The 139,357-nt window shown below is 39.2% G+C and overlaps 3 protein-coding genes across 7 annotated transcripts; 1 reads left to right on the forward strand and 2 right to left on the reverse strand.

Moving 5' to 3' along the window:
• Window positions 1-2,210: 2,210 nt before the first annotated feature.
• On the reverse strand, window positions 2,211-68,061 carry Rpap2 (RNA polymerase II associated protein 2). 4 transcript variants are annotated; one of them, XM_042683208.1, is made up of 13 exons: window positions 67,972-68,061; window positions 67,199-67,241; window positions 62,650-62,764; window positions 59,377-59,475; window positions 59,109-59,174; window positions 55,890-55,978; window positions 44,124-44,159; window positions 40,451-41,372; window positions 39,388-39,470; window positions 35,428-35,508; window positions 30,405-30,473; window positions 3,441-3,590; window positions 2,211-3,043 (listed from the first exon to the last, which is right to left on the reverse strand). In XM_042683208.1, the coding sequence occupies exons 1-12, from the start codon at window positions 68,042-68,044 to the stop codon at window positions 3,449-3,451; spliced, it is 1,818 nt and encodes a 605-aa protein (XP_042539142.1). In that variant the 5' UTR covers window positions 68,045-68,061; the 3' UTR covers window positions 2,211-3,043; window positions 3,441-3,448. The 4 variants fall into 4 exon arrangements, 3 of the variants coding, with proteins under 3 accessions (XP_042539142.1, XP_042539149.1, XP_042539157.1); XR_006147902.1 differs by lacking the exon at window positions 2,211-3,043 and adding an exon at window positions 8,441-8,600 and having other exon boundaries at window positions 3,506-3,590; XM_042683215.1 differs by lacking the exon at window positions 35,428-35,508.
• Window positions 68,062-68,320: 259 nt separating this feature from the next.
• On the forward strand, window positions 68,321-100,664 carry Glmn (glomulin, FKBP associated protein). 2 transcript variants are annotated; one of them, XM_042677987.1, is made up of 19 exons: window positions 68,321-68,386; window positions 69,106-69,182; window positions 69,909-70,034; window positions 75,155-75,271; window positions 76,416-76,524; window positions 77,478-77,721; window positions 79,004-79,106; window positions 80,025-80,212; window positions 82,341-82,394; window positions 83,463-83,493; window positions 83,576-83,665; window positions 84,954-84,995; window positions 85,091-85,164; window positions 88,008-88,092; window positions 89,027-89,133; window positions 90,581-90,644; window positions 99,229-99,352; window positions 100,202-100,284; window positions 100,512-100,664. In XM_042677987.1, the coding sequence occupies exons 2-19, from the start codon at window positions 69,144-69,146 to the stop codon at window positions 100,623-100,625; spliced, it is 1,794 nt and encodes a 597-aa protein (XP_042533921.1). In that variant the 5' UTR covers window positions 68,321-68,386; window positions 69,106-69,143; the 3' UTR covers window positions 100,626-100,664. The 2 variants fall into 2 exon arrangements, with proteins under 2 accessions (XP_042533921.1, XP_042533931.1); XM_042677997.1 differs by having other exon boundaries at window positions 100,205-100,284.
• Window positions 100,665-102,891: 2,227 nt separating this feature from the next.
• CUNH1orf146 (chromosome unknown C1orf146 homolog) lies at window positions 102,892-113,962 on the reverse strand. Its single transcript, XM_042682733.1, has 5 exons — window positions 113,897-113,962; window positions 106,326-106,419; window positions 104,362-104,530; window positions 103,954-104,032; window positions 102,892-103,317 (listed from the first exon to the last, which is right to left on the reverse strand). The coding sequence occupies exons 1-5, from the start codon at window positions 113,960-113,962 to the stop codon at window positions 103,183-103,185; spliced, it is 543 nt and encodes a 180-aa protein (XP_042538667.1). The 3' UTR covers window positions 102,892-103,182.
• Window positions 113,963-139,357: the final 25,395 nt, after the last annotated feature.

Consider the following 139,357-nt stretch of genomic DNA (forward strand, 5'->3'; position numbering starts at 1 on the left):
GCTGGGAGCTGGTGGCTCATGCCTGTAATCCTAGCTACTCAGGAGGCTGAGATCTAAGGATCCCGGTTCAAAGCCAGCCAGGGCAGGAGAGACCGTGAGACTCCTATCTCCAATAAACCACCAGAAAACTGGAAGTGGCGCTGTAGCTCAAGTGGTAGAGCGCTCGCCTTGAGCTGAAGAGCTGAGGGACAGCGCCCAGGCCCAGAGTTCAAGCCCCACGACTGACCAAAAAAAAAAAAAAGGGCAAAATTTATAAGAAAGTAATTACTCTGAGTATTCACACACATGAACTGTTTCCTGGAGTTCTTAAATAGAAAGTGAAACGATCACACTACTGATGTTTGTAGTAAAAGCTTCCCCAGAACCCATCTTCTTCCCTGAAAGAGCAACAGCATCTTCCCTGTTCTTTGAAACTTGAACTTTACAAGAAAACCTGGAGGTTGTACTTTATGGAAGGTGATGTTGCTTCAGTAACAATGCCACCTGGGGATCTAGCTCTGCCGGCAGAAGGCCCTGTCAAACCTTGCCAAGGTTGAAGGCACAGGGCAGAGTTTACATGATAATTCTGAGAGCTTGGGTAAGCTGGAGCTCAGGGTGTTACCAAGGTTCTAGAAAAAGTACAGGAATAGAGAAGGTAGGAAGGAGAAAGGATCATAGAAATTAACTTTGTACGTTTTTTTGGGGAGGAAGGGGGAGAAATCAACACAATGGTTAGTCCTTATTGGAAAGAAGAAACTTAACAGCACTTTTTTTTTGCCAGTCCTGGGGCTTGAACTTAGGGCCTGGACACAGCACTACTTCTGTTTTTCTGTGTATGTGGTACTGAGGAATAGAACCCAGGGCTTCATGCATGCTATGCAAGCACTCCATACTAAGCCACATATCAAGCCCTTTTAACAGCACATTCTAAGAACACATTCTAGCACATTCTAGTACGGGGTTCATTCGGCAATCTAGTGTGACACCAACTTGGACATGACTGAGTTTTCCCCTTCTTGTAGTCAGACCCAGATGACAGTACAGTTGTCTTCACAGATACAGCTTATTGCTGATGGATGGAGCCAAATTAGGGCCTTCCTTGGTGCCTGAAGCTGCTCTGGGGGCCAGCGTATTGTAAGGGTTGAGTCCCTTCTGTGTGGTAATTATGATTCCCTTTTCAATCCAGTAGTGCGGTCCTCATCAGTAGGAATGCCCCCTCTAGATGCCATGGAGAGCACCACAGCTGCCCCCTTGGGACAGCGGCTCCTTGAGCCTGCGCGGCCAGTGCTCAGCTCTGTGAGGTCCTTCCTAAGTTTTTCAATTGTAGTTTGAGTCATTTTCTTTTCCATCTGTTTGGAAACACATTTCAAGAGTTCTGCTCCTTAAGAGAGGCTCCGATCCTAGCTGACACTTCTTAATCATGTTTGATGCTATTCTGAGCACTTTCCAATTTCAGGCTTCTGTGATTTTAGGAGAATAGGTCCAGGAGTTAGTTACACGATGTTCCACTGGGTCTTTCCAGTGGTGCTGTCTGGATTGTCCCTTCCCTTCTTGTCCTCCTGATTGTGTGGATAACTCTAACCCTCTGCCCTATATTTCTAGGCCCTGTAAGTCCCCTTCCCTCTGCCAGCAGACTCTACACCTTTTTGGTGGCGTGACCATACAGTTTATTACCAAAATGGTTCTCTAGCTGTGACCCACCCTACAGGCAGGCTCAAGATTTTAAGAACAGTGATGTCTTTATTGTTGCATCTTCAGTGTCTGACCAGTGGACTTTTTCCTTCTCTCTACATTACTGGGATTGAATTCAAGAGCCTGGTGCTTTCCAGATAGGCTATTTGGGCCACACCTCCAGCCCTTTTTTGTGCTAGTTATTTCCAACACAGATTGCTTCCCTGTCGCTGGGATGTCAAACACATACTACATCAGTCCTTGTAGTTGAGATAACAAATGTGCACCACTGTGCCCAATCATAAACTTCCATGTCTGGAGTTGCTCTTACTCCTTCCAATTAATCACCCAAAAAGCCGAAAGCGGAGCTGTGGTGTAAATGGTAGAGCACTAGACCTGAGCAAAACAAGCTTAGGTATAGTACCTGGGCCCTGAGATTAAGCCCCAGGAGTGGGACACACGCAAAATAGGAATAGCACTTTTATGTACATTTACCTAAAATTCTTTGCACTTACATACTTTTTCATTTCCTTTAAGGTGAAAGAAAATACCAAACAGAATTGGGGAGTAATAGGATAAACTATATTTAACTTTTCAAGAAAGAAATGGACCGACTGTTTTCCAAAGGAGCCAAATCATTTTTGCATTTCTACTGGCAATGTATGAGGGTTCTGGTTTTTCATGGCCTCACTCTGGCATGAAGTGGTACTTCATTTTAGCTTTTTCTTGATGGCTAGTGATGGTCTTTCCATATGCTAAGCAAAAAGGTCTACTCAGATCTTTTTTCCAGCTGTTTTCAAAATATGTTCCTTCAGATCTCAGCCTCTTGAGTAGCTAATACATCAGCCATTGGTAGGTTATAGAGTTTTTGTGTTTTTTTAAAAAATACACATCTTAAGGTCTTAGGTTACATTTACCAAACAACTGCTACAAGCTGGAATTATCCAAAAAAAGTTAGAGAATATTCATTCAAGCTAGGTATTAAGGTACACCCCTTGAATGCCAGCTACTTGGGGGTTCAGAGTTCTCAAGATAGCTTTGAACCTTATCTTTAAATAACAACACCAACAAAAGTTCAAGTGATAGAGAACTTGCATATAGCATGAATAAGAGTACTATAAGAAAAATGAACATTCATCCAAATTGCAATTTAAAATTCCAGTATTTCTAAAATAAAAATACTAGGTCTGTAGCTAGAGGCTGTAAAATTCAATTATTCTCTTGCAGAAATGGTTCTCCTCTGAAGTTAGGGACTGCAACATCCTGAGAAGGTGAAGATCTTTCTTGGAACAAAACCAGGATCCGTTGTTTACCATCAGACCATGATTATTGGGTGGCTGAAATTCTAGACATGGTTGAGTAGGTATTGACCTTCTGTCTTCCTGAATTATATCTGAAACAAACAGGATATTTAGAACATTTTTTAAGGGACTGGGAGTGTGTCTTAGTGGTAAAGTACTTGCCTAGGATACATGAAGCCCTGGGTTCAATTCCTCAGTACCACATACACAGAAAACAAAACAACAACCAGAAGTGGCACATGGCTCTTGGTTCTTAAAATTTCAAACAAGCAAAGAGGTGTGGTGGTTCATTCCTGTAATCCCAGCACTTAGGGAAGTGGAGTAGGAAGAGTATGGGTTCAAGACTAGCCTGGCTATAGAGCCTGAGACCTGCCTCAAAAAAAAAAAACATTTCCAATATGGGGCTGCTAGAGTATTTTGCCTATTATGCAGGAGGCCCCCCTCCCTTTCCCCTCACAAAGTCCAATATAAAAAGTAAAACCAACTCACCATTCTGGTTAACAGCTCATTCTAAATATGATGGTTAAACTCTCAAGGTCTTCATTCTTTAAATGTAATTCTTCAAGCAAGGTGGTAATAAACTGTGTAAAAACCATATTCTTTGGAGAATGCTTCTGAATTCCAAGAACTGGGGTCAGTCTGAAATGACCAAAAATACTAAGTGGATGCATATGCAAAGAACTGGAGGCTTCCATCTTCAGCTATGGAAGGTTTTGTCTCTTTAACCTAAGTCCCAGAGAAGAAGCTTGACTAGCAAAGGTGGAGAAGTCTGAAGGAAAGGCTGAAAGATCAAACAAATGTTAAGTATGGAAATCTAAAAGACTGGATCTATTCAGATAACGATGAACATCATGCCAGCAAAAACGGCTAAATTTCTCTTAGGAAAAAAGGCGGGGAATAAAAGGAAGAATTCCCTCCCTCCACTTCGGGAATGGCAGTGTGGAGAGGGGCTCAGGTTAGTTGGAAACATTTATGCCTAATGTCTGGATTAAATCACCTGACTAAAGACAGTAAAAGGCAAGATTACTTTTTGAATAAAATGAAAACATTTTTAAAAACACTAAATTACATCTCATAAGGCATTTACAACAATTTTAGAATAAGCTTTTCTCTACCCAGTCTGAAATACTTTAAGGATTGATTCTTTAATTTTCACTGAACTATGAATAGTCAAGATTTTTATTACCTCTCCACCACCCCCTTAGAACCCAGAGCCTGTCACACACTGTAGGCCTGGCCACTACCCTGCCACTTAAGCTACTTAAGTTGTTCAGATTTTTAAAAGAGTAAGCAAGGCCAGGTGTGGTGGCTCATAGCTGTTATTCCAGCTATTCTGGAGGTGGATATTGAGAGGACTGTGGTTTGAGGGCAGCCTGGGCAAGAACTTAAAGACTCCAGCTCAACCAATGGTTAGGCATGGTGGTTCATACCTATCATTCCAGCTATGTCGAAAGCTTAAAAAGGAGAACCATAGTCCAAGCTAGAATATGAGGGTCTATCTCAAAATAACTAACAGCAATGAAGGATGGAGTTTTGGCTCAGGTTAGAACACCTGGGTAGAGAGCAGAATATCTGAGTTTAAACACTGGTATCACCCCAAAAAAGGGCAATGTATAGGTTCAAGGTTGTTAAGTAAATGCCTGACACTCACTTTCTATGCTATAAAGAACTAAAGAAGCCGGGCACTGGTGGCTCACGCCTGTAATCCTAGCTACTCAGGAGGCTGAGATCTGAGGATCACGGTTCAAAGCCAGCCCGGGCAGGAAAGACTGAGACTCCTATCTCCAATAAACCACCAGAAAACCGGAAGTGGCGCTGTAGCTCAAGTGGTAGAGCGCTCGCCTTGAGCTGAAGAGCTGAGGGACAGCGCCCAGGCCCAGAGTTCAAGCCCCACGACCAACCAAAAAAAAAAAAAAAAAAAGAACTAAAGAAATAGTGTTAGCTGCATTCTCAGATGAGTGACCATGAAAGAATCAATACTGGAAATCAGCAAGAGAATGGAATCTTGGAAGATTCAGATTCTTTGGGCAAATAGAATAGTAGGAAAACCCAAATACTTTATTTGCCACTCCAATTCCACAGATAGGGGAGGAGTCCCACAAAACTTTATCAGTGCAGACACTATCTACCATTCCTTATTGAAAAGCTTATATAATCTTCCAGGCTTGGCAAGCCCACTTAAATAATCTGAAATTGTCCAAGTAACTGGGAGACCAGGGTGCTTGCTTTCTGAGATAAAGGATGTATCCAGCTTGCATATAGATGTGTGCTATGCTAGGGCTCAAGACAGGCATTCAGGTGCCTGTTACTGATGAGACAGGAAAGGAGAACGTCACACTTGCACTGCTACTTTGCCTACAGGGACATGCTAAGGGGGTCTCAGGCAACTCTAGGCACTTCCCTCTGCCCTGTCCCTGGAGTGCATGAAGCCAAAGAAGGCCTGGAGAGAACCACCACTCCATCTGTGGGAAGCAGAGGGAAGCGGTATGGTTGCTGCTGCAGTCTCTCCTACATGGCTCCCACCGCTGCCTTGCACTGCCGCCGCCTCTCCTACACTGCTCCCACCACTGCCCTGCACTGCCCACACCCTGTCAGGACAGCATGATCACCACAGCAGATGTGCTGCAGTTCCTGTTAACATGTCTCCTCATGTCCTCCTTAGGTCAGAGGACAAGGTCTCTTGTAATGCCACAAGCCCTGGCTCTGGCACTGAGGAAGTCCCCACTCCTATGTTGTAGGAGCTGCCACACAGAAAGCATCCCATACCCACTGCTGTTAACACCACATCTGCCTAAATTGCCAGGGTCTCCACTCCTGTGTTCTTCAGACACATTATACACTGTCAGGATCACTGCCCAGGAATTCATAAGGATGGTACACTATGGCACCTAACTACCATGAAAGCCAACAGTGTGTAGCATACTGGTACCCAAACCCCAAGGCATAGCTTTAAGAGAAAAATGCTGACTGAGAAGGCTATTGATAAAACTGGCTGAGAAATCTGTCCACCAGAGTGCAAATCCCAATGTAGGAACACAGAGAAAAAAAGCAATAGGATGCCTCCAAATAATAAACTCTTTAGTAACATATTCCAAACAATTTAAAATGGATGAAAGTCTTAGAATTTAAAAGAAGCTAGCACAGGTGGCTCACACCTCTCTCTACTCCTATTGTTCAGAAGGCTGATATCCAGAGGACTGTAGTTTAGAGCAAATGTGGGTAGAGAAGTCCTTGAGACTCCAATTAACCAGCAAAACTCCAGGGTGGAGGTCTGGTAGAGCACTAGCTGCAAGCTGATCATATATGGAATCCTGAGTCCAAACCCTGGTACTAGCCTGAATAAACGAATGATTATGAAATAGTGCAATGAAATCCAGAACAGAGATGATAGAAAGATAATACAGGCTATAAAAGAAAAAGATTTGCAAAAGAACCAAACTCAAAAAAAATACAGTTGAAGGACTCAACAACAGATTAGATCAAATGGAACAATGAATCAAAGCAAAACAATATGCTGCCTAGAAGAAACCCATTTTACCAGTAAAGAAACAGAGTGGAAGTGGAAGGATGGAAAACTAGATATTCTATTCAAATCAAAACAAGTAGAAATAACTATACTTTTATCTGACAAAACAGACCCTCAAGACAAAAAAAATGTGAGACTAAGAAGGTCACTATGTGGATAAAGTGGAGGACATTATGTGAAATAAGCCAGCCAGCCAGCTAGAAGTGATGCATATCCTCACACGGAGGCTTAAAAAAAATTCACACTGAGCTCTGTTAAATGAGATATTTCTAACTTAAAGAATTAAAAACTTTTTGTGGGGGGAGGGTGGGGAGTGCTAGTCCTGGGGCTTGAACTGGTTGCTGTCCCTGAGCTCTTCTGCTCAAGGCTAGTGCTCTACACTTTGAGCTACTGCTCCACTTCTGGTTTTCTGGTGGTTAATTACAGTCTGATAGACTTCTCTGCTGGGATGAGCTTCTAACCATGATCCTCAGACCTCAGATTTCTGAGTAGCTAGGATTACAGGGGTTAACCACTGATGCCAGGCCCAGTTATTAGTTGAGATCAAATTTTTTTTCCCCTGGGCTGGCCTTGAACCTTGGTCTTCCTAATCTTACTTCCTGAACAGCTGGGATTAATTCCTCAGGCTCCTTGTTTTCTCTTTATCCTTTTACATACTGTTAGTTATGAGACATTTTATCTGTGTACTTTTAATTGTAATGTGCTTTTTTTTTTTTTCCCTCTGTGACAAAGTTTTGCTGTGTAACCCAGGCTGGCTTCTAACCTCTGGCTGGACTTAGGATCTTTCTGCCTCAGCCTATGGAGGCTGGGCTTAGCTCTTAATATGTTTTTACTTATTCTATCTTTTTCGTAAAGAATAATCACAATTATACATTGAAAGGGACTGAAAGTCTTTATTTCAATCCTGAAACTGAGTATCAAAGAAAACTACAGGCTCAAATAACTTCTACTTAACTAAAAAACAGTAATACTCCAGAGTTGATATTTAACATGTTTCTGCAGAAAATACCGCTAAAAGTAACACTTTAATAAGGATGATTTTAAAGCAATCTATATGCTAGAGAATTTGAAAACACATCATAAAAGTCTGCAATGTACAAATCACAAGCAAGAGGAAACTTCTCACTGGTTCAAACCTCAATCCTGAAAAGACAAGAGGCTTTTATTCTTTACCATATGGTAAGTGGCATGGCAACAAAAGCAAAAAGCCAAGTGTCAAACAGCATCTTATTGATAAGACCTTTACCTAGCTGACTGCTCCACATATGTTCCACATCAAAAAGAGGGAACACAAGTCAGGTTAGGACAAGCACCCTCCATTTGTTATTTCTGAGCTAGCAAACAACATGTGGTTAACAGGATTTATGATATACAGTAGTAAGAACCAGTTTCAAAGTTTTAAGTGTGATAACTGATTTTATTTTTTGGGAAGTACTGGAGTTTGAACTCATGGCCTTACAGGCAGGTATTCTACCCTTTGAATTAGACCCCAGCCCTATTTATTTTTGTATTTGAGTCCTGCTTTTCTCCAAGGCCTGAAACTTCTAGTTATACCTCCCTGGTAGCTGGGATGATAGGCATAAAAATCTACGTGTGATTAAGTATATATTATAAGCAAAGAAATTTAAAGCTGTACAAACTAAGGTATAAACTTGGGACAGATAGGTAATTTCTGAGGCTTAATTATGTCTGTCAACAGAGAAACCTATAGGAAAGTTTTGGTTTATTGAGCAAGGAAAACTGAACAACTGATGATAACCATTTCATGTAGTGTAACAATAGTAGTGAACTTTGGATTTTAAATGGCTTCCCTTACTCTGGTCCCTATTGCTTCACTCACTGCATTCACACTGAAACACAGGGGTGTTTCCATCATACACCCCTCTGTAACACTAAATCACAGCAAGTCTGAATTATTGCTTGAATAATTCTGGGTGATATATATGACGAGTACATCAAGCACCTGCATGAAGTGATCCCTCACAGATGTCCTGGAGCCAGTTCCTCAAATTGTTCTGTAGCAGCATTTCTAAGGCAGTCCCGAGAGGTCCCACTGATTTCCAAAGCCAGAGAACCCAGATGGCAGGCAACACTCCTTACACGCCAGAAAGCTGTGAGATTATCTGTGTGAATAAATGCCACCAGAAAACATGGTTTGGGGTTGGAAGAAGGGAAAGGAAGTGAAAAGCCACATACTTTATTTTACCTATCAGATTTGAGAAATTACTGGGTTCATGCAGAGTTCTGTTGCAGTGGGGAACCAGTTTTGATGCTTACCCTGCATAAAGTGATGATGAGGCAGGCTGCTGCAACCCAATATGGGGTTAAGAGAAGGTTCTATATACTCAACCTCCAGATGCTGGAGCTGAGGAGGTAAGAGGATTTCTTTCTGCTTTTTTTTTTTTGTTGTTGTTGTTGTTGGGTCATGGGTCTTGAACTCTGGGCCTGGGCGCTGTTCCTCAGCTCTTCAGCTCAAGGCTAGCGCTCTACCACTTGAGCCACAGCACCACTTCCAGTTTTCTAGTGGTTTATTGGAGATAAGAGTCTCACGGTCTTTTCCTGCCCTGGCTGGCTTTGAACCTCGATCCTGAGTAGCTAGGATTACAGGTGTGAGCCACTGGTGCCTGGCTGAGGATTTCTTTCTGTTAACAAAAGTACCCTCAGTGTTGACAGGCACACATATTATGTCCCTCACTTTACCAATTAAATACAGTACTTGACACTATAGGGTACAGAATAAAAAAAGCTAAAGCCTGCTGGGACAGACGAGGCTTTCTTCCTTTCCCTTCTTCCTCCCTCTCTCTTTTTTTTTTTTAATGGAGTCTATATGTTCAGAAGTGGCTTGAATTCTTGATCCTCCTGTCTTTCCTCCTGAGTGCTGGGACTACTGGTGTGCACTATGTTTGCCTGAGGTGTTTTTAAAAATGGCATGGGCTAGTTGGGCTGGGAAGGTGGCTTAGTGGTAGAGCGCTTGCCTAGCATGCATGAAGCCCTGGGTTCTATTCCTCAGTACACATACACAGAAAAAGCCAGAAGGGGCACTGTGACTCAAGTGATAGAGCGCTAGCCTTGAGCAAAAGAAGCTCAGGGGCAGTCCCCAAGGCCCTGAGTTCAAGCCCCTGCCTGGCAAAAAAAAAAAAAAAAAAAAGACCTGGGCAGGTGATTCTGAGGGAGGGGGATGGAGGTGTGAGAATGTTGGGTGACACTGATCAAGATGCACTGTATTCCTAATCTGCTTTGTTGAATGGCAACTCCTTTGTATAATGATTTAAAGATACTAAAAACGTGCAAAAAGTCTAAAGGTTTTACTTAAGGTTAAAGACTTAATTTCTTTAACTAACTTAAGACTCAACCTATCCAGGTCATTTCATTTTTAATTTTTGTTCCCTTTATCCAGGGTATTATTAAGAACATTAAAAAGGAATACCATAATCACGAAGGTACCTACCAAGTTTTTTTTTTTTCCCTGAATGGCAGTAGCAGTTACCACCTTACCCAAAAATGAGTTAGGATTTTCTTCTCCATGAAGAGGAGCTAAATGATAACAGTATTATTTCAAAATACCTGTCTTTACAACTATACAGTCACACTCAAGAATGAAACAAAGACAAGCTATGACACAAAGGGTCAAAATGTTACCTACTTTCAGAAAGTTGAGGGCTCACATAAACACCACCTATTTCCCAAAAATGCCTATCTCAGATACACATGGATGGACACACACACACACACACACACCCAAAGTGGTATATGCTTTCAAAGGGACACACAGGACAAATAGAATTTCGTATGTAATTCTTCTACTCAAATTGTTCATTAAAGAGAAAGCCTCTGAAAACATTTGTCTAGTGTGTGGCCCCTGGCTTCCTCTCCAAAAATCAAACAACAGCATAGTCATTAGAAAAAGGATCCACCCCATAGTATAATCCCTGTTGTCACTGTATTTGATTCTGGTGCCCTGCACCTTGTATATACCTTTTTTCTAATTTGGGGTGGGGAAGGGAAATAACAAAATGCTGAAACAAGGATACAGGTTGACCATTGTAACCATGAGATGTACAATGACACTATGTTGAAAATGAACTTTATAATTTGGGGGGAGGGAGGAGTTGGGAAGCTGGGGAGGGGGAGGGATGGTAGGGGAAAAACAAAGGAGGAGGTAACAATGCTGGATAAAAATGTACTCATTACCTGACCTATGTAATTCTAACTTCTCTGTACATCACCTCTAAAATAAAAAGATTAAAAAAATAAACCAACAGAAAAAGGATCCAACTTATGAAACCCTCCCCAAGAGAAGCTTTTCTTTCTTACAAAATAGCATAGATTGGGGCTGAATAACATGATTTTACTTCAAGGTAATTATCTGAGAACTCATGAGGCAAGGCAAGAAGATCAAGAATTCAAAAAAATAAGTAAATAAGAAAGGAAGAAAGCCTCACCTGTCCCAACCGCTTTGCCACAGACAAGAAAACAAGTGCCAAGAGGTCAGAGCTGAGTTTAAAATTCAAGTACTTTTAAGTAGTTGATGAATGACTTCCTAAATTGGAGTGAGTCTGTTTCCCTTAAAGATGCAAATTCTTGTTGCCAGTTATTCCCCATAGCAGGATCTCAGCCACTGAGTCAAAACAAATCAGTGATTTCCACATCTGCACTATTTCTGTCTTTGTGAAACTAACTTGTCTTCAATCTTTCTGGAAATTGTAGTAACTGCAAGTTGAGGTTCAAGTGACTTTCTTAAGGTCACGTAAGTCAGTAGAAGATGAGCAACTAACCCCAGAAGTCTTCCTGCCAGGCTGTATTTCTGACCGCACCAGCTCAGACATCTGATTCATTTGCAGAACTGAGTATGTCTTATGATTTTCAAAGCCTACTTGCATATGTTCTTCAAATACATTTCGGAATGTCACTACAAAATAAAATATGCTAATAAGAGTTCATCCTTTTTCTCTAATAGCTAGGAGGCTCTTTCCACCATCATTAAGATTTTAGAAGACAGCAAAGCCTGGTGGTATAGCTATGTGAACTGACAGCATTTTTCTACATCAGTAAACACTAGAACTAATTCTTAATTCTGCACAAATTAGAACCACTTGAAGAACTTAGAAAATACTTTAGTCTAAGCCCTACAAAAGACCAGTGATCATAATTTTGCAATCAGCTATCAGTACTATTTGTTTTAAGCTTCTTATATGATTCTAAAGTATAGTACTTGTTGATGAGGCACTGATGTTAAGATTTTGAGATGGGGTCCTTTTATGTTGCGCTCAAGGTGATGCTGAACTCTTGGGCTCAAAGATGCTCCTGCCTCCATTTTCTGAGAGCTAGAACTCTAAGCAATGACACTGTTTTTAATTTTTTATTGAGATTGTGGTGAATAAATCTCACAGTATTGAGAGTGATATTAAAGTCACAAATACACTTTAACCTTCAAAAGGCAAGTTGTCATTATCATGGTGTATAATGTCTGTGAATTCTATGGGCTTTGACAGTACAACTATTTCTTCTACATCGGGTGATATGTACATTTCTTTCCTTTTGCTTAATGTAAGCTCTTCTCTCTTTCCCTCATTCCCATCGCTGCCCTTGAGTTGCTTAGTTCATTTTCATCAATGTCCAGTGCAGCTGATGGGCCCCTCTGTTGTATATTTTCCTGTTTCCCTCTGATTCCGTGTCCTCCTCCCTCAGATGTCAGCTTCCCTCAGATGTTATGCTCTAAGTTTTTAAACTGAATACATTTGTGAAGTTCTAGTCATTTTATAGTTAACTACATTACTGGAGAAAACTGAGTTGAAAATATTTTTATGTAGTTATGTAATAAAGCAGAAGATAATTCTGTCCATAAGAGATGTCTCATTTATAATAGTTTAAATAAGGAAGGTAATTATTTTCTTTTTTTCCCCTTACATATCTTCCATTTTTATTGTCATAACATTATATCACTGCACATTCACATAGTAAAATATTCTAAGGTGCATATGATGAGGATTCTTTCCTTGAAGCTGGTAAGATAATTATTTTTACACTCCTGAGGACATGGGTGACATTGAAAGAGACCCTTCATAAAGGATTAGTCAGAACAGGTGATAATGTTATCAAGGATTTTTTCTTTTTTGTCGTCATGGGGCTTGAACTCTGGGTCTGGGCACAGTCCCTCAGCTCTTCAGCTCAATGCTAGCACTCTACCACTTGAGCCACAGCTCCACTTCTGGTTTTCTGAGTGGTTTATTGGAGATTAGAGTCTCATAGACTTCCTTGCCCAGGCTGGCTTTGAACTGAAATCCTCAAATCTGAGCCTCCAGAGTAGCTAGGATTACAGGTGTTAGCTACCAGTGCCCAGCATCAAGGATGTTTTTAATGCAAAGCAGCAGACATAATTATGTAAGGACAAAGTAAGTTAGATAGGTAAATCAGGGCCACTTAGGATGGGCTTTGAATTCAATGGGAAATTAATGTGGCCAGAGTTGGGAAGTGACTTAAGTTTTGAATGAGCCTCCCCACTCTAAAAGTTAAGCTCTGATTTGTACAGCTGGAAGAATAATGACTAGTTGAGTGAGGAGGACGACCGCTGCAACACTATGGACATGTAATGAAGGGTGGCAGTGGACTGGAAGCAGTGTGGATGGAAAAGACAATTGCATAAAAGCTACAAAGACAGAGATTATGTATGGGAGAAAAAGGGCAAGGAGATCACAATATTTCAATTCTGGCTAATTAAGAAGATGCAAATGCTCCCAAAAGAAATAGAGGTCATCTGAATGGGAAGATGAGTTTAACCTCAAATTTGAGTGTGAAGTACCAGATGGTTATCCAAATGGGGATGGATGCCCAGCAAATGAATAAATTTAAAAAAAAAAGGGAGCCGGGCGCTGGTGGCTCACGCCTGTAATCCTAGCTACTCAGAAGGCTGAGATCTGAGGATCGCGGTTCAAAGCCAGCCCGGGCAGGAAAGACTGTGAGACTCCGATCTCCAATAAACCACCAAAAAACCGGAAGTGGCGCTGTAGCTCAAGTGGCAGAGCGCTCGCCTTGAGCTGAAGAGCTGAGGGACAGCGCCCAGGCCCAGAGTTCAAGCCCCACGACCACCAAAAAAAAAAAAAAAAAGGGAAAGGAAAAATAAAAAGCTATAACTTAGGAGAGATATTGGAGCTGAAGATAACATTTTGGGGTAAGGAATATAGCAAATACTTGATTGGTATGACCAATTTTCTTCAGGTTAGTCTTGAATTCAAGATCCTCCTGCCTCATCCTTTTTGCTTCATTGATTACTGGTATGGACCACAATTTATCACCATCAGTCTTTTGAAGCTCTGCTTCCTTATTTAGGTATTCTGCCCTCCAAAACCTACAGTATAAGACCAATGCTACAACCTGCCTTTCCCCTATCTACACCAGGAGGGCTGAGCTCTTCAGGGGCAGGAGCCTAGAAGACCCACACTACCATAAACCCATGATCTCTATTCTTTCTGGACACCTCTTTTCACTTGCCAATTTTCTACTCTTGGTTAGGCTCTTTTCTGGATCACCTCAACCACTCCCACTGTTTCAGTATCTACACAACCATTACCTCTTTACTCAAACACACAATCTCATGCTTCAATGAACAATGAAGTCAGTTGTGGTTTAAGAATTTCTCCTTTTCTATTTATAAACAGCCTCATTGCTCTTTACTCATTTTCTTCCTGATGAGAACATGTATCTCTCCTGTATAAGCTATTATACCTGCCTGTGCCTATGATCCTGTTTCTTTATACTTCCTTTGGGACCATGCTCTGTCACGTACAGCTATATCCCACACTGCCCTCAGCTTCAAATTATTTTTCTTTATTAGCTCCTTCCTGATGCCCTTACAAGCATCTTTAAGTCTCTTTCTATCCAGATTGTTATAGGCCATTCTCACCTTTAACCTAAATAAGGGTTCTAAAACTACACAAAATTATAGAAAAAGTGTTCAAAAAATGTATGTTAGGGCTGGGAATGTGGCTTAGTGGTATGGTGCTTGCTAGCATGCATGAAGCCCTGGGGTGGATTCCTCAGGACACATAAACAGAAAAAGCCAGAAGTGATGCTGTGGCTCAAGTAGTAGAGTAGATGAGTAAAAGTAGCACAGGAACAGTGCCCAGGCCAAGTCCAAGCCCCAGGACTGGCAAAACAAACAAAAACATTATTTTCCTGGGGGAACACAGAAATGTAAACACACACACTTTCTTTTTCCCTTTCTCTCTCTTTCTGTACGTTTCTCAACACATTAGCACTAGAGAATCAGTGACATTTAATTTTATAGGTTTGATTTGAAAGTAATTTTAGTGAATTTGAATGAGTACCATTTTTCTCTGCACTGAGAAATGAACAGCAGTTATAACTCTGCAGTTGCTTTTACTCATGTAACATTTTTGCAGTGCAGTTCATTTGTCACTGCATTTGAAAACTTCCATGCAGGGCCTACAAACCTCAAAGAAAATCAGTAAGCGAAACTGTTAAATAAGCCCAGAAGATTCAGTTACTGTAATGTGATTTCACACCACTGAAACTGCAGGTGTTCACCCAGCAGCAGTTTGTAGCAGCTTCCTAAGTGCTTTTGCTGCACTGGGATTTTTACTACTGAAGCTGATATGTCCTCCTCTTGAAAACCCAGTGTAGCTGCATTTTGACAATAGCCAACTCCCAAACTCTTCATGGAAGATGGCTAATGAGTTAACACAAACAGCAATATTGAGAACTAGTTAATCCCTAGCTCTAAACTCTGTGAAAATAAACAAGGACTAAAATGAAAACATTTGTATTTTATCTCTAAGAATGACTTCAGTGCTAAGTAGAAATGATCAAAGATGAAAAGTCAGATAGGAAGAATATTTAAAAGATGTTGTCTATACAATATACACACAAATTAAATAAAGACCCCTTTCCCACTAAGATTAGTATCTTAAGCTTAGCAAGCACTCTTACACTTCCAGAATACTAATTTCCCCCTTATAATTTTGTAAAATTAGTTTCAGGGAGGTGGGTGCTGGCGGTTCACATCTTGTGATCCAAGCTATTCAGGAGGGTGAAATCTGAGGATATTGGTTTGAAGGCAGCTCGGGCAAGAAAGTCTAAAGTCTGTGAGACTCTTATCTCCAATTAACCATCAAAAAAGCTAGAAATAGAGATGTTGCTGAAGTGGTAGAGCAATAGCCTTATACACAAAAGCTCAGACAGTGCCAAGGCCCTGAGTTCAAGCCTGAGGTCTGCACAAAAAACCAAAAACAATCCCTCCTCACCCCTCCCCTCCAAAAAACCTAAAGGAAGTATATGCCTCTAGTCTGAAATTTCAATGAACAACATCAAAACATAAAAGGCCTTTCTTCAGAATTGTGTCTGCAATGCACCAGATAAATAAAGAAATCCATGATACTACCAGCTTCAATTAAGCAGCAAAAAGCTGGAAGTGGAGCTGTAGCTCAAGAGGTAGACTGCTCGCCTTGAGCCAAAAAGCTCAGTGACAATGCCCAGGGCCCTGAGTTCAAGGAAAAAAAGAAAGACAAAGAAAGAAAAGAATTCTTTGGAGCAAATACACCTTTGATGACACTGCCAGTCTCTCCATAGTTACTGAGTGTCTAGCATCTCCTCTAGTTGCAATATGGTTTCTATGAAAACTTTTTCCTTTTTTGAAGGTCATAATCACTATCACCACTTAATTGAACCACAGCCATTTTTCAGTCTTCATCTTTGTTTAGCAGAGGCTACCTTCATGTCAATGAAGTGATGGCAGAAAGCTTCCCAAGTCCAGGGAAAGAAATATCATCCTAGTACACAAGACAAGTAAAACCATCAAAAAGACGATCAGAATAGATTCTCTTCATTTTAAAGTTAAAAATTTAGGACTTCAGAATGAAGAAAGAATGTTGAAAGCTGCAATAGAGAAGTACGAAGTTAGTTACAAAGATAAATCTATCAGTAGAATAGGAAAATTTGTAGTAGAAACCCTAAGCGGCCAGAAGAACATGAGATAATATATTTCAGTCCATGAAACAAAATAGCTGTTAATCAAAATTATATACCTACTAAAAGTATACTTTAAAAATAAAAGGAGAGCTGGGCGCCGATGGCTCACACCTGTCATCCTAGCTACTCAGGAGGCTGAGATCTGAGGATTGTGGTTCAAAGCCAGCCTAGGCAGGAATGTCCGTGAGACTCATCTTCAATAAACCACTAGAAAACTGGAAGTGGCACTGTGGCTCAAGTGGTAGAGAGCTCTCCTTGAGCTGAAGAGCTGAGGGACAGCGCCCAAGCCCAGAGTTCAAGCCCCACAATTAAAAAAAAAAAAAAAAAAAAAAAAAGAACGCCAGGTGCTGGTGGCTCATGCCTGTAGTCCTAGCTACAGGCATCTGAGAATCACTGTTCAAAGCCAACACAGGCAGGAATATCTGAGATACTCTTATATCCAATTAACACCAGAAAACTGGAAGTGGCGCTATGGCTCAAGTGGTAGAGTGCTCACCTTGAGTTGAAGAGCTCAAGGACATTGCCCAGACCCAGAGCTCAAACCCCACAGTTGAGGGGGGAAGGGAAAAAGAGAGAAATAAAGATCTTCCACAAAGAGTCTAAGAAAACAATTCATGACCACGAATACAGCATTGCAGAAGATACTGAAAAAAATACTGTACAGAGAAGAAACATGTACAAAACATGACAGTTTGGGAAAGCACACATTGTACTAGGACAAAAGGTAAACAAATGAAAAGGAAATAATCAAAGTACATTCCTCTCAATAATACTAAATGGAAACCATCTTAACTCTTCAACTGAAAGCTGCACACTGGCTAAATGAATTAAAAAAAAAAAAATCAGGACACAACTATTTGCTGTCTACAAGAAACGCATCTCACTGGCAAACAGATTGAAAGCCAAAGGGATGGAAAATGACATTCCAAGTAAATGGAATTCAAACAAGCAGAAGCTACATTCATGTGTCAAAGCAGACTTCAAGCCAAAACTAGTCAGAAGGAATTAAGTCACTACATATTACTAAAGGGAACAATTCACCAAGAAGATATAACAATAATTATATATGCAGTGAACACTGGTATACCCAACATAATCAAACAACATAAGTGGATATAAAGGGACAGGTATGTCAAGTTATATAACAACAGTGGGTGACTTCAATACCCCATTCTCCTCAATATTGATATCATACAGACAAAAAAAAAAATAACAAATAAATTCAAAGTAAAATTGCACCACAAATCAAATGACTTGGCAGACATCTAAAGAATATTTCATCCAATAATTTCAGAATACACATTATTCTCAGCAGTCTAGGGAACTTTCTCCAAAGCCGATCATATTTTAAGGCCATAAAGTAAGTCTTTAACAAATATGAAGCTGAAATAATTCTTTTGATCTTTCAGAAAATAATGGAAATTAGAAACATCTAGAGAAATGACAGAAGCTATAGAATTACATGGAAACTGAATACACTTTTTTTGTGAGTGGGGGGGGGGGGGGGTGTATCAAGGCTTGAACTCTAGGCTTTGTGCTTACTAAGCAGGTGTAGTGGTATACCTGCCACACCATCAGACCTTCTTCACTAGTTATTTTGAGGCAGGATCTTGTCCGGTCTGGACCATGATCCTCAATCAACATTCCCCACTGTAGCTGGGAGGGAAGATGTGTGGACACCATCCCTGCCACCCTTTTTTCTTTCGTGAGGTGGGGTTTTGTGAATTTTTTTGTCTGGTCTGGCTTGGAATCATGATCCTCTCTGGTCTTAGCCTCCCATGTAGCTGGGATGAGAGGGATGAACTGTGTCCAGCTACTGGTTGAGACTGGGTCTCAAGAACTATTTTTACTTGCTTCAAACTGTGATCTTTCTGTTCCCTGCCTCTCCTAGCCAATGATAATGCTTTTGAATGACCAGTGGATCAAATTCTCCTAATTGGAGAAATTCAGCAGAATATTATTGAAAAAACAGATTTTGGGGTGGGGTATGAAAGGGAGGGATGAAAGGTGAACAAAGGCAATCATGCTTTCAGTATACACTATGTGGAAAATGACCTTGTGGGCAGGGAGAGGAGGAGGAAACTGGGGGAATGTAAAGGAAGCAGTGACATTGTCAAAAAAAAAGGACTCATCTAACTTTTTTTTTGTCAGTTGTGGGGCTTGAACTCTGGGCCTGGGCGCTGTCCCTCAGCTCTTCAGCTCAAGGTGAGTGCTCTACCACTTGAGCTACAGTGCCACTTCCGGTTTTCTGGTGGTTTATTGGAGATAGGAGTCTCACAATTATTCCTGCCTGAGCTGGCTTTGAACCGCGATCCTCAGATCTCAGCTTCCTGAGTAGCTAGGCTTACAGGCGTGAGCCACCAGTGCCTGGTTCTCATCTAACATAAAATAAGCCCTCTGTACATTTTAATAATAACAAAATCAGATTTCAAGTAACCTAGTGATGTATGTCAAAGTCTTAAAAAATATTAACCAAACCCCTAATTACAATAAAAATAATAAAGGTCAGGGAAATAAAACAAATAGTAAAATTAATAAAATTAGAGATAAAAAGGGAGGCAATGCAACAGATACCATTGAAATACAAAGGATCATTAGGGAATAATTTGAAAACCTACATTCCAGTGAATTGGAAAACCTAGACAATATGGATAAATATCTACACAAAAGACCTGCCAATACTGAACTGACAAACAGATCTACAATTAGCAAAGAGATCCAAGAAATGATAGACTATCTCAACAAAGAAGAGACCAGGCCAGACAGATTCATTACTGAACTCTATCAGACCTTTAAAGAAGAACTAATAGGGGCTGGGAAGGTGGCTTAGTGGTAGGGTGCTTGCCTTGCATGCATGAGGCCCTGGGTTCGATTCCTCAGCACCACATAAGCAGAAAAAATACAGTGGCTCAAGTGGTAGGGCGCTAGCCTTGAGCTGAAGAGCTGAAGGACAGCGCCCATGGCCCAAAGTTCAGCCCCTAAAGACAAAAAAAAAAAAAAAAGAACTAATATCAAGGCTGCTCAAATTAACATAGAAAGGGAAGGAATACTTCCAGTCACCCTATGAAAACAGGACTACTCTCAGATGTCCACTCTGGAGAGGGATATAACAAAAGGTCAACCATAGCCGTTTTCCAAATGAGCATACACAAAAATTCTCCAAATATTTGCAAACAGAATTCAACCACACATCAAAAAGATCACATTTCATGATCCAATTAGTTTCATTTCACAGATACACATATGATCATCTCAACATATTTAGAAAAAGCTTTTGATAAAACTCAAAACATTCCTTTATGATAAAAGTCCTAAAAGAAACTAGGAATAGATAAATCATACCCCAACACAGTAAAGTCAGAGATCTAAAGTCATCATTTTAGTGAACAGGGAAAAACTGAAAGCATTTCACAAAAACAAGAAATGGGTACTCACATTTTTTTTTTTTTTTTTTGATGCATGGTTGGGGCTTGAACTCAGCCTGGCAACTGTCTGAGCTTCTTTTGCTCAATGGTAGTGCTCTACCACTTGAGCCACAGCTGTTTTGTTTTGTTTTTTCTTTTTCTTTTGATTAATTGCAGATAAGAGTCACTCAGACTTTTCTGTCTAGGCTGTCTTTGAACTGTGATCCTCAGATCTTAGCCCTCTGAACAGCTGGGATTACAGGTGTGAGCCAGTGGTGCTCCACTATCACTCTGACTAAATTCTTAGCCTGGGCACCAAGACAAAAACAAAGTGTGTGTGTTTTATAAAGAAGTACAACTGGGTAAAGTGTTCAATATCCTTAGCCATTAGGAGAAGGTAATCAGCACTACATTGAGATTTCATCTTACCCCAATCACTTAAGAACAAATGTTAGTGAGGACATGGGTGAAGAGGACCCTTTACACTGTTGGTGGGAATGTAAATTAACTATGGAAATCACAAAAGCTAAAACTCCAAATACCATATGATCCAGTTATGCCATTCTGGATACTCAGTGCACACCCATATTCACTGTGACTCGACAATAGCCCATCAACAGATGAACAGATTAAATTGAATAAATACACAATGGCATTTACCCAGCTGTGAAGAAGAATGAAGTTACACTATTTGTAGGAAAACGGATGGCATTGGAGATCATATTAAGCAAAAAACACCAATTCAGAAAGACAAAAATAGTGCATGTTTTCTCTCATACATGGAATCTATATTAATAAAAGACATGAAAGTAGAAGGGAACTATCTGAAGAGCAAGAGTATCATTTATGAACACGCATAATAAAACTCATTTATTTTGTACAGTGAATATACACAAAAAAAGCAGCACATTTTTATTTTATTTTATTTTTTGGGGTCCGGTCATGGGGCCTGAACTCTGGGCCTGGGCACTGTCCCTCAGCTCTTCAGCTCAAGGCTAGCGCTCTACCACTTGAGCCACAGCGCCACTTCCGGCTTTTTTTTTCTTTTTGCTTATGTGGTGCTAGGGAATCGAACCCAGGGCCTCAGGCATGCAAGGCAAGCGCTCTATCACTGAGCCACCTTCCCAGCCCAAGCAGCACATTTTTAACAGTGCTGGGGGCCAGCGTGCTGAGGCAGGTGTGAAAGACAACAGAGTGGAAGGATGGGAGAACAAGGTAGGGAGGTGTAACGTAAGTTCCACAGGGCCATGGAGTTTTTCTAAGAACAGTTGGAAGCCTTTGAAGTTCTAGTGCAAGGGGATAGAATCAGCTCTGACTTTGGTTCTCTTCCTGACTGATCTCCCTAAATCACAAGTTTCATGCTGTGCTGTTCAAAGGTGGGAACCGGTGGTTTACACCTGTCATTCTAGATTTTCATGGAGGTTGAGAGCTGAAAAACTGATGTTTGATCCTGCCCAGGGCAGAGAAGTTCTAGATACTCCATCTCCAAACTAACCAGGAAAAGCCATGCTGCAAGAGTGGCTCGGCTGTAGAGAAAGCAAGCTGAGTAATCACGAAGCCTGAGCACTGACAAGTAAAACAACCCAAAACAAACAAAACCACACCCCAAAACTCCATTTTCAACTAAATTTATCTCCCATTAAAGAACTTATCTTTAAAGGTTACACTAGGTATTATGCCGAGGGCCGAATCCAGGCTTCAGGCACGCATGCTAAATCAAGGGTTCTAACACTTAGCTGCACTCACAGCTTTAGCTTTAGAGCTATTTTTAATTCATTTCTTACTTGAAAATATTGCCAAAAATAACACTGAGTTTAGAGGGTCAAGAAACCTTTGTACAAATTAAAGGCAGTCCCTGAGGTAATGAATTAAAACTTAGTGAAAACAATTTTTTTTTTTTGTCGGTCGTGGGGCTTGAACTCTGGGCCTGGGCGCTGTCCCTCAGCTCTTCAGCTCAAGGCAAGCGCTCTACTACTTGAGCTACAGCGCCACTTCCGGTTTTCTGGTGGTTTATTGGAGATAGGAGTCTCACGGTCTCTCCTGCCTGGGCTGGCTTTGAACTGCGATCCTCAGATCTCAGCCTCCTGAGTAGCTAGGATTACAGGCATGAGCCACCAGCGCCCGGCTGAAAACAATTTTTTTTAATAAAACAAATTCACAGCCTCTGGATAGTGATGCATGCCTGTAAGCTCAGCGACTGGGGAGCAAAGGCAGGAGGATTGTAAAGCTTAGGGCCAGACTGGGCAAAGGAGAAAGGCTCTATCTCAAAACTGTAACAGATATACTATACCACTGAGGCATGCTTAATGGTAAAATGCTTACCTAGGATGTATGAAGCCTTGGGCTCAAGACCCAGAACCACGAAAGAAGTGTCACATAAATACCTTTTTTTTTGAGTATAAAGTTAAAATGGCAAAGACTTAAAAAGCAATAGGGAGGCTGGGAATGTGGCTTAGTGGTAGAGTGCTTAACTAGCATGCATGAAGTCCTGGGTTTGATTTCTCAGTACCTCACAAACAGAAAAGCCAGAAGTGGTGCTATGGCTTAAGTGGTAGAATGCTAGCCTTGAGCAAAAGAAAGCCAGGGACAGTGCCCAGGCCCTGAGTTCAAGCCCCAGGACTGCAAACGAAAAAAAGAAAAAAAAAGAAATAGGTATGTAGGCTAGTACTATCGAAGAGGAACAAAGCTGATAAGAATATCATGGAGATGCATGTCATTATGGGCTTTCCATTTCAGAACTATTATCTAGGAATGGAGATAAAAACTTTCATTATAAAAGACTATGACAGCCAAATAAAATAAAGTGTTTTTCTTATAACAGATGGTATATGTCCTGCAGTGTTTGCAGTTAATGCTTTAGGATTACCTATTAATAAGGAAGCAGGGATGCTTTCCATTGATGGTTCTAATTCAAAAGCATCCAGTTCTTTGTAAATCACTTTGTAGTGGTATATTACATTCAGGTTTGTTTAAAGGGCTGGGTTGGGGTGACTTTAAAATTTTATATCTAAATCCTGTTTGTCCCAAGTCTACAGAGCAGCTAGATGAGTGCCAGAGCTTTTCTTCATAATCACCCCATGTGACAAGTGACAATTCTGTGACAGCTTTTCTTGTCCTCAATGCTGTGGGACTGAAGTGGATCAACCAGAGCTGTTCACACATGGTGTCAACCACGCCCTAACAGTGCAGCCTGAGGCTAGCACCATACCATCCAGAGCATCAAGCTCAGGAGCTGTGGGGGAGCTCCATCTGACATCCAGACAGAGCTGAAAGATCTGGGAGGTAACGCCTGAAATCAAGACTGTGATTGTTAGGCCAACCAAATGCTGCTCACTGCTGGTGGGATGGGAAAGTTGGAAAGTGCATCCTCCTGTAGAGGGCACTTGCTGGCTTTCCTCCTTCTGCCCTTCTCCTTCTCTTCTTTCTTTCGTCCTGTCCCCTGTTCTTCCTCCTCTTAATGCTGGGATGGAAACTAGACCCTGTGCATTGGTCACTGTTAATATGAATTAAGGAGGAGGTCGGGCCTTCTCAGTAATTTATGGATAAATAAAAGACGAACACTATAAAATTGTCAGAAATATAGGGGATTCTGAGGAGGAAGAAAACCCAACCACTGTAGAAAGTAGACTTTGAGGCTGGGCTCATGCCTGTAATATCAACTACTCTGAAGAAAGAAGTAGGATCAGTTTGAGACCAGCCAGGCAAAAAGTTAATGAGACTATCTAAATCAACAAGGCAGGCATTAGTGGCATGTGCCATAATCCTAGCTAGCTACCTAGGCAGCCAGATGTAAAAGGATCATGACCAAAGTCTCATGCAAACATGTAAGACCCAATGTGAAAAATAACTAAAGCAAAACAAAGCAGAACAAAACAGGGGTGAAATTGTGGCTCAAGTAGTAGAGTACCTGACTAATAAGTGAGTTTCTGAGTTCAAACCCTAGTAATGCCAAAACAATTAAGAGAATAGGAAACTATTTCTTTAGGAAGTATCTGAACTCACATATACATACCTATGTTGGCAGAGGGTAAAGGTACTTCCACTAAAAAAAATTATTCTTACACAAAATATCAATAATTAATAACAAAGGTGCAGAAACAGTCTTGATGTCAAAGCTAACACCCAAGATTGTATGCAGATAAACAGATAGAAAAAGGAATTTTATAGATATTGAGGAATCTAAGGAACACACTAGCAGGTATTGCTCAGTCATGACTGGTATGGTGTCAATTTTAACACGTTGATCTTGATCCTTTCAATCACTGGTATTCATTCTGCATATGTAATAGAAATTTCTAGGACATTAAAAATTGCCATTACAAGTCCATAAAGGTCTAAAATTGTAATAGGGATATTTCTGTTTTGTTTCCTTAGAGTGTATTTCGGTTTTAGAGAAACTTCATGAATGAGCCTTGTTCGGTGGCTACTGGGGTGAGGCAAGATAAGACACACTGTGAATGGAGATGCAAAATGATGCAGCAGCCACAGGCAGCTTCTCAAAAAGTTAAACCGTATTACCCTATCACCCAGAACTCCACTCCTGTTAACTAAAGAACTGAAAACTCGTTCACATTCTCAAGAAATATGTAACTGCAGATTGCACCATTATCTATAAGGGTAAAAAAGTTGAAACAAATTAAATGGCCACTAACTGGAAAAAACAAATGCACTATATTGACAGAATGGAATATTGTTTAGTCATAAAAAAAATACAGCTTCAGCTACCAAATAGACAAAACCTTAAAAACATGTTACATAAAGGAAGATAAACAGGGGGTTGGGAAGGTGGCTCAGTGGTAGAGCACTTGCCTTGCATGCATGAGGCCCTGGGTTCAATTCCTCAGCACCACATAAGCAAAAAGAAAAAAGCCACAAGTGGCACTGAGGCTCAAGCAGTACAAGGATAGGCTTGAGCTGAAAAGCCCAGGGACAGTGCCCAGGCCCAGAGTTCAGGCCCACGACCGGACCCAAAAAAAAACAAAAAAGCCAAACAGAAAAGGCTATGTATTACATGCTTGTTAATATGAAGTGATCAGAATAGGTAAATACATAGTGATAGTATAAAGTAGATGTCAGAAGATGGGAGAAGGGGAACTGTGGCTGAGTTAATATGAAGTTTGTTTTTCGGGTAATACAATGTTCTGTGATTAGTACTGATGATTGTACAACGTAGTGAATGTAACTAGAAACCAGTGAGATACATACATTAAAATGAATTTACCTTAGTAAAAATTCAATTGTGTATAAAAATTATATAGACATATAAAACAACTTAAGACAATCTTCTATATCGTCTCAAATATCAAACTGCATTTAGAATATTGAGGAATATTGGTAATACTTCTGAGACCAACTCATTTGTAAGGAGCCATCTCCGTTTCACAGATTCCCCACCAATTTGTATGAGGAAGCCAGTGACGCAAGGCTTTAATAGCCAGCTGGGGTGAGGGAGGAGATAAAGTCACATGTCTCATCTGTGCCGCGTGGCTCCAGGGAAGGGTCTCCAGAGTATCTGCGGGTGTATGCGCGTGGATGGTTACCTAAAGTGGCTGCCTGTCCAATGATGGCTTTTGCTTTGTGAGCACAGCCAAGTTAAGCTTGTTTAAACACCATTTCCCAGGACTTACATGCTACTCCCCGAACGACGGGAATACTCAAAGCTTTTAGAGAGAATAACCTACTGCATGGTCTCTGCCTAGGAAGCAAGCCACAGTTCACTGCAAACAGCCAGTTCAGATAAATAAAATGAAAGGAGACGTTTCTGGAGATGGCCTTGAAAGCTTTCCATTAGAGAATAAAAAGGGCACAACAGTAGGACTACTATAGCAATGCATCCACGGTAGACTACTGCATGTCACTTTACCCTACCTCTTTTCTTCATTAGATAACCAAATAAGTACGTGGAACATTCTCTCCTGGGTCTCCCACTAGGAAAAACACAGGACTCCAATGCTCTAACCATACACCATCAAGAATACAAAGCAGTGCCTCTTTATAAAGGTTCCACATTAAATATGAGTGGAGAAGTTACATTTTCAATCTAATTACCCTTGAGGAAACCTGACTTCTATTGCTAGCACATGACTGAACATAAAGGAGCTCAGACAGATGATCTATACCTTGTTGTCTTCTCTTTGGCTATCCATTTTAGTCAAAATCTCTCCCTAGATCTCTCAGTTTTAGATCAGCACTGTACTGTTCTGACTTGTTACAGGCTTAAATATAATGAGAGGACCAAAAAGACTAAGGAGGACTAAGAGGACAGGACAGAAGGAGAGGTGAGTCAGAAAGGGCTGGAAGGTGTCTTATGGCTACCAGTATCTTCTCTAAGAAAATGTTCTGAATACTATGACCATGTGAACAGGTCTAGCTAGCTAGCTACCTACACCTACCTACCTACCTACCTACCTACCTACCTACCTACCTACCTACGTAACGTGCTGTATTGGGGATTGGACCAGGGCCTTGTATATGTTAGGCAAGCATGCTACTACTTAAGCCCCAGTCCTTTTGCTTTTTTTTTTTTTTTTTGGTCGGTTGTGATGCCTGAACTCTGGGCCTGGGCACTGTCCCCAGGCTCTTCAGTTCAAGGCTAGTGCCCTACCATTTGAGCCACAGTGCCACTTCGGGCTTTTTCTGCTTATGTGGTGCTAAGGAATTGAACCCAGGGCCTCATGCATGCAAGGCAAGCACTCTACTACTGAGCCACCTTCCCAGCCCTGCATTTTGTTTTGAGAGAAGTTCTTACACTATCTTTGTCTGAAGCCTTAAACATGTGGTATGCTTGCTTCCCAAGATGCTGGGATTGTAAGGGTGTACTATCACACTGGCTGAAAAGCAATTCTTTAATCTCATTTTATATATTGTGCGTAAAACAAATTCTGAATATGAAAAGGAATGTTATGAGGCTGCAACATAAAATGTACTTTGATAAAACTTATTATTATGTTTTCACCTAAATATGAATACATATCCAACATTATAAGTACATATAAATTAATTTGGCATATATAGACTTCAAAATATGTAAAATACATTAAAAGGTTTTACACAGTAGTATAGAAACTAAATACAGAAGAAATCTGAATATATATTTTTACTAAGTGATATAGCCTGATATATTTACTTGGGAAAATTAGATTCAAGGTTATTTCAACATACTAATCTTTCAGGATAAAACCTGAACCAAGAGTAAAGTCTAAAAGTGACTAAACAAAAGTATAACTAAGGGCTTATGCAATAATAAATCTCAGTAATTAATTGGTTACTGCATTTCTATCAACTTTTAAATAGGCTAATCAGTTATTAGTATCACAGATGTTTTCCTCTGTGAGTTCTTGAATACCTCATGAAGTTCATTACATAAAAAGAAGACCAGGGGACATTAATCCCTTCATTATAAAATAAATTTATACTGCTTAAGCTCAGGCTACTAGAAACTACTTAGGGTCTAAATACATGGCAAAACATTAATAAGTGTTCAAATTATAATAACCATTCAAGCCCCAGAGAATTAGTAAGAAATCTAAATGAAGTAGGAATGATATATATATACACACATTTTGTCAAGAGGGCAACTGTACCAACTTACTTGGTCAAATTCCTAAGATTACACTAGCATAAAGCTTATATTTTAAATTATCTGATAACAGTACAAATTTTTTTTCAGGACTAATACATCTGTGAAAGCACAATGGAAGTCATCAAGAAATGATAATCTGCAATAGAGATATTTTATTTACTTTTAATAATATTGAAGAGAAAAATCTGAAACCTAAGATTTTTTCTATTTCTTTGGCTATCATGTCAAAGTGTTGATTTCCACCCCTAAGGAGAATTAGATGGGAATCACTACAGCAACATGCAAATGCAGTTGATTGTCTGTGGATGGCTGTATATCCTTTTCCTACACAATCAACTGGCCATCATGCATTTAACAAATGCTGGTAATACAACTGCAATATTTACAAAGAATAGTACTATTAGCATACAGCATTTATATAAAATTTCTTAAGCATACAAGTATATTATAGTCCTTTCCATTGACTATTACTACCACTTAGAATATGTTTGTCAGCTACAAAGTATTTTTAAAATAAGAATTCTAGAAATGCCTATAAATTTATTAGATGTGTTTCTCTGAAATATTATTATTTTTTTTTTTTTGGGTGCCAGAATTGGCATTTGAACTCAGGGCCTCATGCTCTCACTTGGCCTTCTGGCTCTACTATCACTTGCCTCTACTCTGGCATTTTTCTGGTAAATTGAAAATGGAAGTTTTGTAGACTTTTCTGCTTGGTCTGGCTTTTGAACTGTGATCTGCAAGGTCTTAGCCTCCTGAGTAGCTAAGATTGCAGGGGTGAGCAACCAGCACCCAGTGAGATACTCTTTTATATGCTTATACTGTTTTGTGGCAAAAGAGTAAATAGCTTTTTATGTATTTCCCCATTCTTCCTTATATGTTCCTGTCTCTTTGGGTGTCTTAAGTATCTATGCTTTTCACCATAAGGCTATTTATTCAATGCTAGCTGTCATGCTGGCTTTCCCTTTCCTGAGTGACAACACTATCTTCCCTAAAAAGTAATTATGAACCCATCATGGGGGAAAAGTGAGGTAGAAATGTAATTAAAGTATAATTAAAGAAGTCAATGGGATTACTTTTAATATGACATATGTTTACATGTTATTCCCAACTTGCTTCATAATATTACAAAAGGGTAATAAAAAGGTGAAATGATGGACCAAAGGGGCTATCAGTTGAAATATGAAAAGCTAGAGTAATTTCCTGAACAGAGGTTGTAAAAAAGAATATGGAAGAAAGAAGGCTTAGAAGTTAATAACCAAAGAACAAGGAGACTGAACTATAATTTGAAGATACAGAATGTGCAAATACAGAATGGAAAGGAACTGAAAGGAAGGCCTATGGCAACAGAGAGAAGTATGAAAAAACAAGATTTCAAAAGCAAAAACCTAAGCAGTGCCATGATTTGGTATCTATAATGACCAAAGACTGTAGAAGCCAAAAGGGTCTAAACTGGAAAGGATTTTGACTCATCAGGGATCAAAAGGATCCAAGACTAAGACAAGGGTCATATCTAGCCTTAAGGGTTAGAACATAATAAAAAAGGCAAATGACTAAGCAAATAGTATGTACTGCTACAACTTTAAGACAGATTGCACACACAAGAAACATGTTAATACATCTAAGACGTGAATGGGCTTTAAAAGAATTCAACTATTACAACCAAAGTCAGGAAAATCAAATAGTGCATGAAAGGACTAGCAGAGCTTTCAATATTTACATCACATGAGTGCCTGCATTAAAATCAAACACTAGAGGTTTTTATGTAGCATACTCTTATAGCATTTTAATGGCAGCTCTTATGATTTCATTTTACAAACTTTTTGTTATTCATTGCTACTGCAAGATGTGGCAATAGTTTAATATAAAACATGTAGGGTCTAACATGGCCTCAGTAAACCGTATTGATAAAGATATTGGAGTAGAAAGCAAGACTCTGAGATTACTGCTGGGCTCAGGTCCCTGACTCCTGTTGAGTCTTGTCAACCAAGAGTTACCTCCTCTTTAGTATAATGAAATATAGAAATACAGTTTAACAGTTGTCTATGAGGTTTTTTTTTAAGCAGGCATAAATGGCTTGGTAGGTGAGCAGAGTTACTGATACTTTCTCTGCCACTGACCAAAATATATAAACACATAAAATAGAAAGCACTTTTTAAAAAATTAATAAGATCTGTTTCACAAACTACCAATTCAACTGGAACATGACAATAGTAGAAATGACAAAAGATTTGTTCTTAAGGTTGATAAAAAATTTATATCAGGGCATTCAAGTAAAGTTATTTTCTGTGTTCTGATTTAATGAATCATGTGAGTTGTATCTGGTTGGGTGACACAGATTCCAGCTCACTGAGGCCTACTCTAATCTTCCCTGCGTAGCCTTCCTCAGGACAGTGAAGTCAGAGTAACATGTCAGACTTTAGTAAAATCAAAGGGAGATAGAGTAGGGCTAGAGATGCGATGAGGGTGACTGTTAACACTCTTGACCTGTGAGTGTCCACTAAGTTTTCAAGGCCCCATGGGCTTCAATGACCCGACAAACACCAAGAAGCAATAGTAATGCAGGAATGAATGATCCTCTAAAGAGTTTTGCAATTCAAGCTGAAAAACACTACAGTTATTAAATGGATTTAGCCCTATTGAAAACAGTTTTAGAAACCTCCAGTGGTTTCTTAAAAGGTAAATGAGTATTAAATGTTTTATATGTGCTTGTGCAGTAAGCATATTTTTTAGTTCCTTTAAATCTGCTAGATTTTAAAATATACATTGATTTGGAAAATAAAACTTTGATGCTATTAAAGATAAAACATGTTGAAGAAAAATGAAATAGCATTAGATATATAAAAATACAGGTATGGTATAATGAAGCTGACTCAATCTTAGTATAACTTTGCTTTTCTGTAAAGTAAGATTTCTTACTTAGCATTTAAGAATTAAATGACTGAAAGAGTACTTACAATGACAGCAACACGACAGCAATTAAAGTCCACTCCAAAGGTTTATGGATAATATTTCTATTTGTTAGTCTGAAAGACAGTAATAAGTTACTGGAAAATTTCTTTATATTTAAGTTTTCTATGTAGATAAAATCACATTTATGATATTATATATAAGAAGCACTTTCTAAGTGCATCTTCTAGCTGTGGGAAGGTCAGTTGTATAATATTGTGGCTCTTGCATGATGTCTGACGAGAACTTCTGAAAGGAGCATTCCAGCCTACCTTTACGAACTTATGATAACGCTTCAGTTAGACGAGATGGGAATACAGGCACAATGAAGGAAACCGACTGTGGTTTATAAAAACACATATATCATGCACTTTAACAATTTCTTCCATGTTTTCCCCTCATTAAATATTTTATCAAAGCTAACGGGTAATTTCTGATTTTCACTTTATCTTCTGTGTCATTCCACTTAGTGCTTGGGTGGCAGAGGCAATTAAGTGATGCCACATCCATAACTTGCAGAAATGAGAACTGGCTTAATCAATTGCAATAGGCAATTGGAGAAAATTTAAATTAAAAACTCCAAGTATATTCCTAACTGTTGATGGCAACAAAATATCCTGGTGTCATTTTGTTTTTCAGAAAGCATTCAGAAATATAACTATAAGCTGGGCACCAGTGGCTCACACCTGTAATCCTAGCTACTCAGGAGGCTGAAATCTGAGGATCACGGTTCAAAGCCAGCCTGGGCAAGAAACTCCATGAGACTCTTATCTTCAATAAACCACTCAGAAAACCAGAAGTGGTGCTGTGGCTCAAGTGGTAGAGCTGAAGATCTGAGGGACAGCACCCAGGCCCAGAGTTCAAGCTTCATGATCAACAAAAAATAAAAATAAAAAAATAAAAATCACTGTAACTTAAATAAAAAATAAAGCCAGGCGCTGGTGGCTCACGCCTGTAATCCTAGCTACTCAGGAGGCTGAGATCTGAGGATCGCGGTTCAAAGCCAGCCCGGGCAGGAGAGACCGTGAGACTCCTATCTCCAATAAACTACCAGAAAACCGGAAGTGGCGCTGTAGCTCAAGTGGTAGAGCGCTCTCCTTGAGCTGAAGAGCTGAGGGACAGCGCCCAGGCCTAGAGTTCAAGCCCCACAACCGACCAAAAAAAAAAAAAAAAAGATAACACCAGAGGCTGGCAAGGAGGAAAAGAAAGTATTTTCAACACACTGATGGTATAGGAATTAAACAATAATTGTAATTATCTTTATTATATAATATCACACTTGTCTTACACTGAATCTTAAGTCTAATAAAAAATAAAAAAGAACAAAACAAGTGAATACAACCCCCCCCCCCTTTATTTTGACAATAAAAAACATATTTTTAAATTCTAGAGCTGGTATTTGAAGAAGCTCTCCTTGTATAATCTCAACAATATTTTATGGATAACTGAAAAAGTTTTATTTAAGCTAAGTCAAAACAAGATTATACTTTGCAACTATCATTAAGTTTGGGAGAAGCTATTGATACTTGTGGCTACAAAAATAAGTTACACCAGTACATATAACAAACAAATCATACTGCAAACTTATTTAAAAACAAGAACGAGACCTCTGACATCACTTTCCTGGGAGAACCTATATTTGGTAATTAAATCTGTAGTAGGACAGATCCTTGTAGACAATTAAAAAATATATAGAAGTATCTCTGAGACACATTTAAGGTTTGCTTAAAAAAAAGTATGAAAATGTATGAGCCAGGTGCTGGTGGCTCACACCTGTAATCCTAGCTACTCAGGAAGCTGCGATCTGAGGATCACGGTTCAAAGCCAGCCCGGGCAGGAAAGTCCGTAAAACTCTTATCTCCAATAAACCACCAGAAAAACCAGAAGTGGTGCTGTGGCTCAAGTGGTAGAGTGCTAGCCTTGAGCTGCAGAGCTGAGGGACAGTACCCAGGCTCAGATTTCAAGCCCCATGATTGACAAAAAAAAAAAAAAAATTGGACTCTATACCACTGTTCCAGGGGCTTAGGAAACACAAGAGGTTTTGCTCTTACTTCAAAGTGTATCTATAAGCAGAATAGCAACATATTGCTTGCTTTCATAATTTTTCATTTTAATCACCAAAATAATTTCCAGCACAAATACTGTATGAACATATTGAATGACAATTCAAAACCAAGTATCACAGTATTAGAAAACATTAAAAAAAACTTTAAAAAGTAGTACTATGAAACGCATAATGTCTCAACATCACCAATGAGATTTATGTCAAAATATAATTTTAATTTAAATCTGCTTTAGAGAAATGTCTGACACCGCTAACAATGAATCATTACCATGTAGCTGTGGCAGAACTTGTTTTACCCTATGAGAGATAAGTCAATGCAACATTCTGCATGACAGACTATGGTGCAATCCAGTGGAAAGTCAGCTTTCTACAGTCACTGGGGGAAGATGCTACAAAGAGCTGAAAAAGCTGCTTTGTACTCAGCTTCTAAAGCAGGCTCTCATCTCTGGCTGCACGTAAGAATCATCTAGAGGGCTTTTAAGAATACTAATGTGTCAGCACAACCCTAATCAAATGAACCCCAATCTCCAGGGGGCAGGCTGAACATCTGTAGTTGTTAAATGGCTTGAAAATCATTGTTTTACAAGTTCTTATTATTGATTAGTATTTCAAAGAAAAGGATATAGTTATGTCAACTATTTCCCACTGTCTGTACTGACTGGAAAGACTTCTCAGCACTAGTCACTGTCATCAATATAGCATTTTTTTTCCAGAGGATTCAATGGAAACCCTAGCTTACATCATCCCATCAGAAACTGGAGACTCCAAAACAGGTATCTTAACTAGAGTTCACTCTATACTCCAAGCAACTGACATTTTTCTTTTTCTTTCTTTCTTTTTTTTTGGGTCCGGTCGTGGGGCCTGAACTCTGGGCCTGGGTGCTGTCCCTCAGCTCTTCAGCTCAAGGCTAGCACTCTACCACTTGAGCCACAGCACCACTTCCGGCTTTTTTTCTTTTTGCTTATGTGGTGCTGAGGAATCGAACCCAGGGCCTCATGCATGCAAGGCAAGCACTCTACCATTGAACTACCTTCCCAGCCCATCAACTGACATTTTTCTAAAAGGCAGCAATGCCAATGTTTGTTAAAGCTTTAGATTTTCATGCATAGGTAAAGATTTTTAAAAATAATGATTTAAAAAATAATTAACACTGAATTCCTTTGGAAAACACAATTATGTTAATATTCCCTTACCAACATAATATATAATTTTTGGGCTTGTTTTCCCTTTTCTTTTTTGATGGTACTGGGGTTTAAATTTAGGACCTACCTCTTGTAAGGGAGGCATTCTACCACTTGTGCCATGCTTCTACCTCTTTTCCAAACTTAAAAAAAAATGTTTTTAAAGTAGTTGTAGAGAGGAGTTTTAACTCAATAGGTCAGTTTATTAAGTACAATGCATCTTCTATCATTCTTTCTCATCCCACCCATCCCCTCAAGTTCCTTTCTTAAACTTTTGATCAAATGTTTTATATATATAACATATATTTTATATATAAAATATATTATATATTATTACATATATATTATATATAAAAACATATTTTATATATATGCTATATACATATATATACAAGAATATAAAACAAACTATGTCCTTACCGTATTTTTGTTAATGACTCATTCTTGCACGACATTTCATCTAGAGGACCCCTTGTATTCAACAGCATCTCTAGTAAGGGCGGGGGGAGGGGGTCCCTTGCTGCCCACTTAGTTCTAGGGATTGAATTTAAGGCTTTATGCTAGATAGGCAAGTATTCTACAACTTGAGTTCCTGAGTCATATGCCTAGCCCATATTTTTTTTTTTTCTTTTACTTTTTTAGTTAGGGATTTATGCTTTTGCCCAGGCCAGCTTTGGACTGCAATCTTGCAGTTCCACCTTTGCTTACTAGTATTATTTTGCTTATTGGGATTAGTAGTATGTACCATATCTGACTTTCTCCCCCATTTGTGATACTAATGACTACGGAGACACCTAAGTGTAGAGCTCTTCAAAATCTTTTTTTTTTTTTTCCCTGTCAAGTTCTCATAACAGAAATATCTAAGTCTAGCATTTTGGTCTGATGAGATTACTAGTTCTTATTTGATGTACACTTGTAAGTACACTGAGTTTACCACCAGATGTTTCTCTGTTATGTATGTAAGTGCTTGGATTATTGATCAGTAAGGTTCTCATCTTAGAGAATGGGAGATATAATGATTTAGGTGTTGGGTACTGTTTTGTAGAATGGGAACTTCTTTGTACAACTACTTAAATAATAAAAAAAAATTAAAAAATGATCTAGGTGCTAGGAAATCAAGCCTGGGTGTGCTAACATATTACTACTGAGCCATATCTCCAAATGACGTATGTCATTATTGTCATTCCTTCAGAAAGGGTGACTATCTGGCAAGACTAAGCTCCTGAGGTAATCTTCCTGTGCTGTCCTTTATGTAAAATTTATTGCACTTGTAACTGTAAGTTGCATTTTTCCTCAGCTTCACTGAGGTATAACTGACAAAAATTGCACTATGAAATGATTATAATTGAGCTAATTAACACACACATCACTTTGTAGTTATGTGTTTGTGATGGTAACACTCTCTCTTCATACATTTCTAGTCTAGGACAGCAATTTAGTAAGCAGCTTCCAGAGTAGATAGTAAGGTGCAGAGGGAGGGATTATAGCCCACAATGTCTTGAATAGGAAATGGATATTGACTAAAGGAACAAAAGTTACAGGAACACACACACACACACACAAATGAAATATATCAGAATGAAATATACGAAGTAAATATATCCTTCTGTCCCACTAAGAAGCTGCACTCAAAAGAACAGAAATAATGTTTAGGAGAGAAGAAAACAGCATCTAAGTAGATGTAAAACAGTAAAGGGAAAATACTTACTTTGTATATGCCTTAGTCTAACTATGGACTCTACAAGGCAATCAGTAAGGGGTGAAACTCATAGTATCAGTACTAACCTGAATGTGCGGACAAGATTTTTAAGTTCAGTGTGAACATCTCCTACTGTAATCTGAAGAGGACCTAAAAGTCCAGGCAATCTGAAACAAATTATGTATTAAAAAATATAATTATTTGGAAACATTTTTGGATCAAGCCTACCTATGGATTTTCCCTGGGCAATAATGGCACTTAGGTGGAAGCAACATTATTTCTAGATTCTTACTGGTAAGAAGTCCTAAGAAAACATTTCACAGTAACTCCACACTTGATGGTCTATGTTACAGAGTGTAAAGCATGGCAATGCATAATCATTATGGCTGCTATCTGTATTTTTGTCCCTAGTTTTCCTTACTTGGAAAGCAACTTAGCAATTGATCCAATAGTTGTACTATGAGAAACTTTATCCTAAGGAAACAATCAGCTAAATATTCCCCAGATAAACATTTTAAAAAAGATTGTTCTTTGCACTGCACAGGAGACAAGCACTAGCTATTCTAGTGCTTTCCATCCTAGGGTCTGTAGGGCTTTCTCTGCCAAACTGTTATCATCTTCTTAACCTTACCTTTCAGCTTAGGTTCTTGCTTTTCTCAGTGAAACATAACTTCTTTAGGAACATGTTTGCAACTTCCTGGCTTTCCTACTGCATGGACTTGGAAAGCATGAAGTTTACTTTTATTTATCACATTATCATGGTACCATAAATGTTCCCTTGTTATTCCCTTCTGCTAGAATGTAAGCTCCCTGAAAGCAAGGGCCCTTTGTTTACTCTGAATAAGTAGACAGAAAAAAAATGCTAGTTGTAATCAATATCATCAGATCATGAGGTTTTAAAATTAGGTGATTATACGACGAATGCAACTGTCAAGTGTTTTCATAATAAAATGAACACTTCTGAAAAAAAAAATGCTTGTTGCAGTAGTATTTTTAGTAAAAAAATTAGACAAAAAGTATATTAAAGGCAGGTGTCACGGCTAAAATCTGTAATCCTAGCTACTTGGGAGTTTGATGCCCAGGCATCAAAGTTTGTGAGATTCAGTCTCAATCACATCTTAATGTCTTGTTACCCCAGGGACGGGGGAAACGTAGGCAGGAGGACCACAGCCCAGGTCAGCTGGGCATAAAGCCAGACCTAACCTCTAAAATTACCAAGACAAAAAGTGGTTGGAGGGGTGGCTCAAGTTGTAGAGTACTTGACTGGAAAGAGCAAAGATCCAATCCACAATAATGGCAAAACAAAGTATAATAGGCAAATAGTCAAATTTGTTATGTTACAAACATTTGATAAACCCTAACAAAAGTCTTTAAAATGTTTACTAATAGCTGTAAAGACATGATAAATATTAAGTGGAAATGCAGATATGGTATCTTATTTTTTATAAAAATATAAGATGCATTTGCAGATAATGTATCACATAATTTCTTCTAGGTTTGTTTCTGTAACAGGGAGTCTAAGGAAAAGGCTATAAATGACATACACATGTCGTATGCATTTCAGAGATAAACATCAAAATATCAATTGTGGTTACTGAGTGGAAAGATTTTTCAGGTAATTTTTATTCCTTTACATTCCTTTTTTTATTCCTAAATTTTATTCACTATGTATGTAATCAAATTTTTATTCTTTATATTTTTTTGTCAGTCGTGGGGCTTGAACTCTGGGCCTGGAGGCTGTCCCTCAGTTCTTCAGCTCAAGGCTAGCACTCTACTACTTGAGTCACAGCGCCACTTCCGGCTTTTTTATGCTTATGTGATGCTGAGGAATTGAACCCAGGGCCTCAAGCATATGAGGTAAGCACTCTACCACTGAGCCACCTTCCCAGCCCCAAGTGCTTTTTTTTTTTTTAGAACAATTGGTTTAAATCAGAAACCAAAAAAGTTAAAAAAAGGTCTTTTCTGGGGGATGGTTACTGGAGATCAAACTCTATGCAAGTGCTGACACTGAAGTATCACCCCATTCCAGGTTTTATTTTTATAAAGAAAAAAATGCACCGGTGGCTTATGCCTGTAATCTTAGCTACTGAGGAGGCTGAGATTTGAGGATCGCAGTTCAAAGCCAGCCCAGGCAGGAAAGCCTGGGAGACTCTTATTACCAATAAACAACTCAAAAAACCAGAAGTGGTGCTGTGGCTCAAGTGATAGAATGCTAGCCTTGAGCTGAAGAGCTCAGGGACAGCACTAAGGCCCAGAGTTCAAGCCCCATGACTGACCAAAAGAAAAAAAGAAAAAAAAATGAAAAAAAGCCCAGCTACTTTCATAAGCAAGAATCAACAAAACTTGCTACCACAATATAATATAAAATTCCTATCTACTTAACAGGACAGGATGCATTTTTGAATGTTACATACCCATCCCTCAAAATACCACATAACTGAAGTCAAGTCTGATATCTTTTTGTACTATGTAAACAGTGACTCAGTTTTCTAAACCAATTTATTTTACAGAAAGAAAAGATACAAAATCAGATTATAATGCAAATCATAATATACAGCAGGCATTCAATACATATCCATTTAAACATCATTTTAAAATATAGAAGTTATATTTGAAAATGTGTAATTTACAACAGTTCTTTTTTAAAGAGCTACTAGTGTTTGGTGTTTGAATTCAGGGCCTCATCCTTCCAAGGCAGGTACTCTACTGCTTGAGCTCCTTCTCTGTTTTATTTTTCAGATAGTCTCATGCATTTCCCCTAGGGCTAGTCCTGGACTATGATCCTCCTAACTATACCCCCTGTGTAAACAGGATTATAGATATATATCATCATGCGCAGCTTGTTTGCTGAAATGAGCTCTCACTAATTTTTTTTGCCTAGGCTGGCCTTGAACTATGATTCTATCTTCTCAGTAGCTGGAACTACAAGTGTGCACCATTATGTGTGGCCATGGATATTCGTCTTGATTCCGTTTTTTTTTGTTGTTGGTGCTATCCTGGGCTGGGATCTAGAGCCTAGGCATTTTCTCTGAACTTTTTTTGCTCAAGGCTAGAAGTGCTCTACTACTGATCCACAGCTCTACTTCCAACTTTTTTGGTGGTTAAATGGAGATAAAAGTCTCATAGACTTTCTTGCTCCAGCTGGCTTTGAACTATGATCCTTAGATCTCAACCTCCTGAATAGCTAGGATTTCAGGCATGAGCCACAGATACCTAGCTTTCAGTTTTTAATACAGGACCAAATGAAGATACAAAACTTGTTCAAAATGATTTCAGATGTAGCTTAGAAATATATATTTTAAAGTAAAAAAGTAATCTTTCCCATTACAGGTTATAATATATACTTTGGCTCCTCAAAATAATATGGCTTTGGGAAATGTTTTTCTTATTTTCAATCTGCTATAAAACTGAGACTTCTCTGCATTTGTGGCACCTTAAATAATGCCTGACATGCTCTTTTCATGTTATCTGACCTAGAAAGAAAATGAAGGTTCAAGATAGTCTTTATACCTTTGGAGTTAAAAAAAAGATTTTAAAGTTTCTGTTGTCAGAGAAGCCAAAATAGCAAATTTTAAGTGCCATTTATGATTGGGCTACTTGCAAGAATAATAATTTCCATCACAGGAAGCTCAAAGCCAAAGTGCAAATGTGAAAATGGCAGAGTAAGCCACTGACTGTTAAGAGCTTCCTAATAACCTTTTCTTCTCATGAGAACTGACGTGACACAGTCACCACAATCACTATTTCAATGGTCTAGCTTCAACATTGTACTCAGATTTTACAGGATCATTAAGAGGGAGAAAGATAGTTTGGTCTTCTATTCCTGTAATCTCGGCCTTTCTCTGTGTTTTCTACACAAAATAATACTGTCTGGACACAAAAATCTTAAAAAACCAAAACCCTAAATTTCTCAAACCAAGAAATCCATATAAACTTTTAAACGGTATTTTTGTGTTCAAAATTCAAAGGTACTATTGATAAATTATGAGTTCATCAACATCAAACTAACTTATCCTATGAAGCTGAAACAGCAAGGGTGTACTTACACTTTACTCAGTTTTTCAAGGACGATGCGCTTTCTTATCTGGTTCTGGGAACTTGAATCTACCAGCGGAAAGGTGGGATCAGGCTAAATCATGTGTTTAAACAAAACAGTAATAAATTGACATTTTCTTCTTTTATAAGTAGAACACAAAACACAAACAAAAATTTACATAGCTGGTACAGTAGGAAATAACTTGCTTTGAGAATTAAAAGAGTTAAGGCTCATATAATCTCCTTGAGTCATTTGCCTGTTCTAAAGATTACTCTCTCTCCTACACACGAGGGGTTGTAAGACCTCCTTCACTGAATGAGAAAATGAATACAAAGGGATTACAAATGTGGGAAATTTAAAGATTAAAATTAGTAAATGCAATCATCATATTATGGAAAAGCTGAAAATATACTCAAGATCATTCAAATCAACCAACAAAAAAAATGGGGAAACATCTCCTTATATTTATTTGAAAGCACCACAAAACAAAATGGTAAAATTAACTAAATAATAAAATGAATCTCAGGGCTGGGAACCAGCGGGAAGGGACAAGTGAGAGACTAGAGGTTAGTTTATGAAACTAGCAAGACCTATGTTTCTCATGGCTTAATGCTAATTCCAAGTATGGTGCTAGGCTAGGAAAAAAATTCTACAGAAATGTAAGAAAAAATTAAAATGTACAATATTCCCACTTCTATATTGTTTTATAAATTAAGAGCGACATATTTTGTGGTCAAAACAAGGCTATTACCCATTTTTCCTGCCATATGACTTCATTTCTCAAATGACTGTGAACACTAAAGATGAACAGACTCTAACTAATTTTTCATAAAGCTAGAGACAATTAAGTCCAGATCTGAATGCACTTTTTCTATTCTCTGTATTTATTTCCCAGTAAGTTCCTTTATCATAATTTTATAGTATTTTAAATGAGCAGGCTTACCAGTTATTATCCATAAAGTACTTCACTATTCAACTAGTAAGTCTATGTCACTATATATAGTCCCAACACTAGATCTACTAATCTTGGTTTTTCAAGAGTTAGCAGCCTGGAAAAACTCATCAACACATACCTCTCCTGAGTCTTGTGATTGGGAAGTTTCTTCATTTAAAACATATCGTCCCTTATAAAACTCCCTGATCCTCATATTCAGGGTTTCAGTTTCTTTTTTCAAGTCCTCATAACTTGGCACTGGTTTGCTGGCTGTATCTGAGCATCTAAAAGGTAACGACTGATCGAGGCTGTTCTGAGATGGGGAATGACAACCTGGATTGGAATTTATGTCATCTTCATCTAGTTCTTCATTAACGAGAGAGGTTGAAGAGGGTTCTAAGCACACAGAAGTATAATTCTGGCCATACAAAAACCTCAAAGTTTCTTCTGTCTTCCATTCAATCAAAGTCTCTTTCAGAACTTTAAGTAAGTTTGTCTTCATGACTTCAGGGCACACCTGTGCTGAACTGCAGTCTGACCTAGAAACTTGGCTTGATTTTGTAAATTTTCTCTTAAAATGTTCAGCACTTTTCTTACTTAGGCCCACAAGTGTTATTTCTGACATACTGTATTTGCCTTCAGAATCTGCTGAAGCATTTAATTTCTCATGCGAAGGACTATTTGAAGAAATTGGAGCATTTACCTTCTGTGAAGGAGGAAGTTCATGGGCAGCTTTCTCCTGATCATCTAAGCTACAATTACCTAACTGTGCAGCAACATCTACAACTGCTTGCTCTATATCTTTGCACTCTGAGCTAGCTTTCTGACCAGCTTTCTTTTTCATTATGCTTTTCTTGTGCAGCTGTGGCCTTGGACCCTTTGCATTTGGTCTGCTTCCTGGTAGAATGGAGGAAACAAAGTCTTGTTCATTATCACTGTTACTATCACTGTAAATGCTAGAAGAACTAGACTCATATTGCGTTTCAAAATGACAAGTGTTGTCAATATCTGATGTTTTGATGGTTTTACTGCAGAACTGCACTTCTTCTCCTGAATGGCCACTGTAGAAGAAAAGACAAATTCACAGTATCAGGAAAGCAAAGTTCCTATAGTACTTAATCTCAAACAATCAAGATAAAAATTTTTATTCCCTAGCCACACCTTTATCTACAGACTCTGACATAGAAATTTCAGAAGGAAACCTCCATTTTCTATCTAATACATATTGATACTCTTCTTTTTCTTCTTTGCCTGTTCCCATTATTTTAAAATTGTTAAAAAGAGTATAGCAAAAAGAAAAAAAAAGCAAATAATTATGTAATTTTTATTTTCTGTTGGCTATTTTATTTCTTTTTTCAAAGGGCTTCTTTAGAAAACTGGTAGGTTACCAGGATCTCAAAAAATACATTGGGGGGGAGGGGAGGAACTGAGGAGGTGGGGAGGGAAGGGACAGTAGGGAAAAACAAAGGAAGGGTAATAATGCTCGATAGGAAATGTACTCATTACCTTACTCATGTAACTGTAACCCCTTTGTACAGTATCTTTACAATAAAAATATATACTAAAAAATACATCGCAAGATCTCTGTTAAGGTTTTTAACTTTTATTTTCATTTTGGTGCAGGTCCTGGGGCTTAAATTCAATGCCCAGACACTGTTCCTGAGCTTTTTTTGCCCAAAGCTGCTGCTCTACCACCTGGGCCACAGCTCTACTGGCTTTTTGGTGCTTAATTGGAGACTTTGTAGTCTCGTGGACTTTCCTCCCTGTACTGGCTTCAAACCATGATCCTCAGATCTCAGCCTCCTGAGTAGCTAGGTTTATAGGCGTAAGCCACCAGCACCCAGCTTTAACTTTTTTTTTTTTTTTTTGGTGCTGGTTCTGGGGACTTAACTCCAAGCCTGGGTGCTGTCTGTGAGCTTTTTTGCTCAAGGCTAGTGCTCTAACCACTTGAGCCACAGCTCTACTTCCAAAGGTTTGAAAGATAAAAAAAAGACGAGAAGGCAGGCATGGTGGATTATGCTTGTAATGCTAGCTACTCAAGAGGCTGAGATCTAAGGATCATGGTTTGAAGTTAGCCTGGGCAGAAAGATTTTTCTCCCTGTGAGACTCTTATCTCTAATAAACCACTCAAAAACCAGAAGTGGTGCTGTGGCTCAAGAAGTGGTGCTGTGGCTCAAGTGGTAGAGTGCTAGCCTGGAGCACAAAGAGGCTCAGGGACAGCAACCAGGCCCAGAGTTCAAGCCCCAAAACTGATGGGGGTGGGAGGGAGGGAGGAGAGAGAGGAAGGAGAGGAGAGAGAGAAGAGAGAGGAGAGAGGAGAGAGAAGAGAGAGGGAGGGAGAGAGAGGGAGAGGGGGAGAGAAAAAGAGGGGGGAGAGAGAGAGAGACAGACAGACAGATAGACACTTTCCAATTGTGGCTGATCATTATATAGGAAATAAATCCTACAGAATGAAAAAAAAGTCATAATAAAAATAAGCTTGGCAAATCAATGTTTTTCAATGAAAGATACATAAACTCAAACACTTAGCTACAACAGAATGCTAACCATAAAAGACAGAAATAGTCCTTTTGACAATGTCTTTAGATTATTAGACTAAGTTTAAGTAAGCCTAATAATTATCAAAGAGAGAAGGCAATGAGTAGCTTTTCTAATTCAACTCAAGATAAATAAGCACACATGAGCAGTTGCTCTCAAATACACCTGACAAACCTTTGAAACATTAGATAACGAAGTTTTTGGGTCAAGAAATGTACTGTGGGGAAGTGTCGAGAAAGGATAAGAAGAAAAAAAGCTAAGAGTAAGGCTAAGTGTTACTAGAGAAAAGATAGAAAAAATTTCAGTATTACATATCCATAATAAATTTTAGCCCATACAGCCAGGGAACTGTCATTTAGATAAGAATAAAGGCAAATATATCTTTTATAAAAAATTCACCTTACATATATTTCATTCATTCTCTTGGAATTTTAAGTCCATTATAGGTTGAGGCTATGAAAATATACATCAAGCCAGGTGCTGGTGGCTCACGCCTGTAATCCTAGCTACTGAGGAAGCTGAGATCTGATGATCACAGTTCAAAGCCAGCTCAGGCAGAAAAGTCTGTGAGACTGTTATCTCTAATAAACCACCAGAAAAACTGAAGTGGTGCTGTGGCTCAAGTGGTAGAGCATTTGCCTTGAGCTGGATTGCTGAGGGATAGCACCTAAGCCCAGAGTTCAAGCCCCATGACTGACCAAAAAAAAAAAAAAAAGAAAAAAGAAAATATACACCAATAAATATGTATTTCTTACTTGTGCTGTGAATATGACTAAGGTAGGCAGCATTGGTTCTGAGGATTAAAGGAAATGCGAGAGACAGCCATGGTCGGACAAGCAATACTAAGAGGTTTACACACAAAATCACATCTTGGAGTTGGGATGAACGCTTTATAGACACTCTTTCAAATAGTCAAAAAACTGACATATTACTATCTTGAAATCCTATGAAAGAAGACCATAATAACCTTTCAACAAATGTAATTGGCACAACTTAAATAAAAACAGTATGAAGAGTGTGTCATATTTCAACTGGCTCAATTAGACTTCCTCAGTAGGAACAGCTGTACAATAAATCATGTACATCAAACACATCACCTCGTCATCTGAAAAGAAAAAGCTGAACATGTCAAATAACTCTTTGTGTGGATACAATAGGGCACTTTCAATGCATCAGCACAGGAAGTTCAATAGGCCCTATCACCTGGTTCACGCCTAATGTGTCTATTAACTTAAGTACCATATAGAAGGAAAGTGACATTTCACCAACTGTACCTTTGTCCTTCCTGTAGCAGCTGAAAGTCAGGATGCCTAGGAAACAAACACAGAGACAGAAAATTGAAGATAAGTGATGAGTCAAACACTGTCCAGTATTTATTATAATGGCATTGGGCAAATAACATAACTAAAATAGTTTGTGTGTGTGTGTGTGTATACACACACACACACACACACACACATATAGGAGGGGGTGGGGGAAGAGGGGTGGGTCTGAACTCAGGACCTCCTGTTTGTGAAACAGACATTTTACCAAGTCAGTGATGCCTTTTAGCACTCATTCTTCTTGAGCTAGCATCCTGCTTTGTTTAAGGATGTCTTGGACTGGGATTCTCCTACTTGTGCTTGTTGTTGTGACATGTGGTTGAAATGGAGCCAGTGTGGCATTGACCAGAGATCCCCCATCTCCACGTTGAACCAGCAAGGATTACAACCCTCATGCAGCTTGCTCCTTCCTCAGGAGAGGAGTTTTATCAAAGAAACAATGAAAAGGAAAAAGTACTGAGAAATTCATCACAAAAAGTCTGTGTTAAGTCTTCTACCTAAATCTTAATCATTTTCAGGACTAAGTTCAATTAAGTTTTCCTAACTAGTCTACTTCCAGGTCTCTTACTTTGCTTTTGCCACATCCACACCCCAGTCTTCCCACGTAATATTAGTATGGCTCAGCATCATGCAGCTGCCTGGCATGTGGCTCAGTAGTAGGGTCTGAGTAGCAAGAGTTGAAAATGTACATATAGCTACAGTGATTTTTAATTGTATTCTAACTTGCAAATGCAGAATGTGCATTTCAAAAATCAAAATCTGAATATACTATGTTGAGTATGCTAATAGAAACAGATCTTAAGGATCTTATAACTTAAAAGAACACATGTTTTAAGGTTTTACAACTATGAATCCTTACAATGAGACAGCCTGCTACCATCATACCTATGTAACATATAGGAAACTAAACTCAAGAGTGTAAGACATTTGTTCCAAATTATACAAGTAGTAAGAGGAAAACCAAAAATCAAACTCAATATGGCTTACAATAATTATAGCATATCTTCTAAAAGTAAAAAAATTTATGGACAGTAAATTACCATTGAAGTAAAATGGTATCAGGAATATGGAGGGAATGTGATTCATAAAACTTATGTCAGGGAATGTGGCTTAGTGGTAATGTGCTTGCCTCACATGCATGAAGCCCTGGGTTTGATTCCTCAGTACCATATAAACAGAAAAGGCCAGAAGTGGTACTGTGGCTTAAGTGGTAGAATGCTACCCTTGAGCTCAGATACAGTGCCCAGGCCCTAAGTTCAAGCCCCAGGACTGGCAAAAGAAAAAAAGGAAAAAAAAAAAAGTCTTGTAGCAAGTATAAATAAATAGCTGTTTAATAGAGAAATCCACATTCCTTTAAACCCAGTAAAAACTGAGTCAGGCCTTTTTGGCAGTATTAGGAAGTGAACTCAAGACCCCCAAGCATTCTTCTTGAGTGATATACAGCCCTTCCTTTTTTTATTTTTGGTCAGTTGTGGGCCTTGAACTCCAGACCTAGGTGCTCTTAATTTTTTTGCTCAAGGCTAGTACTCTACCGCTTGAGCCATAGCTCCACTTATGGCTTTTTTGGTAGTATACTGGGGATAAGAGTCTTGTGAACTTTCCTGCCTGGGCTAGCTTTGAACAGTGATCCTCAAATCTCAGCCTCCTGAGTAGTTAGGATTACATCCAGTGCCTGGCTCTCCCCAATCCTTTTGATCTGTTTTGTTTTTTAGATAAGGTCTCCTGCTGCTTGTGAATGGCTCACTTTTGAGACAGGGTCTTACTAATATCTTCCTGGGCTGGCTTCAAGCTGCAGTCCTCCTATCTCCACCTTCTAAGAACTGGGACAGGCATGTTCCAGCATGCTTCACCTTCAAATGCATTTTCATATTCAACTTTTTAAAATTAACTTATATAATAGCAATAAAAATTTACACTGTTGCATTGTTTAATTCGAAAGAATATCATTTCAGTACCATAATATAAGCTGCTACAGGACATAGGAAAAAATTCCTGCTGAACTCATCATGTTTGAGAGAGGAAACATTTCAGCATAAGATATAGTTTACACCTAGAGACATCTGAAGTTAACCCTATGAATCCAGGGATTTATCGATATGCCTTCCAAAGTTCTTTAAAACAAGTAGTCAACAAACTTTAAATAGGGATACAGGTTGACCTATTGTAACAATGAGATGTACAAGACACTATGTTGAAAAACGAACTTTACAATTTAGGTGAGGGAGGGGAGGAATGTAGTTGTGGTAGGAGGGAAGGGATGGTAGGGGAAAAACAAAGGAGGAGGCAACAGTGCTTGATAGGATTACCTTGCAATCTCTGTTTTGTTTTTTATTTTTACTTTTTTTTGCCATAGGGATTGAACTCTGGGCTTGGGCGCTGTCCCTCAGCACTTCAGCTCAAGGCTAGCGCTCTACTGCTTCAGCCACAGAGCCACTTCCAGTTTTCTAGTGGTTTGGAGAAGAGAGTCTCACGGACTTTGCTGCCCGGGCTTTGAACCTCGACCCTCAGATTGTACAGTATTTTTACAATAAAAAACTTATTAAAAAAAACAAAACACGTAGTTATGCTTAAACCTAACTCCTCTCTTAAAGAAACAAAGAAAATCCTGTCCTTCAATGAGCCACCCCACTAGCCCTTTTCACTGAGAACTTCCTTTGAAGAGGACTGCCCTCAACATTTTCAAATTCCTTATCTGAGTCATCAACCCTCCACCTCCTAGAATCTGTACCCTCTACTCCCCGAGATGGTGCTTGCTTAGATCACTGATTATCATAATGGTGATAAGCCTAATGGATATATATTTTTTTCTTGTTGAAAGTAGAGGACAAAGTATCAGAATGAAAGGAAGTCTTAAAGGAGGAAGGAATAATGAAGGAAGGCCCAGAGAAGGGGCCCAGTAAAAAGACAAGGTACCAGCAAGGAGGAGACACAGCAATCTGAGTGCTAAAGGAGATCCTGCTGGATGCCTTTGATGGTTCTAGGAGGTTAAAATATTTACTATAGGACTGATTCAATGGAAAGATCTAAATTTATCAGGTAGTCAGTAAGTACTATATGGAAACAGTTGAGTTTCAGGGCCAAAGGAATGCCAAGTACCGGCCAATCCCATGTCTGTCCAGATTTGAGTCTAAATTCCAAATCTATATTAAGCCAGGTGTCCTCATGTGAGTCTTTATATTCAATCCATAGATCCATCATTCATAAAACAAGCAACACAGGTGTGACACTGCATTAAATAGGATAGACTATCTAAAGTGTTAGTGGTCTTATTTGAGAAGGTTCACCAGTAATGCTCAGGAACAGGGAAATAATGTTCAGCACAGAAACAAGGATGCCTGGAACTTGGGAAGTAGACATGGCAGGTTGTCAGGGAATAAAGAATGTAAGATTGTCTAGAAGGACCAACATAAGATTTGCCAATCCAGAAAAATGGAGCTGGGGAGAGAGGAGGTCAAAATGAGGTTACAGAGTAGACTGAAACTATAGATAAGATTAACTGTTGTGGTCAGAGACGGGAAGCTTGTATTTCAAGATCTTGATGGCAGAACATTTCCAAATAAGAATGAGGTGCATATATGCCTGAATCAAGAGGTAATCAAAAGGAAAAGATGATTTTAAGTCATGAACACTGTTTAAGACAGTCATATGAGAATTCCCCAGCTACACATACTTTTGTTTTTGAGATAGGATCTCACTATGTTGACCAGGCTGATCGTCAACTCCTAGATTCAAGTAATCCTCCTGCCTCAGCTTTCCTAGTAGCTGCAACTACAGCGTTACACCTTGTTTTTTTGACATACATACACACCCAACTTACACATATGCATACATAAGTTATACAGGAAGTTTCATTGCGGTATTTCCACGCATGTTTACAATGTAATCATTCTCACCCTGTCTCCCCCTTGCTTGACATTTTTTGAGAAAGAAAACTCTAAATGTATAATAAAACCTGACATTTAGTAAGTGTCCACTATGTAAGTTAGGTGAACTTTAAAAAAATTGTGGTAAAAACTGGGCACTAGTGGCTCATATCTATAATCCTAGTTACTCAGATCCTGAGTAGGATTAATTAAGTAGCATTAAGTAGGATTAATTTAGTGCTTCCTATTAAGCACCAAAAAAAGCCAGAAGTAGAATTGTGGCTAAAGTGGTAGAATGCTAGCCTTGAGCAAAAAAAGCTAAGGGAGAGTCCCTGAATTCCAAGTCTTAGGACTGAAAAAAATTATGGTAAAGAGACCAAAGGTCTCTTTGGGAATGTGGCCCTACGTTCAAGTGAGTAACATAACAATTTAATAGTTCTTTTTTAATGTATAGCTCAGTGCATTTACATTGTTCAGTACAGTTTCACTGTTGTGCAACTATCACCGACTATCTCCAGTATTTTTTGTTGTTGTTGTTTGGTTGTGGGGCTTGAACTCTGGGCCTGGGCACTGTCCCTCACTCTTCAGCTCAAGGCTACCACTTGAGCTAGCATCACTTCCGGTTTTCTGGTGGCTTATTGAAGAGTCTTACGGTCTTTCCTGCCCGGGCTGGCTTTGAACCGTGATCCTCAGATCTCAGCCTCCTGAGTAGCTAGGATTACAAGCGTGAGCCACCAGCACCTGGCCTCCAGTATTTTTCATCTTTCCAAACTAATTATTTGTTTAACCTTAACATGTATCTTTATTTTTACAAGTGCAGAAACCGAATCTTTAAGAGATTGACTTCGCAGTACATTTAGATTCAAAGTTAGGCCTCATTTAAAAATCTGAAGCTTAGCTGGGTGCTGGTGGCTCACGCCTGTAATCCTAGCTAACAGGAGGCTGAGATCTGAGGATCTCAGTTCAAAACCAGCCTAGGTAGGAAAGACTGTGAGATTCTTATCTCCAATAAACTACCAGAAAACTGGAGGTGGCGAGGTGGCGCTGTGGCTCAAGCAGTAGAGTACTCGCCTTGAGCTGAAGAGCTCAGGGACATTGACCAAGCCCAGAGTTCAAGCCCCATGACAGACAAAAAAAAAAAAAAAAAAAAAAAATCTAAACCTTGACACATTGCTGCTAATGGGAATTACAAACTCTCCCACATAAAGTCGTGAAGGAGGAGATGTTTTGCTTAATCCTGCTCATTGAATTGAGTTACTACTGCTTTCCTCTCCTAACTGTCTAGCCTTTAGATAAACAGATCTATACTCAATTTTGTTTCTAGATATTAACTAGGTCATGAAGGATCTTAAATTTTTTTTTTCTGGTTCCTAATACATGTCAGGAATGGTAAGTGACACTAGAATAAGATGTGCATCTATTCAGGTTTTGGATGAAAGGTTCAACATAAAACTCCTGTTTGCTTTCGCTTTGTGCTGCTTCAGAAAGAATGAAGCAACAGGATACACGATTCTTTTCTATTCTTTCTTGAGTGAAATCCAAATTCTTTTTGTTTACAAAATATATTTTCTCTTCATATTATCTTCTTTCTACACAATTTATTCTGCTCTGCAAGCAGTTCTAGAAGCTAAATTTAAAAAACAAAACTAAGTAATCATTCTAGTTCAAGCATACCTTCAAAACAATTCTTGGTAAACATTTTCTCAAAGCTATAAATTAGGTGATTAGTTTTAACAAAATGAAACTAGAAATAACTATGTCAAACTTTTTATATGTATATCCACTTGTATAAATATACATTCATGCATATATATGTTATCACTTGAAATGTTTAATATATAAACCTCAGAAGCAGCAGGCTAGAATTGCCCAATCTGGTGGGAATTTTTCAAATACATTTTGAGAAGCATGAAAATCTGTTTCAGAAAGTTTTCATTCTGCTTACAGAGCAACAGAAATGGCTGTCCAGGAAGAGGTTATAAAAGTTGTGCTGCAGAGGTTTTTGGCTTCCGCACCTCTGAGATTATAGTGTTTATTGCCAAGAAGTGACATGTGAAATCCCCAACTTGAGGCCACATGATGGCACTTTTAGCTCCATCAGCATTAACCATTCACCCTCATTTCATCTCTAAATCACAATTGGCTTTTCAACATCTGTTCTTCCTTCTTGAAAGTTTTGGATTTTCACATATAATTCTATAAAGGTCCCTTAAAAACTTGTCAGAGCCCATCTTAACCAAAGGAGACATAAATGTGACTAAATGAACACTCTCTCCCATGGCATCAAACTGTGTGTGGTCTTTTTCTGACCACTAAGTGGGCACAAAGTTGCTAACTCACAACAAGAGAAGGACTGTACTGCTCTAGGGTCCAAATCATTCTATGTCAATGTTTTTTCTCTATAAAAGTATCAAGAAGCTGGGTGCTGGTGGCTCACACCTGTAATCCTAGCTACTGTAGGAAGCTGAGATCTGAGGATCACCATTCAAAGCCAGCCCAGGCAGGAAACTCCATGAGACTTATCTCCAATAAACCACCAGAAAACCAGAAATGGTGCTGTGGCTCAAGTGGTAGAGCACTAGCCTTGAGCTGAAGATCCGAGGCTCAGCACCAAGGCCCAGAGTTTAAGCCCTATGACTGACCAAAAAAAAAAAAATGTATCAAGAGACATTTTATCACAGTACTGCTGCTCTCTACCACATTAGAGACTAAAAGATTTCCAGGACCCTTTCCAAGGCCAAAGCCTTGAGACAAATACAGAGCAAAAATTTATGAATCAGTCTTAACAGTTTGTTAGTCATTTATGCATCTGTACCAGTGAGGTAGTAAACCTACTGTATTATCAAATATTATTATAAATTTTGAGGAATGCTACTAGGCTTTGGTATTTTAGAGTCAAAGTAAAAAAACCTTTATATTGAACTGGTTCAAATTCAATATTGTTTTCCAATGGCAGAAGAGATCAAGACATCCTCAAAGAGCTCAGAATATGCTCTAAAATATTCTGGACTCTTTTTCATAACCTCTGATCTATTCCTTTATTAGCCTGCATCTTTTTTTTTTTTTTTTTTTTTGCCAGTTCTTGGGCTTGAACACAGGGCCTGGGCACTGTCTCTAAGCAACTTTTACTCAAGGCTAGCATTCAACCACTTGAGCCACAGCACTACTTCTGGCCTTTTCTGTTTATATGGTAATAACGAATAGAACCCAGGGCTTCATGCATGACTAGGCAAGCACTCTACCACTAAGCCACATTCCCAGACTTAGCCTTCAGCTTTATAAGTGAAAGAGTTCAAATTATTCTAAATTCTCAAGTCAGATACTGTCACAAGGTATGAATTTCTCTTGTCTTACACTAGAAAACTTTCATTATTATAGCTGTGACTGAAGATACAACATTCAGGATTATAAACATTTGGGCTAAAGGGCACTAATAGGTTAAATGTAATTGTCTATTTTTACAAATGAGGAAATTAAGGACTAGTGATAAGCAACTTTATTTTAGTAAAAGGACTAAAACCATAAGCTAGATCTAACAGTATTCTTCAAACTGCAGACCAGGGCCAATCAACTTAAGATATTTGCCACTAGTGTTTTACAATGGCAACAGAGTAGGAAATAATACAGGGGTCTCAAGCTTTTTTCCAGTTAATGTCTGATATATATGTATCTACCTATCTATCTAACAGACTATAATGATACACTGTAATGGTCAAAAAGTTGAAGTCATTGCAATAAGGTCTCTAATTCTTTGAAATTAAAATTTTATTTTTAACACTAATTAAATTACAATGACATAATTTGTATAGAGCATCAAGTTAATAAAAACACTGCATCAAATACTAAATGCTACAATTTTTTTTTTTTTGGTTGGTCACGGGGCTTGAACTCTGGGCCTGAGTGCTGTCCCTCAGCTCTTCAGCTCAAGGCTAGCGCTCTACCACTTGAGCCACAGCACCACTTCCAGTTTTCTGGTGGTTTATTGGAGATAAAGTTTCATGGACTTTCCTGCTCAGGCTGGCTTTGAACCTCGATCCTCAGATCTCAGCCTCCTGAGTAGCTAGGATTACAGGCGTGAGCCACCAGTGCCCTAAATTCTACAATTTTTTAAAAGCATTTTTTCATTTAAAAGACTGATTCTAAGTCTGTAGTAATGGGATTATTTGAAGGGATTAGGGTAGAGGAAAGGGAGAAGGTAGAGGAAAAGAAAATGGTAACGGGTGAATTGATACCAAAATACATGGTATCTGTGTGTTAAGAAAGCATTATGAAACTCACAGAAATCAAGGAGAGTGGGGGGGGGGGGATGGAAGATGAGGGAAGAAGGCATAAGAGATTAATGTAATTAGAGTACATTATATGCAAGTGTGAGACATCATGGTGAAACCCTTTTGGAGAATGAATGCAAAAAAAGTGCTGTGCAGAAGAGGGTACCAGTGGGAGGGTAAAGAAGAGTGAATATGGTTGAAGTAATTTACATTTATGTATGAAAACAGGACAACGACACCTGTTGAAATTATTTTTAGAAGCCAGTGCTAGTGGCTCACACCTGTAATCCTAGCTACTCAGGAGGCTGAGGTCTGAGGATCGTGGTTAAAAGCCACCCCAGGCAGAAAAGTCTGGGGACCCTTGTCTCCAATAATCTACTCAGAAAAAACTGGCAGTGGTGCTGTGGCACAAATGGTAGAGCACTAGCCTTGAGCAAAAGAAGCTCAGGGACAGTGCCCAGGCCCAGAGTTAAAGCCTCAGGAAAGGCAAAAAATGATATTGATTTTAGCAATAGGGGAGGGGAAAAGAGAAGAGTGATGACATAAGTCTAATCAAGATACATGGTTCATAATGAAACCCACTTGTACAATACATGCTAATAGTGTTTCAAAAAACCCAAACCCCCCAAAAAACCCAAAAAACCTAACTCTAAATGATGTAACTATACTACATGTGAGTAGAGTTCTCAATGTATCATATTTCGGTTAAGCTTATAATTAGGAAAGCCTTTTTTTTTTTTTTTTTTGGTCAGTCATGGGGTTTAAACTCCGGGCCTGGGTGCCGCCCCTCAGCTTTTCAGCTCAAGATGAGTACTCTACTACTTGGGCCACAGCGCCACTTCAGGTTTTCTGGTAGTTAACTGGAGATAAGAGTTTCATGGACTTTCCTGTGGAGGCTGGCTTTGGACAGTGATCCTGAGATCTAGCTTCCTGAGTAGCTAGGATTACAGGTGTGAGCCACTGGCACCCAGCAACCAGAAAAGCTTTCAAAAATACTAAATACTAGAAATTTTCAGCATACATTACAAAAAAAAGAAAACCAATCTCTGTAATAACAGTGACCTCTAGTGGGTTTATTAAGTAACACTGGTATAATCCCTAATCCTAAAAATTTAGAAATGAAGGTAACACTTGCATCTAAATACCAATATGATTGCAAAAGTAATAAATGCTGAACATAATCAAGGCCTATAGTCATACTACATACAACAGGACAAATGTTTAGATTACTGTTTTCTTCTAATCAAGTTGTATATGATGAATCAAAATCTATCACTAGCTGAAAAAACACACTTAGAATCTGAGTTTGTTAAATGAATCTGAGTTTGTTAGTTGTATTGAATATAAGGACCCTTTAAGCTTTTGCATTGTGATTCTTTCTTCTTTAATCCATCTTGCATACCAACACCAAATGAAGTTATATTCCAAAACATCTGATAAGGCAGGTGCTGGTGGCTCACGCCTGTAATCCTAGCTACTCAGAAGGCTGAGATCTGAGGATGGTGGTTCAAAGCCAGCCCAGGCAGGAAAGTCTATGAGACTCATCTCCAATTAACCACCAGAAAACCAGAAGTGGTGCTATGGCTCAAGTGGTAGACTGCTTGTCTTGAGCTGAAGAGCTCAGACTCAGGCTCAGAGTTCAAGTGCCATGACCAAAAACAACAAAAAACCCCCACATCTGATTGTCCCCAGACGTACCAAACTTAGCCTAGTCTCTTGTTACCTATTTCTCACGCTCCTGCAGATAGCAGGATACTCTTGAGACTCCTCATAGATGCTTGAAACCATGGACAGTATCAAACCCCAAAAATATTATGTTCTTTCCTATGCAGTATTAAGTGATTAGCAGGTGTGCAGTATACTGTGTGGATATTTGGGGAAAATGAATGGCTCCTGAGCAGAAGAAAGGAGCAAGATGTTATCAAATTTAATTTTCAGCCACTATCAGGACTTGAACTAAGGGGCTTCTCATTTGGCTTGCTTGCTCAAGGCTGGCACTGTACTTTTTTTTTTCCAGGGCTGAGGACTGAACCCAGGGCCTTGCGCGCACCAGGCAGGCACCCTTCCACTGGGCTAAACCCCCAGCCTCTGGCACTGTACTTCTTAAGCCACATTTTCAGCCAAGCATTTTGCTAATTGGAGATGGAATCTCACAGGCTTTTGTGTCTGGGTTGGCCTGAGCATCCTCTATCAGCCTTCTGAGTAGCTAGGATTACAGGTATGAACTACAGATGCTTGGCATGGTAAGAGTTTTAATCATGCTATTCAAAATGATGTAATTTAATTCAACTTTTTGTCTTTTTTTTTGTCGTGGGACTTGAACTCGGGGCCTGGGCACTGTCCCTCAGCTCTTCAGCTCAAGGCGAGCTCTCTACCACTTGAGTCACAGCACCACGTCAAAATGATCTAATTTAAAACTTATGAATTATCTCTATAATATTCCATTTAATATTTTCAAACTACAGTTGATGTAAGCAAGACATAGATGATAGAAGAATATCTACTCCCATGAATTTTTTCCCCTTTTATTCATGGTTTCTCACTAAGCAATATCTTAATCTTGCTAATATACATTATACATCTCCATTAAAGTTAGAAAAATATTATTCTGCTATCTATCTCAATAATTATTTTTCTGGGGGGCAGTATCAGGGCTTGAATTCAGAGCATGGGCTCTGTCCTTGAGTGCTAAAGACTAGTGCTCTATCACTTGAGACACAGCTCCAGCTCCACTTCCAGCTTTAAAAAAAAAAAGTTGCATGGATTTTCCTACGTGGGCTGGCTTAGAATCCTGATTTTCAAACCTCAGCTTCCTAAGTAGCTAAGATTATAGGCACGAGCCACCAGCACTCTGCTATATCTCAATCGTTATTAAACTCACAAGTTGGTACATATATGTGTGCGTGTCCTCTACCAGGTACTAAAGATAAACTGCATACTTTGAATATAAATTAATTCGTTTAGGTTAAGGGAAACAAATGACTATTTTCATCTTTTTTTTTTTTAAAGAAAATAAAGGCTATATATCTATATGACAATTTCAAGAACCATAAATACTAAGTGGCAAGATTTCAAATTCTGAGACGGACATTCTGATGATAGGTTAGTAAGGTTTTAGGCAAAGATTCAGAAAAATCTCATCTTTTTTTTTTTGCTGCCAGTCATGGGGCTTGAACTCAGGGCCTGGCCACTCTGTCCCTGAGCTTCTTTTGCTCAAGGCTAGCACTCTACCACTTGAGCCATAGTGCCACTTCTGGCTTTTTCTGTTTATGTGGTACTGGGGAATCGAACCCAGGGCTTCATGCATGCTAGGCAAGCACTCTACCACTAAGCCACATTCCCAGCCCAGAAAAATCTATTCTAAATGAGCTAAATGAAGTACTCAAACCTGAAGAAAATAGAGATAGCAAAAAAAATGGCTTGATAAATGATTTTGAAGTGGATACAAGATGGTATAAGTAGAGAAAGCATCTTTGGAAAGAGTTAAAAATAACTTAAGTTGGTATTAGAGATTGATCTATTCTCAGTCTACCAAAAAGCAGAAAGAATTATTAGGAAAACAAACAAATGTGTATGATTTAAATTACCTCTCTTCTTCTCGAACCCATACTGGAGTATTAGAAATCTGTGCTTCAAAAATCTTAGATGCTTTGTAACAAAAATTGCTGCAAAAAGACTGAAAAGAACATTGTAAAATTAGTCATTTTCTTATTGTGAAATATAACCTACATAAAGATAGTATAAAAAAAAATGTAGCTCAAAGGATAAACAAGCCCACAAATCTTATACTCCCAGGTTCAGGTACTTTTATTTTTTGGTTGTTCATGGGGCTTGAACTGTGGGCCTGAGTGCTGTCCCTAAGTTCTTCAGCTCAAGGTGAGCGCTCTACCACTTGAGCCACAGCGCCACTTCCAATTTTCTGGTGGTAAATTGGAGCCTCTCACTGTCTTTCCTGCCTGGGCTGGCTTTGAATTGCAATCCTCCAGCCTCCTGAGTAGCTAGGATTACATGCGTGAGCCACGGGTCCCCAGCTCAGGTACTTTTGAAATGCCCTTCACACTGTACTTCTCTACAATCCCCAGAAGGAAACACTGTAACAAATATCATTTTAATTACCTCCCTTTCTTTTTACTACTGGAGCTTGAACTTATGGCCCACTTTTGTGTTGTTCATAGCCTTGCTTTGAATTTTTCTTTTTGGTAGTCAAGGGGCTTGAACTCGGCCTGGGCACGTCCCTGAGCTTTTCTGCTCAAGGCTGGCACTCTACCACTTTCAGCCACAGCTCCACTTTCAGTTTTCTGGTGGTTAAACAGAGATAAGAGTCTCATGGACTTTACTGACTGGGCTGGCTTTGAACCATGATCCTCAAATTTCAGCCACCTGAATAGCCAGGATTACAGGCTCTTGCCTATAATATATCAGCCTTGCTGATTTTCTTTATTGTACACACACACACAAATATGTATGTCCCTATAATGCATACTACTGAGTTTTGCCTATTTTAAAACTTACCTAAAAGGGATCATATTGTTATGTACTATTCTCTTTCAGTCATGTTTTTAAGATTCAATTACATAATTTTATGTTACACTTTACTGTGTCTTATTACATTCCATGTTTTAAGTATAATCTCTATATGGACAATTCAATTATTTCTAATTTTATGCTGTTACTTTGTTAAAATCTTAACTTTTTTTTTATTTTGGAAACAATGTCTATGTAACACACACTGGCCTTGAACACTCACCTTGGTGCTCAATCTCCTAAAGCTCATCTTATTCCCCATTCAGAACGTAGTTAAGGGACATTATGTTCACACATAACCAGTATCCATCTTTGGAAGTCTGCTCATCTTGCCAGGTGCTGGTGGCTCACGCTTGTAATCCTAGCTACGGAGAAGGCTGAGATCTGAGTATGACAGTTCAAAGCCAGCCCCAGGAACAAAATCTTTTTTATTTTGGCGGGGGGGGGGGGGGGGGGTGGTGGGGGGGGGGGAGAGGTGTCAGTCATGGGGCTTGAACTCTGGGCTTGGGCGCTGTCCCTCAGCAATTCAGCTCAAGGCTATTGGTCTACCACTTGAGCCACAGTGCCACTTCTGGTTTTCTGAGTGTTTTATTAGAGATAAGAGTTTCATGGACTTTCCTGCCCAGGCTGGCTTTGAACTGAGATTCTCAGATCTCAGCCTCCTAAGTAGCTAGGATACAGGCATGAGTCACCGGCACCCAGCTCTGTGAGACTCTTTTTTTTTTTTTTGGGTCCGGTTGTGAGACTCTTATCTCCGGTTAACCCCCAGAAAACTACAAGTTGCGCTGTGGCTCAAAGTGGCAGAGTGGTAGCCTTGAGTAAAAAAAGCTCAGGGGGGGCTGGGAAGGTGGCTCAGTGGTAGAGTGCTTGCCTTGCATGCATGAGGCCCTGGGTTCGATTCCTCAGCACCACATAAGCAAAAAGAAAAAAGCCGGAAGCGGCGCTGTGGCTCAAGTGGTAGAGCACTAGCCTTGAGCTGAAGAGCTGAGGGACAGTACCCAGGCCCAGAGTTCAGGCCCATGACCGGATCCAAAAAAAAAAAAAAAAAAAAGCTCAGGGGCAGCACCTAGGCCCTGAGTTCAAACCCCACAACCACCACCACTGCCAATAAAAAGTCTGCTCGTCTTACAAAACAGAAACTCTATTCCCATAGATAGCACAGGCACCATGCTGCTGTCTCTTTAAATTTGATTACTTTAGGTATCTCATATAGGTGGAATCATACAGTATTTGTCTTATTTCCCTTAGCATAAAACCCTCAAGATTCATCTATGTTATAGCATTTTAGTCTTTCTTTTAAAGGCTGCATAATCCTTACTGTATGCATATAAACATTTTGTTAATCTTCAAGGAAAGTTCTTAAACATATGCCAAGTGCACACAATCAAGAATATCTTTAGAATAGACACCATGTCATACAAAGGCTTGTTCACACAGTAGGTGTAAAGTTGATAGAATGTAGATCAGAGGACTTGTCTAGCACATATAAGTCCTTGGGTTTCATCCAGCAATGCTGGGGTAATAAATGTACAGTCATCTTGAACAACAAATAGTTCCTCAAAAAGATGGCATCAAGTTTTGCTTCTATAAGCATGACAAAAAATTCCTAATGTTGTCAGACTTTAAAAATCTTGCTACATTGGGGTAAGAACTCAAATAATTTGTGAACATATTTGTGATTTCCCTCAATAAAAGATGCAGCATCTTTTCATATGTTCACTAGGCATTCAAGTTTACCATGTAAACGTTTTCTACTAGTTTGCTTTCCCTTTTCTTACAGATTATATATTCTGGATATGAACCTATAGTCAATTATATACAGAAATTTATAATTTGTTACTTCTCATTCTGTCAACCAAAGTTGACAGAACCAAAGTTCTAAATTTAATGTAGAAAAGTTTGTCAGTTTTTCCACCAAGGTTGATAATGTCTTACATAAAAACTTCTACCCCAAGTTTATATTCTTGCATATGATCTTAGAAAAGATCTTCCTTTTACATTAAGTCTTTTCTCTATCTACTTTGTAAACAGACTGAGTAGAGAGGTGCTCATTTGTTTCCACTTGGATAGAACTGTGCCAGTATCATTTATTGAAAAACCTTTGTTTTTTCCCACTGATACACAATACTCTCATCACTATATATCAAGTTCCACATATACAGTGGGTCTGCTATTAGTTTCTATCCTATCTTAGTTTTCTTTAGATTTGTGTCAATATGTACTTGAATTCTATTTATTATCATATTAAAAACTGAAACCTTAAACATAGCATTTGAACTTACCTTTCTTTCAGTAATATCATAGACTTTATTGGTTTTGGTAGAAATTTTATATTTCTGTTTTGGTACCTAAATAAACGAAAGTATAGTTTAGAAAAGAATCCAAGCAATAAACAGACTTTTAAAATTAAGTCATCTACATATCATAGCTTTGGCCAACTCAAGTCATTAGCTCAAGACCTCAGGTTTCATTCCCTGTCTTTCTACAAAGTATTTTTCCAAATTATAAAAAATACAAAAGCTTATGCTAAAAAAAAAAATAGTTACTTACAGTTCCCAATTTCTTCTGACACAAAGGGTAACCACAGAGTTTGATGATAGATCGTTCATCCACAATATCGCTGTAGTGAGCAGGAGTGATAAACTTCCCCTGTAATGACAGGAGAGGGCGCTCCTCTCAGAATAATGGAGAAGGACATTTATCAGCTCAAATCCTCATCAATTTTACCTGAAAATGCAGGGATAACCCAAGCACCTGCTTCCAAGTTAAAAGGTAGAATCAGAAGAGAAAATAAAGGAGAAGCATTTAAAAAATGTTCAACATAAACACTCATATGTTATTATGTTAATTAATATATTATGTTAATATGTTATTAGGCTGAGGGTGTCACTCAAGTGGCAGAGCACCTGGCTAGTAAGCTCGAGGTCCTGAGTGTAACTACCTAGTACCACCAAAAAAATTATTAAAAACAATTTATGTCACAGCAGACCATGGACCTTTGTAGATTGCAATAGTTAATAAAAGAATTTTGAAACAACAAGAAGTGATACGACTGTATCAAAAGCAAATGACAGTATCTTTTCTTTTTAAACAAAAATTATTCACACAGACACATAGGTAAAAATTTTACCTATTCTTTTAAAAACACAATCTTAGGAAACAAGGTATATCAATAAAATGTTATTGTGCTAGGCACAGAGGCTTAAGTATGTAATCCTAGCTACTTGTGAGGTGGGGAGAACTAGAGGATTGGTCATGAAGCTAGGTTATTTTGAAAATAAGCAATATAATAAGGGCTAGAAGAGTCACTCATGGCACAGTGCCTGGCTAGTTAAGTGCACTCTCATGGGTTCAAACCAACTCCCATCCACCCCTGCAAAAAAAGTCATTGTGGCTCAAGTATTTTGGGCAAAATATTCCTATTGAAAAATGTGTACAGAATTGTAAGATGATAAGTTAGCATCAATTATTTTTGGTATCTTCACAGTCAAATGATCTCAATTGTTGTTTTATAACTTTGAGATCTTTTTTGAACAAGTTTTTCTGTTTTTACAGGGATTGAAATATTTTTACAAATTTTTTGTTTGAAAAGGGAGCATTTGTGGGATTTGTTAAAAAACAAAAATAGCAAAAACCAGTTTAGTTAGTGTCTGGCTATGGAGCCTAGGCTGGTCCTGAACTTGTAATCACCTTCCCCTAGCCTCTCCAGTATTAGGATTACAAACATGTCAGTCTTGGGAGCTTGAACTCAGGGTCTGGGTGCTGTCTCAGAGCTTTTCTTGCTCAAGGCTAGTACTCTACTACTTTAAGTCACAGTTCCACTTCCAGTTTTCTGGTGGCTAATTGGAAACAAAGAGTCTATGGACTTTCCCACCCGGGCTGGCTTTGAACCATGATCCTCAGATCTAACTCTTGAGTAGCTAGGATTACAGGTGTGAGCCATTGGCTCACACACCTGGATTTGTTTTCTTTAGTGTCATCATGGATGTGGATTCTATGTAGTTACCAGGGCCAATGAAAATAGTATCATGCTTCCATTCTCGTTTAGAAAAGCTCTGAACCATACTTAGAATTATTTTTTGCAACATAAGCTCTAAATATTTTTGTCTTGAGGATTATAAGGATTCATTCAAAAGCTTAATAAAGTAAAGCTGTTTAAAAAACACATAATGATTCTGTGTTGTCCTAACACATCTGTATTTCAGGTATTTAACATAGTACACAGTATTACATTAACCAAACAATCTTGTGGGGCTGGGAATGTGGCTTAGTGGTAGAGTGCTTGCTTAGCATGCATGAAGCCCAGGGTTGGATTCCTCAGTACCACATAAACAGAAATAGCCAGGTGTGGCGCTGTGGCTCAAGTAGTAGAGTTAGCCCTGAGCAAAAGCAGCACAGAGACAGTGCCCAGGCTGTGTGTTCAAGCCCCAGGACTGGCAAAAAAATAAAAATAAAAATCTTGTTACTCAAAATAGCACAAGATACCCGGGTACTGGTGGTTCATCCCCATAATTCTAGCTACTCTGGAGGCTGAGATCTGAGGACTCCAGTTCAAAGCAAGTATGTCCATGAGACTTTTTTCTGGTCAGAGACCAGGGCTCAAACTCAGTACCTGACACTTTCGCTCACTGGCTAGTGCACTACCAACTGAGTCACACCTCTAGCCCCAATCCCTCTCCCCTTTTCCTCCCCCTACCCCATGAGACTCTTCATCTCCAATTAAACACCAAAAAGCATAAGTGGAGCTGTGGCTCAAGTAATAGAACACTAGCCTTTAGACCAAAAGTTCAGGGACTGAATGTAGGCCCAGAGTTCAAGCCTCAGGACTAACATACCACACAGACACAGACAGACAGACACACACACACATAAAAAGCACAACGTAAGTATCAAAAAACTGACATTGTGATCACTAGTGCAAAGGTAGGACAATCAGGTACTTAAAACACAACTGCTACTGAGATTAAAATGTGTTTTTTATAATTTAAATACTAAGTGTGTTGACATAGGTATACTTTGTGGAATAACATGTGCGCCACCGAGGCTTGAATTCACTCTCCGCTTTTTCACTCACAGCTGACAAGTCTACCACTTAAGCCACACCTCCACTTCTGGCTTTTGCTGGTAATGAAGTAAGGGTCTCAAGAGTTCATCTCTGGGGCTGCTTTTGAACCATGACCTTATGGACTCAGCCTTCTGAGTAGTTAAGATTGTAAGGCTGAGCAACTGGTGCCAGGCAATTACACTGCTTTTAACTATAGCCATTTAACCACTGTTATCTTTCATTAATTCATTTTATTTTGTTTTGTTTTTTTTTTGGGTCCGGTCGTGGGGCCTGAACTCTGGGCCTGGGCGCTGTGGTAGAGCTGGGTGCTCTACCACTGAGCCACCTTCCCAGCCCTCATTGATTCATTTTAAAGTCATTATACAGCAAGTAATATTATGGTAATTACTTTAAAATGCACAAAATTACATATAGTACGTTACCTGTTATCTAATAACCAAATTGAAAATTTTCAACAATATAAAGAAGTTTCATTTTGCACAGATTTTTATTTTTATTTTTTGGGTCTGGTCGTGGGGCCTGAACTCTGGGCCTGGGTACTGTCCCTCAGCTCTTCAGCTCAAGGCTAGTGCTCTACCTCTTGAGCCACAGCACCACTTCCGGCTTTTTTCTTTTTGCTTATGTGGTACTGAGGAATAGAAGCCAGGGCCTCATGCATGCAAGGCAAGTGCTCTACCACTGAGCCACCTTCCCAGCCCTGCACAGATTTTAAAATGTTGTTCTATAAAACATAAATGATTTGTCAACATTACACATACACACTCCTTTAGGAACTCTTCAGTAATATTCTCCTCTAAAAGTTGTTCAACAATACGTAGAGCTTTTCTCTCAAATTCAATCTTCTTTTTCACAGCTGCTTCTACTTCTGCTTTCCTAAAAATTTAACAAGAAAGTTAGCCCACTTATAAGTTTCATTAATCCCCAACATTTCATAACTTTAAGTCTAATGCTAACGGGAGGCACTACCTTGCCATTTTACATTTGCATTTTTTATGCTGTCACTTTTTTTTTTCTTGTCAGTGGTGGGGCTTGAACTCAAGGCCTGGCTCTGTCCCTGAGCTATTCTGCTCAAGGTTAGTGCTCTATAACTTTAAGGCACAGCTCCATTTCCTGTTTTTGAGAGGTTAATTGGCAATAAGAGTCTCTCAGGGACTTTTCTGCCTGGGCTGGCTTTGAATCATGATCCTCAGATCTCAGGCTCCCTAGTAGCTGAGATTACAGGCATGAGCCACAAGCATCCAGCTTATACTATTACTTTGACCCAAAAGTTTCTAAAAAGGAAACAAGTTACTTGTTACAGTTTACATAGACTCTGACTGAGAAGATCATTCCTAAGGTCAGAGCAGATTACAGAGAGAAAATGAGGTGAATTATTTTTCCTCTACCAATGTCATACATGCCTAAAAAACATTTTTTTTCCTCTCTGAAATGGAGGCAGAAATCAAAATGGACTAGATGGGAAAAAGATGACTTAAAAAATTATTGTAAAGATGATGTACAGGAGGGGTAACAGTTACATAAGTCAGGCAACAAGTACATTTCCTTTTGAACAGTGCCACCCTCCTCCCTCATTTTCTCCATTTTTTTCCCTCCCGACCCTCACTTCAAGATGTACAGTTCATTTCCAACAGTGTCCAGTGAGTATCACTGATGAACTGGTTTACCCTTTGTCCCACCGTTTCTGTGCTTCACCTTCCTCTTCCCAAATCAGACAAACAAATATAAGACAAAGGGTACAGAAATCAAAAACTGACAAACGGGATAAACCAAAGGGGGGAAAATAACGACAAACAGTACAATAAGAAACTTCGTTTCCATTCCTTGGAGTTCATTTCAATAAACATCATTTTATATGATCACATGTACACTGCTATTGAGCCCTTGTGAGCCTCTGTCTTATAAGTAGAAATTAAGTCTCCAGTTAACTGACAGCACACTTAGAATAATGTTTACTAAAAGTAAGTGTTTACTTCTGTTGTAAAGTCTTGTTAAATAGCTACGCTGATATCTGTACATAGTTTAGGGAAATAAAATTGTTTCTATGAGGGCTTGTCCTTGTTACCACTGGATTATCAGCCTTGTGCTGGCCCCAACACAATAGGGAACATATACCTAGAGATCATCTATCAAAGAAGACCCCAGGATAGTGATTCTCAATTTCAGCTGCACATCAGGATCATCTGAGATTAAAAAATAGATCAATAACTATGATCAGGTCCCCCTGCAACCTGCCAATCTCTGAGGATAAAGACTGGTAATTTATTGTATTTTTGTGTGTATACTGGGCCTTGAACCTGTTGTCCTGCTTCACTTGACTTTTTTGCTCAAGACTGGTTCTCCACCACTTGAGCCACACCTCCACTTCCAGCTTTTTGATGGACTGGGCTGGCTTCAAATTATGATCCTCAGATTTCAGCTAGAATTATAGGCATGAGTCATCACTTAGCAGGGCCTGGTTATTTTCTTAAAAGTGTCCAATCTTAATGTTCAACAGGGTTGTAAGTCACTGCCATACGCCCAAAGATACCAATGATTTTAGTGACTTACGCAATTTTTTTTTCCTGGGCTGGTTTCTACATACTTGCCAGAACTACCTTTGTTGATACTTGGTCCTTGAATTGCCTCTCACATTTGGACCTTGGAATGCCCTCACTTTCTCCTCCTGCCCTCAGTGACTTCCAAGACTTTGGACTCTAAATTCCTTGTATGAAGCAGTATGCCTTCCAAAAGTAGTTTGGAGGTTTGACATCATTTTGCTAATAATTTATTTTGCCAAATAGGGATAGAACAAAAAGAAATTTTGCAATTAACATCTATTCTCACACCAATTCCTAATTTTTTTTTTTTGATGATGCTTGCCAGGCAGGCATTCTACCACTTGAGGCCCGGTCTTTTGGTTTCCATTATTATAAAACTTTTACATTTATTCTTGTGTTCGGTTGCAAGCACTCTATTTAAGCTTCTCTAGGAGTTAGGCTGACAGGCACACCACTGTGCCCAGTGACTGACTGAGATGGGGTCTTGTTAATCTTTTTTTGCCTAGGCTGATCTTAAGAGATCTTCTTGATCTCCACTTCTAAAGTAGCTAGGATTACGGGCTGGGAAGGTGGCTCAGTGGTAGAGCGCTTGCCTTGCATGCATGAGGCCCTGGGTTCAATTCCTCAGCACCACATAAGCAAAAAGAAAAAAGCCGGAAGTGGTGTTGTGACTCAAGTGGTAGAGCGCTAGCCTTGAGCTGAAGAGCTGAGGGACAGCACCCAGACCCAGAGTTCAGACCCACGACCGGAAAAAAAAAAAAAAGTAGCTAGGATTACACATCAGGTTTGTAAAAACTGTTTTTACATGAAAGATGTGAACACAGATTAAATGACAGTTCTTTATATTGAACACATGTAGCTTCATGAAAAAAAAGTCCTATTTCTCATTTTACTGCCTAATAACTGTCTCATGTACTAAGATCAGTATACAGCCTGTTTTAAGGAACTGTTGACTCAAATCACCTGAACCTGAGCCACACTCCTTTAGCAGTGTGTATCACCACACCTGGCTTACTGATTGAGATTGGAATCTTGCTTTCGGCCTTGTTTTGCCAGGACCCTCTTAACCTCCACCTCATGAGATGTGGCGATTATGCCCAAACATGGTTTTTTTGTTTGTTGTTTGTTTAGTTTTGTTTTTATGATACTGGATTTCAACTCAGAATCCCAAGCTTGTTAGGCAGAACTTTCTACTCAACTATAGCTCCTGTGCTTTTCTGCACTGGTTATCCTTGAGATAAGTGTCTTGCGTCCTTGCCTGGGCAAAGATAGAGATTTTTCTGGTTTGATGTTTCCCACTATAACTAGGATGAGAAGTGTATAGTACTATGCCTACTTTCTTCCACTGAGATGGAGTCACAAAGCCTTTCTGCCTGAGTTGGCCTAGAAAAGGAAACTCTTCCAATATTTAAGTAGTCACTGGCACCTGTGTCTTTGTTAACTTTTTCAAGTGAACTTTATGAGAAAAGTTGAGTTATTTTGCATTTTTGCCCATTGTTTCAATTCCTGCTTTAATTGTATTCAGCTGGATTGAATGTAGGAGTACTTTCCAGTTGGAATAAATATATAGAGGGTCACTGCTGTTAACAACTTGGTGACCTACTCAAACTAATTTCATCTGTGGCTCAGTGATAGAGTGCTTGCTTAGCAAGTAGGAGGGCCTAATTTCCCAGCATGTCAAACCCCTTCAAAACAATTTTGTAGATTCCTAAAATTGTAGCAAATGGAATCTCTACAGGGTTGATTAGATTAGTGGCTTTTTCTTTTATTGGGGGGTGGGAGGAGAAATGGATGAGGTGCAAGAGTAAATAAGTGCAGATAGATTGAGATAAGAGTCTTGCTATGGAGCCTAAGCTGGTCTAAAACCTGAAATCTTTTACCTCCACTTTCGGACTGCAGGAATGTACTACCATGCTTGAGGCTCAGAGGAGTATAGAAATCACAATCTTAATCAGTATCAACTAAACATTATTCTTGTAATATAGCATAAAGCCATTAGGGTACTATATTGATTCACAAGGAAATATGTTCTAAGATATAACTCAAATACATTGTTTCTCCATTCTCAGATGATCACTGGCCTTAACATCTTAAAATTTTGTAAATTTAAATCCAATCATGCTCTTATCCAAGTTTTTCCTCCTTGTAGCACTTACCACAATTTGTTATTATGCATTTATTGGTACCAGTTTGATATGTTTCACTAGTCAAGATATATTATCTATCTCAATATCATATCCTCAGGGCTTAATCCAAGTGGAGAATAGTTTATACTCAGTAAATGATTTTGAAAGAATATTAAGATCACATCCAGTATAAAATTAGCAAATTTTCATAAAGTGATAGATCAGATACAGACTCATGCATACATGGTTTTTGATTCCCTTCATAGACAACTACTATTCTAGAAACCTTTAGTGACATGAGATTATCTTGTCCTCTTAGAAGTCAAAAGGCCATTCAGGACAGCCTTTTTTGACAAGAAAAAGTTTCCAGGAGTGTTACAGATAGTAACTTTCTGAAGAAGTCTCCTAGCATATCCACCAATAAAGAGTCCCAGATTAATTTCTGCTGTCCTCACAGACTTCTACAGATATCCCACCTTCACTGGGAGTCTTAGTGTGTAGTCTGGGTTTCTTAAATCCTGGAGCCAAAGGAGGCAGCAAGTTAATGTGAGAATTTTAGTACTTCCTATATCGTTTCCTTCCTTCTCATATTTACTTTTTTTGCAAACAAGTACCAATTATTGCTGTCCTAGTAGTTCTCATACCTTTTTGAAGCATCTTGTTTCAAGGTTCTTGTCTGTTTAGTACCTACAATTAAAATAATACTAGGTCAAGTATACAATCAAATCAGATACAGGATAGAGTTCTGCCCAAATAAACTGTAGACATTTTTTTCCACCCCCTTCCAACCCTGTGTATAACTCACAATAGGGAGAAAATACAATTTGTTTTTGTAAATTAATAACTCCCTAATTTTTCTTGGTTGCAAAGTATCGCTTTGGGAAATGATTTTTCTTATGCACCACAGTTGATTATTAAGCATCACTGAAGTCTGTGATCTCGGTACTTTTAGGAGTCATTCCTCAGAGACGCCAGCGTTCCGGAAGGAGGAGGCACAGGTTCGAGGCTGGCCGCCGCCGGCCGGGCTCGCTCTCTGGGATGTCTCCGCTCCCCTCTCCCCCACTGCCCTCCACGGCCCGCTTCTCCGCAGGTTCGAGCCTGGCCGCCGGCCGGGCTCGCTCTCTGGGACTTCCCCGCCCTCCGCGGCCTGCTCCTCCGTAGGGTCGAGGCTGGCCGCCGCCGGCCGGGCTCGCTGAGACCCTCCCCCCTCCCCGCCGCAGGCGGGTCTCGCTCCCCACAAGCCCGGCCTGGCGCTCAGAAACGCGGGTAAAGCCGGGGACTCCCCTCACTCGCTCCGGGGGGCGGGCGGACGAGGGCAGGAGCGCTCCACCTCGCGTCCCGGAGACTCCTTCCCCGGTCGGGCCGAAACCTGGACTTGGTCCTCAGCGGCAAACACGGGCCGGAATCATGTTCCTACCTGCAGCGTTTCGGGAGGGGCGGGGAGGCCCGGGTTTCAAACCCGCGAAACGGGGTCTGCCGCCGTCAGCCATGGGAAGCGGTCTCAGGTTCCGGCGTCTCCCCGCGAGGCCCCGCCCCCTCGGTGCGTGGGGGTGGTGACCTTGGGCTGAGAGGCGTGGCTACTGGCGAGGGGTGGGACGATGATCAGAGACCAGGGCCTCGGGGCGGTGCTACGAGAGCGGGGGCGGTGGTCGGAAAGCAGGGCTGCAGGGCGTGGCTACAGCAGATGGGTGGGGCGATGGCAGGAGATAGGGACGGAGGGGCGGGGCGGTGGTCGGAGGCTGGGCGTGGCTACGGGGCAGGGCGGGGCCTGGAGCGCGGCCTGCGGGGCCCGGAGCCGTGGCGGGCGTGGAGAGGCCCTCGAGGTCTGGCGGGTAAGTGGACATGCTGGATCTGGGGCCAGGGCGCTGGCGGTGGGCGGCGGGTCGTGGAGGACATGGCCTGCAGACCAGGCCCCTCGAGGTAGTGGGGCCTGAACGCTAGCAGAGCCAGACTTTGGAGAAATGGCTTCCTCCGAGTGCTGCCCACGGCACTAGGGAGTTGTCCTCCGGCAAGCCGGGGAGTCGGCGGAGCGGCGGCCCGCAGCCCCCTTCCCCCCCGCCGAGGGCCTGCGTGATCCGGGGATTTGGCTTGTGATCACTACTTCGGGGGGCAGCTTCTGCAGGAAAGTGGGGTGGGGGTAGCCAGAACCGCAAGCCCTCTGGGTGACTGAATTGGGTTGGATTTGTCAAGTGGGGAATTAACAAATAAGATTGCCCCTAGGGATTACAATCTTGACCTTAGACTCCTCGCTTGGAGCTTTTTTCGTTTTTAGGTTTTTTTCCGGAAAAAAAATATTTTGCCTTTTAAAAGCCCTTCAGTGTGTATTTGCTTTGCCTTGAAGAAGTCTTAGGAGATCCATTCCCCCCTTAAAGATGCAGTCGGAAAAAAGATGCACCGTGGTTTAACAAGTCCTGCTTTCTTAGAAAGGCCTACACACCGACATTCAGCGATAACATTTAAGCCTTAAAACTAAATTTGCTTCATTGTACTTTCTGAGAAACTTAACTTTTGAAACACCGTATGTCACAGCTAATAGTATATTTTATGTTAGTACATTTCAGCATCACAACTAGGACACAATCGTTAGGAATGGCTGTGGAGGAACTTCAGTCCATAGTGAAGAGATGTGTAAGTATTTTTTCCCTCTTTTTGTAAAATTAAATTTCTTTTAGCATATGGGAAGGACATAGATTATTTTTGGTGGTCAGACTATTTATCCTTAAGCCCATCTTTTCTTGTTCATAAATAGCGTGAGAAGGGCTGGGAAGTTGGCTCAGTGGTAGAGCGCTTGCCTTGCATGCCTGAGGCCCTGGGTTCGATTCCTCAGCACCACATAAGCAAAAAGAAAAAAGCCGGAAGTGGCACTGTGGCTCAAGTGGTAGAGCACTAGCCTTGAGCTGAAGAGCTGAGGGACAGCGCTCAGGCCCAGAGTTCAGGCCCCACAACTGGACCCCCCCAAAAAAAAAAAAATAGTGTGAGAGCAGGAAGGCACCCTGGTTTGTCTTTTTAAGTTTAACACAGACCCTTTTCATGAGTGAGTTTGATCATATAGATTTCATGTTTATTCAGTAAGGCTTGGTAGTCCATGCTTGTAGTCTAATACTCAGGAGATGAAGACAGAATTATGACCAGCCTGGGCTATATAATAGCAAGACCCTATCCCAAAAAAACAAAAGGGAAAGAGAAAAAGTATTTATTAGGTAGTCATAATTTTCATGTATGTATTTGTGTGCAGTTTAGAACTTAAGCAGATTTCATTTGTCTTCAGAGAGATAAATCAAAGTTGTTGTCATATAGAATTTCTCTTTGCATATGTATTTGATTTGTATGTTTGTCTCTTTTATTTTGAACCAGCAAATCTTAGAAGAGCATGACTTCAAAGAAGAAGATTTTGGCTTATTTCAATTAGCAGGCCAAAGATGTATAGAGGAAGGGCACATAGATCAGCTATTACAAATTATTCAGAATGAAAAGAATAAGGTAAGCGTAAGCTTTGTGTTTACTTTGGGAATCTGTTTGGAAAGAGAATAATTGAATCTGATTTTTCATTCCTTTATTTTTTAATAAAACATCTAGGAATCCACTTAAATTTTCACAGTAGGAAACTGGAAAACAAAAATAAAATTAGGAATCCAAATACTGGTGGCTCATGTCTGTAATGCTAGCTACTCAGGAGGCTGAGATCTGAGGATTGAGGTTGAAAGCCAGCCCAGGCAGAAAAATCTATGGGACTCTTATCTCTAGTTAACCAGCAGAAAGCCAGAAGTAGAGCTGTGGCTCAAGTGGTAGAACGGCAGCCTTGACTGCACCCAGGCTCTGATTTCAAGTGCCAGTATGAGAGAGGAGAGGAGAATCAGAGAAATTAGGAGGGAACATTCATATACTTTAGGGTATTTATTCTGGTAGAGACATACACATTTAACAAGTAGATTGAGGCAAAGGAAATGAAGTAAGGTCTGCCATGGAAGTATAAGTAACAGGCTTTGGAAAGAACAGGATTACTTCTAGCTTCAGGGATCAAAAAGTAGCATTTAAAACATGAATTTACATTGAGAAATGTTAGTGTCAGGCAGACTAGGTACTCATTTTTTGGTGATCAGTCCTTTTTCCTCTAGCTAGATTTTTTTGATAACCAGATTTTATGTAAAACAATATTTTTGCATACCTATAATGAGAGCTGGCTGGTGTCATCCAGCTCCTATAGGACATCATAACAGGAAAGGGACCTGTTTGGGGATCACGAGCAACTTTTTCCTGGGACACATTACTAACAACACACTATCTAGCTTTGTGACTTTGGACTCCCCTTTGTATGGGTATAGGATAGAACATTGTCTTCCTCGGAACATGACCTTCCTTCATTTACTACGTTACTGATATAAATGCAAACTTGCTTTGTTGGTAACAGTCCAGCCATGCTAGCTTGCATTTCTGGCCAGAGAACCTTGATTAGATTTAGAGAAGACAGAGAAGACAGAGTCTTGCTGTGTAGCCTGGAACTCTGCCTCTGCCTCTTGCCTCCTGCCTCTGCCTCTTGAGTACTAGGATTATAGGCATGCGTACCTCCATCCCCTGCTTTGAGACAAGAATGGGGATGGAACCCACAACCTAGTCAGGCAAGTACTTTACCATTGAGCTGTATCTACAGATACTCTGAGACTTCAATCACACACGGTTGTAGATTCTTGCTAGTTAAGATGGTTTTTTTCCTTTTTTAAATGGTTTATTAGAAAAAATAGGATATTTAATTTTGTGTGGGGGATATATGTATGATCTTAGTAGCCCCCCATACTGTACATTTCTTTCTATTTTCCCTCCTCCCTCCTTCCTTCCTTCCTTTCCTTCTTTCTTTTTCTCTCTCTCCCCTCTCTCTCCCTCCCTCCCTCCTTTTCTCCCTTCCTCCTTCTCTCTCTTTTTCTCTCTTTCTTTCCTTTTCTCTCTCTCTTTCTTTCTTTCTGTAATATTGGGAACTCTGAGCCTTGCATTTGCTAAGCAGGCATTCTACCACTTGAACCCAGGCCTCAGTCCTTTTGGTTTTACAGATCAAGGCTCACACTTTGCTCAGGCCAGCCTTGGACCATGATCCATGCACCTATCTCCCTAGTAGCTGGGATTATTACAAAAGTATGTGCCATGATGCCCAGCCCCAAGTTTCATATATTTTTAACAGTTCTTCTTGATTTTTCTCCCATGGCATTCACAGATGACAGCCGTTAAGTATATCTAGCTTTTGGCTACTAATACTAAAATAACAACTATTATTTAAATTTACTATATGCCCTACTCTTTATGCTTTCTCTTAATCTCTCATTTTTGCCAGTACTGGGGGTTGAACTCAACGGCCTCACACTCTTGCCTGGCTGCTTCTGTTCAAGGCTGATACTCTACCACTTGAGTCACACTTCCACTTTCAGCTTTCTGCTGGTTAATTGGAGACAAGAGTCTCATGTACTTTTTTGCTCAAGCTGACTTCAAACCTTGATCCGCAGATCTGGGCCTTCCCAGTAGCTAGGATTACAGATGTGAGTCACCAGTGTCTGACCATATGCTTTCTTGAGTGCTTTATATATGTAGGAACTTAGCCATTCCATAACCACACGGACAGGTACATAGTATTTAACACTTGTAGCCTCAGCTGTTTGGGCTGCTGTGGTGGGAGGATTAGTTGAGCACACAAGTAAGGATCAGCTTGGGCAATATAGTAATACTCAGTCTCAAATTTTTATTTATTTTTTTGTCAATCAGGAGGCTTGAACTCTGGGCCTGAGTTCTGTCTCTCAGCTCAAGGCGAGCGCTCAACCACTTGAGCCACAGCGTCACTTCCAGTTTTCTGGTGGTTTATTGGAGATTAGAGTAGAGCGCTTGCCTTGAGCTGAAGAGCTGAGAGACAGCACCCAAGCCCTGAGTTCAAGCCCCACGACCAACCAAAAAAAAAAAAAGTTCACAAGACTCTATCTCAAGTAATGGCTGGGCTTGGCGGTGCACACCTGTACAGTGACATGTATCTGTCTTCCAAGTGACAACAACCAGGAGGACTGAGGGTCAGGCCTGCCTGGGCAGAAAGCAAGACCTTATTTCCAAAAGAACTAGAGCAAAAGGGCTGGAGGAGTGGTTCACAGGGTAAAGTGCAAGCACGAAACTTAAGATTTCAAATCTCAGGATGCTAAGACTTGAGGATGGAGGTTCAAAGCCTCCCAGGGCAAAAACATGTGTGAGACACTTACCTCCAATTAACCAGCAAAGATACTGGACTGGAGTATGGCTCTAGTGGTAGATCACTCTACTGCTTGAGCCACAGTGACACTTCCGTTTCTAGTTTTTTATCAAGGATAAGAGTCTCATGGACTTTCCTACCTGGGCTGGCTTTGAACTGTGATCCTCAGATCTCAGCCTCCTGAGTAGCTAGGATTACAGGTGTGAGCCACCTGCCCAGCTTCTTGTGAACTTTCATGCCTGGGCTGGCCTCTGATTCCTCCAATCTTCCTCCCTCCAAGTATTAGGATTATAGGCTTGAGACACCTTAGTGGGTCTGAGTGGTTTATTTTTAGCATACTTCTAAATAAATAGCTGATAGGATAAGTTTTAAGCACAGGCAGGCTTAGTCTTAATAGCTTGAGAATCACCTTTGTATGTATGCCCTGCTAAATTCAGAGGTTCCAATTTTGATAAAACTGACTACAACTTAATTTTCTTTTTCTTTTTATTTGGTGCTGGGAATTGAATCCAGGATTAGATTTACCAAGTGCTTGGCAGGCTCTCTATCACTTGACCACAGCCCCTTTTTACTTTAGCTAGTTTTCAGGTAAACACTCAGGTTTCTGCTTGAGGCCAGCCTCAAATTGTGACCATCCTTTAATCTCTGCCTCCAGAGTAGCAGGGGTTACAATTATGAGCCACAGTGCCTGGTCTGTACTTTGTTTTTGAAAGAGGGTCTCACTGTTAACTTTGCCTGAGCTGGCCTCAAACACACTATCCTGCCTCGACCTGGTGCTTGTCCACTCTTTTTTGAGCTGGTTACTGTGTGTGAGTGTGAGTGTGTGTGCGCGCGTGCAGACATGCCAGTCCTAGAGCTTGAACTTGGGGCCTGGCCACTGTCCATGAACTCCTTTTGTTCAAGGCTAGCACTCTACCACTTGTGCCACAGAGCCACTTCTGGCTCTTTTGTACTTAATTGGAGATAAGAGTCTCACAGACTTTCTTGCCTGGTGGCTTCAAACAGTGATCCTCAGATCTCAGCTTCCTGAATAGCTAGGATTACAGGTGTGAGCCACCAGTTCCTGGCTGCAGTGGTTGTTTTTTGGGAAAGGTTTTGCTTTCTGCTCAGGCATGTACCTGGACTGTGGTCCACCTGTGCTAGGCTTTGTGCTGTTACTGGGATGAGACACACAGTACTATGTTCAACTTCTTTCCATTACAATGGGGTCTTGTAGACTTTTCTGCTTGGAACCTCAATCCTCTCATCTCAGCTTTCTACTAGCTGGATGACAGTGAGCTACTAGTACTCAGCTTAAGTACCTGTTAATCTTAAGCAAGCTAACTCCCCTTTTGAAAGCAGAGGAACTATTCAAAGCCTAAGAAAGACCAAGTTACTTGATAAAACATAAAATCCTTAGCTGAGCTGGTGGCTCATTTCTGTAATCCTAGCCACTAAGGAGGCTGAGATCTGAGGATCATGGTTCAAAGCCAGCCCAGGCAGGAAAGTCCGTGAGACTCTTTTTTGTTTGTTTGTTTTTTGTCAGTCGTGGGGTGCCATGATGCCACTTCCAGTTTTCTGGTGGTTTATTGCAAGTAAGTCTCATGATCTTTCGGGCTTTGAACCACAATCCTCATATCTCAGCCTCCTGAGTAATTGGGATTATAGGCCTGAGCCACCGGTACCTGGCTCTGTGAGACTCTTACCTCCAATTAACCACCAGAAAAAACCAGAAGTGGTGCTGTGGCTCAAGTAGTAGAGCACTTGCCTTGAGCTAAGGAGCTCAGGGATAGAGTCCAGGCCAAGAGTTCAAGCCCCATGACTACCACCAACAAACAAAAACCCATAAAATCTTTTTGCCTTGCTCAGTGAAAGTATTAAAAAATATTTCTTTTTTATAGTACTTGGGTTTGAAGTCAGTACCTTGTACTTATCAATCAAGTGAAGCACTACTTGAGCCATACAGCCCAAAGCAGAAGCCGTTTTGCTTTATTTACTTTTCAGATTAGGGTCTCATATTCATGTCCAGTTTGCCCTAGAACACGATCTTCTTAGTTTAAGTTTTTTGTGAAGCTGGAATGGCAGGAGAGCACCACCGTGCCCAGCTTATTATTGATTGAAAAGGGATTGCTTTTAACCCAGATTGTCCTTGAACTGGGGTCCTCCCCATTTCTGCCTCCTGAGTAGCTTGGGTTGCAGGTGCGAACCACTATTCCCAGCCTTAAAAAGTATTTGATAATGTCACTATATGTTTGTAGCCTACCCTGGAAAGTGAGTGGTGAAATGTGGTAGCCCTTACTTGCCTCTTTTTTCCTCTGTGAGCAAAATCTTAAACTCCTCTAGGTTAGGGAAGCACCCTGAGTCCTGTAGAGGGCAGTGTTTGCTTTACTCTGACGATGTTTTGCAGGTCATCATCAAGTCTATGGGCTGGAATCTTGTTGGTCCTGTTGTTAGGTGTCTTTTATGGAATGATAAAGATGATAAAAGAAAAGATTATTTTCTGATGCTTGATTTATTGGTAAAGGTAAGTTAATAAAACTTTTATTTTTCCATAATCCATAGCAGTATTATAATTCCCTGTACTGTTTAATGAATGTTATTTGATAAGAAAACTTTTCAGTTCATGAAAGTAATATGCAGAAGAGAATTCTCTGGAGAATAGCCTAACTTTATTTGATTGAAAGAATAGTTCTATTTCCCACTTCCCAGAGTTTCTAGATATCAGAATTACTAACCACAGCAGAACTACAGGTTCAGAATCTTGAGGGAGAGAGCCGGGAGGCTGTATTCTGACAAATAGCTGTATCACACACATTCTGGATTCAGTGTTTAGAGAGACATACTGATCTCTTTGTAACATAGGAACTAGAATCAAATGTCAGTGCTCTTCTGTGGCAATTTGTTTGAAATTCTTTCCTAACACAAAACACCTAGAATTGCAAGCAACCATGAGGGTATGAATAAGAAGCAGAACACAGATCCGTTGTGACTTATGACCTTAGAGACCATTGAGAAAAAGCTAGGAAAGTTCCATGTTAATATATGATGACTTAAAAAGATAAATTCAGAGAAAAAAATGACATCATAGGAAACTAGGAAATCAGTGCAAATATATATGTAGAAAGAAGCAGCTCCTTCTAGATGAGTTCCTGACTACATGAACTTTTTACAAACATTAGGCTTGGGATATAGCTCAGTGGTAGAAGAGATTGCCTAGCACGTGTGAAGCCCTAGGTTCTATCCCCAGCTCTGGAGGGGAAAAAAGCAACTGAAAAGAAGGCCAATGAGTTGGTAAGATCTGTCCAGTCTAAAAGTGGTGTAAAGTTCTGTCTTTAGGTAGAAAAGATTTTGTGGGTTACTCTAAATACCCAGGCAGGTTGGCATAGAAGAGCCCACCTGTGAGAAGCTTGGGGCACATCAGTGGCTAGTGTGTAATGTCAGCAGCTAGTGTGTAACATCAGAGGCTAGTACACACCCATGGGACACGGGAAACCTGAGCTCTGACCATTCCCTGCCCCCCCCTCCCCCAATGTCTCCTAACAATTGGTTGAGGCATTTCATGGTTAAGCAAAAGTAATTATATTTTCTTAATATATACCTTCTTAAAAATAGTAATCATGTGGCTTTAAATACAACTTAAACAGGTTCAATTGTGAATATTTTTATAGTTATGTAATCCAAAGGAATTATTGTTGGGTTTGCTTGAACTGATTGAAGAGCCCTCTGGAAAACAGATATCCCAAATTATTCTTCTTTTACTTCAGCCATTACAAACAGGTAATGAGCATTTTGATATCAAAGTATTTCTTGCTTTATTTGTGTATTTGATGTTTACCCCAAAGTGTGAATACTCCACTGCAATAAAGTTTATGCCAAATGATTAAGTCCTCTGCTTACATGAGTAATAGTAATGCCAGTTTGAATCGGGCTGATATTTTCCTGGCAGAGTGGCTACCTGAGTAAATATTTTGTGGAATGCTATGCTGTTTTTTGTATGCCATGTTGCAATCTGTATCTTTATGGTTAGCCTTCCTTTCTATGGTTTATAAGTAGAATTTTTCCCTTTAAGCATTGTCAAAGGGTTACCCTCAAGTTGTCTATGATATACTCACTCTGCTATTATTATGATTGCTCTGTATCTTGTGTAGAATGTCAGACAAGGCATTGGGAGGTTGGAGATAAGAATAACAAAGCTGTGGCTGGATAAAGATACTAGGAGGTATGGAAAGCGAAGTCTCCCAGAGCATAGCAGATAGACTATATTTATTCATAGGGATAGATTATTTTTTATTTTAGGAAATATGTGTGATCCCAGGGTCCCAGAATTAGAAATTGGAATAAATTTATTTTAAATGAAAATGATCATCTGCTTTGTAACACTTGAAATACTCAAAATCCTGTGGAAAAAAAGAAATATTCATGAAAAACATGAAGTGTTTCTGTCTTAAGAATTTAACCTGTTATAAACACACAGAAACAACATGTATGTATAAGATGTATGTATAAGAGGTTTGTGTGCTTTCATACATAATATGCTTAAAATGCTTAGTCTGTGGACCTCCAACAAGGAAAAACAGTTCCAATTTAGCTATGATATGTCATCCTGATAAAAGTTGTTAAAATGTAGGGGAAAAAAGAGTTTTGTAATTCTGTATACTGAACTTCTTGTGATATGTTGATCATGCTTGATGAAGCTGTTTTAATAATAACTAATTCCATGTCTGTTTCAGTGATTCAGAAACTTCCTAACAACAGGGCGTATTCAGTTGGATTGGCATTGTCTACCCTCTGGAGTCAGCTGTCTCTCCTCCCTGTCCCGTACTCAAAAGAACAAATAGAAGCAGATGACTATGGCCTTTGTCAATGTTGCAGGGCCTTAATAGAGTTCACTAAACCTTTTGTGGAAGAAGTCATGAATGGCAAAGATAAAAAGGAAAAGGAAAAGGAAAAATTAAAAGATGAACTGCTGAAATTGTAAGTATGTTGTTAAGAACATGGAGTTAAGTAATTGATGGTTTGGTTACGTTATGTTTCCTATTTGCCATGTGAATATAAATGCACTTTCAGATCTTCAACTCAGGGTCTATCACTCTCCTCGCTTAGTTTTTTTTGTTCACAGCTAGTGTTCCACCACTTGAGCCATACCTCCAGTTCTGGCTTTGTCTTAGTTAATTGGAGATAAAGTCTCTCAAATTTGAGTTGGCTCTGAAGCTCAGTTGTCAGATCTCAGCCTCCTGAGTAGCTCAGATTAGAGGAATGAGCGAGCCATTGGCACCTGGCTGTAGTTTCAGATTTTGAATTTTAGAAGAATATGGAGTTTAGCTGATACAGCATGGGCATTTAGTGAGGCATTTATATTACATATATGCTACTATATATAGTATCATATTTTAAAACCCATATTATCAAGTGGTAGCAAACTAAGGCCCTAAGTTAAACTCTAGGCATACACACGCACGTGCGCTCACACACACACACACACACACAAATCATATATCAATAAAATATTTTTTTTTAGTTTTATTTTTTGGTTGGTTGTGGGGCTTGAACTCAGAGCCTGGGTGCTTGCCCTGAGACTTTTTTGCTCAAAGCTAGTGCTCTACCACTTTGAGTCACAGTACCACTTCCAGTTTTCTGTTGGTTAATTGGAGATAAACGTCTCACATACTTTCCTGCCTGGGTTGGCTCTGAACTGCGCTCCTTAGATCTCAGCCTCCTGAGCTAGGGCTAGAGGCATGAGCCACAGACAGCCAGCTTAGCATTGATGTTTTTAAAACCAGATATTATAATGATATAATGAAGTATTGAAAACTAGATATTTTAGTTTAGAAAACCAAGGATTTGACTATCTTTTTCTATCTATTGCTTTTATGTTTTACAATCTGAAATTATGGAAGTAGGGAAATGGTTATATATAGCTCAAGGAAGCTATTCTGGCTGTGGGGAAATGGTGACTTTATTCTCCCTTTGAAAACAGCAGGACTACCAGACAGTTGAGCATCCAGCCTGACCAAAAATCCAGTAGTGTTCTCACTACCTAGTATTCTCCAGGTACAGAGACTAAACACAGTATGGCTGCCAAGTCTTTCATGTACTGGCACATTGCCAGTTAAGTCTCAATATGAGGTCTGGAGGAGATAAACATTCAGAGCATAGCGTGCTTATTTTATTTTTGATGTAAAACTACATCTGAAGAACTAGACAGTTTATGTTTTAGTAGTGTTGACTTCATACTTATCCATTTTTTATGCTTTAGCTGTTTCAAAAGCTTGAAATGCCCTTTGCTGACAGCACAGTTCCTAGAACAGTCTGAAGATGCTGGGAATGATCCTTTACGGAGTTTTGCTTCTGACATAATAGTAAGTACAGCCAATTTAATCTGCTATAAAATCAACTATGGCCTTAAATGTCATCCTGTTATATTCTCATACACTTCACATGAGCTATACATTGATAACTTATTTATAAAATGATAGGTGGTTTTTGCAGAACACAGGCCAAAAAGACAGAGCATAAAAACAGCAATAATTTCATTTTCCAAGACAAATACTATGAACACCTTCCAGACTTCTGCTATAAATAAGAACATGTGTAAATACATAGATCGGTGGGGTTAGGAGAGATGGGGGAGAATGATGAAAAGGGTACTACTGATGAAAATGCACTGTGTTCAGGCTGGCCTTGAAGTCATGCCTTCCTGCTTTAGCCTTCTGAGTGCTGAGATTTATTAGGTGTGTCCCACCCAATCTGACACAATCATTTCTTAGTATATAGATCCTGTTGACTGATGATGAGGGTTTGAGATTTTTCAGGTAGAAAGTTCATGATAACCTCTTGAATCACTGCTGGGCACTGTGGGGGCACTTGCCATCCAAGCTACATGGAAAGCATAAACAAGGATTGAAGTTGAGGCATAAAAGTGAGCCCCTGTTTTTCCTGACTAGGCTGTGGCTAGCAACCCCGAGGCCCTAAGTTAAAAATCCAAGCTTCAGAAGCAAGAAACAAAATAATTTGCTACCTAAATCTAGCTCAATCAGAATAGTCACCTGTCTGACTAATTCACCTGATTTAGGGACCTTCATTATATCTACAAAAATACCTTTACTTTGACATATCACATAATTTAGCCATGAGAGGTATGTCCATATTCTATTGATTAAAAGTAAGTCTCAGCTGCTACACTTGCTCAAGGGGAGGGGATTATACCGGGTATAGGGATGAGGTTAGGGGACACCTTAGAGTCTCCACACCGTAAGTTGCCTTAACCCATTTCACAGAGCTTTTTATCGGCAATTGGACACCCTTTACCCCAAATTATTTTTAATCATGGAAAGAGAAAGAGAACTTGGGATTACCTTGAATTTGAGGAGGAAGAAGACAAACAGCTGGCTGACTCCATGGCTTCTCTGGCATATCTGGTATTTGTTCAGGGCATCAATCTTGATCAGCTGCCAATGGTGTTAAGGTAAGAGTGTTCATGCATGTCTTTCTTTCTTTCTTTTTTTTTTTACTGGTTGTGGAGCCTGAACTCTGGGCCTGGACCTAGGCACTGTCTCTCAGCTCTTCAGCTCAAGGCCAGTGCTTTACCACTTGAGCCACGGCACTACTTCCAGCTTTTTCTGCTTATGTGGTGCTGAGGAATCGAACCCAGGGCCTCATGCATGTGAGGCAAGCACTCTACCACTGAGCCACCTTCCCAGCCCTCTTTTTTTCCCCTGGTTCTGAGTCTTGAACTCAGGGCCTGGGTGCTGTCCTAAGCTTTTTTGCCCAAGGCTGGCATTCTACTACTTTTTCTGGCTTTTTGGTGGCTAACTAGAGATAAGAGTCTTATGGACTTTCCTGTCCAAGCTGGATTTGAACTGTGGTCCTAGATCTCTGCCTCCTGAATAGATAGGATTACACGCATGCAGTGCCTGCCCCTATGTTTTAGTTTTACACAAGGCTGGCATTGAACCAGGGCCTTAATCGTGTCTACCACTTGAACCATGCCTTCAACCTCTTTGTGCATTGGTTATTTTTGTCTGTTTTTTTTTTAAAGAATAAACTTTTACTTTGTAATTAGCATACATTAACTATGGAAAAATTTCTATATGACTTTCTCATGTATATATATTGTGTATTCCAGTTACTTTCCTCCTCTACTTTTCCTTACTTTCTCCCCCTTTGTATAGGAGGAATTCAAATATATTTCTGTCTGGCCCTACTTACACTCAAGAACCACCAAAATAACTTACAGTTATGTACATTACTTGGCTAAAGCTGCTGTAACAAAATACAACAAAGTAGACTGTTAACATATTGTCTCAAAGTTCTAAGGGCTTAGAAGTCTGAGATTAAGCTATCTCAGAGATTAAACTTCTCAGTGATGTGAAAGAGAGTCTCTCAGAAGCTAGAAGCTTCTTGTCTAGCTTCTAGGAGTTTACTCCCAGTCTTTGAAGTTCTTTTGCACGTGTGTTTATATATTTATGTGTATATATAATATAAATAATATATCATAATGTATATCCTTATTCTTCGCCTTCATATACCATTGTCCTTATCTGCATGTCTCTGTCCAAATTGCCCTTTGTAATTCAATCATATTGGACTAGGGTTACCCTAGAGATTTCACTATATATTTCCTTTATAAAAACCAAGTAAGCCGGTAAGCAAGTGAGCCGGTGGCTCACACCTGTAATCCTAGCTACTCAAGAGGCTGAGATCTGAGGATCACAGTTCAAAGCCAGCCTGGGCAAGAAAGTCCATGAGACTCTTATCTCCAATAAACCACTAGAAAACCAGAAGTGTTGCTGTGCTCGAAGTAGTAGAGCACTCACCTTGAGCTGAAGAACTCAAGGACAGTGCCCAGGCCCAGAGTTCATGCCCCAGGACTGACAAAAAACAAACAAAAAAAAAAACCAAGATTATATTTTGAGTACTTGAGGTTATAGTTCTAAATATCTTTTTGGGGGAGGACAATTCAACTGAAACAGTGTACATGTGTATAAAATTTCTTAAAGATCACACACACACACACACACACACACACCCCTTTTCAACTGAAACAGTGTACATGTGTATAAAATTTCTTAAAGATCACACACACACACCCCTTTTCAACTGAAACAGTGTACATGTGTATAAAATTTCTTAAAGATCTCACACACACACACACACACACACACACACCCCTTTTCAACTGAAACAGTGTACATGTGTATAAAATTTCTTAAAGAACACACACACACACACCCCTTTTCAACTGAAACAGTGTACATGTGTATAAAATTTCTTAAAGAACACACACACACACACACACCCCTTTTCAACTGAAACAGTGTACATGTTTATAAAATTTCTTAAAGAACACACACACACACACATACCCCTTTTCAACTGAAACAGTGTACATGTGTATAAAATTTCTTAAAGAACACACACACACACACACACACACACACACACACACACACACACACACACACACCTTGCACCTTGCAGCTGGGGATATAGATCTGCGGTAGAATGTGAGGCCCTGGGTTTGATCCCCAACACTGGTGAGTGAAGGAAAATTACTGATTGTATATGATTGTATGTGTTTTTTTCTGCTTAAGCCCAGCATACATTTTGCAGTTTAACATGGAGCATGTTGAAGTCTTCTTACAAAGGTAAGATCCTTTAGATGGTAACTCAGGATTTAATAAGGTTAAATAGTTGTTGCCAAGATTAGGGGAACTACGTCTTCTTTGCCAGGTCCTAATTAACTGATTGTTTTATAATAAGAAGTAAATGTTCAAAGTTTTTTTTAAAAAGGTATTTTCCAGTCTTCTGTTTCTGTGGCTTTTAAACATATTTCAAAAGGTGGTAGAGTGAGATGTGAGATGTATATAAAACTACAATATATATAACTATATAATTACAATATATATGAAACTATCAGATATTTCTTACACTTGCTCTTAAAGATCTGTTGATTTTTGTATTAAGAAATAAGCTCTGAGTAGGCTAATTTTGATCAGATTTGAGTATCAGTTTCCAAACCTAAAGCAGAGCAAAGTAGATTAAGAATTTTGGGTAATTCTTCAATAGAATTTTCACGCATTTTATGTCATATACTAAATTTTGTTTTGTTGAGACAAGATCTCACTATGTAGTCCAGGCTGACCTCAAATCAGTCTCCAACTACTGGATTACAGTTTTATCACCACAACTGGCTAATGAGACACATTTTTTCTCTTTGGAGGTACTAGAGTTTGAACACTAGGTACTTGCTAGGGATGCATTCTGCTGAGCCTGGCCTGCTCAGCAGGTTATATTTCAGATAGGGTCTTACTTCCTGCCAAAAATGCACCTGGACCATTACTTCTATAATTATCAGTTTCTACCCTAGTAGCAGACCTGACAGGAGTATACCACTATACCCAGCTTTACCTATTGAGATGGAGTTTTTGCCAGCCTAGCCAAACCATGATAATCTAGATCCAGCCTCCCACATATCTAGGATGATAGATGTGGGCCATCCAACCCAAGTATTAGGTGAGAAGGGCTGTCACAAATTTTTTTGCCCAATGTGGCTTCAAACTACGTCTTCCCATTCTTAGCATCTCAGGTAGTTAGGATTACAGGCATGAACTACCAGCACCTGGCTTGCATTTCAATATCATTTATATTTCCTAAAGAATCATTCTCAAGCAATTTGTAAAATCGTATTGATACTTTTACATTTTTTCTTCCAGAACAGAAGAATCTATTTTCTCCAAAGGATTGGTAAGTTTTGTGTGCTCCCATTATCATTTAAAAAAACAACAAATACAGCTCTTGAGCTATCTGCATATATTTTCATCTGTAGGAACTACTGGAGAATGGTTTGTTGAGAATAGAAGACAATAGCCTACTGTATCAGTACTTGGAAATCAAGAGTTTTCTTAGTGTACCTCAGGTAAATAAAATGTGCATTCTAATCCTGAAAATCGGCTCTTGCCTCTTTCAGCCTTTTACTTCTCCCTCTTCCCCTTCCACATCTAAAATCGCCAGGGTAGTGACAGTAGGATGCTTTGTGTTGATAGGAAGGTTCCATTATCTGTGCTGGGCAGTACAGAAGTCTTGAATACTTGAAATGGGGAAATGTGGCTAGTGTTGACTGAGGAACTGAATTTTAAATTTAGTTTAATTTAAACTTCATTCGCTACCAGTGGCTACCACAGGTGATGGTATAACATGTAGTGGAAAATCTTTCTTCTTTACACTTTGGCTCTGAAGGGATTCTTTCTCAGAACACAGGTTTTCAGAACTCTGTGTGAAGCATGCACTGGACCCATTACTTCAGAGACAAATGTACATTTTGGTTTTTCCTGCTATGGTTTATCATGCCTTATGATTTTTATTTGTTAAAATATACAAATAGGCCCTAGCTATGATTACAAGAAGTTCTTAATATTTAAAGTAGAAAAACATACTTCTGGGCTGGGAAGGTGGCTCAGTGGTGGAGTGCTTGCCTTGCATGCCAGAGGCCCTGGGTTCGATTCCTCAGCACCACATAAACAAAAAAGAAAAAAGCCGGAAGTGGCGCTGTGGCTCAAGTGGTAGAGCGCTAGCCTTGAGCTGAAGAGCTGAGGGACATCGCCCAGGCCCAGAGTTCAGGCCCCATGACCAGACCCAAAAAAAAAAAAAAAAAAGAAAAGAAAAACATACTTCTGTTAATATACTAAACTTGCTTATGTTTAATGAACATATTTCTACATGTTTGATTTCATTTTGCTGGTAGATTAAATTGAAAATTACTGCGCTGGGAAGGTGGCTCAGTGGTAGAGTGCTTGCCTTGAATACATGAGGCCCTGGGTTGGATTCCTCAGCACCACATAAGCAGAAAAAGCCAGAAGTGGCGCTGTGGCTCAAGTGGTAGGGCGCTTGCCTTGAGCTGAAGAGCTGAGGGACAGCGCCCAGGCCCAGAGTTCAGGCCGCATGACCAACCCCCCCCACCAAATTTTTTTTAATTGAAAGTTACTATTTACTTTAAATATATATATATAGTAACATCCCACTCTGTGTTACTCACAAAATCAGTGTTAGTTTCCCTGTAGACTTTATATGAAAGGCTCATGGAAAAGTTAAATTCTTTCACTTGTAAATCTCCTTCCCTGCTCTGAATTTTTAGCATCCACTGTTGATAATAGGGGTGTTTGCAGTTGATATATCTGTTTATCTGGATTAAAATTTTTTATTCACAGGGCTTAGTCAAAATTATGACACTCTGCCCCATTGAAACACTGGTATGTACATTTTGTGATACTAGATGAGTTACAGTGAGAAATTTTTGATAAATGATCTATTCATGTGAGGTAATGTATTATTTGTTCCATTTTAGAGGAAAAAGAGCTTAGCAATGCTTCAGCTATATATTAACAAGTTGGATTCACAAGGCAAATATACATTATTTAGGTATGTATCAAGCATCATGGTGTGAATCACTGTTGTTATGTCAAAATACTTGAGAAAACAACTGGAGGAAGGATTTATGTTGATCCATGGTTTCAGAGGGTTTGGTCCCTGCTTGCTTTGGGTCTGTGGTAAGGCAAGAGCATCATGGCATGTGTCTAGTGGGTCACAGTAGGGAAAGAAGATGTAGCTTTTTAGATTATGCCCCATAAGTGACTTCTTCCTGCAATTAGGCCCAACTCCTAAAATGTCATCACCTCTCAATAGCTCCATTATATTATTAATGCATTCAGAGGATTAATCTGTTGATTAGGTCACAGCCCTTAGTATTCAACCACCTTCCAAAAGCCCACTAGTTAGCCAGCAAACCTTTAACACATGAGCTTTCAGGGTATATTTCATATTCAATCCATAACACATGGTTATTTGCTAAGCCTGTAGTTAATGGAAAACACGATTAGTGCAATGTAACTATTGCAGGGTATAGAATTTATTTGATCAGGTAGAAAAAGGGCTTAACAAATATTTTAGATGTATATATACTTACACACTATAAAGATAATCATATGTATTTCATTTCAATTAGTTAAAATACTGTAAACTTAGTTGGGTGCTGATCCTAGGTTCTCAAGGGGCTGATATTTAAGGGTTATATTTCAAAGCCACCCTGTGCAGGAAAGTCCATAAAACTTTTTTTTTTCCAATTAGACACCAAAAATCTGGAAGTGGCACTGTGACTCAAATGATAGAGTGCCAATCTTGAGTGCAAAAACTAAGGAATAATGCACAGGCCCTAGATTCAAGCCCAAGTACTGGTGCAAGTGTGCGTGCACACACACACATACACACACACACACACACACACACACACAAAAGCAAAACAAAACAAAAAATCCTGTAAAGCTTAAACTACACTTAAAAAAATTAATCTGATGCCTGCAGGAACTTTGGCTCAGTTTATATCTAGGAGTGAAATCACTGTACTGTAAACTTTGTACTGTTAGCTTTCTTGGTCAACTCTCAAAAGTTTTAGAGTGACAGTTATTTCCTGTCCACACTAAGGACATAGGAGGTATTCTAGTTTCTTAGTCTCTTCACCCCAATTTGATGATGCCAGTCCTTTGAACTTTATTCTTACGTTTGGAGAGTCTGGTGGGAATATATAACACCAGAGTTTGAAGTATAAGACAGAAATTGGCAATAAAATTATACATATAACTTCCTAGACAAATCTGGCCCTCTGTTTATTTTTTGTCAGTAAAGTTTTAGTAAAACCCCTCAAAAATCTGAGATTGGCAATTCTCTGCTAGAATTTTATGTATTTCAGTAATTTCCATTATTTACACTTAAAACTAAGTTATAGATTAGTAACTGAACATATTAGAGCTTAGTAATGGTGCTATTTGAGGTGGCAAAGATTCTAGAGCTTTTTAAGTTAAAGATTGGGAAACCTTCTGTTAGGTCAAACACTAGGTATAGGTTTATAAAAAGGCCACACAGCCTCTGTTGCAAGTGCTCCACTGTCTTTATATTTGGAGGTAACAAAATCGAGCAGCAGGCTGCTTTTGGCCTTCAGAGTTCAGTTTGTTGAGCTCTGTTCTAGGTCTTAAAAATGAATTAAATATAAATCTAGGTAATAATATTAAAGTGCTAGAAAGTCTTCTTTGGGATTGTTTCATATTTGGTCCTATCTTCATTTATATGAAAAGAGTCAGACCTGGTTTATGAAATCTCTATATTTGTCTTATACCATACCAGTGTTCTTCGATTCTACTTATATCTACCAAGATAATCTCCTTTTTTTCTTGTTAGTTGTCTTGGCAGCTTTCCATTGCTGTGACAAAATACCTGAGAAAAATCAACTTAAAAAGAGGATTTATTTTGGCTCGCAGTTTCAGAGTTTGAGTCCATGTTGGGTTGGCTCTATTGCTTTGCAGTGTGTTGCCAGAGGTGGGTAGCCGAGGAGCTCTTCTCATGGTGGCCAGGAAACAGGGAGAGGCCTAGGACCTTAATACCCTAACTTCAAGGGCATGCCCCTACTGTGTAAACTTCCTTCTGCTGGCCTTATCTCCTCAAAGCTCTACCACTGCCCAAGGGAACCATCAGGTACTGACCAAGCTTTTGACCTGTGAGCCTTTAGGAGACATTTATGATCCAAGCTATTACATTAAATCACATCAAGTTTCCTTTTTGCAATTAAGCTGGTCTAACCAGCCATAGTATATTTTCACAGTGAGTAATTTTGGAAGCTTTTAGGTTATTATATTGGTGCCCTTCTTGCCATATTAAATTATCACAACTCGATGCAGAAAAAGACTGAAGTTTGGTTTAGTACATTTAGTACCTTGTTGTTGAAAAGATCCAATTATAAATTTTAACTGAATTTTGATGGTTCATGTCTATAATCCTAGAAAGCTGAGATCCAGAGGATCAAGCCAGCCCTGTCTGAGAAGTTCACTAGACTCCAGTTCCCCCAAAAAACAAGTAGAAAGGAGCTGTGTTACTCAAGTGGTGGAGTGTCAGCTATGAGAAGTGCAAAGCACTGACTTTAAACTCCAAGATAGACATAGATAGATAGATAGATAGATAGATAGATAGATAGATAGATAGATAGATAGATAGATAGATAGATAGATTAGGTAGATTAGGTAGATAGATAACTAGTTAGTGAGAGCAAATAACTTACAGGTGACTTTGTAATAGGTTGATTGGCTTGCTGATTGTCATCTCACTATGGATTTTATATTCTTAGAAATAATATGGCCTAATGAAATTTTCATAGCTTTAATTATAATTTAATTATAATGCAAAGTAGTATAACTTCATGTATTATAATTGTTTTCAAGGTGCTTATTGAATACAAGTAATCACTCAGGTGTGGAAGCCTTTATTATTCAAAATATCAAAAACCAAATTGATTTGTCATTTAAGGTAAGCATTTAAGGTAGCCTTGGTGTCATGGTCACAGTGTTAGTTACTTGTATATAGAATGCATCAATGTGAGCTTTTGCCCCACAGTGTTTAAGTGTACTATTAAAGTATAAAAAACACCACTGTAAATTTTGATAAGTTAATTCTTTGAACTAATAATACAACATTTTTTTTTTGCCATGGACTAATGAAAAATAAATGGAAACTTAAGTCCTGTACATTTGTAAATCAGAGTGCTAAAAACAGGCAAGGGTTGTTCAAGGTTTTTCTAAGGAAAGATAGAAATCAGTGTTAAAAAAATATATTTGAAGCTGGGCTCTGGTGGCTCACACCTGTAATCCTAACTACTCAGGAGGCTGAGATCTGAGGATCTCAGTTCGAAGCCAGCCCAGACAGGAAAGTCCATGAGACTCATCTCTGATTACTTGCAGAAAAAGCTGTGGCTCAAGTGGTAGAGTGCTAGCTTTCAGCAAAAGGAACTCAGGGACAGTGCCCAGGCCCAGAGTTCAAGCTCAGGACTGGCGCGTGCGCGCGCGCGGGTGTATACACACACACACACACACACACACACACACACAAACACACTTGGGGCTGGGCACTTCACTGGTGGTTCACACCTATAATACTAGCTACTTAGGAAGCTGAGATCCGAGGATCACAGTACACACAGTACAAAGCTAGCCAGGGCAGGAAAACTTGTGAGATGTTTTTCCTATTAATCACCAGAAAACCAGAAGTGGAGCTGTAGCACAAAGTGGTAGAGCACTTGCCTTGAGCAAAGAGCTCAGGGACGGCACCCAGGCTCTGAGTTCAAACCCCAGGATCAAAAACATACATTTGAAATGTAAAATTGTTTTTGTAGTAGTTTGCAGGTATTAGAAAAACACATGATTTATCTTGGTATTATTTAAACCTTTCCCATTTTTCCCCCCAGAAAACATATAACAAATGGTTTACAGGACCACAGCTGATTTCTCTTCTAGATTTGGTACTGCTTCTGCCAGAGGGTGCTGAAACAGATTTACTACAAAACTCTGATAGGTGAGCTGTTAATTACTGAGGCTCAAATAATTGACTGCCTCAACTAATAATGACCTATGGTTAATTCATAAAATGACATAAAAGTTTTCATATTTAAGTTACTTATTATGTAGAAACAAAATAAAATCTGTTTAAGAATGTCCAACACACTAGCTAGGTACAGTTGCTCACACCTGTAATCTAGCTACTTAAGAGGTAGAGATTGGGGAGATTGAGGTTTGAGACCATCCAGATAACCAATAAGAAAGCTAGTTAGGCACAATGTCATTCCATCTACACAAGAAATGAACATAAGGATCACAGTCTGGTCCAGCTTAAGCATAGTGAGAGGCCCTATTAGAAAACTGAAGCAAAAAGAGCTGGGCCAAGTACCTGAAGTTCAAACTGCAGTACTCACTCCCCAACCTGCTCTCTCACAATCCCCCACAACAACACTCTGATTATCTTCAATTGTTATCCTCAGCGTCCCATAGAGATTTGTGCAACCCCAGCTTTTGTGATTAAAAAATAAGAATCTCATGTATATAACTTACAAATGGTTTGTGTATTTGGAAACCAGGCAGTTTCTAGCTTTGTAGGAGGCTGAGAATGGACAGTTGCAATTCTAGCCTAGCCTCAGATACATTTTTAAGACTCCATTGCATCCAAAGAATAATGGTCTGTGTCTCATCAGCCCAGCTATGATGGGAAGTATAAAACAAGCAGATAAGTCCAGGTGCACCATATAGGAAGCAAACTCTATCTTAAAAATCACAAGCACAGGGCTGGGAAGGTGGCTCAGTGGTAGAGCGCTTGCCTTGCATGCTCAAGGCCCTGGGTTTGATTCCTCAGCACCACATAAGAAAAAAGAGAAAAGCTGGAAGTGGCGCTGTAGCTCAAGTGGTAGAGCACTAGCCTTGAGCTGAAGAGCTGAGGGACAGTGCCCAGGCCCAGAGTTCAGGCCCCACGACCGGACCCCCCCCAAAAAAACAAACAAACAAACAAAAATCACAAGCACAACAAAAGACCAGAAGTGTGGCTCAGTAGAGTACTCCCTTGCAAATATGAGGTCTTCGATTCAAACCCTAGTACTACCAAAACAAAGTTTACGTAGTTAGATTTTCTTTTTTTTTTTAAGGTCTTTAATTTTTTCCTATTTTGGTATAGTAGGTGGATTTTGAGAAATATTTGCAAGCATTTACAAATGACAGGAATCTTAAAATCCAGAAAGCAAGAGATGATGCTTTTCTTGAGGGGAAATAAAACAGTAATTTTCTTAATTGTATTTTGTGAACTTAAATGCAAAGCAGCAGTAACAAGCTATTATTACTCCACAGATATAATGGGAGTAGTTTCTAATGGCAAATTAATTATAAGAAGATTGCAAATGTTTTAACTTTATGCATTTAAATTGCTGTTGATTATATAAACTATACTGTAAATAACAAATAATGTTTTTAATTAACAGGATTATGGCTTCATTAAATTTACTGAGGTATTTGGTTATCAAGGATAATGAACATGACAATCAAGTAAGTGAATTATTTGAAGAATAATCAAAGCATTATCTCAAATTTTCTTGATTTAAGCCAGTGCTTAACAATTTAACTGCTACAAAGACTGAGAAGCGTGCCAAAAATTATTGACACCTGCAGTTAATTCCCAGAGGCATTCATCATGCTACCCCAAATTCCCCTTTTTCTCTTGTTGTGCCTCTGCTCTCTTGCTGAAGGACTGGCTAGCCTTGTTGGGTAAATAAGTTTAGGACATTAGTTTCCTTATAGAGCTCATCATACATTGGATATCTTGGTCCATTTCCTCCATATGTGGTTCATGATTTATATCTGAGCTATATGCATTGTAGTCATCTGGTATTTTGAAACAACCTTATCAGACATGACAAATTGAAGTATTTTCAGCACTGAAAGTGAATTTGTTAACAGCGCCTTTTGGATGATGTGTAGGAAGTAAACTTTTTTTTTTAATAGCACTTCATTAGAAGTAGTCAATAAATAGAAAACTATTTGAGGAAGATCTGTCATACAGTAGAAGTATTGCTTTTTATCTTCTCTTTTGTACCAACCCTTTGTAATAATTGCTTTCCCTGTATTTGTCACCTCTATTAACTATAACCACTTGAATCATGTGATGTTAAACCTGTGTTTGAGTGATAGAAAGAGTGAAAGTAAATGGTTTTATGTAAAGATACCAAAGGGAGTTTTAAAAATTAAGTCAGGATTTGGGGCAAAGTATGTGGGCAAAGTACAGATCTGTAGATTAAGTTACTTGTTTGTCCCTCTCTGGCCAAAAATAGCTATATGCTAATGTTTGAGTATTGCTTATTTTGAGCCTGGTTTTTGTTTCAAAATTTGTTGTGAAAAAAATTGAAATATATAGAAAGCAGAAAGCTATTTACAGTGACTTCCCTAACTCCTAGATCCTACACTTGACTCCTCGTTCCATCATGTACTCACCCCTGCATCCTCCATCCTTCCAGCCCTCTCAGTGCATTTCAAAGTAAGCTGCAGGCATCAACATACTTTGCCCCAAATATTTCAGTGCATGTTTCAGTAGAGTTAATGTCAGTAGTTTTTCTTTTTTTTTTTTGTAGGTTGTGGGGCTTAAACTCTGGGCGTGGGCGCTGTCCCTGCGCTCTTCAGCTCAAGGCGAGAACTCTACCGCTTAAACCACAGCACCACTTCTGGTATTCTGTGATTTATTGGAAATAAGAGTCTCACGGACTTTCCTGTCCAGGCTGGCTTTGAACTGAAATCCTCAGATCTCAGCCTCCTGAGTAGCTAGGATTACAGGCGTGAGCCACCGGCACCCGGCTTGTCAATAGTTTTTCTGAGTTAAAATTTATAGGGCTCGGCTGGGAAGGTGGCTCAGTGGTAGAGTGCTTGCCTTGCATGCATGAGGCCCTGGGTTCAATTCCTCAGCACCACATAAGCAGAAAAAGCCAGAAGTGGGCTGTGGCTCAAGTGGTAGAGCACTAACCTTGAGCTGAAGAGCTGAGGAACCGTGCCAGGCCCAGAGTACAGGCCCCATGACTGGCCAAAAAAAAAAAAATTTATAGGGCTGGGAAGGTGACTTAGTAGTACAATGCTTGCCTAGCATGCATGAAGCCCTGGGTTTGAGGCCTCAGTACCACATAAACAGAAAAAGCTGGAAGCAATGCTGTGGCTCAAGTGATAGAGCGCTAGCCTTGAGCAAAAGAAGCTCAGAGACAGTGACCAGGCCTTGAGTTCAAGCCCCAGGACTGCCCCCCACCCCAAAAAAAATTATATAAAATCAAGTGCAAAATTTAAAATGTATGTTCACTGAGTTTCCACAGATGAATAGGTTTATTCAGTATAGAACACTTCCATCCTCACAGGAAGCCCTCTCACTCCCTCATCCAGTTAGTTCCAAAGGAACAGTTCCACCCCATCTCAGTGAAAGGTAACTGCTCTTCTGGCCAGGGGCTCATAATACTGAAGCGAACGACTCTATTTTCCCCTTTTCATCGATTAATGTAGGCATAAGAAGGAACAATGATTTTCAAAAGACCTAGAAAGTGGTAGAAAGAGATGTCACCCCAGAGTGGCCAGAACTTTTGAAATCACAACTTAAATCCTGACTTCTCCAGGAGCTTGTAAAAACATAAAAGGGACAACGTAAGACCAGAAGGGACTTGTGTTCTTGGGAAGGTGTTCTTAGGGTTAGACGTGGCTTTTACTTTTTTTAGTAATGAGAAAAGCAGTACTACGTAAGACAGGATCTGATTTGCTTAACAATGTCAAGATGGATGTACTGGGTGCAAGCGTAGAGTCACACAGGGTGTAGCACATTGGTCTGTGCTTGGAGAGGGAAGACCCGACAGTTGTAGCATCGTGTAAGGTCTGCTTTGATGTCCACAAATAATGTGTCACTTCATTTGATGTGAAGGAAAAAAATACCTGTTTAATAGACACACCTTAAAAAATTGTTTTTGATATAGTAGGATTTTAAGCCGGTGTTCTAACATTGGAGTTACTCTCCTAGCCCTTAACTAAAGTTTTTGAATTGGTCTTGTTTACCTCCAAGCTGGTCTGGATTTAGGTCCTCCTGTTTATACTTCCCATAGAGCAAGAATGATAACTGTGTGACAGCTGTGTTTATTTATTTGTAGTTGGTTAAGATGGGACTTGTGAACTGGTTTTTTTTTTTTTTTTTGCTAGGGTGGTCTTGACCCATGATCTTCCAACTCTTTTCCTCCCAGATAGGAAGGATTATACTAGTATATCGATTTTTTGTTTTGGTTTTGGTTTTTCTGGTGCCCAGAGTGCCACTTCCATCTTTTTCTAAGTTGTATATTGAGATAAGAGTCTCATGGACTTTCCTGCCCGGGCTGGCTTTCAACCATGATCCTCAGATCTCAGCCTTTGAGTAGCTAGGATTACAGGTGTGAGACCACCTGGTATGTCTTTTTAATGGTCTTAAAATTATTTTCTAGGGCCAGCGGCAATGGCTTATGCCTGTAATATAGCTACTTGGAAGGTAGAGATCAGGGGATTTAGGTCTGCCCAGCCTGGGAATAAAGTTCAAAAGATTTCATCTCAACCAATTGCTGTGTGTAGTAGTGCATGCCTGTCATCTCCAGCATAAGTAGAAGGATCACACACTAGGCTGGCCTGAGCAGAAACAAGATCCTACCACAGAAACAAGGCAAAAAGGAGCTGGAGGCATGGCTCAAATGGTAGAAAGCTTGCCTTGGGCTCAATGAGTTCGATTCTCAGTACTGCTAGTGGGGGAAGGGGCAGGATTGGAGAATGAGAAGTTATTAGGAATTAAATATTCCACATTTTACCACATAAATCCTAAGAATTTCCACAGTATAAATAAGCAACAATTCTAGTCTATAGTAACAACTAACATCTTTGAGGTTGCATAAGACCCTGCCTGTCCATCATGAAAACATTTCTCCCAGGTACAATTAAAGTAGATCACTAATAAATCAGAGGTTATGGGTCATCAAAAAATGACAGTGTCCAGCTTGGCGTGAGGGTTCACACCTGTAATTCAGAGTTGAGGCTGTGGGCTCACTTAAGAATGCATGGTTATTAGCATGTACAAAGCCTTGGCTCAATCCATCTAGCAACAAGAAAGAAAAGAAAAAAGAAAAGAAAGAAAGAAAGGAGGAAGGAAGGGAGAGAAAGAGAGAGAGGAAGGAGGGAAGGAAGGAGAAAGTAAGTTAGTTCTGATTTTCTAGAAACTTGTGAAAAGAGGAAATTATTCCTTGGTGATGTTGAATTGTGGGGCATTTCATCCAAAGAGACTCCTACCAGTTCCTATTTTTGGCCAATTAAGTGTGCTGAAAAGATAACTAGCTAGTCAGATGAGCAGCTGAAAATTAGTACGGGGAACAGACCCATTCAAATAAAGAGACAATAAAATGGTTCATAATTGAATAATCATTTCTTTTCCTGCCATTTGAGTTACTGTCATCAGACTTACTCTTTTCCTAAGCCATTCATTTTCCTTGCTCTGCTATTTCATGCCTTTCTCTCCCTGCCTAAGTGAGAGGCACTTTCTCTACACTTAATTTTCATATAACTTTTCTTGAATCTTATCAACACACTCCATCTCTAATGTTAAAACCAACTTAGCTTTTATACCTGGTATTTTCCACTAATGGGTGTCTTGATAGTGTTTCAGTATTCTAATGCTCAGTCCATACTTGGTGTACTCCTTACCTTCTATCTTGTCTAATGCTATCCTTTCTCATCAACCTGCTTGCCTGTTGTTTTTCCTACATAATTTCTAATTGGAATATGTACAGTGAAAGCAGGCTCAGTGACAACAATGAAATTGCAAAGACCACAGGAAGTATCAAGAATCCTTTAAAAAATAAACTAATGCATGCATGTTATTTTTTTCATGTAACGGAGAGAACTACAAATACCTTGCAATCATACATATACATACAATTCTATATTATCCATTCTTCCCAAGAGCTAGAAGTATAAGTTCTGAACTTATTTTAGCAATAAAATAAAGGAGTTGGAAAGGTGGCTCAGTGGTAGAGCGCTTGCCTTGCATGCATGAGGCTCTGGGTTCGATTCCTCATCACCACATAAGGAGAAAAAGCCAGAAGTGGTGCTGTGGCTCAAGTGGTAGAGCGCTAGCCTTGAGCTGAAGAGTTGAGGGACAGCACCCAGGCCCAGAGTTCAAGACCCACGACCAGCAAAAAAAAATAAAAATAAAAATAAAATTCCTTTGTATGTATCTGCATAGCCATGACTTCAGGTTAACAAAAGTTTTTAAATTACACACAGGAGAACAGGGCAAGCTGGGTTTTGTTTCTGACTTTAAATCTGTCGTTACAGTGGTGACTGTCCTTGCAAGGGTCTTATCTTTTCTGCTAATAAACTTCATTGTGGCTAGGAAATCCTACTGTTCTTTTTGTGAGACAGGCTTCAGTGAATCTTGAAATGTACAGTTCAGCCTTAGAATGGAAAACATTTCAAAATTTTTACATCTGAATCTAAATTAAGAGAGAGCATTTGTGAATATTTCCAAATTTTAATCCTGATAATGCTTTTTTTAAAAAAAAATCTTATTTTTTTAGAAAGTTAAGATGAAAGAAATCTTTAAATGGTTTTCTTTGTAATTTTTTAAAAGATCTTAACCTTAATGTATGACAAAAGGAAAAGATTATTTCCACAGCTTCTTTACTCCTACATGATTCTAAAAATATAATTGTTCATTATATGAAAGATGTGTGGAATGATGCTGAATAGGATGTGTAACCAACTTTTGTTAGCCTAATTTTGGCATACATTTTTATTGAAGTTTTATGACTACAGACTGTAAATTAAGGCTTCAATATTTAAAGACTTTCTAGTTTTGTATTGTCCATTAAAATAGACAATAGCCATATATGATCATTGAAATTTTAAACTGATTAAAAATTTTACAAATTACTCAGTTTTTCAGTGCCATTGGATGGTGTCATTTTAGAGCACTGTCCCTGAGTTCTGTGTTCAAGGCTAGCTCTCTACCACTCAAGCCACAGCTCTGCCTTCAGCTTTTTGGTAGTTAATGGGAGATGACTCTCATGGACTTTCTTGCCTAGGCTGGCTTTGAACCTCTATCCTAAGATCTCAGCCTCCTAAGTAGCTAGGATTATAGACATAAATCATTGGCCCCTAGCTAGAAATTTACATTTTTAACTAAGACAGTGAAAGTTGAAAACCTCCATATATTATATAGTCTTTTTATGAGTTATGTAATAAGTGAAAATATTAACTATATTTAGAGTAAAATAATGAAATGATACGTATTAAAACTTGTGGGATGCACCTACATTGGTACTTAAGGAACAAAATACAGATTTTCCAATTTACTTACTATTTGCTTACGTTATACAGTGGGGATTTCACTGTTACATTTCCATAGTTGTAATGTATTCCAATCAATTGCATACCTCTATCCCTCTCCAATTTTTTCTTTTATTATTATCTATTATTAGGAAATAATGGGTTTCATTCTGATATTTCCATATATGCATATAACTTTTGGCTACATATATAATTTTTATATACAACTTTGATAGTATTTCTCCCCCCCCCCCCCCCATTACTGTGCCATCTTCTCCTTCTCCTTGGTCCTCTTCTACTTCTTTGTGTGTCTGTGTGTGTTAATCTAGATTTCATACAAGAGAAAATGAGAAATTTGTTTTTTTGATCTGGATTATAATGATCTGAAATTCCATTCCTTTTTCTAAAAGTTACATCATTTGTGTTATTTTAGTTGATCCTGAGTAGTACTCAATTATGTAAGCATTAACTTTATCCATTTATCCATTGATGGGCACCTAAGCTGATTTTATAACTTGGTTATAGTGAATACTGCTGTCTTAAACATGAGGTTTCTCTACAGTAGCTGACATTGATGTTTTGGAGTTTGTACCCAGAAATACTATATAGCTGGATCATACAGTATTTTCTTTAGTTGTTGTATATTCTTGATGGAGTGGTTATTTATTGGTCTCTACCTTCTCTGGGTTCGGATTGAGGTTTGTCTTTCTTTTGTATGTTTTTGGGGTTTTTTTTTGTTGGTCGTGGGGCTTGGGTACTGTCCCTGAGCTCTTCAACTCAAGGTGAGTGCTCTACCAGTTAAGCCCCAATGCCACTTCGTATTCTCTGGTGGTTTATTGGAGATAAGTCTCACGGACTTTCCTGCCCAGGCTGGGCTTTGAACTAAGTTAGTTCCTCAGATCTCAGCTGGTGGCTCTCCTGTAATCCTAGCTACTCTGGAGGCTGTATTATGTTTGGAATATAATTTTCCATCCTTTCAGTCTTTATGTATATTTGCCATTAAAGTGTTTCTTGAGACAGCAAACTGTCAGATATTATTTTTTGATGTATTCAAGAAGTCTGTGTCTTTTACTATTGTCATGTAGGTTTATTACTGAAATGTACTAATTTCTCCCTATTTATCTTGGAGGTTTGCTGGTTTACTGAGTTAATTATGTTTGTTCTATCTTGCCATTTGTTATTCTAGTCTTCTAGTGAGTTTTTTTTCCTCACCTCTACTCACTGTCTCTTTTTTCATCTTCTGTGTGTACTGTTAAAGCATCTTCTTAGATGAATTGTTCAGTTCATGTTTATCAAAGAAGGATTTTATTTTTACTTCAACTTTAAAGGATGGTAGTCCTGGTTGTCATTTTGTTCTAAAGCTCAAAATATCATCATTCTCTGTTCTCCTGGCCTTAAGTGTTTTACTGTGGTGAACTTTTTGTAAGTAACTTGGTACTTATTTTGTATTATACATTTTATGTTTTGTACTCTTGATATTTTATAATATGTGGAATATAAATTCTGGTGCTGTCTACTTTGGGTTATATTTGTCTCATATGCTTGGATATCCATTTCCCTGGATTTGGGAAATTTTCTGCTATACCTTCATTCAATAGGTTTTCTTTACTATTCCTTTGTATCTTAGCTCCCTTTTCTATACCACAGATTTGTAGATTTGATGCTTAATTGTGCCCTTAATAAAACAATGTGGGCTGAGTGCCAGTGGCTACATTTGCTTGGGCTAGTCTCAAAGTGCTAACCTTCCTGCCCTCCTGCCTCCACCTCCCAAATAGGTGGGATGGCAGCTTGCACTGTCCCCATCTGGCTTCCCTTGAGGGCTCAGTCCTCAATCCCTAGGGTAGAAACACAAAACGATTTAACACCAGCAAACCCAAAAGAAACTAGATATACAAAAAAAATTTTTTTTAAGATAGCAACTAATACACCACGATAAACATAGAAAAGAAAAAGCGAAAGTCACATGTCATGCTAGCTACTTGGAAGGCTGATTGGGAGGAGGATGTTTCCATGTTCTTAGATCTTTTTCTTTATACCTTGATTACTTTATGTCTTGATTACTGTAGCTTTATTATTTGTTTCGTTTTGGCATGGGGCATTAAGCTCAGGACCTCATGCATGGTAAGTACACATTCTACCACTGAACTGTACTTCCAGCTATAGTAGAGCATTGAAAATCAATACTTTTACTCTTCTCCTTTAGTACTGTAAATAATCTTGAAATCAAACCTTCTCATATAAAATCATAAAAATAACCCTTAAGCTATCCACGACAGATAAAGTCTCCATTATCACTGGTCACCAAGAAAGTTCAAATCAGCTTTGTGTTATAAAACTTCCCATCAATAGGAAAAGCACCAGTCTGCTAGATCTAGACCTGAAGTGTGGAAAGTATAATTAAAGTAGTCATTTTGGGGATGGTTTATAGAAGGAAAATGTTTCAAACTGCATGAATTAATACCACGTAATTTTATGAACCTTGAAAAAAAAAAAGCTAACCCTATGGAACAGTAATGAACACAGTGTCTGTGTATATGTTTTGATATGGTATATAAATATCCATGAAGAATTGAAACTTTTATACAACTACTTAATGATAAAAAAATCAAGACAAAAATACTGCTACATGTAGTAATTATTTAAGTAGGAAAATGTCTTAAAAAGGAAGAAGCACATTTCTTGCTCTTTGTGTCTTCCACTGTCAGTGTGTGTTTAGAATAGTAGCCACCATTAGTGTTGGCTCAAATAACATTCTTTCATTAATTCTTCTGAACAGACTGGATTGTGGACAGAACTTGGAAACATTAAGAATAAATTTTTAAAGCCACTTCATACAGGACTTAATATGTCAAAAGCACATTATGAAGCAGAAATTAAAAACAGCCAAAAAAATACCCAAGGTTGGTCATTTTATTTTCAAATAGTGTTAAAATTTATTCAAATTTTATATAAAAATTTATATATAGTTGTATTCAAAATAAAAATTTATTACATGTTCAATTTATGCCAAATGAGTATGGGACAGTGACAGCTACCATTTTATTTATAATTAAAGTAGAAGATCTGAAATACTGAAAATGAGTCAACAAAGATTTAAATCAAATTGATATGTATAGTTTCAAAGTGTCAAGTTCTTACACATTATAAAAAAGAATCTTGGACTCAGATTCCAGGATGACTTTTATAAAGTCAACTGTGTGCATATGTTCATGTAAGCATTATTTACTTGGAATTTTGTCTTTTTAAAAAAAATATTATGGCTAGCCAGGCGCTGGTGGCTCACGCCTGTAATCCTAGCTACTCAGGAGGCTGAGATCTGAGGAGAGGATCATGGTTCAAAACCAGCCTGGGCAGGAAAGTCCAATAAACCACTAGAAAACCAGAAGTGGCGCTGTGGCTCAAGTGGTAGAGCGCTCTCCTTGAGCTGAAGAGCGCAGGGACAGCACCCAAGCCCAGAGTTCAAGCCCCACGACCGACCTCCCCCCCCAAAAAATTATGGCTATTATTTCCGATTATGTACTTAAGGGAAAAATTTCCTACACATACCAAAATGCTAAGAATTCACAAGTTGCAGAATTGATGTATTTAATTTTGTTTATAGTATGACTTAAATTCTTGAGCTGTTAATATGATTCAATAATTTTAAAAAACAATTTTAAAGTTAGTGAATGATCACAATAGCTTATCAAATCTATTATGAGAATCTGCGAGTTGTTTTAATGGTTAATGTTACATTTTTTCTTCTACAGCAGTCCAGAAATCGCAGAATTTTTGTTCTGTAACTGTAAGTGGAGAAGAGATTCCTAATATGCCTCCTGAAATGCAACTTAAGGTGATCTAGTTTGTTTTGTTGTTGTTGTTTTAGCTATATCCAGCTTAAAGGCTTTTGTTTTATTTTAAAGGCAGTATTAACACTGACACAGTAGCATATGCCTATAGCCCCAGCCCTTGGGAGGCTAAGGCACAAGGATCATAAGTTTAAGGCCAGCCTGGATTACAAAATCAGACCGTCTTGAAATAACTAGGCAATAGTGACTGTAATTTTTTTTGGCATTGCAGGTCCTCCATTCAGCTCTTTTCACATTTGATTTGATTGAAAGTGTTCTGGCTCGGGTAGAAGAACTTATTGAAATGAAAACAAAGTCTACCTCCGAAGATGTTGGAATAAAATAAAAGTTCTTTTTACTAAATAAAAACTACTAAAATACAGTATTTTCCATATGCCTTATTTAGTACTGTAACAACAAATTTCCTAAGAAAAATGTCCTGGTAGGAAAAATTCAGCTTTTCTCACTTGTCAGTTTCTATAACAACAGCAATATTCTTTGGTCTTAAAAAGCTAAAATGCTTTTGCAAATCCTATAGAAATTAGTAATTTTTGTGTTATAATTTCATAAATTATAATTGAAATGTTTTATTCATAGACTTGTATGTTTATAAAAACTGGACACTGTTGGGTGCTCTGTAACATTTTAGAACTCTTTTTAAGCAGGGGTGGGGAACGAAATCATTTGGCACATAAGTGGACAGGCATATAGGCTTTTTTTTGTTGGCTGCCATGGCCCACCTGCCTGTATTGCTGATTTTGTATGATCCTCAAGCAATGCTATTAATATCCAAATGGCCGCTGGCAGAAAAAAGGTTCTCCACCTCAATTAATGTCCTATTGTATATCACACTACTGTAAAAGGATAGAAGTTTTAAGTTCATGTCAGTTAACTAGTTTTCTTCCTTTCCATATCTTTGGATAAGTCTTAAGGAATAGAGTCCCAGAATAGAGTCTCTAGAAGTTGCAATATGCAAGTACCTGCAAAGATTAGCTATAGAGTACTGGCTACCATTGTGGAAAACAGTTTCTTTAGTCCAGGAAACTAATTAGAAAATGCTGTATTTTTATTTCCTGATAAATATGTAAAGATCCAACTGAATTTGTAGCATTAAGAAACTACATGATCATATGCACATAGCTTTTAACCTTTTCTGCTTGTCCTAGACATATACTAGTTATTTAAAATAAGGGAAACCATGGCACCTATGTTTCTTTGGGCCTGATGTACTTCACTTAATATCATTGGTTTTCCAAGTCTTTCCATTTCCTAACAAATGGGGCAATATCATTCTTTCTGATGGAGGCACGGAATTCCATTGTATATATAAACCACATTTTCTTGATCCATTTATCTGAGGGGCATCTAGGTTGGTTCCGTATCTTAGCTATGGTAACTAATGCTGTAATAAACATAGTTGTGCTGGTAGCTTTAGTATAGTCTTGTTTGTGGTCATATGGGTAAATGCCCAAAGGTGGGACTGCTGGGTCACAGAGGAGCTTTATGCGGAGTTTTCTGAGGAACCTCCATACTGCTTTCCAAAGTGGCTGAACAAATTTATACTTCCACCAACAATAACAATACAGTAGGGTTTCTACTATAAGTTTAGAACAAGCAGAAAAGGTCAAAAGCTATGTACATATGACCACATAAGATGATGCTAAGTGAAATGAACACCAAGATAGGGACACAAGTGGTTTTATCTTTCTTGCTGTTGTTTTTAATGTATTTATAATGGACTATGTGATTTTTTTTGTTTCTTTTGTATGTTCTTCCCCCATGGTATAACCCCCATTTTCACTATAATTGATTCTAGTGCCCTGCATCTTGTATATATATTTTTCTAATTTGGGGAGGGGAAAGGAAATAACAAAATACTGAAATAATGATACAGGTTGACCCATTGTAACAATGAGATGTCCAAGACACTATGTTGAAAATGAACTTTACGCTTTGGGTAGAGGGAGGAGGAGTTGGAGAGGTGGAGAGGGAAGGTATGGTAGGGGAAAAACAAAGGAGGGGGTAACAATGCTCCATAAGAAACAGACTCATTACCTTACTCATGCAACTGTAACCCCTCTGTACAGTATTTTTACAATAAAAATATATACAAAAAAAAAGGAAAGAGGGCTGGGAAAGTGGCTCAGTGGTAGAGTGCTTGCCTTGCATGCATGAGGCCCTGGGTTCGATTCCTCAGCACCACATAAGCAAAAAGAAAAAAAGCTGGAAGTGGCGCTGTGGCTCAAGTGGTAGAGCACTAGCTGAGAGCTGAAGAGCTAAGGGACAGTGCCCAGGCCCAGAGTTCAGGCCCCACGACCGGACCCCCCCCCCCAAAAAAAAAAAAGGAAAGAAAGAAACTAAATGAGCTGGGCACTGGTGGCTCATACCTGTAATCCTAGCTACTCAGGAGGCTGAGACCTGAGGGTCTCGGTTAAAAGCCATCCCGGGCAGGAAAGTCTGTGAGACTGTTATCTCCAATAAACCACCAGAAAACCAGAAGTGGCGCTGTGGCTCAAGTGGTAGAGCACTAGCCTTGAGCTGAAGAGCTGAGGGACAGCACCCAGGTCCAGAGTTCAGTTCAAGCCCCGACCAACCCCCTCCCCCCCAAAAATAAAGAAACTACATGAATTTTATATGCATGTACCAATTATTTTCTTTTCTCCCTTTTTTCTTTTTTCTGTGTTGGGGAGTGTGCTAGGCAAGTGCTATTTTCCCCCAGGTCCTGTACCAATTATTTTCTAAATATTAAAAGAATTACCAGACAGAACTCCTAAAATCACTTTTACTTGTACACGTTATTTAATATAAACATTTTAAACACATATCTGAACAATAGTAACAGACAACTTTAATATTTTTCCAAAAGAAAACATTTATAATTGGGCTAATTGAATCACTAACATTTAGTTTGGGCTAATTGAATCGCTACTCAGTTTTATCTTTTGAAGTGTTTTCCAAACAGGGCTTTGCTCTATGATGTAAGCTTTAGTTATTATCATTCTATAGCAGATGGTGTCTATGTTTGGTTTAGAGGTAGTCTATAAGAAGATATAAACATAGCATTATTCACAGAAACAATTTTTTTCAGAATCACATTAAAAAAACCTTTATTCAGCAAATATCTCTTTGATGTCTATATGCTAAGAAGTATGTGTATGCTAGAGTATGGAGAGGAAAACACCTGTTCTCCATCTTCAAGGAATTTCAAACGTGTAAGCCAAAAAGGTAGAATGGCATTCTAAATGCTTCAACAGGACATGTTCCAAGGGTAGAATAAAGAACACCTAACTGTGCCTAGGAGAGTTGGGGTGTCTGGGCACAAAGGAAGATAAGCCTGAATAAAAAGTCAACAACTAGTGAAGAACATTCCATAAAATGTTTATGCCCAGATGGCTCATGACTGCAATCTGAGCAATGTTTATACTTCAGAATTTGAAGGAAAAGGACCAGCATAATCATGTAATTGGTGAAAGTTCTTTTGGTCACAAGCAAATGGATAGCTAAATTAAGAACTCTTGAGAGATTGAGTTCAGGCTTGAGAGCGTTACATGCATAAAACATAACTTCTCTGGAGTAAACAGAAACAGGATATTTGACAATCCTGCTAAGAGTTTATACATCTTGAAGTAAGAAACAAATATTTGTGTATGAATGACTTTTCCCCAGTGACTTACCTTAGCTATAGTACACATAATATTAATAGCATTTACTATGTTGTGTACTGGAAGGATCCGTAAGTTACTTCCCAGGAATCTGAAAAAAAATTGTTATACAGATCATTTTTCTTTTAAAAACATTTTTATTAGTTGTTTGTTTAATCATTCATGCCCTGCATTATGCTTTAGAGGATCTGAGATGTCTATGGCGCTTAAATGACAGAAAAAGTATTCATTTCATTTGGTCTTAACAGGAGAGGCCCATAAATCAACATGAACTCTAGCCATCCTGATTCACAGAGTAACTATGTTTCATTAAATATGAAAGCTTATATTATGTTTACCTTCTAGCAAAATAAAACCTAAAATAATTGAAAACAAATAACATAATATGAAAAATAAGTCCATAGTGCTATTCTTCCCTACCTCTGCTGAATCCTGAACATCAGTTCCCATTCCTGAGGCCCATGGAGTGTAGCAGACAGAACCAAAAAACTATTTCGGTGAAGACTAATAAACTTCTCAATTTTGTTTAGAAATATTTCTTCAGCTGACATAATACATTCATTAGCATCCATCAATAAAAATGCAATTCCTAGGAAAGGTAGATGCAATATAAAGTCAGTTTGTCATATAAAGAAAAATTTCTTAACCCAACAAAGTCAATAAAAATATAACAAAAAAGCATCCAGACCCTAAACTCAAGGAGTAAAAATTACTATCATAATTCTTATACAAGTAAACAACTTAGGTAGTCCTCTGAAGTGTCTAGCAAAGAATGACTTATTCTAACTATTTAAGGGAAGCCCATTTTGGTCAGTTATTAGTTTTTTTTCTCAGACTAAGGCACTAGCCATATGAAAGTAACGCCTAACTTTAGTATCAAGACTATGTTTTATGTGTGTGTGTCTGTGTATGTGTGTTCCTGTAGAGGTGTATGAACTCAGGGCCTGGGCACTGTCCCTTAGCTCTTTTATGCAAGGCTGGCACTCTACCACTTGAGCCACAGTTCCACTTCTGGCTTTTTTTTCTGGAGTCTCACAGACTTTCCTGCTCAGCCTGGCTTTGAACTATCATCCTTAGATCTTATCATCCTAAGTAGCTAAGATTATAGGCATGAGATACATGTCTAGCTGCAAAAATTGCTGGATGATCATCTAATCAAAGGAATTTTCCTCCTTTTTCTAGCTTAAGAAGTATATTCTTAGAAACAGACTGGAATTTACAGACTGGAATTTGAGGATATGGTATTTGACCAGGGATTGTCTCTCAAAATGAAAATACTTTTGTCTAATATAACTTCTAGATCACCTTGTATTTGTCATTTTAATTCCACATTTTACTTTCTGTATTCTAGATAAAATATTCTAGATGTTCTTGTGTATTTTTGGCCTTGCTATGTTGCATTGGTTTCAATAAAGTGTTTAATACAGCTAAAAGTTAGCCTGTTGTATTAAAATCTTTTTGAAAACCTATACTGACTTGTGAGAAAGGGACTGCAGAGGGAACAAGTCAGAAGAGAGGCATGGGGAGTGGCTCCCCGGGAAGGGGTATGGGGTTCCATTTTCCTCTCTGGGCCTACTTCTGGACACTTGCATGTGATAAGCATCTCAGAAGCTCCGTAGTCTTACATCTTTGATCATTTCTTGAAGAAACCTCTCTCCCAGGACATAGGAATCATAAATGCACTCAGTGAGCAGATATCAAGTGGCTCTGAAATAGCACTGGGCCTATCAGAATGGTCCTGAAAGGAAACTTGATTTAATTATAGCACCTTAAAATATGTGGGAGGAAGCTCAGCCTGGTGATTTGTGCCCTCCTGATAAACCCTTTCACCTCCACCTTCTATCACTTCTATTACTTTCCATGTCCTAATCTTCTCTTAATCTAACACTTCCTGCCCTTAACCCAAGATTTAAATATAGTTTTATGATTTCAGGAACATTCGTTTCTATACAGTTTTACAGTATTTGCTTATATCTTTCAGTTAACTCATACAAAACAAGAAAAATTCCATATATTGTTTTTGTATGTAACTGTTGATTAATGATGTAACATTGCCCTCTGTTAATAAAGTTAATACTTTAGTGTTGTTAAGAGATAGTAACTTTTTCTATTTTCATCTTGATTCCAAACAATGTTTTTTCTTTCCACTGCTAGATTCACTGGCTCAGCTCTATTTTAGCATTCTAACCAAAAAAGGAATATATTCTGTAACTGGCCATAATGTACTACTTTTGCAGCAGCAACAACGAAACACATGTACTTCTAAAACAGGTCTCATAAAACACCATAAGCTGTTACATGGTTACTGAATTGCAAAAGTTATCATTTTTGTGCACATACTTTGTAAGAAACTAGAACAAAGGCAGATGACAAATATACTGTACCAGAACGAGAAAATATAACTAATCCGTCTTCCACTGAATCTGAATATCGAACCTTGTAGCTTCGATTTTCTAGGGCAGTTGAAATTTCATAGCTCTTCAAAAGAATTTTCAGAAATACAAACTTAAGACATGCTTACAGTAATTTTTATGACAGTGAACAAAAAACATGTACTGGCTTATTTTTGTAAGTACTAAAGATTGTTCATCAAAAGAAACAATCTTTCAGAAAACACTTTGAAAATGAAGAAGAGCAAAATATTCCCACTGATTGGAATTTGGAAATAAGTTCATGTACTTTAGTTATATTTGTTAGGGACAGAAATTACTCAATGGCATTAAAGAATTAAACTATGAGAACCAGGGAAAATGAATACTTTTGAAAAAAATACTACTTTACATAGTATTACTTGAGATAAATCAGTGTATAATTGTGGAAATGTGATGTATTGTGTTTCTTAGATGGCTGATAGAAACCACATGAAGTGCTATGCACAGAGAATACCACATAGGCAATAACCAATCCTCTAATTCATCTGTTTACTATTACTTTAACATGCTTTTAAAAGGTAATCCAGGGTTGGGATGTAGCTCAGTGGCAAAGCATTTGCCTAGCAAGTGCAACATCCTGGGTTCAATCCCCAGTACCAAAAAAGAAAAGACGAAAAAAAAATAGTTAACCCCCCCCCCCAAAGAAAACCCAAACATAAAAGGTAATCCAGAAAATGCAGACAAAGATTTTGGGGGCAGGAGGTGGGGGGAGGTCCGGTCGTGGGGCCTGAACTCTGAGCCTGGGCGCTGTCCCTCAGCTCTTCAGCTCAAGGCTAGCACTCTACCATTTGAGCCACAGCACCACTTCCAGCTTTTTTCTTTTTGCTTATGGGATGCTGAGGAATCGAACCCAGGGCCTCATGCATGCAAGGCAAGTGCTCTACCACTGAGACACCTTCCCAGCCCCCAGACAAGATATTATTACTGTTGTCTTGTTTCAATACTAACCATTACAACAAACTGCCTCACTGTTCTACCCAAGCAACTATATTAATCAGGACACTAAAATCTAAGTGGTTAATATTTCCTAATGGACAAAAACTCAATCTTGTTAGTTTCTCCATAAATAAAAATACCTTAAGTAAACTAATTTTTTTTTCTGCAGAACAGATTTAAGCACATAGTGTAAAAGCACATATAAAAAGCAGGCTTCTTAAAGAGTATTCTGCAGTGCTTAATTCTAGCTAGTAATTAGAATATAGCTTTTATATAGTTTTACAGTTATATGTTGCTTTCAGGATTAAGTAATTTAGGCCAACTTTCCTGCTGAAGGCAACTTGAAAACCTAGACAACCGAAACAAATCTGCTTGAATACATCAGAGAGCTAGTGTGATAGAAATTATAAGGCTAAGATCTATACAGACATTCAAAGCTCTGACCACAGGATTTAGGCCATCTCTTCCCTGAGGGTGCCTACCAATTCAGGGAGAGGCAGAACAGAGGTTGAACAGAGCTTTTGACAAAAGTAGAGCAGCTCTCACAGGGAATGCAGCCCAGCTTCAAACCATTTCAATCTCTGAAGCTGAGCTAAGGTGATGCTGAATTACTAGCACTCCTTTGCCCCTTGCAGAAGCATTCTTCAAGAAGCCTTCCTCAATCAAGTCTTCTCAAGCAGATGTGCTGAATTACAGAACAAAGATAATTACTATTTTCTCTGTTATCCATAACTAGGGCCATCAGGCATTTCATTAAAAATAAACTACAGACACTTGGATAGCCCATTTTAACAAATAAAAATACATACATCATCCAGCTAAATTTGAATTGCAAAAAATATAATTTTAAAATAAATATATCCTATGCAATATTTTAGACACATTAAAAATTGCTCATCTGAAATTCAAACTTTTTATCTAGCAAAGAGTATTAAGAGAATAATTCTATATAGACAATGGAATTTTACTCATTTATTAGGCAGGACAATCATATTATTTGCAAAGAAAAGGATGGGCCTGGAAAAGATGTTGAATAAAGAAAGCCAAGCTCAGAAAAACAAAGGACACATGTTTTCTCTCATATGTGGAAGTTAGATCTAATTTGTAAGTATACATGTAAACACACGGAGTTGTATACAAGTGTACACAAACTTATTAGCTGAAGTATGGTATCTACAGGATAGAATTCAAATGATGTTAACTTAGAACAGCTAACTCACAGTCCAAGTGGAAGCCAGGAAGCTGATATTTAAGCTATGTGGAGAAGGTGTATGTAAAGGGGAGGAGGTGTAGATGAATGAAGAGAAGAGAGGAGAGAATACATTCCTAAAATTCAATGCATATCCTATGAAGCAAGGGGTGGGGTTAGGCACTGTAATATGGAGAAAGATGAAAAGGCGGTGAGATTGATCAAGATGCCTTGTACTCAAACTGACATGTTGAATCACAACCCTTTTGTACAACCAAAGACAATAAAAATATAACTGGGTACGGGTGGCTCACGCCTGTATTCCTAGCTACTCAGGAGGCTGAGATCTGAGGACTGTGGTTTGAAGCCAGCCCAGGCAGGAAAAGTCCATGACCCTCTTATCTCCAATTAATCACAGAAAAAGCCAGAAGTGGCTCTGTGGCACAAGTGGTAGAGAGCTAGCCTTGAACAAAAGGAGTTCAAGGACAACACCCAGGACAAGCCAAAAACAAAACAAAAAACAAACACCCCTCCCCTGAAATATAAACTGTGTAATACACAGAATTAAAGACTTTCTAAAGGAATATAACATGACATTAGCCTCAAATTCTCTCTACAATTTTACATTCCAAGACAAAGTAAAAAAAAAAAAAAAAAAGAATGTAACATACAAAAAAAGAGAAGGTATAGTACATGGAAGAAAACCACCAGAAATAATAGATGATAAAAATGGGCCCATGAAGGAGTCATATATATATATCAGATACATAGATTATGTTATCTGCGCTTCCTCTTTTCAAGAAGATGACAAACAAGGCTGAATATTTTAGCAAAGAACCAGAAACTTCAAAACGATGTAACAGATGTGAACCTCAGGAACACTTCCTAAAAGATGAGCCAGATCTTTAAAGTAAAAAAAGCATTATAACAAGCAGACAAAGCAAGGCAAGGAGATAAGGGTGAGAAGAGCATAGGCAAAATAACAAGGAAAGGCACTCATACTTCTGAGTATGATTCTTGGTTGATGAGTATGGAGGCTGTAGTCATCTAACTCGGGAACAACGTCAGGAATAACTGCAAACAGAACAAGAAGTCCTATCTATGCCATGCCAGTGAATTTCAATTACATCCTATTAGGGGATCCAACCAAAATAAGAGTAATAAATTCAGAAAGTATGAAATTGGGGAAAGTGTGAGAAATTATTTATCCAAATAATCCACAAGTTAGGATTTTATTTTCCAAAATAGGTTTCCAGAGATATATTATGCTTCCATGAGCATAATATATTCAGAAAAGCCTGAAAACCACTGGATATTATTTTGTCTTTGTTGGGAGATCTACAATGCACTAGAGCATTAAAAAATAATCCTTGTCTATTCCAGCATATTAATCCTTCCTACATATATATACTAGTTTCATTTAAAACTGAGTAGATTTAGGAAATCTACTTACATGAAAGGAAATACAAATTTAAACAACAAAAAAGGCATTTAATAGGGCTGAGATATAGCTCAGTGGCAAAGCACTTGCTTAGCAAGGTCCTGGGTTTAGATCCCTAGTACCAAAAAAGACAAAAAAAATACAGTTTCAAAAAAAAAAAAGCATTGATCCTAGCTACTCAGGAGGCTGAGATCTGAGGACTGCGGTTCAAAGCCAACCTGGGCAGGAAAGTCCGTGAGACTCTTATCTCCAATTGACCACCAGAAAACTGGAAAACCAGAAGTGGCACCGTGGCTCAAGTGGTAGAGCGCTTGCTTTGAGCTGAAGAGCTCAGGGATAGCACCCAGAATTCAAGCACTTCAACTGACCAAAAAAAAAAAAAAAAAAAGGCATTTAATAACTGATCCAGAGTTTACTAGAAATTTGAAAGTATTGTGATATGAAAAATTTTACTGAGAAAATGGTGAATTTTATGGAGTTCAATGTACATTTAACTGATATGTAACAGGTAAATACTTGTAAAAATATAACAATTAAAATATACTTTTAACAAAGAATAAAACCTAATATCACAGACCACCAAAATTATTAGTATTCTATACTTCTTCTTTTTTTTTTTTTTGCCAGTCCTGGGGCCTGAACTCAGCCTGGGCACTGTCCCTGAGCTGCTTTTGCTCAAGGCTAGCACTCTACCACTTGAGCCACAGAGCTACTTCCAGCTTTTTCTGTTTATGTGGTACTGAGGAATCAAACCCAAGGCTTTATGCATGCTAGGTAAGCACTCTACCACTAAGCCACATTCCCAGCCCCTCCACACTTCTTAAAAAGATTACAAAGCACAATTTATAATAGGAAAACCCTTTCCCTCTCCCTTTTATTGGGATGTTAGGAATTGGACCTAATCCCTCACACATGCTAGGCAACTGACCAACCACTATGCTTCATCCCCAAACAGGGAAATTTCCTTTTCACCTTAAGGTACAAGTAATTTCCAAACTATGTAACTGCATCAGCACACAAGGAATAAAGGTGTAGAGGGAGAATGCAAAGGAAAATCACTTACCCCTTCAAAAATACCATAGAAAGAGAAAACTACAAATAATGGCATGAAAATATTATCAAAACAATTTTTTAAATACGAAGAAAAATCCTAACAACCAACTAGTCTAAATGAAGATGAGATTATATCACCTGTATTCTTTTTAGCATATAAAACAAGATATGCATCTGAATTTTTTTTCATAATTTCTGATTAAGAGAAAAACTTCCTAAAGCTTAAATAGTAACATAACACATATTACTTTATAGCAAAAGGTAACAAGACTAGCAATTTTAGATACAGAATAAGCCCACACTCCCCACAAGCCTTAAGGCCAGTGTGAAATTTGGTAAGACTGTGGCTGTGAGGTAGAAGGCTAGCTTTGATGAAAAAAGACATAATTTTATCATTCCCCTTAACTTGGAAAGCTATAGCAAAATGTTATATTGAAAAAGGTGACAGTTGAGATTGAACTACTGTGGGAGCTTGAATATAAAGAACAAGTAAGGTTCCGAGTACTTGACCATGTCTGGGTAGAAGATAGTTACTAATGGAGAGGGAGAGGGCTTGATGTGTTTTAACAGCAGGGAGCATGGCAGGTAGTGGACAGAAGCCCTGTGCTACCTGAGGAGAAGGACCTTTCACCTGAGTATCACAGCAGAAACAAAGCACCTGGCCCATAGACGGAGAACTCACACTCCAGGACCTGACTCTTAGCTATGTGTGTTAGCTGCCAGGGACTGAAAGAGCCCTGAGCTCACCCTTCTTCCCCACTAAATTACAAGATTTCCACAGAAAACTGAACTGCAAGGTGAGGTGTGAAGGCACTGAGATCTGAAATCCAGAAGATAATGGACAGCACAGATACAGAAATGCTGGAGAAAATCAAACTTAAAATTCCAGATATAAAGAGCTCAACAAAGCAAATAAAAGCCTGAAAACCCCTCTAATAAAATAGATCAAATTGAGCCGGGTGCTGGTGGCTCACGCCTGTAATCCTAGCTACTCAGGAAGGAGGCTGGGATCTGAGGATTGTGGTTCAAAGCCAGCCCGGGCAGAAGAGGCCATGAGACTCTTATCTGCAATAAAACATTAGAAAACCGGAAGTGGTGCTGTGGCTCAAGCAGTAGAGCACTCGCCTTGAGCTGAAGAGCGCAGGGACAGCTCCCAAGCCCAGAGTTCAAGCCCCACAACCAACAAAAAAAAAAAAAAAAAAAGATCAAATTGTGGGCTTGAGCTGGGCACAAGTGGCTTACACCTATAATGCTAGTTACCTGTAATCCTGGCTACGCAGGAGGTGATATCTGAGAGTCATGGTTCAAAGGCAGTCTGGGCAGGAAAGTCTATGGGATTCTTAACAATTAACTAGCCCCTACCTCTACCTCCTGGCCAAAAAAGCCAAAACAAAGATAAGGCAGATGATAGAAATAGGTCCACGGAGATTCATATATGTATGGATGTGTGTATACATAGATTGTGGTATCTGTACTCTCTTCAAGGATGTACTAGAATATTTAATTCAAGATAGAGAGGAAAAAAACTACAAACATGCTTGACTTCTGGAATGCCATTTAAAAGACCAAACCTATAAATCATGGGCATAGAAAAAAAGAAAATAGGTAAAAGCTAAAGTCAAAGAAAAACACATTCAATAAAGTAACAGAACATCTCCTAAACCCTGAAAAAGAAATGGTAATCCAGGTAAAGGAAGCTTTAAGACTCTAAACAGTCAAGACAAGAAGATAACCTCTCTATAATCATATAGGATATTAAGTATACAAAAAAAGATTATCGAAAGCTTAGGGGAGAAGTAACAAATAATATATAAAAACAAACCCATTAGAATAGCAGCACAGTTCTCAAAACAACCATTCAAAGAAGGAGAGCATAGAATGATGTATTCCGGGGGAGGTGGGAGTGGAGAAACTGACTGCCTGGATCATCAATATACATTAAAGCTATCCTTTAAAAATAGAAAAATAATAACCTTCCATAATAAAACAAAATTTAAACACATTTATAACCACTAAACCAGCATTGTCAAGAATATGTAAAGGAATCTGATATATAGAAGAGGTATATAAATGCAACCATGAAAATATGATTAAGTCTTATGGAAATGGAGCTGTGGGTCAAGTGGGAGAGCATTAGCCTTGAGCAAAAAAGACAAGCAAGAGCACAGGACCTGAATTCAAGCCCCAGTACCAGCACAAAACATAAAGAATAAATCTCACTATATTAGTAGATAAGTAAATAAGCTGTGAAGAAACAAACACTAAAAAACAATAAAATGTTAGAAATTATATCATTTTTAAATAATAATAACTAATCATTATTATTGAAAAATGGACCTAACTCGGGACACCTGGACTTTGGTCCTGGGACCTGAAAACCTGGTATCATGATACAAAACAAAAACCTTAAATAATATAGATGTGCCTATGTTTTCCCATTTCTAGAACCTCTAAACATTTTTATTAGAGTAGCTTAAGAAAAAAAACAATTTAGGGCTGGGAAGGTGGCTCAGTTGTAGAGTGCTTGCCTTGCATGCATGAGGCCCTGGGTTTGATTCCTCAGCACCACATAAGCAAAAAGAAAAAAGCCGAAGTGGTGCTGTGACTCAAGTGGTAGAGCGCTAAGCCTTGACCTGAAGAGCTGAGGGACAAGGCCCAGGCCCAGAGTTCAGGGCCCACGACTGGACCCCCCCCAAAAAAAGAAAAAAACAATTTAGAAAATTTCCAGCCTTCTAAGACATAGGGAGGTAGGATGTTGAATATGGATGCAAAAAATTTATAACTTATTTACTTCTTGTTTCCTAAAACTGAAGATAAATAAGCTAAGAGTCTTAAAAAACACTGCTCTACATTAAGATGCTTTTAATGTTTTAATTAAAGACCAATGGTCCAAATGCCCTTTACCTTAAGAGATGAGCTAATAATAACAGTGGTTGTCCAATTTCTTTCTTTTCCACTGCTTTCAGCCATCTTTGGATTAACCCAGCTCCTAGAGGTGTCACGATCTGAGAAAATTAAAAGTAACATATAGAAATATTTGTTTATGGGGAGGGAGTTGGGAGGGAAAGAAGCTGGGAGGAAACAAGGGAAGGGGTGACACAGTTCAAAAAGAAATATACTCATTTTCTGACTTATATAACTCCTTTGTATATCACCTTTGCATTAAAAAAAGAAATATTTGTTTGATAAATAAGTAAATGAAAGAGAAATAAAACTTAATAGGTATATTTTAAGGAGTATCTGAACATCTAAGTTTCAAAATGGAAAAAAAAAATGTAACAATGGAAAAAGCAATACAACTAAAGCACCATCAGTTTCTTGTACTGGTTCCTCAAGCCAGTTTCCACAGGGTGATGGGACAAAGGCCGGATGAGATCGCACATACAGTGAGTTGTAATCAAGGAAAGAAACAAGAGTATAGGAAACCATCATTTTAGAAAGCTATTTGGTACACAAATATCCTTGAAGATAGCTCAGGGGTGGTGCCTGTACAGCTGCAGTTCAAACAAGTACACAGCTGATGCAGGCAATGCTGGTCGGGACCACACTTGAAGAACCATGTGCAAAGAGAAAGAAGAGCATTTGGGGGAACAAGAAGAAAGCACAATATAACTGAAATCTGCTATGAAAAAAACCTGAGAAGAAAATGAGTGAGAAGTAAAGATCATTACAAACCTAGGGACATAAAACTGAATCTCATTGTGTTCTAAATGTGATTTTTCTGATTACCTTAAGACTGACCACATTTCCACTTTTGCGAAGAACTTGTGTCTTTTGCTCAACTTTCTACTAGGGTTTCTTATTTTTTTTTTCTCACTTGGTTGTAGGATTTCTTTCTTTCCTTCATTTTTTTTGGGGGGGTTGGTCATGGGGCTTGAACTCAGGGTATGGGTGCTGTCCCTGAGCTTTTTTGCTCAAGACTAGTGCTCTTTATAAGCCACAGTGCCATAGTTTATTGGAGATAAGAGGCTCACAGACTTTCCTGCCTGGGCTGGCATAGAACCATGAACCGCAGATCTCAGCCTCCTGAATAGCTAGGGTTACAGATACGAGCCACCAGTGCCCAGCTTTTTTTTGGGGGGGGGTCCTAGTCAGGGGGCCCCAACTCTTGGCCTGGGCACTGTCCCTCAGCTCTTCAACTCAAGGCAGCACTCTACCACTTGAGCCACAGCGCCACTTCTGGCTTTTTTCTTTTTGCTTATGTGGTGCTGAGGAATCGAACCCAGGGCCTCAGGCATGCAAGGCAAGTGCTTTACCACTGAGCCACCTTCCCAGCCCCTAGTGCCCAGCTTTGTTTGTAGGATCTCCTTGTCTATGTTTATTATATGTCTTTAATTTTCCCCAACTTGTGACTTATCTTTAGTTTTCCTTGGGATAATTTTTTTGGGGGGGATCATTTGTGAGGTTTGAACTCAGGGCCTGGGTACTGTCCCTGAGTCTCTTTGTGCTCAAGACTATTGCTCTACCACTTGTCCCACTTCCAGTTTTTGAGCAGTTAATTGGTGATAAGAGTCTCACGGGGACTTTTCTAACCAGGCTGGCTCAAACCACAATCCTCAGATCTCAGCCTTCTGAGTAGCTAGGACTGCAGGCACAAGCCACCAGCACCTAGCTCCTTGGAGGTAATTTTTGATGCATGTAAGTTATTATTTCCAACATAGTCTAATTTATCCATGTTCCTAAGTTTATTCACAATAGTTCCAAACTGTAAACAAAATCCAAATACTACTAATAAAAGAAATTTACACAGCATATACTTATTACTAATTACTCATATATGCCAAGGATGAGTTCTGAAAATTTGTTGAGAAAGTCTCAAGTTTAGACAGTCAATGCTGTACGATCCCATTTCTATGAAGGGACTCGACCTATGACTGCCTGCCAGGTAGAGAGCACTGCTAGAGGGTGAGGGTCTTTCCTGTCATGACAGAAATGTTTCATAGTATCTTTGTGCATATATGCGTGTGCCTGTATACATGTATGGATGTGCATGTGTCTGTCAGCACTGGGCCTTGAACTCTGGGCCTCTCACTCTCCCTTAGCTTTTTTACTCAAGGGTGGTGCTCTACTGCTTGAGCCACTCCTCTACTTCCAACTTTTTGCTGGGTAGTTTGAGATAAGAGTCTCATGGACTTTCCTGATCAGGCTGGCTTTCAGCTGTGATCTTCAGATCTCACTTCCTAAGTAGAAATGATTACAGGTATATTTTTTAAAATGTTTTATTAGAATATATATTTGGGTAGTGTTGTTATAACATTTCCACACATGTATACAATGCGTATTTTAGTCAATCTCACCTACTTTCTCATTTTACCTTACCCTCTTCCTACTTCCTAAAGCAATTTCAATAGGTCTAATTGTTCTGTTCTCATCTATGCAAACAAATTTCTTCAAACATACTATTCTTTACCTTGTTAGCACAATCCATTCCCTGCCAGTATCCAACACCCTTAAAAAACCTGCTTTTCTTTCCCTACATGCCAACCCATGTGCCAGCTTTCACTGACACTCTTTTCATATACAGTTGCAACATCTTTTTTTGTTGTTGTGAAAATACTGTACAGAGGGGTTACAATTACATGGGCAAGATAATGAGTACATTAGTACATTGCTTATCAAGCATTGTAGCCTCCTCCTTTGTTTCCCCTTCCCATCCCTTTCCATCCTCCTCCTGCCCCCCCTATCCTCCCTGCTCCCCCCTCCCCCCCCAAAGTTGTAAAGTTCGTTTTTGACATAACGACTTGTACATCTCATTGTTGCAATGGGTCCATCTGTATCCCTATTTAAACGATTTGTTTTTCCCCTTCCCCTCCACAAATTATACCAACATCAAATACAGTGAAAGCAAGGTTATACTGTGGGGGAGGGACATACAAAGCAACAAAGAAATAATCTTATAAATGTGTTAGAAACAATCTCATGAAAGAAAAAAAACATTAGGGTTCATTTCCCTAACATCACCTTATCTGACCTTTTCTGCTTGACTCAGACATATACTAGTTATTGCAAATAAGGGAAACCATGGGACCTATGTTTCTTTGGGCCTGGCTTACTTCACTTAATAGAATTTTTTCCAAGTCTTTCCTAACAAATGGGGCAATGTCATTCTTTCTGATGGAGGCATAGACTTCCATTGTGTATATATACCACATTTTCTTGATCCATTCATCTACTGACGGGCATCTGGGTTGGTTCCATATCTTAGCTATAGTAAATAGTGCTGCAATAAACATAGTTTTGCTGGTAGCTTTAGTGTGGTCTTGTTTGTAAACATTTGGGCAAATGCCCAAAAGTGGGATTGCTGGGTCATAGGGGAGCTCTATGTGGAGTCTTTTGAGGAACCTCCAGATTACTTTCCAAAGTGGTTGAACAAGTTTACACACCCACCAACAATGCAGTAAGGTCCCCTTCTGTCCACATTCCCTCCAGCATCTGTTGTTATTAGAGTTCTTGATTTTAGCCATTCTAACTGGGTGAGGTGGTACCTCAATGTTGTTTTGATTTGCATTTCTTTTATGGCTAGGGAGGTTGAGCATTTCTTCATGTGTCTATCAATTGCAACATCTTTAAAAATTATTTGCTCTCTTTCCTCTTTTCCCTTCTCCTCCTTAGTTCCTTAGTAGATTCGTGCTTTTTTCACGCTTGTACTTCATTGTCACAGGTATCAGGGCTTGAACTCAGGGCCTCTCATCCACTTAACCTGTTCATGGCTAGCACTCTACCACTAGTAACATGCATCCAGGCCTGCTTTTTGGTGGTTAACTAGAGATAGATTTCAAGGACTTTTACACCTGGGCTGGCTTTAAATGATGATCCTCAGAATCTCAGCCGCTTGAGTTACTAAATTTACAGGTGTGAGCCAGCAGCACCCACCTTAAACTTGTTCTCTATCTCCCTACCTAGCTACATATATATATATATATATATATATATATATGTATGTATATATATATCATATATATATATGTATATATATATCTGTGTACATCATGGGTATATATACATATCTACATGTCCATGAATATGTATATAGTTCAGGTCTACCTCCCACTTAGGAGAAAAACATAGAACATTTGGTTTTTTGGGCTTCGTTTTTCTCTTAGATGTCCTCCAATTCCATCCATTTTTCTTCAAGTAATATGTAATATCCCATAGTATGTGTGCATATACACACCACATCTTTATCTCTTCCTCTGTTACTGGGAACCTGAGCTGATTCCACCATCTAGCTATTGTGATCAGTGCTGCAATAAACATAAATATGCAGGTGACTTTTTTGAATACTGATCTACTGTCCTTTGGATATATGCCCAAGAATAGTGGTATAGCAAGAACTCAGGGCCTGGGCACTGTCCCTGAGTTTCTTTTGCTCAAGGCTAGCACTCTACCACTTGAGCCACAGCATTACTTCTGGCTTTTTCGTGGTACTGAGGAATGGAACCCAGGGCTTCATACATACTAGGCAAGCACTCTGCCAGTAAGCCACATTCCCAACCTCATTTTTAGTTTTTTGAGGAACATCCATACTGATTTCTACAGTAGTTTTACTAGTTAACCATTTCACCAAGGATCTGAGGGTTCCTTTTGCGCTGCATTCTCTCTAGCATCGACTGATTGATGACTGCCATTTCAACTGGGGTGAGATGGAATCTTAGTTTTGGGGTCCCTTTATAGCTAAGGATATCGAACATTTTGTATTTATAAGCCATTTGCCATATTGTACTATTTCCTCCATCTAAAACAACCATGCTGATCTCTAACAAAATTCTATCAACTTTTTTCTATCATTTGTTTGGTTTGCTTTTTTTTTTTTTTTTTTTTGAGATAGTATCTCCCTTTGTAGCCTAAAATTGACTTGAATTCCTAGGTTGAAGTGATTTTTCTGCCTCTGCTTCAGCCTGAGTGTGGGAATTACAGACATTACATGTGTGTTTAATCACACCAGTTCAACCTCACTGAAATGCTCAACTAATATGATACTTCAAAAAGTTAGTTAAATGTGGATTAAGGCCTCCAAGAGATACCACTCAATAAATACCAATATGCAAGAATAAGCCCTAAAACTCTTGGCAGAGTTTAGTATATGTTTTCTATAGAGGGCAAGAAAAGTATTTTAGACTCTGTGGACCTTACATTCTCTGTTGCAGTTCATCTCTGCCCTTGTAGAATGATAGCAATCACAAATGAGTGTAAACGAATGAATGGCTTTGTGTTTCTTAAAATTTTTTAATGTGTACTAAGAGGAATTTCATATAAGGTTCATGTTGAAAATACAACTTTTCTCTTATTTTTTCAATCAATACCATGAACCATTCTTGGTTCAAGGGCCAAAGGTAGAAGGTCAGATTTGGTTCATAGGTCATAGTTTGCCAGCCCTTCCCCAAGATATTCATAGTACAGAATGACTGTTTCTTGCCTATGTATCAAGAATGACACTAGACATCTACTGTCCTTGGAATAATTAAGAAAAGTCACTCATGTTCTATAAATTCTTCCATTGAAACCCTGTTGAAAATAGCTGCATTACAGTAACAAAAATTAAGATTAAAGGGAAAAATAAGACAGGATATAGAACAACAAGTCCTCTTACAGTTTGGAAGATAACTACATTTTGTCGGGATAATTTTCTAAGGGTCACGAGTGTGCCACCATGATTTTGCTGTGAGTGCCAGGAATATAAAGCCCTGACTGCTCTTCACCTAGACCATTTTTATTTGCAGCAGCACTCAGAAAAGAATGGGCACTGTCATCACTCATTAATAAATGTTCCTGTTAGCACAACCAGCTTCAGTTGTTAACAGGCACTGATGCCCATTTGTGTTATTACCACTTATCTAGTGAGATTTGGACGTATAAGGAAACCAGCAAGAACCTAGAGCTATAATGGCAGCTTTTGCCATGATGTGTGTGTGTGTGTGTGTGTGTGAGAGAGAGAGAGAAAGAGAGAAAGAGAGAGAGAGAGAGAGAGAGAGAGAGAGCAAAAGAAAGTGAGAGAAAACGAGAGCAAGAAAGAGCGAAAGAGAGAGAGAATGCACGCACCATTACTAGGGCTTGAACTCAAGGCCTCGTGCTCTTGCTTAGCTGTTTTTGCTCAAAGCTGGAGTTTTACCACTTGAACCACTTCTGGCTTTTTGGTGGTTAATTAGAGGTAAGAGTCTCACAGACTTTTTGCCCAGGCTAGCTTTGAACTGTGATCCTTAGATCACAGTATGTTGCCATGAATTTTTAAAATCCTTTGTTCTTGATCTAGGCATCATTCATTTCCCAAAATTCTTTAAACAATAACAAGCTATCTTAGCTTGCAAGTGGGTTAAAAAAAGTGTGATTTTTTTCAGTATTTGATAGGCATTATCTACTAAAGCTGAAGATCCGTGTTACCAGTAACACAATTCCACTCCTAAGTATGTACTCAATTGAAATGCATGCAATTTATGCCAAGAAATGTATACGAGAATGTTCATAACATTTTTTACTTTACTCCCCATTCTTCTAAGTTTTATTTTTAACTGTATTTCTCATAGAATGACCTATGTGGTAATGGATTAGAGTTGGATACTCTGACTACACTTGCAGTTCATCAGGATGAATTTGTTGGCTTAAGTAGATGCAGGTGAATATATGTAAACCAATTAATGAGCAAATATATGTCTTCACTCTGACAGCTTAAAGCCTGTTCCAGACAATGCAGTAAGCAACATGTATATCTATCACCTGATAACATTTCTTTAATAAAGAAATCAGGTCTTCTTGGAGAAAATGGCTGATTCTAGGACTTGGACAGGAAATATACAGAATGAGCCTGAAGCATTTGGGTGGATCACAGGTAAGGAAGTGATTAAAAACAAATACAATTTATCTGAATGAGAAGTCTCTCCACACATTGACAGTGACATAAAGAGCAGAGGATCCAAATGAAATGCCCCCATTAAAACAGCAAAATGGAACAATTAGAGCAGCAAAATAAATAAAACAGTATTACATTATAACCCAAGTATAAATATTTATGAACAAAATTCTTATATTTTCTTCAGTCCCTTATAAAAACCATGGCTCTTCCAAGAAACCGTTTCAGATCCCTTCAAATGAAATGAGATTTCTTTCTCAGAATTTGTCTTGTACTTCTCTTACTACGCACTTACCATATTCTGTTCAGTATGATTGCTTATGAACATATTTCATTTCACTTACCAAATCATAAACTTAGCACCAAACAATTTTATATATTCCATGTTACTCAGTTAAAAAGTAGTTCAGGAAGTGGCGCTGTGGCTCAAGCGGTAGAGCACTCGCCTTGAGCTGAATCGCTGAGGGACAGCGCCCAGGCCCAGAGCTCAAGCCCCACGACTGACCAAAAAAAAAAAAAAAAAAAAGTAGTTCAAAGCAGAAGTTAAAACACCAACAAATCCAAATGAAAGCTTCAGTGATAACAAATATTTCCCAAGGCAGTGTCATCCTACTTTTGAACAACTCTAATAATTAGAAAGTTCATCCTGCTGGGTTGAAACCAGCTGTTCTATAATTTCCTCATTTACTGCATGAATGAATGAATGACCATGAGAGCAGACACACCTTCTGCTTTACTTAGTTCAGCATGGACATTCACACACACACACACACACACACACAGAGTGGATGAGTAAATGAGTTGGCTGGTGCGAGGGAAATACAACTTTTATCCCTGTCTTCCCCCCCTCCAGTCACAATTAAATTAACTGTCTAGTTAATGACAGGCCACCTTATAATAACACATGTAACTGCATACGTGCAAAGGCTGTAGCTAATTTGAACGTGGGAATGAAAAACCATGAGTAACGTATATTCATTTATGTCTTCAGCCTCTTACACAAACCGTTGAAGAGATGCTGAAATACTTTTGTGCACTATAAGGCAGGTTATTGGGGGTCAAGGGTCAGAAGATCTCCAAGTGTGAGGAGTTGCGGATTAGGAAGGAATGAAGACAGCAGGACTGGGCCAACGTGGGAAAACCTCGACAGAGCCCAGGAGGATTCGCCCACACGCGTTTCTGGACTTGAGCAAACTGTCTAACCTCCAACCGGCCTGCTTTCTTTTCTCTGAAAATAAAGGTCGGGCCCGGCGGCCTCCTGAGCCCTGGCCAGTGCGAAGCGCCTCAAATTCTGGGCTTCCGTTGTTCTGTTTTTCTTGGGCTGGGGGGGAATTTTCCAATTTCCAGCAAGTTTAACGTCACACTGTCATCTCCAGGGAGCCGCTTCCGCCTGTCCGGTGGGTGGCTGACCGCAGCAGTCGTCACAGCGTTTGCTTGTATGTAAAGAACCACACAGTGCGAACAGTGCAAGACCACTCCCAGGCCGCGCGGCAGGCCCGACCAGGCCGCACCACGTCCCGCCACCCCACCTGGAAACCCCGAGGGCCGCGGCGGAACGGAAACCACCGGAGAACGTTCGAGAACCGAACACAGACCTGGTCTCCAGGTGCTCAGGGGCCTCCCGGCTGTGTCCACACTTCCAGAAGGTTCCAGACGCTGTGGGCAGCACAGCTGGGAGGGCTCTCGAGGGCTTCCGGGAGCCACGCACTTCTGCGCAGCTGCGGCTCCGCCCACTTCCCAAGGGTGCTATAGGGTTCCCCAGTGCCCCTACAGCCAGCCACTTCTGCGCAGCTGCGGCCCCGCCCACCCCGGCCCCCCTATTTCCCTCTAGAGGCGAAAGTTGACACTAACACATAAGTGGTTATGAAAAAATAATAATAAAAAAAAACCCGGGCGTCCGTGGCTTATGCTTATAATCCCAGCTCCTCCGGAGGCTGAAGCCGGCCTGGGCAGGAAAGTCCAGGAGACTCTTATCTCCAATTAACCAGCCCCCCACTACTCCCCCTCCGCCAAGGAAAAGCTGGAACTGGAGCTATGGCTCAAGCAAGAGTGTTGTTAGCTTTGAGCAAAAGTGCTCGGGACAGCCTCCAGTCCCTGAGTTCAAGGCCAAAAACAACAAGGAAACGATAAATCTTAGAACAAGTTGTTTAGAATTGGTTTTTCCCAGTGCTCTCAAAGTTTAGGGTTAGTTCTTGTACTACTGTCGTTAGCAGTATACAGTCGAAGTAGCTTCCAGTTCATCCAAACTATGAAAAAGGCTGAGATTTTAATTAAAGTCTATAAATGTAAAATTGGGGGTGGGGTCCCGTGTGTCAGCTTTTTGTCACTCTATTGTTTTCAGAATTAACTGAAGCTTAGCAAGTGATTAAGCACTGGTGTTCAGAATGATAAGAATTTTAAAGGAAAGAGTAAAGAAAACTGGACAGGAGGCATGGCTCAAGTGGTACTGCACCTGCCTCGCAAGCACCAGGCTCTTGAGTTCACACGCAGTACCAGAGAAGAAAAGAGAGAGGGAGAGGGAGAGAGAGGAATGAGAGTTTTGGATGTCTTTAGAAGGTTGTTTAGATGACTTCAGAACCCTGAAAAACTCACTATTATTTTTTGTCCCCATTATTGATACATAACATACTGCTCTTATTGGTATGTGTGTATGTGTGTGTGTGTGTGTGTGTGTGTGTGTATTGGTGTGTGTATGTGTGTGTGTGTGTGTATTGGTGTGTGTGTGTGTGTGTGTGTGCATGTATGTGGTGTGTTTGAATATTTGAAAACCTTAGTTGTGTTGTCAACTTTGGAAAAACATATTCTATTTTACTGTGTTGAGTTGGCCTTGGGCAGAAATTAATTGCCATACTGGTCTAGAAACATTAAACTTAATTTTTCCTCTGTTGGCCAAGGGCAATACAGTGTATTAAATAGGTAAGGTCTTAACTATGTGGGCTGGTTACAGAAAGTATTCTGTAAATAATGAAAAATATTACTCAGTACTGATGTGGGTTGGATACATTTTATGTCACCACAGGATCTTGTTTAGAAAGCCTTAGTGTCTGAGAGCAGGATGACAGCAGAGAGGGAGAAATGTTCAAGATGAAGAAATGAAGATAAGTTCTTCTATGAAAGGATAGGAGTCTTCACTGTGGTAATGCAGAGCCTTCGGCCCTGGAGTGAAACTACAAGTGCAAGTCTATTCATCAGAGTGAGAAGGGAAAACTAATTTTACTGAGAACTTTGTATTTGGCACTCTATCAGCGAGTTTATGTATATGATGCAATTAATCACCATACATTCTGTAAGGTATATGCTTTTCTAATTTTAAAAGTGAGAAAACTGAGGCTTAGAGAAATTTTGAGTTATTTGGCTAGGATAACAGAACATGTGAGGGGGGAAAAAAAGCTGGGATTCAGAACTAATTTTGTCAGATGTCTAGGCTACGTTTCTACTTCTGCAAGCTCCTCCTTCACATATGGACCTGTGTATAAGATTTGGAACATAAAACTTAGATCATCAAAATTACTTAACAGAAAGCACCAGTCAATGGAGGCATTGATTGATTGCCTTTTCTTCTTTAGTTTAACCTTCATCCTTTCAGTCAATCAACACATATTTCATTGTGCAGCAAAAAAGAGCCCAGAGTCGGAAGTCAAGGAGCCTGGCTTGGCATATCCTGACAACAGTGTTTACAACGTGGCTGCAAGAAAGTACAATTTTTCAAGTTTTCTTATCTTAACAGGTGGGTCTGCTTGCACATGGTTATGTGTAGACCTTTTAGAGATATTTAAGACGTAATAGTCAGTAGATTTACCTGCAATTATTTTTGTTCAAAGGGACTCTTAATGGCAATTCTAGATCTACCCAGTACATTCATTCGCTGATAGTTCTAGGCAACCATTTCATACTTTCTAAATGTTTATGTCTTCCCCAGATTCATATATTAAAACCCAATGTGATTGTATTAGGAAGAGTTGGACCCTGTGGGAGGTGATTAGGCTAAAAGGGAGGGGTGCTCATGAGTGTGCTTAGTGCCCTTCTACAGGAAGCCTATGGGAGCTTGTTCACCATTTTGCCACATGACGACACAATAAAAGGTATCATTTGTGAGGATTCAGACCGGAAATCCTCTCAATTAAAACCAATTATTTTTTAGAGAGTGTCTTGCTGTGTAGTTCAGGCTCAAACTCCCAATCCTCCTCCTTTTAGCTTCCCCAAGTGCTGGAATTACAGGAAGGTGTGCACCCATCATACAACACTCCAACATCTTAACCTTGAAGTCCCAGCATAGTCCTTAGATAACTTTTCTTTTCTGGCTATATTTATGCTTTTAACGATATCATGATCATTCATATGCTATAATTTCCTAGTCTCTCCCCTGAACTTTCAGAGAGGTATAATTCATGGCTTATTTAGTGTCCCATTAATGGACATCTCAAATCTCAAATATCCAAATTAAAACTCAAAATATCCAAACTTGTACCTTCCATCATCTGTTCTATCACATTTTTTCCTGCTGCTAACTTCAGATAGTTTGGCCTCTCTTACATACTATCTATCAGGAAATTTTGTTGTTGCCTTTAACTTTCAAAATATATCCACAATGAAAACCCTCTCTGGTCTGAATTACCATCAGCTCTCACCTGGATTGTTGCAATTAACCTCCTAACAAGTCGTCCTGTTTATACGTTGCATCCTCAAGTTCTTTTTCAACATAAAACCAGGTAATATGGTCAAAACAGAGATCAGATCATGTCTGCCCTTTGCTTAAAACCCTGTAATGGCTCTCAGCTCACAGAATTAAAGCTAAAGCCCACACGATGGCCTGTGGATCTCTACATGACCCAGTTCCCTTATTACCTCTCCACCTCTTCTACTATTCTGTCTCCCATTCCCCCTGCAGCAGCCACACTAGCCTGCCCTGCATCTCACACCTGCCAGGCCTGTTCCTGCCTCATAGCTTTGCCCCAGCTTTTCTGTTTGAAGGGCTTTTTCGCCAGATAGCTTTGTAGCTTACTATCTCTCCTTCTTTAAATATGTTCAAATGTCAGATTTTTGTTGTTTGGTGGTGTGGTGGTAGGGAGCTTGAGCTCAGGACCTGGGCACTGTCCCTGAACGTTTGTGCTCATGCGCTCTACCACTTTGAGCCACAACTCCATTTCCAGTTTTCTGGTGATTAATTGGAGACAAGAGTCTCACAGATTTTCCTGTCCGGGCTGGCTTGGAAAGGTGATCCTCAGATCTCAGCCTCCTGAGTAGGTAGGATTACAAGTGGGAGCCGTTAGCACCTGGCTAAACAACTATCACCTTTTTAAAAAAAGTTTACCATGACTTCCTCACTTAATATTGAGACCAGGTAGAATCGCTAATTAGCCCAGTCTTTGTTGTTTATTAGCACCTGTAACTTGGTAACATAGTATATAATTCACATATTTATTTATTCTTTCACTTCCCATTAGAAGGTAAAGTCCTCCAGAACATGAATTTTTGTTTTCTTGTTTTGCTGACAAATCTCCCAACACCTAGAATGGTGGATCATATTATAAATCACTAATAAATACAAATATTCAACTATCATTCATCCTCTACAGAAAATGCTTTCCAATTTATATCTTAGCGATAACATATCTGACTTGATTGAATGTGAATAGCTGTAAGATGCATATTACCAGTGGGGGCTTTTATTGTTTATTAAAATTCTTAGCCTTATTACAGTTAGGCTTCAACTAATTTATTTCCAGCTTTGGTCTTCTAGGTCCAGGCTGATTAGTCTGTCTGACAGGTATTTGCTAGGAATAAATGTTTAAACAGCTAACTCCACTAACAAGTTTTCATCAGGGATGCCTGTGTATTCCTACAATTCATTTGTTACTGGCACAAACAAGGCTGTTTGAGTTGTGCTTTAAGAGATACCTACATGATTCAGCCCCAAACATATTTTAATTGAATACAAAAATATATTTGGCAATTCTGGAATAGCTCAACTCCCCAATTCACTACTTCCTAGAATTTCTAGACAGAAAATATGTTTGCTTCACATTCCTGCTTAGAGTCAGAACATCCCTAATTTAGCAGCTGTGAGAAAGCTATAATGAAAAATTAATTCCATACATTATTGATTCTTGGATTGACAATGTATACTTCAACTTGAAAGCACAGAATCAATAATATATATATATTTCATAACCCTTGCAATGCCATATTTCCACATTACCTGCAGAAGGACAAGCTGTTAGGAGACTCTCCAAAGAACAGCTTCATCTTTTGGTGAGATGCCTGTAATTCACAAGCAGCAGCAAATCCTCTAACGTACTTAGTGTTTTGACTACTTTTGACAGATCTATGATAATGAACAAACCAGTATTTTTTTCTTTTTAGTCAACAGCAAACATTAGACAAGTATTTTCTTTTGAGGCCCCACTTCATGTTCTTTTTATGTTATGCATCCTCTTTGATATGTTTGACCTTCACATACCAAAACAACAACAAAACAAAACAACAACAACAAAAAAACCACACACACACAGAGGGAACTAAGGGAACTGTAGAGGAAATCTGATGAAAGAAAAGCAACTGTTTTTCAAATTGAACCTCTTCTCAGTTTTCTGTGATATAGAAAGCAGACACCATACTTCTCAGCTCCCATGTATATGTGTCAGTCAGCTTCCTGTTTCTTTAATAAACTATCTGAAATAACCAGTCTCTAAGAAGGAAAGGCAGGTTGGCACTCGTCTATTCAGGAGGCTGAGGCCTGAGGATCATGGTTCAAAGCCAGCCAGGGCAGGAAAATCTGTGAGACTCTTATCTCCAATTAACTATTAGAAAACCGGAAGTGGTGCTATGGCTCAAAATGGTAGAGCACTACTAGCCTTGAACTGAAGAGCTCAGGGACAATGCTCAGGCCCAGAGTTCAAGTTCCATGACCAACCAACAAACAAACAAACAAAAGTAAAGGCTTATTTTTGGCTCACAGTTTTAGGTAACATTTGCTTGATCCTGCTACTTTGAGCCTGTGGCAGGATAATCCTTCATAGCAGGAGTGATGCTATATAAGGCCTCTTTGCTTCACCATGCCAGCAAGAAGAGAAAGAGGAGAGGATGGTGGCCAGGGTCCCAATAACCCCTTCAAAGGCACACCTGTACCATCTAACTTCTTTCTTCTAGGCCTCAACCCCTAAGAGAGACTGAGGACCAAGCCTCAACATTTGGGTTTTAGGAGGTCATAGCTTGTGGTGGTGATGGTGGTTTTTGTTTGTTTTAAATAATTGATGGTTTAGCCTTAGTAGCTTTCCCTGTTTCCAAAAAGGTTTGGATGTGACTTTGACAATGAAAGCAAAATTGTGTATCTGGTATTTCACTCAGGCACATACCTGTAATCCCAGCACTGGGGAGGCCAAGGAAGGATGATTATGACCCTGTCTCAAAACAAACAACAAAAAAGAAAACAAACCCAACTCTCAAAGGTTATGCCTATAAGTGAGCTACTGTAATGTAATATCCAAAGAAAACGTTGACTTCTGGGGACTCAAACTAAAATAAGAGCCAAAGTTACTAATATAAGAGATCAAACAAAAATGGAATGGTTTAAGAGGGATGTTTATAGCAACATACTCATCTATGAAAAGGAGATCTCAAATAGACAATCTGACATTACACTTAGAGAACTAAAAAAGAAGGGCAAACAAAACTTCATATTTTGCAAGCATCCACAAAATTATTAAATATTCTTATTAAAATGGCTTAATAAAAAATAAAAATAAAAAAAGAAACTCGGGGAAGGTAGGGAGGGAAGGGATGGTAGGGGGAAAACAATGGAGGGGGTAACAATGCCCAATAGGAAGTGTACTCATTACCTTACTCATGTAACTGTAACCCTCTGTATAGTGTCTTTACAATAAAAAATTAAAAAATAAATAAAATGGCTTAATATTAGAAAATAATGTATCTCCATTTGCTTTTCAACAGTAAAAAATAATATACATGTAGCTATGTGTATATTTCAACTAGTTGTAACTATTCATAAATTTCTAAAAGTGAGATTACCAAGTTGATGATTATGACAAGTTTTTAAGGCCTTTATTTCTACTGCAAAATTGTTTTCCAGAAAGCTTGTAGGGCCTTGTGTACATTTCTACTAACAATATATGAACTTATATATGAACTGCACTGTAGCCAACATTGGATTTCATAATTTTATCTTTATTAAATTGATGATTAAAATCACTTTTGATCGTATCTACTTCTTGCTTTGGTGATTTTGTATTTTTCAGCTAGTTTAAAAAAATTGTTAGCTTTCAGCCAGGTACCGGTGGCTCACACCTATAATACCAGCTAGTCAGTAGGCTGAGATCTAAGGATCATGGTTCAAAGCCAGCCTGGGTAGGAAAGTCTGTGAGACTCTTATCTCCACTAAACTACCAGAAAACTCAGGAGTGAAGCTGTGGCTCAAGTGGTGAAGCACTAGCCTTAGGCAAACAGTCCCTGAGTTCAAGCCCCAGGACTGACACAAAATAAAATTAAAAGAATTGTTAGCTTTCTTCTGATTAAGATATGAGGTACTTCAGTATGAAGATATAAATCTGTCATAATTCTTCTATTATTCCTAATTTGCTTCCCATTGTTTTCCTTTTATAAAGACTTTAGTATATTAATTACTCAAAGAAAGGTTCTATACACAACTTTGACGTTTCCCTTTGGGTTAACAGTTGACCAAAATTAATAAAGATGTAATTGTATGAGTAGCTAAAATAAAGAGAACTGTGAAAGTGAAGCTATTTTCATAGGAATGAAGCATCTCTCCCCCAGATGACTCAGGTACCAGTCACATCTTTCCAAAAAAAACCCACCAAAAAAAAGTACTGTTCCTTGGAAAAATGTAATAAACTTTTGTCCTAAGAATTCTTACATAGGTAGCATTTTCCTTCATGAAGTAGTTGGAGGCCTGAGAATCTATTGATTGAATGTGCATTTCTAAGAATAATTTTTAGAATCCTTTCAAGTCAACCTTATGCTCAAATATATGCGAAGAGAACCAGTAACATTTAAGAAAGTAACAGTGAGAAAATGGTGTAGTTACAGTTTTTCTCGGTTACAAAGGAAGTTAACACATACACAAACACATCAGCTAAGGCATTGCATCTGTAATGACAGGAATGTCAGCATGACGCTGACGACTCAGACATTTGTGCCACGTGTGATGACTGCCCAAAGCATTTTCATTTCCTCCTCAGCAATTTTTAGATTTCCTTATCTCATTGACAATGAAAAACACCATTATCCTATGCACTCTTCTTGGATTGAGTTTTAATTTAATCTACCCAGAATTTTAGCTTGATTTTTTTTTTCAGTCACACTGGGCCTGGGCGCTGTCCCTCAGCTCTTCAGCTCAAGGCTAGCACTTTACCACTTGAGCTACAGAACCACTTCCCGTTTTCTGGTGGTTTATTGGAGATAAGGGTCTCATGGACTTTCTGACCCTGGCTGGCTTTGAACCGTGATCCTCAGAGCTCAGCCTCCTGAGTAGCTAGGATTACAGGCATGAGCCACCAATACCTGGCATTTAGCTTTATTTTGACAATGAGAAGTCAAATTGAATTCCAAGCAAGTTCTGTGACTTGACCAATATTTTAAATTTGTGTAGTAGTTTAAATTTTGTAGGAATCAGTTTTATATTTTAATATATATTCACTTGGTTAGCTGAATCTGTGATGAGCTCCAATAACTTACTTTATAATGTTGGCAAAAGATCCAACTTTATTTATTTATTTATCCAACTTTATTTATCCAGCCCTCATTTATAATTGCTAAGTCATAAAAATTGGTGTGCTCGTTTAGTTATATACAATATTCTCATATGAAAGTTATCATAACTTACTAATCCATTCATATTTTCAAAAAGGCTTTTATGAATATTTTCCCCTAATAAAGTTGGGCTAACCAACTTTTCAATGTTCACTGACTGAATGTTAATTTTTGTTAAACAGAAAATATTCTTCCTTCTTCATTTAGCTTTTGAGCCTTTCCATTGAGGCATTTGGGCATACCTTAGTTCTACACTTCAAATATACTTTTGATGTCACTGTTGCAAGTTAAGACTTGGTATCTAGTGAGGTATTTTTCATCTTTGGCCTCTGCCTATTAGTATGCTATACGAATAGTCTCTTCACCTATTTTTTTTTTTGTAGGTCATGGGGCCTGAACCCTGAGCCAAGGCGCTGTCCCTCAGCTCTTCAGCTCAAGGCTAGCACCCTACCACTTGAGCCACAGCGCCACTTCCAGCTTTTTACTGCTTTTGTGGTGCTGAGGAATTGAACCCAGGGCCTCATGCATGTGAGGCAAGCAGTCTACCACTGAGCCACCTTCCCAGCCCTTCACCTACATTTTAAAAATAAACCATGTATCAATATTGTAGCATGTTGCTGGATCATTTTGGAATTTTGCCATGACTATCATAAGAGGTATTATTCTATAATTTTCTATGCTAACTTCAATCAGATTTTAGTTGATCACATCATGATAGCTTCTTAAATTTCCTGTGATGGCTCTTCTTCTAAATGACTTAGTGACACCAGTGAGCACCATTAACTCCTTTGCTTGTCTGAGACAAGTTCTTGCTATATTGTCCAGGTTGGCCTCAAACTCTTGGGCTAAGCTGTCCTCTTGCTTTACCTTCCAACTAGCCAGGACTACCAGTACTTGCTACTATGTCCAGCGAACACATTCTTGAAAGGTAGATCTTACACACCTTCTCAGTTTCTTCCAAGGTTACTAATCTGTGTAGATTCTCTGTGTCCATATGATAATTTATATTCCTCTAGGACTCATTCACTTCATCTAGGTTTTCAACTATATTTGTTTGTAGCTGTGTGAAATCTTACTTTACTATGTTAACGTCTATTAAGTCTTCATTAATGCTGTCTCTCTGTGCTTTTTTTCATTCCATTAGGCCAGTAGGTAAGTTGTTTTGGTGTTAGGAACCAGCTCTTAGATTTACCACTTCTTCCCCCTGAACACACATTTTAAATTAATCTCTGCAATTATTTATGTTAATTTATTTTGAATTCAATATGATGCCATTTTCTTGAATGTGTTGTTTTCTAGAATTAACTTTAAATCAGAAAGCTCTAAGAAGATAGTTCTTTGTTAAAGGAAAATCTTTTGACATTTTAGCAGAGAAATCTGAGCAAAGAATGCTTCGTGAATTGGAAAATTCTCAGAATCAGAAAAAGTTTAGCCAGTTCTACTTTTCAAGAGCAGATACTATTTATAGACAGAAACAGGAAGTACAGATTTAACTTGATTGGTTACAGTGCTACCTTAGCCTTGTTTGGATATGGTCTGATCATTTAGCAAACTGAGATTGGCTGAAGCCTGGCTGCTTGTGGTTGGCTGTAAGTCAGTTGTTTGTTACACTCCAAAGTTAAGTTTTTAGTTTCTGCATACTAAATTAGGTTGTAGTTTCTTATCTAGGAACTCAATACTGATACAGTTTCAGACCAATCAACTCCTTTTTACTTAACTAAATAGATTATTCATGTTTTTAACAGTTGCACGGATCCAAAAAGGAAAGTTTTATAAGAGTATTAGCTATCTTCTTCCCTTAAGCATGTGATTATTTAAACAAAGATATATTTCAATTGCGACTTTCAAAATGAAGCTCTCTTACAAGGTTAAAACCGAGCTTGACATACATAGAAAAGAGGAAGCAGGTAAACCTTAGTACATTTTATGTGAAAGTCCTTAAGGAAAAATGTTATGTCTTTGCATGACAATATTTTTCCTGACATGTTTATGGAATAGAAATTCAGTGTCCTAATAGATAGGATAATACCTCTATAAAAGTGGAGAATCAGAATAGAATCGAAGTGCTCAGGTTAGAATGAATATTCTTCAGTTAACAGTGGCTAAGTTTAGAGGTAATTAAGAAATTACTGTGTGAAAGAGTCATGGGTACTAAACTACTCTCTGTTTGATATGATAGAAATACATATGCTTTATATCTAGCCATGCAAGATTTAAAATAGTCTTGTCATCAGAATGTATAATATAAAAAATATAAATACCCAAAGAGAATAATTTGTAGATAAGCCTAAATCCAAAACAGCTCTTACAGGAAATCATGAGACAGAGCCAAAGTCCTTATCTTGACCCTCTATACCCCAAAGAATTAGTAGAAGATATAATGATCATAGCTGGTGCGTTTCTGAATTTTGAGAGATGTTATATTGCCAATCTCGGAAGTCTCAACTGTATCTCAAATATGCCCTGCACAAACTGAAAATTTTCTTTTCTAACAGGAACAATCAGCCTTCTAATTTTTTACCTGTTAGAACTGAAGCATTCTTAACAATCCTACACTGTTATGTGTTCACCTATTTTAAAAAATCATATGATTTTTGCCTAAATATCATCATCTTTGCTCATCATCTTTGGATTCATCATACTTTTACCTGCTGCATTTTTCCAGCTTCATCTTTCACTGTTGGTCCATTATATATTGGTGTTTTGGTTATGACCCAAACCCAAAGGTCTTTGAAATGCCCTCATATTAGTTAGCACTCTTTGTGCTTGATCTTACCTCTCCTGTCTCAGTGATTTTTTTGATGTGTGTGTGTGTGTGTGTGTGCCGCGGACCGGGTTCTGTCGGGATGACGGAGGACACCTAAGGGAGGAACCTGGAATAGGATGGGGAGATGGCAAACAGACAACTCACACACATTAGGAGTGGATGCTGAGTGCTGAGTGCGATTTAATGCAGAGGATAACAAACTTTTATAACAGAAGTCTTCATAAGAAAGGGGCAAAGGTTACACAATCTTGCTGCAAGGCTTCGTTCTTGGATGGTCACCAGCTGGTCGCCTGAAAGGGCAAAAGTTTACACAATCTTGTTGCAGGGCTTCATTCTTAGGTGGTCACCAGCTGGTCGCCTGAAAGGCACTTGTTTCCGGCTTATCTCTAAGAAATATAATGGGTTTCGACGTTTGTCACCAACTAACCATTACCTTATTTCTATAGAGGCCTTAATTATCCCATAAGATTTTTCCTGTTCCTTCTTTAATAGTAAGGTCACGGAGGCCTAGATCTAGCAAGTCTCAGTAAATGAGAGTACCAGGAAGTTCTTTCTCCTAAGTAGTTATCTCAGCAATTGCCATACATTCCTTCTGTTCTAGCCGCGCCTACAGCTTCTTGTAAATTTCTTACAATTCCTTCTGCTGGAGTGACTTTGTGAAACCCCCAATACTTTTATATTTGCTTATAACTTGTCTACTAGCCTTCATAAGAGGGGTTGCAGGGTAGCACTTAACTCTGGTGAGTTAGTCATATTTTTGAGACATTCATCAGATATTGGAGTCGTCAACACTCTTAAGAAAGAGCTTTGAATAAGGGAACGTTGACAATGAGTAAGCACAATGAGCAGCAGAAACAGTAAAAGATTAATAGGCACTCTTATACAGTGAGGAAAAGAAAGGCAGAAACACATCTTTCCCAGATGCTTGCCAGCCTTTCCAGGAGTAGGCCTCTTAGAAGCTCTATTCTCCGAGGTAGACTTCAGTGAAGTCCCAAAACTTGGAGATAGGTTTCTGTAAAGTCCCATTCTCTGAGGTAGACTTTGGTGAAGTCCCAGAACTTAGAGATAGGTCTCTGAAGCCCCTATCTTGGTCTGATAGATGGTTTCCCATGCTAAGCAGACTCCACTGGAGTCGGCGTGGCATGTGTGTGTGTGTGTGTGTGTGTGTGTGTGGAGTCCTGCTATGTTGCCCAGCCTGGTTGTTACTCTTCAGCTCAATTGACTCATTGTAGCCTACAAAGCAGCTGGAACAAGCATGCTATCAAGCCCAGCTTCTTCCCTTCCCCTCTCTTTTCTTGTCTCTTTTCTTTTCCCTTCCTTCTTCCCTTTCCTTCCTACATTTTTCTTTTATCATTTCCCCCCATTCCCTTCATGCCCTTTCCTTCCCCGCCTTCTCTTCCTTCTTGAAAGTTAGAGCATCTTACTATATGGCCTGAGCTGATTTCAAACTGAAGTTAAGGCTGCTCTGAACTTTGCTCGGCCACCTGGAAGTATAGGTAGATGTGTAACACCATACCTAGGTTTCCTCCTTTTTTTTTTGATGGTCCTTGATTCATTGATTTCCTTAGTCTCCTGGATACTGGGGTTATAGGTATGCACCACCACACCTAGCTTTCCTGACTTTTATGATTCTTGATTCATTATAGTCTAATTTCAACTCTGTGTAGTTTGTAAAAACTGCCAATTGATATAAATAAATAAATCTTGCTTTTGAAATCCACTAGCCTAGTCTAGGTGTATGCCTTAATTGATGTCTCAATATCATCTGATATCTGATGTCTAACCACTACTATTTACTTCAAAATAACATACTTTTTTCTGTGCCATGTAGAAAGTATGAAAAATACTGTTTAAATATAAAAATAATCTATTTCCCAGTTAATTGTAACTACTATTAACATCTTTACATAATTCTTTCAAGTGAGTTACAGATTAATACAATCCCTGTCAAAATTTCAATGAAAATTTTCATAGAAGTAGAAAAGATTAACCTTAAAATTTTAAGGAATCACAAAAAACCTAGAAGAGCCGAAGTAATCTTGAGCAATAAGAACAAAGTGGGAAATATCACACTGCTTGATCTCATGATACATTGCAAAGCTACAGCAATAAAAGCAGCATGGTACTGGTATAAAAACAGAAACTGCAACACATGGAACAGAATAGAGGCTAGAAATAAACCCACACATTTATAATCAACTAAACTGCACCAAAGTTGTCAAGAACACAAAATGTGGACAAGACAGTCTCTTGAAAAATGATGCTGAGAAAACTGGCTATACACACATAGAAGAGTAAAATTAGGCCTTTACCTCATTTTATTCACAAAAAATAATTTAAAATGGATTAAAGACTTAAAAGATCTAAAGAAATATTTAAAGAAAATGTAAAGAAAAATATTCTTGACATTGATCTAGGCAATAGGGTTTTTTTTTTTTAATATGACTACAAGAGTAGACACCAAAAGCTAAAATAGAAAATTGCATGTAACCGAAAAGGTTCGCATAGTGAAAGCAACTATCGACAGAATGAAAAGAAGCCTACAGAATGGGAGAAATTATTTGCAAATCCTGCACATGATAAGGGAGTAGAGAAGATCTTGAAGAAATCTGAGGTGAGTGGGAGGCAGTTGGATCAGGATGGGAGAGAGGAGCAGGTACTGTGTATAAGAAGGTTTCTGGCAACGTTTCCTTTCTGATTCAGGCCTGAAGTGAGAGCCTGAGAGAGGCTGGTTAGATGCAATGCCCTCTCTTATGGGAACAGGCTACACTGTTATATGGGAATTTGATCTCGAGACACAGAGAAGCCACATTTTGAGAGGTTGAATTGAGAGTCTTTATTAGAAAGCTGGTGACTGCAAGCAGACATGTGTCCCCCCAAAAACTTCTGCCTCCAATGCTCTTCATACTGTTAGGAAACTGAGCCACAAGGGTAGTTAAGAGAGAGCAGAAAGTGATCTCAACAAACCAGATCAACTCTAATGGAGACTTGAAGAGGCCTAAATAGGGTCATGGTTAAATAGGCCAAATAGGGGCAGGGTCACAGGGAGCTCAGGAGTTCAAAGAGTCTCACCAGTTCATGGTACAGGTCTGACAGGTGTGGGAACCTATTATCCAAGGCCTGTCCTGTCTGCTTCCCAGAGTTCAGGCCCCCATCTCTGAGGGTAGGGGTGGGGAAGTGGAATTCCACCTCTAGAGTCCCCATTGTCCACCAAGATATTAAGATGGCACCACTTAGACCCAGTCGCCATATTTCAACCTTAGAGGTGGGAGAGGAGCTAGGAAGTAGCTTGAGACCTGGGTCCAGGTGGGAGGAGAACAGACACACCACCAGGACCAGAAACTTTTCAGGAAGCAAGGAACTGGGAGAGTCTGGAGGATCGGGTGGTGAATACATGGGAGGCGAATTCTAAGACATGAAAATAGAGGACCAAGTGGTGAAATGAGGAGAGGGACTGTAAAGTGATGCAGTATCCCTGCTGCTTCTCACTCCCTGCCTGGACACGAGAGTATGCAGCACAAGAGGGCCTAGGACAGTGGTCTGCCTGCGACCTATCAGGATCATTTGGTGACTACAATTGCCTGACCAGAGGGCGTGGTCTTGAACAGTCAACAACAGCACAGCTATGAGCTGCCTCCCAAGTGGGCAGGGTGATGGGGAAGAGGCCACAGAACAGCTCTCATGTCACTCCACCCATTCTGCCTGGATCACAAAGGGGGTGGTTACACCCCATTTTCTTTCCTGTTTCTCTGACCAATTGGATACAATAATTGAGGCCTGCTCACATTCCACTGTTGCCTAGTAGCACTGGCATTCCCTCCTGGCTCACACCACCACCAGTCATTGAGGGAGGTAGAGATGCTGCTGGTCTCGGTGAGTGAATTGAGGTGATTTTGGAGACACAGTATGAAGTGGTATTATCAGAGAGCCTGGGAATGTGACCACCTTCCTCTTCCCCCATATTCTCCATCCTGGATTTGGAATGTCCAAGCAAACAAGATGAAAAAAAAAATTAGCTGCAGCCAAGAAACTACTTCAAGAATTCCTGCAGAGGAAATTTAAAAAGGCAGTAACCCCAAGACACACACACTGCTGGAGACTGGAAACCAAAGCCCACGCTGACCCCTAGCCTCCCTCTGTGTCCTTCCCCATCAGTGTGCTTTCCACGTCAGAAGTCCGACTCCAAGTTTCTAGCAAATCTCCACCCTGACAGTAACCAGGTACAAAAAGGAATGGAGAAGTGGGCACAGCCGGAGACAGAGTTAAGAGAACATGAAGTTTGTGAAAAAATTCAGGTTCATAGAGGACTTGAAGGCTGACAGCTCCACATGGAAGGACAAGATGCAGCAGCTCTTGGAGCAGATGAGCCCACAGGGAGAGGAGAAAGAGCAAGGGGTGAGGCAGGGTCTTGAACTAGAGACCAACCTGGTAGAAATGAGAATGCAGCTGGCCGACCTGCCCTCCCTGCTGGTGCCTGCGGGGCCCTCAGACCTAGCTGCAATTGTAGGCTGAGGTCTAGCAGTTGCAGAATAAGTACAGAACTTGAAGGAAGCACTTTATATCCAAATGCAGGAAAGAGAGAGCCTCAGTCTCCAGAATCTGGAGCAGCTGTGGTTACTGGAGTGGCAGGCTGAGGTGTGGAATTGACATGCCCAGGATCGACACAAGGTCCTTGAGACAATGGAAAATGAACATGAGACTCTGAGATGCAGTCTTGCATAATGAAGAGTTCAAAAATCAGCTGCCCACATACTGCAGACTGAGTAGTGAGAAAGAACTCCTCACCAGCTTCCTGCACTCATAGCATAAGGCAAAGAAACCTCTGCAGCAGAAGCTGGACCAGCTAGAGAAGCTAGGAGAATGGAAAGAGATGGTGGATATAGTCAAGAGGCCCAGAATCTTCAGGACCTGCATAACCAGTAGCTGGTCCAGCTGCAGAAGTTCAGAGTCACCTGAACAGTACACAGCCTCCAATTGGCAGCTGACCTCAGAGGAGGTCCTGCAGCAGCACCTGCTGAGGCAGACCCAGCTACTGGAGCAGGAGCAGGTGCAGGTGCAAAGCACGTTGGAGGGCAAAAGTTACAGGACAGCCATGTGCCTGTCATCCTAGCTACTCAGGAAGCTGAGATCTGATGATTGTGGTTCAAATTCAGCCTGGGAAAGAAGATCCATGAGACTTTTATCTCCAATTAACCACCAGAACTGGAAGTGGCGCTGTGGCTCAAGTGGTAGAGCACTAGCCTTGAGCTGAAGAGCCCAGGGACAGTGCCCAGGCCCAGAGTTCAAGCCCCACAACTGACAAAAAGAAAAAAAAAAATACAGGACATACTGAAGTTCCTGGAAGCAACAAGACAGGAGAATGAGCAGCTGTGGGCCCAGCTGAGCTTCCTAGTTTTTCCTAGGGGAGGTGGATGAATGAGCAAAGAGAAAGAAAAGGGCTGGGTGCTGGTGGCTCATGCCTGTAATCCTAGCTACTCAGATGGCGGAGTTCTGAGGATCACAGTTCAAAGCCAGCCCTGGCAGGAAAGTCCATGAGACTCTTATCTCCAATTAACCATTTAGAAAACAGGAAGTGGTGCTGAGGCTCAAGTGGTAAGAGCGCTCGCCTTGAGATGAATAGCTCAGGGACAGCTCCCAGGCCAAGTCCAAGCCCAGGACAAAAAAAAAAAAAAGAGGAAGAAAAGGGTGCAGACAACTCCACCTAATGTCACTGTCCTAGAGGACGTAGACAACCCACAAACCATGCGGAATTTTTACCTAGAAGCACTATGTGCTTCAGCCATTGATTCAGCCATTGCTGAATCAAAGGTGAAGTTCAGCCTGCAGCTGCGGGAGCAGCAGGCCTCCGGCAGGTGCATGAACAACTTGGGAGCCCAGTGCCAGATAAAGTTGGAGTCCCATGCCCTCTTCGCCAAGAGCTGGAACCAGGGCATGGCTGGGGATGTGAAGCCCGACATGCAGGTCACCA

Source organism: Dipodomys spectabilis, unplaced genomic scaffold, assembly GCF_019054845.1.
Source record: "Dipodomys spectabilis isolate Male_0828 unplaced genomic scaffold, ASM1905484v1 ptg000002l, whole genome shotgun sequence".
NCBI classification, from domain to species: Eukaryota; Metazoa; Chordata; class Mammalia; order Rodentia; family Heteromyidae; genus Dipodomys; species Dipodomys spectabilis.

Excerpts from the sequence above, each read along its gene's own strand:
- Rpap2 (XM_042683208.1), bottom strand. The coding sequence starts at position 68,044 with ATGGCTGACGGCGGCAGACCCCGTTTCGCGGGTTTGAAACCCGGGCCT. Across the intron at positions 44,160-55,889 it reads TGGGTTCGAGAAGAAGAGAG|GCATCCTGACTTTCAGCTGC; the intron begins GTAATTTAAATC and ends TTTGTTTCCTAG. Across the intron at positions 30,474-35,427 it reads AATCTTGTCCGCACATTCAG|ACTAACAAATAGAAATATTA; the intron begins GTTAGTACTGAT and ends ACTGTCTTTCAG.
- Glmn (XM_042677987.1), top strand. The coding sequence starts at position 69,144 with ATGGCTGTGGAGGAACTTCAGTCCATAGTGAAGAGATGT. Across the intron at positions 77,722-79,003 it reads AAAGATGAACTGCTGAAATT|CTGTTTCAAAAGCTTGAAAT; the intron begins GTAAGTATGTTG and ends TTTATGCTTTAG. Across the intron at positions 80,213-82,340 it reads CAGCTGCCAATGGTGTTAAG|CCCAGCATACATTTTGCAGT; the intron begins GTAAGAGTGTTC and ends TTTCTGCTTAAG.
- CUNH1orf146 (XM_042682733.1), bottom strand. The coding sequence starts at position 113,962 with ATGGCTGAAAGCAGTGGAAAAGAAAGAAATTGGACAACCACTGTTATT. Across the intron at positions 104,531-106,325 it reads AGTTATATTTTCTCGTTCTG|GAATTGCATTTTTATTGATG; the intron begins GTACAGTATATT and ends TACCTTTCCTAG. Across the intron at positions 104,033-104,361 it reads ATGTTCAGGATTCAGCAGAG|ATTCCTGGGAAGTAACTTAC; the intron begins GTAGGGAAGAAT and ends ATTTTTTTTCAG.